The following is a 101696-nucleotide window of genomic DNA, read 5'->3' on the forward strand; positions in this document are numbered from 1 at the left end:
AAAGTTTAATGAAATAACTATAAGGAACAACAGAAAACACCACAAAATGCAGACAGGTACACAAATAAAGGAAGGTAAACTAAATGTGACGTAGGATGAGGAGGTCAAAGTGCACTGGGGTGATGTGACGAAGAGATTCTGGATGGGATGGATTTTAAATGGGTTGAGTTACAGCTGAAAAGCGCCAGTCTTTCATTGAATTTGCCACTGAATAAACAGGGTGTTGCCAGCCAAGCCCTAAGTGAATTTATTTTTGCAACTAGATTCTTTCTCCTGTTATATATGCAGCTATGCAGTTGAATCAAGTGATTTCCCTCGTGTGCCGTAACCAAAGACTGAATCACCATATCTGCAGTCGCAGAAACAGAAAAAAGAGCACGGGCTTTTGTTTTGTTTTTGCTTTATTTTTGTTTTGTTTGATTTTTCCCGGTGATAGATGATTCATCTACATGTCCTTCACAGCGACGCCCTGCTTCGCGCTCTGGTTCATACTCCATGTATGGTTTGAAGACCTGGAGCTGCAGTCGTATGCCGTCTGTGCACATATCACCGCCAGCCTCATTTTTTAAAGAAGGCATGTCATAGTTAAGACGATCTGGTAAAGGTCTGCATATTGATACCTATTTACTTTCGGGTCATATTCTGTCTTCACCTTGTATCTCAACTTTCATTGGCTTTGGCCATAAAACCCCAAACATGTCACACCAAATCCTGTAAGAAACCAGCAGGTCTCAGATTGTCAGGAGGTCAGAAGCCTTCGACACTTACAAGACAACCTCAGTGACCTTTGTCCTGAGAGCCTTGACTGACAACTGTCCTGGCGATAGTCCAGTCGTGTAGAAGTGGAATGAAAGTTGTTGAGCTGTTCTGACATACTGTTGTTGTCACTAGCAACCATTGAAAACGTTTTACCAAACGAATTAGTGCTACTGAAGTAGTCACTCTGCTCTGCTTCCCTGCCTGAGGGCACATAGTGACAGTGTAGCATCTGGTTTTGAGTCCTTGCCAAAATAATTTAAAAAGATATAAGTTCATACTGGTTGTTATTGAGTTGTACCCCTTTCACACTAGACAAAAAACCCACAAACACCCACTCAGCCCAGTCGCCAGGATATAATGTTAGCAATCTGGGTTTCTGCAAACCACAGATACGTCCAAGTTTGACATTTGTACCAAATGTGGCATATCACATTCACATTATATGCTTATTAGTCGACGGGGATGGAGGGGATGGTGGTGTCGGTGCCGACCGCTGTTCAAGTCACACAACTGGATACTTTTAAGGACACCCGGGGGAAATATTTTTCATGGGAAGTTGGACCATCTCCATCTGTGATCGTGGTGACCAATAATTTTGGCGTAAAATTGGTGAAAGCTGACAAAAACATTGGGGCCGACAAATGGCAACTCTGTAACTCTCGATCTGCAGAACCAGCATTAACAGGTCATCAATATCCATTTCCCTAAGCTATCAACAAAAGTGTAATGTGCAGCACGTGCTTGACCCCACTGTTTACAGAATATTGTCGTTCATCAGTCATCGTTGTGGTGTTTGTTCTTTGTGTGGATGGCCCTTCAAAATATAACTAGTAGAAGAACTTGCTTTCTCTTTTTACAAAGTTGTCCATTGGGGTCTGTATCATAATTCTTACTCCATCATAACACATTTGGTTAGCTGGTAAAAATGATTACAGTTTGTCCAATAACCACAGAATGGATTTGTAAACTTGGTAAACTTAAGCTGTTTGAGTTAGACTACAACTGAATGCATTTTGAATGATATATTTGAGTTTATATTTGAGTTTGTGTTTCCAGCATCTACACAGCTCGCCCACCTTGCCGACAACAGCTCCACTGCTGAGCTTTGGCTCAATATTCAGTCTGTTATTTAAATTCCTGACCTTGGATTCTGTTTGGATAAACTTGTGTTGGACCTGTGCAGGCTGACAGATCTCAAGCTGTTGCTGTGTTGCTGTAGAGTGGATTGTCTCGAAAGCAGAGTTTTTAAGGGCTGATTTTCTTCACACAATGCCTGAGAACCGCAGCAGTCAGCACAGTGTCACAATGGGTGGTAGATCCACATCCTCCCTTCAGCCATTAAAACAAATAGCTCTTTATCCAAGAATGTCAATGTGTGAGTGTGTTGGCCGCCGGGGAGACTGTGTGTCTGAGAGCAGACGTGCATGTGTTTACCTGTTTTTCATATGGTGATGTGGGTGCACACATCTTGTACATAAAGTGTCATGTGAACTGACAGGGAGTCTTTGATATTTACTGGTTGATTTACTGGGTACATCCACTCATAACACACCAATGTGGGAAAAAAAAGATTAATACATTAAATGAATGAATCATTAAAACTGCTATAATCAATATTTTTATATAACCAGTGGATGAAATGACCACATTTGTTGTGCCTGTGGTGAGGAACTCACATTTTCAACCAACTCAGCTTCGCGCTTTGGTTCTCATCAGCACCAGGCAGCTGTTTTCCACAAGAAAGTACCAAAAACTGACCGTATGTTACCTGCGTGAACACGCTGAAGCATTGAATGAATTTCATATTTCTGACATAAGTTGGTGGACAGCACAACAGAGCAGGCAGGAGAGTAAACATTGGACCTACATTCATCTGGTGGACACAAATGTAGCTCCATGCTCAAAGCCGCTGCTTTCATGGGGCCAAAAAAACAAAAAATCAGTTAATCATGTTTAAAATTTACTCAACAATCCGCTTGCCATAATAAATGTTGGTAATGTGCATTTCTGCAAACCACAGATATGTTAAAACTTATATAAAATATCCAATGGTGTCATGCCAACAAGTGTTGAAACGCAGTCTTGAACTGTGGTCACTGGCTTGACAGTCTTCTAACCTGTAACTACACCAACATCCCCTCCACCTCCTGACAAGTCAGGTCATAAACATGTAATGTGATATGAAACGTATTGTATAAATGTCATGATGGTACGTAGCCTATGACACTTACAAATGTGAACATGTCACTAGTTAGCCAACACTTTAACCTGGCGACAGGGCTGTACTACAACATTTCTTAAACCACACCAGCAGTTTGGCTCCAGAGATGTAAAGGTTGGTTGGTCCAAAGGTTTAATCCTCACTGAAATGACTCAATGAGGATCGATAGCCATGACATTTTGGACAGACATTCATGATCCCCTGTGGATGAATCTCAAAGACTTCGACCATGTAAGCTATAAAGCCGTCTGAGGTCACTCAGGCACAATTATTATAACAGATTTCCCAATTTAAAAAAACACAATACGTACAAAGTAACTACATAATGTGGAAAGAAATAGGACACATAATAAATAGAGCCACACTGACTTTAACAGTCAGTGAGAATATATTTGTATATTACAACTGTTTATAAAGCTGCATGTAATACATCAAATACTATAAGAAAACACTACATTTTTGTAAACTATATTAAACATTCATACAGATGCAGGCATGGAAAAACAAATTGCAGATGATGACAGTGAGTACAATGTTGACAAACCTCTGCAAAATCAGATCGACATGTGCACAGTAGATAAAATAAGTTATAAGGAAGAAACAGAAGATGACATGCTGGTAAAATGACAGTGCAGACAGACAGGCAGACAGGCAGCCGAGAGAAAGAGAAACACAGAAGCAGTGTACAGTGTGTGAGGGTTACCACAACCATGCCACTGAGTGGTGTATTTACATGGTACCACACCACGTGGCTTTTAACCACAGACATGGCACGGCTCAGTGTGTGTGCGTGCAGCCGAGTGCATGTGTTACTGAAACACACTGACCGCATGCGTGCCTGTGGGAAGAGACTCAATATGTTTCAATAGGAAACCTGTGATTTTAAGATGCAATCTCAGTTTAAATGGAATCGCAGACTAATTTTGTTTTACCGACAGGTGAAATCTGAACTGAAACCCCCTTTCATGTTTGTGCCAGTACCCACTGGATTACACAGTAATGAACTCCCTCACTGTTTCAACTGAAATCCTGGATTTTAACAGAGTTTAACTATAGGTTGTAGTTTCCACCGCCTCAGCAAACACATGAGCTAACATTTGTACGACACAGCAGGATACGTGTGATTATGTTAAAAGCTGTGCATGTCAGAACAACTTGTTTAAAAGAGACGAGCAAATCACAGCCATACTCTCACTGAAGAGATCACATCACAAGTGACTCTGCTAGTGTGAGAGGCGAGAAACAAACAAAGGAAATAATTGAATTCACTAATGCGTGAGGTTTGCTTGTGTTCCAAGTTGGATTCAGTTCGCTTAACTGCACATTTTCGTAAAATGCTCTTTTCAACTTCATGAATGCCCTCTGTGCATCAGCGGCCCTGTGGCTGTATGGAGCTACTGTACCTGTTCTGCTTTGTTTGTGGGCAAGTTACAATCACAAAAATGTCACCAAAGAGCGTAAAGAAGACTTTTACACCACAGAGCAGAGCACAGAGCCGTAAATCCAAAGAAATTTTCAGGAGTCGTATCAAGGATCCCAAAACAATCAGTGTATCAATAGTTGAACTGTGCAGAAACAGAAATAAAGTGTGTGGAGTTGCAGGGTTATACCAACTTCACGGTATCACACCATGTATATTAGCCTATCTACAGTATTGGATCCGGATCAGTCGGTGTTCCCCCACACATAGCAACCTATTTTAATATGTTTTTACTTCCACGATCTATTACCTACAGGACAATCTGCCCCATCATCAGCTTGTGAGTGGGCCTGGTTGTCGTGACGTCATTCCAACACCACACTGGTTTCAATGTGAAAAATCCAAATCATGAGGTGTGCTTTTTCTGATGCTGACGAAGAAAGTCAAAAGAGCTGACGCATACAGGGAGAGAGAAGCAAAAGAAAGGTGAGGCAAGCCAGTGTGTGTGCATTAAGGTGGACAATTAAAGCAATGATATGTAGGCAAAAAGTGAGAAGCGATTCTGAAAAAGTCGATTTTTGATTCTCATTCTCAGGTCAAATACCGACACTCTGCCTGCCCCCGCACATGTGTACGACAGGTGTGGACCGCTCGTGAATTTCACCAGTAACACTATAAATACTAGATTATTGGAGAAAAAAAAAACTGTTCAGTTGAGTGGTTCTTGTATGAAGCCCTTTGTGCAAGATGGGCCAAACGAAATCTCTCCCGCAGTCTGTGCAACACTGTATGGTACCAATTTTGAGACAACTCATTTGCAGTGACCCCATCGTGAATCACAGCGCAGCAATGTAGAAAAACACAAGCAGCAACACATAATAAACTTGTGTCGTCTGTCTGCTCTGCTCTCAACTTTTGGCAAAAGGATATGTTTTGTTGTTGGGATCTGGTCCTGAATCGTATCAGTGATCCAAAGCTCTAGATCAGACGTCAATGGATGCGTGTCACAGTGCTTTAAGCTGCTATTTAAGAGGATTCTTTTTACATGAAGCACAACTTTAATCCCTAGACTTTTTGCTTTAAGTGTGAGAAGAGAGAAGAAGGAAAGAGAGACAGGAGGAACATGGTGAGAGGCAGAAGGGAGCGAGAGCTGAAGGGATGATAACAAGGGGAGGGATCAGAAAGAGAAACATTAGCGGGGTGCAGAAAGAGCCGGGCACAGGGGCGAGGAAAGGTTATGAGAGGAATGAGGTACTGAGAAAAATTTTGAAACTTAGGGGGAAAAATATTAAAGCGAGGCTAGCTGTCAGGAAAGGGTGGAGGAGAGAAGAGTGAAAGCAGATAGAGAGGGAGACAGGAAGGAAAAGGAGGGTTAGTTAAAGAGAGAGGTGCCAGCAAAGGGAGAAGGAGAAAAGAGAGAGGGAGGAATAAAGGAAGGAAAGGGAGGGATGGAGCTACAGAGAGAGGTAGGTATAATGGCCAGGGAGGGGATGGAGGGAGAAAGGAGGAGAGGAGTGGGGGATGGACGGAGAAGAAGGTAGAGGTGGGGGGTTCTTCAGCTGCAATCTGAGGAAAGCAGTTGAAGTTAATTGGTTCCTGATGTGAACCTGAGCTTAGTTCTGCAAATAAAAGGCCTTTCTGTCAGCTGTAATGGCTTTTCCATGCTGCACCGCTCTGGTGGGGGCTACATTAGCATCCTAGCATAGCTTTGAATTCGAAATAATACAAACGAATCAACTGTGATGGCCTGATTAGCATCAGAGGTCATGGACAATTTTAAAAACAGAGTTTCCGCCACAATACAATCTAATCTGTTGGAGGCCAGATAAGAGCAGATAACTGCAGGCTGTAGCTACATCTGAGCAACAATGTACAATAGCCGACAGTGTCTGTTCAGCATTTTGACATACATCAGGCTGTTCCCCCTCTTCCCAGTCTTTATGATAAACTAACCCATAGACCATATTCACATAGCAGCCATTTTCCTCTGACACCACGCTCAAATGTCGTAATACTGTAAATGAGATAATGGGCCACTGTAGCTAATCAGCTGCTGGCTGTAGCTATTTTGGGGCCTGTTAGCAGTCTTAATGCTAGGCTAAGCTAATCAGCTGCTGGCTGCGGCTCTTTTGTAGATCTTTTCAGTTGCTGATTAATCAGGAAGCTGTGAAATGATAATCATTTTTCAGATTCCCTATGTTTATATGACTCTTGCGACATGAAACACAGCAGCATAGCATTATCCCAGTTGAGCTTCCCACCCTGAGCGTGAAATCAGAGGACAATGGCTTCCCTGTGAATATGGTCCATTGCTGGTCAGAAGTCAATAGTTTCGAGTCGGTATTTATTTCTGACTTACAATCTAAAACTTCACAAGCATCTACTGACGACCTGATTAGCACATTTTAAAAGAGACGGGAGTAGTAGCCTAGTACAGCATGCTAACAAAGAGTTCTGTCAAACACAAATCAACTGAAAGGAAATGGCCACTGTTACAGCACGTCTCACAACACAAACACAGCGTATAGTAAGTGTATAGTAAGTAGGAAGAGCCATAACCATTCCACTGCACTTTTCAGGGTTGGAAGTCATTTCTTCTGGATTCTTCAGTACAATGTATTGCAGCATAAGGGAGTGACACTTGGCTGTAGTTTCATATTAACTGTTAGCAAGTAAGCTAATGATTACAAACTAACCAAAAATAAACCAAAATTCCACACTATTCTGTTTGAAAAAAAGAGAATAAATCACTTTCAAGAACGGAAACTGCTGGCCTTGTGCTGATGAAGGTCCAAGGAAGCGGAAAAGAGTTTCAAATTCATCTACATTACTGGCAACACTCACACACACACACAAGTGCAGTGACCCTGATGCAACAGTGAAAGACTGAACCACTACAAACTCCAGACACCACTGACCTCACAGTCTCAACAACAAACAGCTGTCACATAACAGTCTCGTGTGTGTGTGTGTGTGTGTGTGTGTGTGTGTGTGTGTGTGTGTGTGTGTGTCTGTCTGTATTTATGTGTGTGCATTTATGCATGCTTACTTGCCTGATTGCCTCTTTCTCTGTGTGAGTGACTGTGTGTCCATATGTTTGCCTACCTGGTTGCCTGAGAGCATTCATGTGATGTATGCGTGTGTGGGTGCATACACATGATGAATAAGAGTTTTGGATGTGGTCCACTGGTGGGAGAAAAAGACATTTGTTCATCTGTTCATGTTGTCTCTTCTGCTGATAAAAAAATAATTAGGGCCATTATGAGCACGCTGCAATGACAGTGACAGAGGAAATAGTGGATACTGTGTGTGTGTGAGTGTGCTGATTAGCTAGCTTAGCACAAAGGCTAGCTTGGCTTTGTCAAATGGTGCTCTTTTAGGTGCCGGTTTCCAGTCTTTATGCTAGGCTGTGCTAATCAGCTACTGGCTGTAGCTCTTTTTGGTGCCTGTTTCTAGTCTTTATGCTAGGCTAAGCTAATCAGCTGCCTGCTGTAGCTCTTTTGGGGCCTTTTTCCAGTCTTTGTGCTAGGCTAAGCTAATCAGCTGCTGGCTGTAGCACTTTTGGGTGCCTTTTTCCAGTCTTTATGCTAGGCTATGCAAATCAACTGCTGGTTGTAGCTCTTTTGGGGCCTTTTTCCAGTCTTTGTGCTAGGCTAAGCTAATCAGCTGCTGGTTGTAGCACTTTAGGTGCCTTTTTCCAGTCTTTATGCTAGGCTATGCTAATCAACTGCTGGTTGTAGCTCTTTTGGGGCCTTTTTCCAGTCTTTGTGCTAGGCTAAGCTAATCAGCTGCTGGCTGTAGCTCTTTTGGGGCCTGTTTAATGGACAGATATGTGAGTGGTGTCAATCTTCTCGTCTAACTCTCTGCCATAAAGTTAACATTTCCCAAAATGTCAGTCCATTCATTTAAATCTTGATAATTTACAGTGTATTTCCTAAAACTTAGCTCGTCATCGCAACTGACCTTATTTTTCAAATTCCTTTTACAATGACAGCCGGGCAATGACGACAACACTGCGGTTTAAGACCCAGTATTTGCACTGGAGGCTGTAAACCAGTATACAAGAGTCCATTATAAAAGGAACACTTCATCATTGATACAGTCATCAACATAGAGAAGCCATTACCATGCTTTCACCACCTGAGACAAAGGAAGTCACCATGGCTAAGCTGTCATCTCCATCTCGTAAGTCTTTTCTGCTCGGACAATAACAGAGAGATGAGAGAGAGACATTGACCGGAACACAGAGAGTCCGACTGCCATCATGTGCATCTGTGTCTGTCTCTGTGTCATTTGCACTGTCAGATAGTAATCACGACATTAAAAGCTGTGGATCAGAGAAGCAAAAGAAGAAAGAGGAGAGGGGAGACGAAAGAGGAAGTTCAGATTGCCAAATTTGGCAATGGGGAATTTATTTATTTATATTTTTATGTATTTTTCACATTTTATGTATTACTCAAGGGGCAAAGTCCCCTTCTGTGGACATGAGGTCCAAATTATCCATTTTGTTGCCTAGTACCCAAATAATGAAGCACAATGAAGCACTCCTAAACTGTGTATTCCTCAATAAACCCTAATTTGAGCCTGTGCGTGAGATCATTAACTGTGACTACATTAGATATGATGACAGTGGCAATATGCCCTGTCCTGCCTTCATTCTGCACTGACTGACATTTAATTTTTTAGATTAGAGTTTGATTCTTTCCAATGTGTTTCATTATTCTTTTGTCCTCTCGCTTATTTTCATGTGGTGGCCTTTCATATCCAGGCTTCTATCTGCATCGATGATAGCTCATAATCACTTCTTTTCATACTCCTACCTATTACTTTTGTTTACTTTGTGATGCAAATCATCTCCCCACCCCCGCGCTGTTTATGTAGCTTTGTTTCTCTCCCCCCACCACACACTTTTCTCTTCTATTTCCTCTATTTTCACCCGACCTAACCCCTCTGCTCCCTTTCACTCTCCAGCTCCACTACTGAAAATGATCTCTCCTCTGAAACCTCTGTGATTCCCTCGTCTTCTCTTCTCCTCTTCTCTGTTCTCGTGTGTCCAAACCCCTTCTGTCTTTCCGTGGTGATTCCTACCTGCCTCTAAATGCTTAAGAATCTTTAAAAACTTTTGTATAAGAGGACAGAGCTGGGGTTGGAGGGGACCTTTGCTTTAATGAACAAATTTAAGTCTCAGGCCTCCCTTATCTACATAAGTAAATGTCACATGAGGCAGGACATGACCACATGCCTTTTAAAGGCGAGGGGGACTATACCTGCTGTTATCACAGAGCTTGCACATGCCAAATACAACACTACTCTTCTAGTGGCTTACAACATTGAACAGCAATTACCACGCACGCCCACAAATGCTGTGTTATTGAGTGAGTTATTACTTCAGATATTTTAGCTTTCATTTTTTTTATTTTGAACATTTAAAAACATGCTAGCAGCTGTGTGAGGCTGTACCAGTTGAATGCTATGTTCAATGTCAATGCAGGTATAATTTTTACCATGGTCACCATGTTAGTTTAGCATGTTAGCATACCACAATCTAAGTATTTAGACAAAAACCAAAAGTATTAAATCATATTTTGACCCCACAATGGCGGTGGATAAAATGTGAAAGGATCATCAAAGTTATTACAGTTCTTCCTCAGAGGAGAATGAATTGTTTTTGAGACATTATACTCAAAAACACAAATCTTAACTTAATGGTGGTGCTAGAAGGAAAGTCAGGGGATCAGCAAACAGCATTCATCATCTGGGAACCATGAAAAATCTTGTCCAAAAAACCTCTTGGTGGCACTAAAGGAAAAGTCAGGGGGTCACTAGACTCATAAAGATTCATCCTCTGGGGACTATGAATGTCTGTACAAAATTTGAGGAAAATGCAGTAATAGTTCTAGCTAGTTGTATTAGCATACAAACACTTCACTATGCGTTTGCTTCCTATGATCAAGTTGCAGGAACAATGTCCGTCAAGTGACAGTCTAGCAAAGGAGAAAAAAAGAGGACTAAGCCATATTACTAATAATACAAAATGACTGCAGGGATTTCAAGATGTTCGGTCCTTCAGGGACTTGCGAGGAAGAAGTTTTTGAGACATTCGGTTGTGTAGTCTCTGCTCTTCCCTTTCATTCCTGCAATTATGTAGGTTTGTTTACTACAAACACTTCAGTAATTGCTACCAGATGGTGCTCAAGCCCGTGGGTGTGACACATTAAAAACAACTCTGCTGGATTATGTTTACTGACCTACCTGGTGACTAGGATACATGTGTTTTAAAGGATAGGTTCACCCAAAAATGAAAATTCAGCCATAATCTTCAGTAAATTAATTGATTTAGAGCCTAAATATGTGTTCACGTCACAAGTTAGCCAGCAGAGTTACTCACTGGGTAATGTGGCTATGATAACATGTAGTCTTTACTACTGTGGTGTTTCATTTTATGACATACTAGCTGGCCAACACTGGGTGTCATAATTCATGATAAACACATTGAGACTTGTGTGAAGCACTGAATTACTGTAATGCACCCGCTGTGTGTTTTCACTTGGCAAGAGGAAACATAAGAAAAGAGCCTCGGTGGACAAACATGGACACATCGAGAAGGAGATTAAAGAGATTAAGAAGATGAGGAAGAACACGAGAGAGAAGAGGAAGCATCAAAATTGGAAGAAAATTAAATTATTTTTGATGAAATAACACCATTTTTTAACTTAGATGTATTTATAAATCACGGAGGAAGCGTTTGTATGATATGGTTAGTTCAGGGACTGTCAGAAATGTGAAAATCCGGCGATAATTTCCGTTTGTACAGTTTCTGGGTTGTGACATTTTGGCAATTTTTTTATGAAAACATGTCTTTCAGACCCGCCCACTGGTTTTGAGGTTCTGTTAACATAGTCATAAGAGATACATTTCAGGACACTGCCCAGTCTAAACCTCAGCCATGCTAAAATAGTGATGGGAACCATATACGAGGGCACTGCTGACAACCATCTGAGCCTTTGGACGACTTGATATAAAGACAAAGTCTCCTATTAACCCTAACCTTTGTGCAATCACCTGTTTTTCTAAGTAACACTTCCATTCAACTCTCAAAATCAGTGCAACAGTGATAAAAATGTAACCTCCTGATATGGAGAGGAGCGACCTTGTCTCAAACCTGATAATCCTCAGGCGACAGACAGAAGCTATTGTCCTTGGACTGACTGGTACGTGACACTTATAGATATAAAGAAACCCTCCGAGTTGCTTTCACTCAGTAAAAGCTTATGTTGATTTCTTCAAGGAACGTGTTTGTGTATCAAATTGATCACAAAATGATAAAAGTCGAGCTGTATACATGAGAATGAAATGCCAGAGAATAATAAAGTTGATAGAATAACTTTTCATATGGTGAAATTGTGTTTTATGATCATCACCTAAAGTGCAAACAAGCAAACACCACACACTAGGTGGGATTCTCCTTTGGCCGACCGGTCGATGTTTGCTTTCCATTGCGGGTCACCACGGTTTAAATTTGGTCTGTTGGGCTTGTGTGAAATAGTGGAGCTTCTATCACAACAAGAGCACAAATGTAGCGTAGCGGTTGAGCAAGTATTTTCACAGATCACTCAAAGGCAAACAGATTTCCCCCATTTCTGGGTTCTGTGTGCTTCCACTCATTCCTTCCCCGTCCTCAAGCATGCCAGACGCTACAAGTGACTGCATACAACATGTCTTTTTAAGTGAGGGATTTTTCTATTTTTCCCTCTTTTTGTCCACATCACTATGCTGTGCTCTCCACTTTAAGGGGAAAAAAGGAACCACAAGGATCTACTGGAACCAATAGCTATGAAAAGCAGTGTGTGTGGCAGAGAAACAGAATACGGAGGTCATGCTGAAGTCCGTGGCTGTGACAGAGTTGTGAGAGATGCTGGATTTCCATAAATCCAGGACCAGACACAACATTTACATCTTTTGTCATTTTCACTTTATTACCGCCGCCAAGGATGTCATGTTTTCAACCATGTTTGTTGGTTGGTTTGTGAGCAGGATTACACAAAAACAACTGAACAGATTTTCTACAAAACTTGGATGGAGGATGGGACTCGGCCGAGAATACACCCCTTTAATATTTGGTGAGAACTGGGATAAAAGGACGGATCCTTTAGTCTTTTTTCACTTTCTTTAATATTATGAGATAGGGTGAGCTTGCAATTGTTCTCCCTGGTGCTCCCATATTCAAAAAAACGCTGCGAAAGTGCCCTCTTGGATGCACCTATGGTAGATAAAACATGATAAAGTGCCCGTTCAAGTTCAAATGACAAAACCTCAGAGGGAGGAGGATGAGGCGGATGGTTGGACCCACGGAGAGCATGTGATGGTGACATGGGACACCACTGTTAGCAGCCTGTGTTTTCTTTCAATCACCAACAACAACACTGAACATAACCAGGCTGTTTTTGTTCATAAACTTAACCAAAGCTTGATGTTGCAGTGTCAGATCAAAAATGGTCCCTTTGAATCGTTTTTGTAAATGTTTAAGAGTTTCGAAAGGCACTGACACACAGTAATCCTGCCAATAGGGGCGTCAGATTGGAAAATGATATTGCTCATGTTGGTTGTTTTTGTTTTGGAAGGCAATGACAAATTACTTTTTGGTCATTGAGTTCTGACGCTCTGTTGTGTTTTCAATGACCTGCCTGACGTGCCAAGGTGACCAGGCAGGACGGGGCTGAGACATGACTTCCAGGCTCAGGAATGTCAGCAACCGTACATACACACATGTTGGCAATAAGTGAAAGAATACACAAAAAAGCCCCCAATGTATCTGACATGCTTTGCATTCTTTCAGTTCCTCATTGAAGCATCCTTGATGCAAAATAGCAATTGTTTTTTTTTTTCAATTGACTGATGAACTAATCGTCTCAGCTCTGCCTGGGATAAACCAATGAACTGTGCCTCAACTCATTTGGCATTTTTAGACTCATATCATGTAGTCTCATTCAGTACCTACTGTCCTGAATTATAAAAGTGTTGGTCTGTGGGAAATTGGCACTAAATAACATTCAATGTAAGTGACATATTCAGCTTAAAGAGACAGTTCACCACAAAATCAAAAATGCATATTTTTCCTCTTAGCTGTAGCGCCTTTTATCCATCTAGATTTTTTTTGTTGTGAGTTGCTGAGTTTTGCAGATTTCTGCCTTTTCTTGAAAACAATGGAACTAGATGGCGTTTTGTTTGAAACTCAACAGTAATGTCTCTTTTTCAGAAATCCTGATTTACTTTAGTTACTGAAGATAATCCACAGACCTTGTTGTTGGCAGTTTTATGTAAGAACTACTTCCTTTCTGCTGAACTACTCTCGCAAACCGTTTCAACAGTTTACAGTTTAGCCGAGGAGATTGTTAATGTTTACATCCCACCCTGTCGTGATTTTACCCTTGCATTAACCTGTGAATCACAAGTGGGCGGCTCGTCAGTTCACACCTGGCATTAGCATCTGGAGTGACCACTAGAAATGGACACAATGCTTTTTGCACAAAGAAAGAAAGAAAGAAAGAAAGAATTTAATGTATAATGGGTCGAATTTACAAGAAGGCCTGAATAATTAAGAATTTGTCACAGAAAGTGCTATACAATGTTTATTAAGTTTCTCCTAACTCAACAACTCACAAAATCGAGCAATTTTATAAGGGAGTCCGGGGAATTTCTCTTCTTCATCTCCTTGCGGTTGTTGAATGTAATTGATGTGGCTGCTTTGACCTATAATATGTTGGAGTTCAGGTTTGCCATTGGCTGTAGCGCAAAGCGTTCTCAAAGTATTGTTAATAACGATTTAATAAGTTATTAAACAACACAATTTCTTTACTTTGGACCCTGCCACCTTTCTGTCTTCAAACAGTGTTCTGGGAAGTTATTTTCCTCTGAGAACAGCTTGTTTATTCAGTCATGGAAAGAAGAAATATGTCTGAGTTTGTATTATTCCCTCATTAATATTGTAAATATTACATTTCTGAGTTTGAATTTCTTCTCCCAGACTACATAGTGCCCATTTAAGAACATTTTTTAGGCACTACTCTTACTTTACTCCAGTATTTCCATTTTCTTCTACATTTTGTCGGCACTTTTACTCAAGTGCTCGTCGTATAGGTGACTTTGAGCTTTACCAAAGTAAAATTTTGACCAATATCTTTTACTTTCACTGACGTATGACTTGGGTACTTTTTGCTACACTGACCACAGGTAAAAGGAAATGGGTATTTTTGATTTTGTGAACTGAGACAAATGAGAAATGTTATATTCCTCAGTGTATGGTGGCTTTGACACTCCATTTCATTCCACAGCCGCGGCGGTTGGTTTACTACAAACACCTCTCTAAGTGTTCACAGATGGTGTCAAGTTGGCAGACACAACTACCGAATACTTTCTCATAGGCAGAGAACCTCATTCGAGACGGTTTTAACTCCGCTTGGACACCAGCACCGGCAGACGGGAGGAAATATTTCCAATATATTCTGTGCAAGGTTAATTGGTAAGGAATACAATATGTCTTTGAGTCCCTGGGTGTCAGTCTCACGCGCTCTCTTTTTCACTCCGCCCCTCTCTGCCTTCCTGTCTCTCTCTCTCTTAACAAGTTACTGAGAAAGAGGAAAAAAAATGTGTTTCCAATTAGGCGCTGAGGGAAAAAGAACAAGTCTCAGCTGCGAACACTACAAGAAGTGCCTTTGCTAACGGGACATTTACATCATAAAACATCATTTTCTCACATGATAAGCAGGACAATGGAAATTGGCTGAGTAAATGCACTTGTTGCGGATCAAGATTCACCTGCCTTCAGCTTTTAAAATCCAGATGTTTCAAAAATAATTCAAGAAAATTCTCCAGTTTTACCTTTAACGCCTTTCAAAATAAAGTTCCTACAAGCAAAATATGATGTCCAGCAACTTTTTAATGGCACTCTTTGTTTGAATTAGCCATTTCTTTTCGTGTGTGTGTGGGTCTGCGTGTGCATGTGTGTGAGTGACGTCATGTGCAGACAAAGGTCCTCTCCTGCAGAGTGTGTGTGGCAGGGAGAGAGAGAGAGAGAGAGAGAGAGAGAGAGAGAGAGAGAGAGAGAGAGAGGGAGAGGGAGTCAGAGAGAGAGAGAGCTTGGTGGAGCCGCCGCGCCAGCGCAGAGAGGCACGGAGACGCAGCAGAGAGCATCAAGGCGACTTCATCTGGATACAAAACAAATACAACAACTTGAGAAACAGAGGCACGCTGGTGAAGGAGGGGATACTTCTTTTCTGCAAGGACATAAAATGAAAGGGTTACCTGGCTGTCTACTGGATTTGGAGTCTTGCGTTATTACACCGCTGCGACTTTGACACCAGAGTTGCGCAGCAAGGCAGGCAGGCAGGCACAGTCTCTAGGAGTTGTCTGTTGGAAGGAATTTCAGGCACCCCGAATCAAACTTGAGCTGGACATCCAGGAACCAGTCAGGGAGTAAGCTACACCACATACCTACTGCTCTCACTGGAAAAAGAAGACACTGTAAGTATTGAGTTTTGAATGAATCCTCATATAAAAAAAGAGAGAAGGAGGGGGGAAAAAAGATGTTTTTCATTGGCTTTCTCCGGCGCGTCTTCTTGTGCATGCACAACGTGGGCATCTGTACATAATCAAAGTATACCTGCCACGTAGACGTGGCTAGAAAGCAGTCGGGTTCAGATAAAGGCTCTGATGGCATTAGCAGATGACTGGATCCGCCGTGCGCACCGTTATGTCGGCAGGAGACGCTCGGCTGAGAACAGGGACGCGGCTGGACTGAGGGACTTGTTGCGCCAGAGTTGGGCTCTTTATCAAACGCTGGGATTGGAACAATATTTGTGCAAGGGAGTGAGCAGGGGGGGAAAAAACAAAAAAACAAGCGGACGTTGGGTCTGGGAGTAAAAAAGGTTGACATCTGTGTTGATTTTCCACGCTGATGTGCAGTCAGAATGTTTTTGGAGTTTTCTTTTAGTCTTCCTCCTCTCTCCCCCTCTCCAGTCTAATCCAGCTGTCATCCAACAGGAAACGCTGGTGTTGTCGTTGTCAGCACTTGTAGGTGTAACTGCTAAAACATGATGACCGGGCCAGCAGAGTATTGATAGTCCCTCAAACATTTCTTGTGGTGTTGGCATCCTCCCAAAGTATGCGCCTTGATGCTGTCTACCACCGGCTGGAGTCAATACACCGCGCTGCGCCCTGGACTCAGGCCTCCAAACACACAGATTTCATTAACTAACTTCACTTCTAACTGAACTTTCTGTTAGAGAGGTGACACACTGGACCCTTCCACTAAAATCAGATATTCTAGATTATATGTTAACCTGCCTCCGCTGATACAAGGATGGAGGTAAATGACCCTGAGTCAGACCCTGTGATTGTTTCTTATTGTCCTTCTGGGACAGAAAGACATCATTTGTTTTGTCTCCAGAGTTTTACAGTAAAAAGTCTAAAGCAGTCGCCATCTTCCATTATCATTCCTGCACCTGGGAGACTTTATTCCTGCGTCTAGCTCAGGTTTTAGCCAGCGGCTCTCGGTTGTTCCTGAATGAGTGGAGCCAGGAGGAGTCATGGAAATAGCTCAGTTTTTCATTCACCTGAACTGTGAATACAGCATGAGGAGCTTTAACACTGAAGTTCAGCATTTACAGAGCTGAAAGATGCAAAGATGATGTTTTAAGTGAAACTGAAGCTGTGCATCCTGGGCAGTAAGCAGATTTGTTCAATAACATCTGAAACACATGTTTTCTTTCCTGCCAAACAAGTGATGCTTGATGATGTGTCCAGCATTTTGTTCCAAAGCTGTCAAAGTTTGCGTTTGTGTCTCCAGCGGGGGATTTCTAATCTCTGTGGAGACTCATAACATTTCCCTCAGAGCAGGTTAGGTCAAAATGTTCACTCAGTCCTTGTACACACTAACACAGATATTTTTTTCTGTTAAAAAAAAAAAAAATCTTGTCCACATCACCTTTGTTTTACAAAATATCTCCAAACACACGAGGACACAAGTGACGATTACAAATGCTGGAACAGGCTTGCCGGGCCAGTATGTGGCGATAAAGTCTACATTGCCGATAAGTTAAAAAAACAAAGATTCAACAATATTCTGAGCAGGCACAGTGAACTTTTTCCCCTTTGGTGGCAGATCCTTACAGAAAGCAACAATTGAGATGAGATGTCATCATTTAAAACAAATACCCGTGTAGGTTTGTACAGGGCCTTTGTCTGATGGCCTGGTTGCTGTGACCTTAACTGTGTATTTGTTGCCCTAACAAGCTGAATTTCAATGCTTTCAGTAACTCCTTGAATTCTCTCTCTTTGCCAAAGTTTTCTGTTTAAATCTTTTGAATTGTTGTTGCCCACTTGAGTTTCCTTCCTCCCTGACCCTCAGGCCAAAATCTCCATTTGCACTTAATCCCCCAATCTTTAAAGGAGAGGTAAGAATTTACTGAGTATGAGAGTTTGGTCAAAGATCCCATCCGCAGAGTAAGCAGTGACCAATTACAGTGCAGAGGTAGTTGGTCACTCCAAATTGTGGGAAAAATGAGAAGAATATTACTTTAAAATATTAAGAATAAAATTAATCTCCATTTTGGTCACAACATGATTTTTCCTTAACCTCTGCCTTTAAGAAACTAAGAAATTGCCATCATAAAAAATAAACGGCTGGATAATCATTCTCTCAAGGCTTTTCCTTCTCATTTCCATGTGCAGTCAAGATATGAAACAACATAACAAGGTTTCGATTTCATATTTCTTTGAAACAGATTTCAAAGGTCTGCTGTAAAAAAGCCATATGCTCTCTACATGATGTGTTTGCCCTTTTGATGTTATCTAATTATACTGATCTCGGGCTCAAATGGTGTGTGTTTGTTTGTGTGAGTGTGTTTATTTGTGTATTGGCAGGAGATAGTGTTTACCTACCACCCACTGCAACAAACCTCAGGGGGTCTTTGATGCGAAGGTGGAGTGTGAGATGCATTTACACTTCTGTAGGCAGACCAGGTCTGTGGCCTCCAGCCTGTTTTCAATATAGAATCCACATTCTTAAAATAATGTCGCTTAATGAGTAACAGTCATTGACTACTGACTGAAAGCTTTGCAATAAACAGTTCACGGATAACATACTGGAACTCTTGAACGTTTTCCAGTTTGGGTCCATAGAATCTCATGTATACTATCTTTAAACCAGGCTGAGACACGTCCACAAGCTACAGCTGGAGGTGAGATAGGGTAACTGGCCTTGGGCTGTGAAAGACATTCTGACCTTTACACTTTGGACATGGAGAAATATTATTTCTTGTTATTGTGAAATCCCTCAGAAACAGAGCTGCAGCCCTCTTGGTGTCCTGATCTATGGCTTATTGAACCAGTTTTGTTCCCTATAGATATTTCTTAATTCAGGCATTTTTGCAAAAATTTGGACTCAAAGACAAATAAGCTTCCTTCCATGGCAAAAAACCCCAAACTCATGATCTGTTTACGGTTTTTAGTTTTGTGCTTCTTGCTGCAAATGTTAAAACAACTTAGTGACAACCAACCCATCTGTGAGAGCCACCTTAGTGATAATATATAGCATTTAACCACAAGCATGGACCATTTTAAAGTGACATGTGCAGATAAGTGAGATAAAGGAGTGAAAACAGATGACAGAAAGAGATTGATAGAAATATAAACGTTCTTCGAAGACAGTCTCTGCATACGATGCAATCTGCAAGAGATAACAGTTTAAAGTGTTTCCAAAACACAGCAGTTTTTCAATCAGCTCTGAACTTTGATGTCTCTTAAGATGTTTCAGTTGATAATCATACTGTGTCACCCTGGTTTTGACTCCAAATATGGCGGCAGGATAGTTCTCAGTAGCTGAGTTGGTTTCCTCAGCAACCAGGGAAGCAGCGCAGGCCATCAGTCCTTAAAGTTCTGATAGATTGAGGACTACAAAAACAGACTCATCCCAAAGTTATTCCAAAACTTGCTGAAAAGCAAAACAAATGCTGAAGGGATGAGTTGATGCTTCTGACTTGTGACCCTTTCGGTCAAACGAAACAAAACTCCCCACTGCAGAGACTTATCGTCCCCCGTGAAGATGACTGTTTTATGTTTCCCCACATGAGCCCTGACATCCGTCAAAAGAAAGGGTCCTTGAACCATCTGTGTTGTGATTACTGAAAGCACGATTTCTCCTCCCCCTCGTCTGAGGACCTGCATTCCACCCATTCTTCCTCCCGACGTCCAGATTGTTTCCACATTCATGCAGGTATCACAGTCACATTTTGTGAGCTTGAGGGCAGTGATGAGGATATGAAAGAAACAAAGAAACAGTTACAAAGACTTGTTTGTATCTCTTTTCATGCATCATTTTTGTGGACGACAAAGACTGCAAAGGTTTCAGCTTCAGTTTCCGATCCAGTGCATGTGTATCTGTGGTCAGACCACCACTTCTTCTTCAACTGCTGATCAGGATTAAGTTGCAGACCACAGTGGACTTCTTTAAAGTCACTGCAGTTTCACATGCTATGGTCTCAATCATGCTTGTGGTTTGCAGTGACGTGGGGCTTTTTGAGGTAACACAGAATGGCAAAACACTTGTGTGCAAGCTCGATCAGCTGCAGTCAAAAAACAGTAATAACAGACCAAAAGCCTCCCTCGATCTTCAACCGTTCCACTTATTACTTATGTTTTTTGTTTATTTCATGATAAAAATATCACGTTCTATGATGTCAGATAGCTCTGGGTTGTCAGCAAGTTTCAGTACAAAGCTGTCCTCATTCGTGTTTTTATTCATTTGATTTGGAAGGCGCTCTTTAGATTGTACAGAAAAGATGAGGAGCTGATCTGTAACAGCTGTATGTAACTACTAAAATATGGCTCTGTGGGTGGGAACCGGGTTGTGATAATGCACAATTGCATTGGACAAAATTGAGTGTCATTTCCACCACTAATACCTCTTTCACACTCGCCAGAAAACCCACCAACACCTACTAACACCTGGCTTTTGTCTTTAATGTGAATGCTTCCACGTCAAGTTGAATAGTCGCAGATATTTATCGGCACCGGCTTTGATTGGCTTGTTAATATTTTTCTATCCGTCTCTTGAACATCGTTCAGTCAGCGCTGAGTTTGGAAGAGAGACTGAAGTAAAAGATATTTAAAAAGTTAATATCTTCTGTCCCTGTCAGCTGCCTGATCGGTGCTGCGCATGTGCAGCTCTCAACAGAGATCAGAGAGAAGCCAGATGTCTCACTGTAGTCTGAAGCTTCAAGGCATTTAGGTCAGCTCTGGAATTATTCACCATTTGTGTAAGTTTGCAGACAGTTTAACCCATGTAGGTCTGTTTAACTGTTTAACATGTATGGATTTAATGGTTCCCATGGTATAATTAAGGATAAAGTATCTCATCCGTCCCAGTTTTTATGTTTTACATTTTCATACTGTACAGCACATTAGCTGTATGTTCTGCTTACGCACCAGCAGATGTAAATGTAGCAAAGGTCCTCTTCAAACTATGCTGTTCATTTTTATCTCAGCTAATGCAAAAATAAACTGGCATTGACAGGAAGCTGCTCTTAACAGTTTGAGGACACTGCTGCCAGTATGTGTGTGATGCAGAATGCAGTTTTTTAAGACATCATTATCTTAAAATGTGGTTTACTGTACGTTGGGGGGTGACATTCAGTTTCAGAGGATGACATATTGGGGGCAGCTGGTAGCTTGTGAGCCAGCTAGCTAGCACAGAAAAAATGAGCTAAAAGTTATCTTTGAATGCCCTGCAGGAACCACATGTCACGGCCCTACGATGTATTTAACATATCCAGACGACTCCGGGAAATGGAGACTGACACTGAGAAAACAAAAAAGATGATGATAAAGACATAACAGAGACAGAAAGAGAGAAAAGCAGGCAGGCACATTTTCATTTTCCCACAGGTTTGGAGCCAAACACTAGTCTGTTTTTAAGGTCTCAGCATACCTGTTGAGACTCTGCAGACTCATGCCCACTGTCTGCAACTCTTAATGTGCACACACATTCCCAGAAATGGGACTGAGATATGTCCTTTAGTGAACCTTCAAACATTTTTTGAAATCATGAGTTTGACAAAAGGATATTGGTCAGTTCTGTTGGTCAAACCATGAGCTAGGCATCAGTGAGACACGTGGAGTCAGAGTGACCGAGATGTTTAAAATGACGTAATGTCAGAGGCTCGTGCTGGAAGACACTGGACCGCATCAGCTTGTGAAAAAAAAAAAAACATGCCTGACCCTCACACTCCTCGTTTCCCTGCTGCCCTCCCATCAACTCCCCTCACAGCAACTCTTTATCCCTCCTGTCTTAACTCTGTTGTGTGTGTGCGTGATGGGGTTGTGGGTTCAAATCATGTAAAGGATGTCTCAAGCCAATCATGGGAAAGACAAAGAGGAACCAAAATCTGCAAGAATGAGGAAATTACTTTTCCACACAGCCTTAAGTGTGTAAACACATACAGTAGTTCAGTACACTGTTGCAACACTCAGAAGGTCTTTCCATGGGCTCTGGTAGGATGCCTTTATATTACATGTATTGTGTTTTTACACAAAGATTTATTAGTAGTTATTTTTAGCTATTCTTCAATAAAAAGCAACAAATGCTGCCCCCTTTTTTTTGGAGCTACCATTGAATTCTGGCCATATTCTACAAATTACACCTTTAAATATTGCAGGAAGGAAGGGTACAAACAGGAGCAGTCACAGTGAGCTGTAAAGGGCTGCAGGAAAGCTGTATGAAATGCAAAAGAATACGTTGGAATATTTCAATTTTAATGCATTATTCTTTACTGCTGACATTTCAGTTTTTATTGTCTGAATTATGACTGAGGGCGGTTACATTTCTGTTGCAATTTCCTTCGGCACAGTGGTCAGTCAACAGGTTTTCAAGTTTCCTTTTCAACCACTCCGCCCACCCCTACTTCCACCCCAAAATAGGAACACCTTTAAATACACTTAATATACAATTTATGGTAGTTCTGCTTCTCCTTTTTTCACTAGTGCAATGCTTCCCATTTAGTGTCCTTTTTTTAACATCCAAAACAAGGGCTTTGGAAAGCAGTCACGCTATTTTCACACTTACTTGTGTTTAAAAAAATTGTATTTCAGTCTGTGAAGGAAAACCCATAACAACAAAGGAATTTTTTTTTAGAAATTTCTGCGATAAATCAAATCTCTAAGTTACATAAGTACATAAGAATTCAATAATATACAGTAATTTCCCCTCTGATGAGACAAAATGCAGGCAAATATTCAGAGGTCCCTGAGGTAAACTGGAGCAAATGCACAACAATAACCTGAAGTATATACCACCAAGACAACCCTGGATTCACTTCAGGAGAGTCTCTGAATGTCACTGAATGGCTGAGCCAAACCTTGAACACCGTAGAACCTTTGTGGAGAGACCTGGCAGCTCACAATCGCTCCTCATTCTGCTGACTGAGCTTGAAAGGATTTGCCAGGAAGAAAGGGAGAAATGGTCCAAATGCACAAAGCTCGTAGAGACTAACCTAAGAAGACTTGAAACCGTACTTGTTGCCAAAGGTGCCTCTACAAAGTAGTGAACTAAAGTCCTGAGAGATTTCTAATACATTTGTAAAAAGTTCTAAAAACATGCTTTTGCTTTGTCGTTATGGGAGAGATCAATCCATTTTAAAGGAGACATGTTCAAATTTTAGGGTCATGATTTTGTTTTGGGTTACTACTAGAATAGTTTACATGCTTTAATGCTCAGAAACCCATCAGTTTTCTCATACTGCCCAATGCTGCAGCACTGTATTCCCCCTCTGTCTGAAACACTCTGTTTTAACTCCTGTCTCTTTAAGGCCCCTGCTCCTGAATACCTAGTAACTGCTCTGATTGGTCAGCTCACACACGCCTGAGCCAGCACTGCTCACTGTGTCTCCGGACGGCTCTGTCATGTTTTCAGCTTCTGGTTAGCTTCACTTCTAATGTCAGTATAGGCATAAATCATGCAAATGTGCGACATGTTGACAGTGTGATGTCATGAAGTCACTGAATTAAAAGTGGGACTACTGACGAAGTTTCAGGCTCTTCAGGAGCAGTGTTTCTCTGCGGGAGAGGGGAGCTCCCGTTGGCGCGGACTTTGGGCTTTTTTTAACTTTCAAAACCTTTTACTTGTACAGTAACCTTTAACACACTGAGGGGAAGGGGAAAAAAACAAAAAAGCATAACATGTCTCCTTTGAATTGAAAGCAACCTGCTAGCTACTGTTTTCTAACGTGCAAACTAAATAAAGCTTGCTCGCTCGCTCGCTTTTGGCCTTCAGTCTGGTCCTCAGTAAGTGCAGTTGAACTGAGGTCAGGTGACTGGTTTGGCCTGTAAAGAACATTCCACTGCTTAGCCATAAAACTTTTTGGTTGTCTTGTGTGTTTGTTTAAAAATAATGTCCCGCTGCATTGCTCTTAAATTGGTGATTTAGGGACTGTATAAAAGGGTGTGAAACCCTACGAAATTATGGCTAAAAGTCAGCACTTTCATCTTACAACTGCTGGCTTATTTCAAATGTAATGTGCTGAAATAGATCCAGAACAACAGAAATCCAAATACTGTATTGCACAATTTATCATTGTTTTGTTTTTGTTTCATTTCAAGTCAGCGCACAATGATTTTTAAATGTGCTTTCAGTGCAGTAGCCTCCATCCATGCAAGCATTTGTTTTCATTCAGCATTAGGGATTCTGACAGTCCGGAGCATTCGGTGATGAATTTGAAGAACGCTTTGGAGTCGAACGCCCGAAATCTCTGCAGACCGCACTGACGCAATCCCATACTGCATCTGCTCCGGTGATGTAATCGGTGGAATCTGTCTCCAATAGTGTGATTTCATTAGCGGATGACTGAACACACCCAACAATAAACTGCAGAGTAACACGACACATGTGGTGGAGGCTGTTTATCTGCACCCAGTCTTTGTGTATATGTTCATATACAAAAGAGTGTCAGTTTTTCAGAAAGTCACACAGACACATTTTTGTGCTTCCATCCTGCTAGTTGCCAACTATCTTGATAAATGTTTAATCAGTTCAAGGACTTGCTGCTTTTATTTTGACGTCTTTGAGTCACGTCCATTACTTTGAGCTCTGGATAGTCGTAATTGTAATCGACTAAACCATTGTTTTTCAATCCTGGTCCTCGGGACACCTGATTCAACTGTTCAGCTCGTCGTAGAGCTCTGCTGAAGACTCTTTCATTTGAATCAGGTGTGTCGGGGCAGGGGAGCATCTAAAACATGCAGGGCAGGGGGCCCTGAGGACCAGGATTGAAGAACACTGGACTAGACGATTACTCGATTAATAGTGAAAATAATCAGTAATGACAATAATCGTTAGTTGCAGCCCTGTTCCCGAAAAATCAACACATTTCTTACATTTCAAAGACTTTCCCTGGTGTTGGTTGTCCTTCACCTTGAAATTGCACTGAAATTGAAGACCAGTTATAATGATCTCTCCCCAACAATGCCCCTTTCATTGGAGACATCTGGTTCTACTGACTGTGTGTTTACCCACGGCAATACAGCGTGTGCTATGCATTTGTCTGTTAGTATTCTAACATAAGATACAAATAAAACTGGCAGGCGCTCATTAAGACTTTGCACTCTGCCCCCACTAGTTGTCCAAAACTGCACAAAGGCCACGAAGTTTAGGTGTGCGGCGAGCTACACACCGTGTATTTGTGTCACACAGCTTATGCTTACGCTGCTCTAAACTGCATTTCTGAGAGCTTTTCCAGGATTAATTTCATACTGAGATATTTTCCTGCCATTTAGCCTGAAAACCTGCTTTACCAAAACATGTGGAACAGATCACAGCAGAAAAACCTCCAAGCAAAGTAGCTTATTAGCTGGACGTTTGCTAAATGAAAGGGTGTGTAATACGTTGCTGCGCAGATAATAACCCATGAGTTGGATTTTCGGTTGTCACCAGCCTTTTGTGATCAATGTTCCCTGGAAGAATTTATAGGCAAATTAAAGTGGCTTTTATATGTTATTTATGATTCTGGTTGTTATTTAGAAGTAAAAAAATTGCATTCAGTGGCTTTCTAGGAACCAGAAGCCACTGTGACACCCACTCAGCCTGTCTCTACTGGCCTGTGTGTAATTTAACAATTTATCTCCTCCCCGGGGAATAAAACTTTATTTTGTGTGAGTAAGTCCATGAGTAAATTCTCCAGAAGTGCTTCTGTTGGTGGTGTGATGAAATGCATGAATCTTGAATCCCTTGTATTGTGGTTTTCTTTTGTCGTCACTATCATGTTATATTCTTTGGCTTTTCTGTTTTTTCTGTTTTTCCGTCTTGTTTTTTTTTTACAATAGTCTTCTCAACAGATTCTCCTTATTCTCTTCTATTTCGGTCGAGCCGGGTGAAATATGGTCTGTACGACAAGACACATTTTTCTATTCCTTTTCTGTTGTAGTTGAGTTGAATCAAATCATATACATTCTAGACTACTGGAATGAAAAGTGTGCTATTCTATTCAAGTTGAGTCTAGTCGAGTTGAGTTTTAATAAACAGAATCACAGTGATGTTGCACCAACAACACCGTCAGTTCTCGGTAGACAACTGGCGGTTGATTTGCATTGCAGATATATGTGAAATCAGCAAACGTCTTCTTTTCTGTCGTTGTTTTCAACGTGGTCCGACCTGTCTGATGTTTCAGTCGTGCTTATCTGATGTACTGTGTTGCTTTGCTAGTGTCTTTGATATCTACTCAACAGCATCCGAGTCAGACAGAGTCTTGGTTTTGGCACCTCAAGCTGTCATTGTCTTTAGTCTGTGGCTCAACAGATAAATAAGGTCTCCAACCAGACAAATCATCTTCTCTTCTATATCTGTTCCATTCTATTATATTCTAGTCAAATATGGTCTAGTTTGTTGTCCTATATTATTTTATTCTGTTCATGTCTAGTCAGGAGAAATGTGGTCTAGTCTGTATTATACTCCGTTGTATTCTATTCTAGTTAAGTTGATAAAGTCTTGTTCAATTTAGTCCTGGCAGGTCAAAATATAAGCCTCAAACTCTGACGCTCTACCTACACTTCTAGCGCCAGTTTTGCATATGAAGGGCTCCAGGGTCAAGTTAGCACTGATGCATAACATACAGTGTCCTGTTAGACAAACGGTTCACATAGCATCACATATTATGACTTTTGACATGGGCAAAAAGTTGTGGTTTGGTTAGGTTTAGGCATAAAAACTACTTGGTTAGGTTTAGGAAAAGATCATGCTTTGGGTTAAAATAACTACATTCGGTCTCGACTTGGACTTTGCTCTCTCTTAATACTACTTCACTACAGTGGCTCTTCAAGAAGTGACGCTAGAGGGGTACCTACAGTGTCGGATGCATTGGGAGTGAGAACAGACTGCCAAATCAGACACTATAATCACATACTACTGTTTATTCTAATTCAAGTCTGTTGAACGATAGTACACATATGGGGTATGTAGTGCATAGAAATGCAATTTCTGGCGCTGTGATTGTATTGTATTCTATTCTTAGCCATCAAAATGACTGTAATGACTGAACATGTGTCAGTTTGGGGCTTCATGTGCTGAGTTGGAAGTGCTTAAGTGGTTGGAGGGGTATCATCGAGTGACGAGCCGTGAATCAGCCCGTCACGGCCGCAGTCACACATGACTCAACACCAGCTCTCAATCCAACCCTTGTCCCGAGCTCCGCCGCTCCGCTGCAACTGTTTGAGAGTATGTGCGAGACTTAAGGGTGAGTGTGTGTGCGTGGTGTGTGTGTGCACTCGCCCATGATGTTAAAGAGAAAGTTAGAGAATGGACGCCTATGTGTGTGTGTGTGTGTATTCTGGGTCGTAGAAGTCCTGTTTCTCTGCTTTCTGGGGTGGGAGCGTGGAAACAATGGGCACATTGTGTGGAGAGTTGGCAAAGAGGAGAGGGGGGAGGTTGAGGAGGAGGAGGGAGGCGGAGAGGAGAGGAAAGCTGAAGAAAAGTGGGATGACAGAAGATGAGAAAAGAGGAGAGGGAAGGAAAGGAAGAAGGAGAAGAAAAAGGTCTAGAGGAAAGGGAAAGAGTGGAGAAGGTTTGAGGTGATAGGATGAAAAAGGAAAAAAAATCAGTAGTGTGAAGAGGTTGAAGGAGAGGAGGCAAGTTGGAAGGTGAAGGGAGAAAGAAGGCAGGAGAAATGGGGGCAAAAGGATGAGTAAAAGCAGATTATATGAAAAGAGGAGAGATGGAGAATGTACGGAAATGTTTAAGTTTGAAGTCTGCTGAGTTTCACTTGTCATACATAAAATATCCACATTATCCACGTTGCCACATGAGCGCCAAGTGGTTAGTTTGTGGATCGGGCTCTCATGCAAAATAGAAATCTTTACACCCTGGCTGCTATAGAGAGGAATAAATCTCAGTCTGCGCTGAGATGGAATGTTAAACAGGCTTTTTAAACCAATGTGAGATAGTAGCCCTGACACCTCCAGACAAATTGGTCCAGGACTGCTATACTGTATCACGTCCTGCACATTTCAGTCACTGTCTAAGATGCAAACTCACTGTATGTTAGCCAGTCTTTGCATGCAAGGAAAAAATGATGTCAAGTGGGTATAAAGAAAGCCCATACCGGCACGTCTTGCCACTTGACAGCCATCCTGTCAACACCCCCGGGCAGTTATGTCAAACTAAGTAGACTAACCCCCTGTCTAAATGAATGGGGGGAGAAAAATGTTTGAATAGTCTCACTTTTCTTGTTAATCCTGTGCATTAGCATGATATCCTCCACTTACAAACTTAATAAGAGCACCAAATTGGTTGAAACTGTCGTGCAACAACGTGATTGGCTTTCCCGGTTCGGCTGCTTTAAAGCACTTGGTTGGCTTTTGGGGGGAAGGGGCGGGATATGTGTCATACAACCGCTATCTCTGGCATTATGGACTTTTTTTATTCAAAGTGCCTTAAGTGGTTTACTCTAACTGAGGAAGGACTCTCGCTTAAGTGTCAATGCAAATGCATGAATATAGAATGAGAGGTCATATTTGTGAGAAAAGTTGATTTTTGAGTCTCATTCCCAACTCATCAAATACTGACACTTTGGGATGGTAGGTCGGGACGGTCGCCACCCTAAAGTGTAAGTATTTGACGGTTTGGGAATGAGACTCAACTTTTCTTACAAATAGCACCTAACTAACTAATCTTAGGTATAGAAAGGAACTAAACGCAGGCAGGACACTCCAAAGCAGAGTGTGCAGACGGTTTGAAAGCAGTCAGTGAGGAGACTTTCTAGCACTTTCAGATGTTACCTCCGTCACTCATAACTCATTCACATCAAAGTCCGGTTTGGAAAAAGCTGCACAGCTGAAATTTATAAACTAAAAATAGTTTCGCATCTTTCAAAATCTTCATCATGTCCCAGATGTGCACAATGGTATTACTGTTCTGTATGATAATTTATGCATAACTGTAATCACTCTCGATGTTTCGTGACTTTTTATGAACATGAATAATTCTGACAAAAGCTCGAAACCACAGAGCCAACAATTTAAAGTGCTGATGAAACGCAGCGGCCATTTCTTGGACTAATAAAACATTTTTGTCTGAACTTTAATATCCAAACAAACTTCATATGATGATATTTCTCTCAGTTCCAAAGCCAGGAGATGCATTCTTGTCTCCATAAAAATAGAAAACCATCATAATTCCTTGAGAAAGTATACGTCAGCTTGATGGCCTCGACTTCTTCATTTCAAAGGCAACGTCTCACAAATGAAGTCAAGTCAATTTTATTTATATATGTCACAAATTTCCCTCAGGGGACTTCACAATCTGTACAGCATATGACTCCCTCTATCCTCACCCTGTTGGTTCATATCAGGAAAAAATACTCCCAAAATAACCCTTTAAGAGTGAGAAAACCGGTAGAAATGTCGGGAAGAGTTACAGAGGAAAGATCCATCTCTTAGGATGGTCAGACATGCAAATGATGTGGTAGGAAAATTACAATTTGGTAGGACGACAGATAGAGAGATACAAGTGGACGTGAAGCAACATCAGGGCGTGCCAAAGGGATGTGTGGGTCACACGACCTCCTCTGCACCATGGAGACCTGGAAAGAGGACAGACTACATAAACACATAAGAGACTAAGCTCACGCACACCATGCACACAGATAGGAGAAGAGAAACAAACAAAGAGGAAGAGAGAGAGAGACAAGAGGAGAGGCTGAGTCTCCTGGAGGAGAAAGCTCCAGATCCAAAACATCTGGAGGGAGGCACCGACAGCCAGGGGAGAGAGAGAGAGAGAGACAAAGAGAGGTCCACAGGATGTGTGATGGTCCAGCACAGAAGAAAGTAAAGTATCAAAGGTTAAGCAGGGTTCTGTAGTCAAATAAAATGGCCACTGACTGACCTTATTTTTCTATTATTTTATTTAATTGTTTTTGATTCTATTTTTTTAAATGCCAAGACTTATGGATGATATCATTTTTCTAGCTGATGGTACTTCAGTAGGCCTCAGACCGTGATCAGGAACAGGTACCCAGCCCAAGCTCTGGAAGAAGATGAGGAACAACCACCCCATGAAGCTAGAACAACCTGGAAGGGGCACAGGAAGAAACCCATGGAAATATAAATAATTTATAGCTAAACAATCAGCAGACTATAGGTCACTTTCAATCATTGCTTGTATAGTTAATTCCGTAATTCATCCACGACGGATTAGGAAAAGAGAGATGAGTAAGAAGCTGGGCGGTCTGTTTATTTCTTCTTCTTTACATAAGTTATGGACCTTTGCTAGATGTTTGGACAGATTGCCTGTGCTTCTGCCCATTTAGAATTACCTCATCAAGTTATCAGACGCACCTTGATCTGAGTGAGTTGTAGATCAATGTGTTATCGGTTAAAAAAGGGGAAAAAAGAGCCCTTTATTTGGAAAATTATCTGCATTGCTGTGAACCTCATCTTTTAATTATCCATCGTTTTTAGTAACTCCTTGTGAAATATAGTTCGGTGTAGACGCCCACAGCAGAGACTGGCCAAAGGTCTGTCTGACACATTAATAAACGTTCTCTAATACAGACTAAACTCTCTCTCTGCTAAGGAATAACATGTCAAACATTAAATTCAGTGTCCCTCTTAAAGCTTTAACAATATTAACCAGAAGGTTGGATGATAGATTGTTGGGAAACTGAGAGCAGACTTGGGTTTAGTTACTCTGTGAAGTTTATTAAACGTCTGTTCGAGCATTGATCTGACTGTCCCCATCCAGTTTACCTCAGTATGTGTCAGAGCAACGGTTACAAAACACAGAGACGGACTTAAATGTAGGTTTTCCACCGTGCTGAGAAATATTATGACTTGACGCCCGATGGTTTGTTACACTGAACCATGTGGAAAAACACCCTTAGAAACTGTTTGGAAAGGGGAATCACTTCCAAAAATTACTTGGCAGGTGATTGGACGAACCATCCACGTATCAATGTCTGTCATGGGATAACTTGAACCAATCAGATCAACATTAGGAGAGCTCTATCAGAGGGGCTAGTTGATGAATCAAGCTTTCTTTGCTCTTCTTTCGGTGAAATACTCTTCACTTCTGATATAACTCATTCAGCCTCTTCACTTACCTCTTTAGGAACCAAACCGTGGCTTCTCTTGCTGGTCAGCACACCTGAAACATGTCCGTAGCTTGCACAGAGGGGAAAGGCCTGTTTAAAATCTGCAACCCTACATCCCCAACCCATTTCCCAAAGGATATGGATGTTGCAAGAAGTCCCCCAAATTCAAAAGTTTTTGTAACTGGCCACTTGAATGACACATAGAAGCATTCTCTAGTATCAGTGACATCTTTTGTCTGTGCCTGTCAGAATGGTTACAAATCAGTTTTATGACATGACAAGGCTGGGCACAAACACAGCTTACTTATGTTTAGGAAGGGATCATGGTTTGGCTTAAAAAATACCTTGTTATGGTTGGGGAAACATGATGGTTTGGGTTAGACTTTCTTCTTTGTTAACGTCAGGGGATGTTTGCCATCGCGATCACAGTCAAGACCATGTGGCTACAGTCAGGAGAAGACTGAGGTCATGTTTAAAAGGAACCAATGTTGAACAGCAGCCTAGCTTTTGAAGTCTTTTGTTAACAAGTCCATCCGTCCCGACAGTGGCAGACTTGGGATGTTTGAAGGGCAGGGGCAGAAAAAAAATAGGGCACCAGCTGTATGCTGTGGAGTACAATATATACAAAAATGGACCTTAAGAAACATAAAGTTGCAATGTTATTACCAAAAATATCAAGATCAAATGCTATGATGTGTATTTGGGGTACTCCAAGTTTGCACTCAAGATGCCTTATACTCCGTTAGGAAGATTTCCATTACATGTCCATGAACCTTTTGGTTTCAATGAGCTGATGATATTCTCTTCGCCTCACCTTCAAGATTTGCTAATTCTAATGTGCATTGTGCGGCATAATGAACTTCATTAGCAGCTTCAAGAGGGGCTTTCGGTCTTGCTGTTGAGCGTCAGCAGCTTTCAACAACTGCAGAGCTGCTAAGCTTGCATCCTGTGAGGAAGTGTCCAATTCAGCTGAGGTTAAGATGTGAAAGCATAATAACAATAAATAAAATGCTGATTTTAGAAGTTTATTTAGAAGTGGGTTCATGCCTTTGTTCATTTGCAAACAGCAAATGGAGTGTGTGTGATTGTAACAGTGAGAGGTTTGGATAATTGAGGTTGTGTGTGTTAATTAGGCGTGTGTTATAAATATGCTGCCCGGGTGCTGATACTTGAGTTATGACCTCACTTGTATGGATTCCAGGGTGGTCCTTTCATAGCCTGTTAGACACTCCCACACACACACACACGCACACACACACACACATAAAACACACTTTATTCTCTCTCTCCACACAGCCAGGCTTTATCACACATTACTAACAAGCATGAAGAGAGTGTGTCGACACACCCTCAAGCACAGCGAGCATTTTGTTCCCCGTCTTTAACACCCGGGGTCCAAATCATTGTACACACACACACACACACCCCCTCAAACTTTCCTCTCTTGCTCACACACACACGCACACACACACACACACACACGAACACACAAATGCTTCAACAATTTAGTCATTTCAAACTTTCTCTTTTATGGTACTTTTACACGCCCAGGTGCACGAACACAGATTTCTAAAATCCCCTCATTCTGTATCCTCTGTCTTGCTCAATCTTTCCCTTTTACAAGACCCACCCTCCACACACACTCGCACACACACACACACACACACACACACACAATGACAGGATCTCTCTCTGCAGGCTCCAAGGGTCTGATGAAAGTGTTGGGAATGTGCACTGAGAGGCCACTGACACTTCCTCCACTTTCTAGTACTGACGACTCGCCTCAGGCATCTAATGCCCCGGTGACTGCTCCCCCCAGACGTTTAATGGCCATAAGCCGCAGATGACAAATAGAATAGATGGGCTTTCATCTGTGGCGGTAGTTATCGCCGAGGCTCCCCCGCTGTGGGTCCGTCCTGCATTAGCACCGCTGCCATCACTCAGCTGCTCCTTTTACTGTTTCATAATGGCTGAGTTACTGCTTTTTCTGAATTACAAAACCTCAAAATTACATGCAGGTTTGAAAATGCTTTTTTCTAATGTAATTAAAAAAGTCACCACAGGCAGCAAAGGAGAAAGGAACAAACACATCACAAACAGAAAACAGCAGCTTTCTGTGCATCATCATAAACGTAGCAGTTTGTTTCTGGAAGGACATTGACCTGTGCTACTGTCAGTGACAAACATTATGCATGTGAGGGCATACAGAACGCATGGAGATTAATTATTATTATTTTTTTCATGTATTATCTAATACATTTAAGTAGTTTCCTTCACTCACATGCTCATGTGTACACTGAAACATTATTGCTGCTGTAATGGTTCCTCCTGGTCATCCCGGCAAGCCATCGTCGTTCGGTGCTGAAATACATTATATTCCGAGTTATATCTGAAATTAGTGAGTCCTCAGCAGTCTAAGTTAGATATCTTCCAAAAGTACTCTCTCAAAGTTACTCTTAAGCCGTTTTCACTGAAAGTATCAGGTCTGAACATTGTGCCCTTTCACAGATAGCCCATGTCAGACGTGTTCTCACCTCGCTGTAAACTTTAAAAGTTGACTTTACTTTTAAAAAGTCAGGGGATGGATTACCTCAGAATCACCATATAAAGTAGACTGTTAAAGTTAAGTTGTACAAGCTAAACAGTTTTAAACAACTATTAGTGGTAATTCTGAGGTAATCAGTTCCCTCATATCTTTAAAGTAAAGTCACTTTGTCAGATTTTAGAGTGAGCTGGAAATACTCAGTTTGGTCTAGGCCTTGGATGGCGCCTGGGTAGAGCATGCAGGATGAGTTATCGTCCGTAATGATAACTGTTTTTACATTGATATCAGTACTTTATGCATTTGGACATATCTGCAGCTAAACTCTGTGCAGCGTCATTAACACACCCCTCGCTCACAGTGAAATCGTCAGACAATGACTGGCTCTATTTATGCAATGGCTCAATCGGACATTACGCTGACTTTGTAATGGGATGTTTGCCTTCACCCACACAGCTCATGGAGGTAATAATGGAAAAGTTTAAGGTAGCAGTTATGGCTGACGAAGCTGCTTCGAAGCTTGGATGCTTTGGCTGTTGCCATGGAAATTGACATCCAAATCAGTATTTGAATGATTTATTTTTTGAGTTGTTTTTTTTTAGAAGAGAAAGTAGATGTGTTGGCTGCTTTAATGTTTCTGTGCTGCAGTGTAGGGATAGAGAACATTTATTAACTAAAAAATAAAAAGATAACATGTACATTTGGAAGATGCCCCCTTGATTTAGATAACTCAGGCCGCAAAAATCTCAAATTAATTTCAAAACTCTATCAAAACTTAATGGCTAATATGAACAGGAACAATGTTGATATGAGTGCTTGTTTTAAGACACATTTGAAAAACTGTGAAACTGTCCTTTAAATAAAGCCTTGTATTTTGTCTCATTTGAAATAAACATAAAAAAAATAATAATGGCCTTCGAACTCTGAAACAGTAATTAAATGTAAACCCACTGTTAAAATGTAATGAAACCATGTGGCCCTATTACAATGATTTCTTGCCAGTGTATATTTTTCGACATGTCTCCTCAGAAATCGCCATGCAGAAATTAAGCAGATACATCCGGCATGTCTGGAGCGGGACAGTATTCACAATGATTCAATACAGCTAATAGAATATAAAAACATTTTACAGCCACTCCAAGCAAACAGGGCTGCAGATGTCGTCTCTTATCGGCCCGCCTCAGGAAATTGGAGATATAAACACGGTCCAGAAAACCGTTTATTTAATTAATCAAGGCTTCCTTTATACGGTTGTTGGGGCAGTGCCATACCTAATATACAGCAGTTTTGGCTGAGGAATATAAAGATGTTGTGGACTTCCAACATTATGAGCCGGTCTACTGTATAGTTGATGGGAAGTATTGCTTTTGGCTAAATCTAGACTTTATAGCATGGAACAAAAGCAGTCAGGAAGTAATTTATGGGCCATAGCTACCGGCAAACTAACCTTCTACATTATGTAACATGTCATGTATATCATGGCCGTCAAAACAGTATGTAACCCATGAGATTTAGTGCTCCCTTGCAGTTCAGGTGCAGAAGTTGAATATTGTTGGCAAACTTCAGCTTTCATAGCTTTCAACACTGCCTCATTTCCCAGGAGTAGCCCTTATTTTTCATGTGAATTTCTCGAGAGGTGAAGGTTGGGATAGTTTTTCCAGGATTGCAAATTAGTCCAAGAAAAGAGGGAGCGAAAAAAAATTCCCTCATGTTTGCAGTTCAGTTTTGGCAGAGCTGGGATGTTTGCTGTGTCACTGCAGAGAGAAAAGAGGGCTGAGAGGATTTGAACAGTCTTATTAGAAGGTAAATCAGGAGAGGAGGATTTCCACAGAAACACCAGCCCCTGAAGCTGAACTTCGTTAGTTCCACGTCCCCTCTTGTTGCTGCAGTTGCTACACGCCCATGACACACACTTCACACACACACTCCACTCTGCTCTCACCCTGAGGTCCTGTTTCCGGTCTGGAGTGTATGAGAGAGACCAGCCTGCGTCTTATTACACACACATGTTCCTATGAGCATTGTTTATGTGTGTGTGTGTGTTGACTCTAAGCGTCATGTTGCTGCTGTTGCTGCTTAGTTTTCCTCTGATGCGCTTTTTTTTTTTTTTAAAGCAGAAACACTCGTAAAACTCCAGATGGAAAAAACATGTTTCAGCTTCATATCACACAGTGGTTTATTCACACGGATACAAAGACTCACACAGCTGCACACACATAACAGGCACACGGGCACAGACACACCAGCGTTGTGTAGTGTTGCTGTAAACTGCGACTTGTAGACAATAAAGGTTTTGTTTCAAACAATCATTTGTCGACCTTTTGCTCTTATAACGCTGCTGTTCCTGTGTTAATGAAGGCTGTTTTCTGTATGTAAAATCCTCACACAAACACGCACACACACACACACGGATGACTACTAATCATGTTGAGTCTAAATCCAAAGAGGATTTTTGTTTTCCCGTGTTTCAGGAACCGGCTTAAGTCCACGTTTCCTAAGAAGTGCTTTGTGTTTAACGTTATGAAAGAGGAATATATGCGTTTTAATCTATTACAGATTAACCCATTCTTGACTAAAGTGGCTCTGTTTAGTACAGACAGGTTTTGTTTGTTTAAATACATACTTCAAATTGTATTTTCGAAATAAATATATCATGTAGTTAAAGTTGAATTTCTGACATATAACGACCGGTTGATGGTTTTCATATGATTCGTATTGCTGATGCCACACAAATAATACATTTTATTGAACTTTAAGGCATCCTTGCAATGCAGATGCACAAATCTTGTTCCTTAATTGATAGTAATCATTCACACACTCACACACAAACATGTTTATACTCACATACCCACACACACACACTCACACACACCTTGTTTTCATCGCTTGTGGGGACCTTACATAGACTTACATTTAATTCCTGGAGACCAGCCCTAAACTTTACACAGGTCTTCACCCTAAAATTTCTTATTTCACCTATGGGTTCAAACATTTGGTCCCCAAAAAATTGATGGACCTTACTCTGTGGTTGGACTCGCATTTGGAAAAACAAGTTTACACACACATGCACTGATGTCTATACAATTTCCAAGAAAGCCCAATCCAGCCGATCTCTTTTGATTTACGATTCATTTACACAGTAATACAATCAGATTTAATGCCAGAATCTTCTCAACTACCTGGTCATTCACTTCTGTGATTTTTCCATTACTCATCGTAATCCAGCTTTTGTGATCTTCAAACATCCTTTCTTGGCAAGCATGCAGTATTGTTCACTTGCCAAATGGGGGAAAACAACCAGATGCGATTTACTGATAAAGTCTTTTCCTTGGTATTTTTTTTCAGTTGGTAGTGTTATAGATGAGTGCATGTGAAAACAAACAATACGCTTTAAATAAAATCTCCAACACCTCTACCACCAGACTACAGGGAGTAGTCCTCTGATCAGAGCAGCACCTTGTTCAGTCAAACCTTCACACATTTTCTTAACATTGAATCTGTTTTCTCCTTTCAGAAAGCACCACTGCCACCATGGATGAGGAACAGTGCTACTACAATGAGACCATCGCCTTCTTCTACAACCGCAGTGGCAAATACCTTGCTACTGACTGGAACACCGTCAGCAGGCTGGTGATGGGCCTGGGCATCACTGTGTGCATCTTCATCATGCTCGCCAACCTTCTGGTGATGATCGCCATCTATGTCAACAGGAGATTCCACTTCCCCATCTACTACCTGATGGCCAACCTGGCAGCTGCTGACTTCTTTGCTGGACTGGCATACTTCTACTTAATGTTCAACACGGGACCAAACACGAGGCGTCTGACTGTTTCAACGTGGCTTCTGCGTCAAGGCTTGATTGATACCAGCCTGACGGCGTCTGTGGCCAACCTGCTCGCCATCGCCATCGAGCGCCACATCACTGTGTTCCGCATGCAGCTACACACGCGCATGAGTAACCGGCGTGTGGTGGTTGTGATTGTCATAATTTGGACCATGTCCATAGTCATGGGGGCCATCCCCAGTGTGGGCTGGAACTGCATCTGTAGTATTAGGTCTTGCTCCAACATGGCACCGCTTTACAGCAACTCCTACCTGGTCTTCTGGGCAGTGTTTAACTTGGTGACTTTTGTTGTAATGGTGACACTATACGCCCACATTTTTGTCTATGTGCGCCAGAGGACCATGAGGATGTCGCGGCACAGCTCTGGACCACGACGCAACCGGGATACTATGATGTCTCTGCTGAAAACCGTGGTGATTGTTTTGGGTAAGGAAGAGATTTACTGGGTCCTAGCTATCTATCGATCTATCTATCTTGCTATCTTGCCATGTGTCTTGCTAGCACTTGGTCCTTCTACCTACCTACCTAGCTAGCTGTTTAGATATCTATCCTTCCATCTGGCTTTGTTTTTAACTTTCTTATCCCAGCTCATCCCTACATACCCTGGCATATCTTCGCATAGAGATGTTCGAGGGACATGCAGTAAGAAATGGAGGGTGTATGTTTTAAGGACTATAACATCAGAAGGCCATAAGCTGTAGGTGGCTGATTTCAACATATTCACCCAGGGAGGTATGGGACCATGGGAACCTTGATTTGCTCAGTTGCTTTCAAGCTATCTCTTTCTAGCTTGCTGTTTATTTCTATTCAATGATGTGCCTTCTACATATACACAGTATCTTTCTCTAACTAGCAAGCTACTTGTACTGTCTATGTATTTCTGTAGCAGTGAGAGCAACATTTTAAGTCTTCAGCAGCAGCAGCAGAACAATGAATCTGTTGATGGCTCTATCTGTGAGCCTGTATCATTCAGTCCAAGCACGGTGTCCGCCTAGCACAACTGTAAGCCTCAAATACATCATCTCAGCCAACCCTGTCTCCCAAGAATCACGTTAATGTGCTGTGATTCTGCATGAGCAGTTGTGTTCATTTTATTTAAGGGTGGCGGCTCTAATGTCTACATGATACAGCTGTCTCATGTGTAAAACTGGAATAGACAGAACAATTACTGTCATACTACTTTGATAGATGTGGGTTGTTGACTTTACACAGTGTATTTTTCACTGTAAGTGAAATCAATTTCCTTATCTCCCAAAGAAAATTAAAGAGGATATGGAACAGGTGATAAAGATCTAATTTGGTGGGAAAATACTTAACCCAATTAAAGTAAAGTGAGATAAATTGCCTGATCATCTTCATAACTGCCCCATAAAAGCTTTTAAACTCGACTACTTGACAGTGTTCTGAAATCGTCTCATGTATACTGCACTGTTATACGTATCATTGTATTATTCACTGATTGAAAATCCAAATCTCTCTCTGACCATGTCTACATTAGCTATCTTTTTTCCCCAAATAAACTTATGCTATTCTGTAATTACTAATGATATCATTACACTTCTGCTGAATGCAAACTGTTGACTAAGAAAACAGATGCACACCATCATTTGCAGTGATTATGTGGGTTTTTTTATGAGCCCCAAAATGCCCCTGTTTGTGTCAGGAACTGTGAAGTAATCACAACACTTGGGCAGTATATGGTCACATGCTTTAGGCCATACTTCTTTTTGGACCGTACGACTGTAATTCTCATGTCCAATAAAATGCGCCTCAGGCCTCAGCTCAACTCCCTGAGATAGAAATGATTCCCAAACCGCTGGAAAAAGAGAACCAAATTGCTATAATCCAGAATTGTCCTTCAGTGTAGTATTTTGCAATTGTATGGAGTGACATGGCTCTGTTCTGTTTTGTTTTCAAGCTAAGGCTGTGTGTGTCAGTCTGACAGTTTTATGTCTGAGCACTAAGCAGAGATATGTCTCCCACTTTGCAAGTCTCCAGGCCTCTCCAGCAGAGTGTAATAAGATAGAAGCATTTCTCTTTTTTACATAAACTCACTATAACACAGTAGCAGACCAACTCAGTCATCTGTTGGAGTGTGAATTGTGGGAAAAGGACATCTCACTGCCTGGAAGCAGGATGTGTTGTTCCTAGACAAAACATACCAAAGGATTCCATGTGATTTGTCTCCTATGTGCTGCGTTATCTCATCCTGTTGCCTCTGTTGTCTTTACTCCAACCTTAATTCACAGCGGTGGACAGCAGAATGTGCTCTGCAGCCTACACTATGTATAAAACTGAAGGACATACATTTTCTGTTGCTTAGAGATGTGTGTGTTTGTTTCTACTCATTTAACCTGCCTCATAGTTTAGCAGTGCAGGTGGTTTATATCCTTATCATTAACTTCTGTAAAAAGTTAGGCAGATTGGTGACATTTGTCGTCATGGTGACAAAGATAAACACAACACAATGTTGCAATTTGGTTAGGTTTAGGTGACAAAACTAAATGGCTAGGTGTAGGAAAAGATGACGTAAGGTAAATATGTTGTTCAGGTTGGGAACCATTGACATTTGAACCGATACGCTACCGTAGCTAAGTTTTGGCTAAATGAAATGACATTCGTTGTCAGTTTCTCTCATTGGTAAAGTGAAAAGAACTCAACTGTTGCTATAAGTTTGTCTTTGTCAGTAACTCTTAACTCTGAGCTGCCCTCTCGTAGATGTATTGCTTAACACTACACATCACACTATCATAAAGGACCCATGGAAGTTTGTGGGTTACGGTTGCATTGTTTGAGATGGAAGTCTAGTCAACGTGGGGCCTAAATGAGCCTTAACACTGGTCTCCTGAGTGAAAGTCTTGTGTTTGTTGGACCCATTCATCAACCACAACCTCCCCCCTCCCAGGACCTTCTTGCTTTTTATACTACATCACTTCACATGATTTAGTGTGTCGTATCTGGACGCATCTGTTTCCCATAGAACCACCTGCACGCAAAATTGGACTTTGGTGTATCTACTGCATCAGATTTGAAAGTGGAAAGTCGTGTTATTTGTAGTGACAGGGCTGATCAGATAATATGTATGTGAGTGGACTATTGTTAATTTTTGATCATTCTGGGAAGAAGCTGAAAGATTCACTCATGAAGGAAAGCACGTTCATATCGCTTATTCTTCTTATCTGCTTTGTCTTTTCTTTTGTCATTGCCATCTTCAACCTTGATTAATACAATAACCAGTTTAAAGATATTCAGTGCAATGTCTATTATGACAGCAAAATGGTCGAAACACTTAACCTCTGTTAGGGGCTCAACTATATCTCAAGTCCACTGTATTTTTCCGTTGTGCAACGGTTGACTGAAAGTTTGAAAGTCCTGGAGTCGTTGCGGCTGCTCCCTCCTTCCTTTAGCTGGTGTTTCATACACCACTACAAAAAAGTCTGAGTCATCCAATAACACGTGCTACCATCATTTAAAAAGCTGTTAATAAATCCAATCATCTTCCTGAGACATCTTGCGTCATTCCGAAGCAGCAGCGGATTCCTTAGAAATTAAACAAGCAGTGTCACATTCTTTCTCAAGAGTTTCTCAATACCAGGATTTGCCAGTAAATGCAATGACATGACAGTCTTAATGTGGGCTAAGCTTTACTTTGTCTAGAGAGCAATCTATATATTTAAGGTTTTTATGTAAAAACACTTTTCTTCAATTCCTCTGCTACATACTGAAAGACAAATGAAATCACCTACACTGAGCAACTAAATGGCAGTGTTTTCTGAGGGAGAGAGGAGCTCTGGACTTTGAGCTTTTTAAATTTTGAGACTTTTAACATGCATACGAACCTATGACACACTGAGGGAAAGATAAAAAATGAAAAAGCATAGTAAGTAAATTTATGTCATGTCATATGGAGAAATATAAGCTCAGGCTTAAAGGCAACTTTATTTGTGTTTTTGTCTGCCGTTGGTAAGAGCTGTTTCACAATACTTATGACAGTTTGTCTCTGTGTTACTAATTTGAGTTACTGTTTTGGATCCCAGAGAAGATCACATTTGTTTCTCTTCTCTGATGACAAACGCTTACTGGGAAAGTAAGTTATTTGGAATCCACTGCTGTTTCTGTATGAGGTCACTTTTTAAGCACCGAGGAGGCTAAGCAATAAAATACCAGAAGGTAGTCGCTTGTTTTGATTGGACGTACAGTACAATCACTCTTTCACTTTTGTTGGACACTTATCTCCTGTCTCATTTCAAAAAATTCCCTCTTTGCCTGTTTTTCGTCTTACGCTGGTCAGAGTGAAACAAAAAAGGTCAACAAGCGTTCAGTTTGCGGCTGGGTCAAAGTGACCATTGAGTCACAGGGTTTGATTATAATCAAATTCTGAGGAAGATATCACATTGGGTTGATGAGAAAGTAAACCTCACAGCTATTCCCCATCCAGCTTCTCCCATCATCTGGTCAGCAGATGGTGACCACGTGATAATAACTGGTCCCCTGCTGCCTGCTGTCCTCTCCACTTGTCCTTCTCAGGATGCTGTAAAGAACCAGCCAGCTGGGTGAGGAAGGGATGGAAAATAAAGACAAAGTTGGTCACACACACTTAGGCGTGCATAAGCACCCGACATATACAGTACATGTACACATGTAGACTCTCTCACACTCACATAAACCCTCCAGCTTGATAAAGTACAGTTGGACATGAGCGTAGCTGCATTCACATAAACACTGATGCACTCACTCAGTCAAATGATGGGAAAGGAAAACCAGAATCTGGCTTGTGCTCGATTTGACCTGCCAAAAACAATCGAGATAGAAACACACATGTGGAAAAAGCATTTCAACGTGCACATACAAGAAAATGATATAGAGTTCTAACTATGCCTTAAAGGTGTGTCGTATGTGCACATGGAGATGGACAAAGGAAAGCAGGTGATGCAATAATTTCCAATGATTTCACACTATTCCACAGATCTACAGGTGTCAGAAGCCTGCCAAGAATAACAATAATGTGCCAGCAAAGGCAGGAAAGAAGAACTAACCACCGCCTTAAACAATCAGGGTTTCCAGCTGAATTAGAAATCTTGAGTTGAGTTTGTTTACAAGAAAACTCCACAGGGTACCCTCAAAGGAAGCATTTATAATCGGCCAGGCCAATATATGGGCTGATAACAGATCATTGAGGATTCATTGTATCAATCCATGTGTTAGTCGATAAACAACCACAAATGTCAGAACTATGTCAGACTAGGTCTGACGTAATATAGTGTAGAAACAGTGTCACCGTGATGTAGTTTGTGCTGCTCAGTATGTATCTTGGCCACAATATGGACTTTTTTGTATCATATTGTTTGTCTGCATTTCTGTTAAAGACTTCTGATTTTATCATTTTGAGACTCCCTCATTTCTATATCGAACTCAATACCTCAATAGACACACCTAAATCTGTTTCCCTCCCATTAGTGGCTGATACATCTCAAACCAGGCTACAACTAGTTTTTACTCTTTGTAATTTAGTGATGGGTAAAAATCTGCACTTGTGTTGGCTGTGCTGAACACTGTCCTGAACTAAGCGTCCGCAACTAGAGGTCACGAATAGCCTCGTCCATTTGACCACTGGTGCTTGTCCGCTGTTTGAATGACACCAACAGAGATTCTCTTCATCACTCTTCAATGAGTCACCAGCTCTGTCAAATGAGGCATGACCCTTGTTCACAGTGTGAGTGTCTGTGTGTCAGGTGTTGGCTCGTGAAGACGTCTTCTGTGAATGATTTGATTATCTTAAAGCCCACGGTGGTGTATGCGGTCGCATCGTCAGACAATGTGGAGCGCCAAGACATACCACCGCCCCAAACACATGCACGCAGATGCCATATCGCTTACTTACACTTGTTTCCAAATTGCAATGTATAACCAATCAATGTTCGACCCGGGAGCCGGCTGCTTTTTTCTCTCTGCTACCACAATGCATTCGACTGAGAGCAGAACCAATCAGAGCTAACTACCAGCCCTCCAATCAGTCAGCGTGGAGACACGACTGGTGCGCGGATCGCAATGTTCACCTGTTTTCTGGGTGTTTGGGTGTGTGTGAAGTGCTCAATGCGTGAAATTCCTGTTCACAGTGTAGCTTTTCTAATCACTCATAACGACAGCATCTGCGCTTATGAATCCTGTGTCAGCAGTCAGTCAGTTGCTCATTTCTGGCAAACTCTTAAACTCTGCTTCAGCATGCACAGTATCATTAAATGCTTCCTGGGACGGCACATGCAGCTTGTTTTACACACTGTCTCAGCTTTTTGAGTAAGCCAGGATTTGATAGCATGCATTAACAGCAAGATATCAAGTATAATCGAGTATTAGCCAGATCAACTCCGCCTGTTTGGAGAGGAAAGTGGGTTCGTGTGCATATGAGTGTAGTGGTTTCTTGGGAGAGGTTTTTGAAAATTCATTTTTAAAAAAAATACCTGTAAAAATACACCTGAAACATGTTATTTTCCTGTCGCAATAATTAGAATTAGAATAAAAACGTGTTGAGTTTAAAAAATGAATTTCTGTGTATCTTTATCAGATGTTTAACCTCCAAAATATCTGTATAGATATTGGCCAGTATCCACTAGTATCGAGCTGTAAACGTGCATGTCCGTGGGTGTGTATGTGATGGATTTTAGTGCTGGCAGAGAATAACAGCCGATTCTAATAAGAAAACATCTGCGATCAAAGGCTGAAAAACAATAACAGAATCTGGTGGCACCAAGCAGCCAGCAGAATGTAACCGTACTGACAATTTTCTCAACAAAACAACTGCTGGAGTGGATCAACTGCTATTCTTTAAAAGTTTAAGGACCAAAGTGCCGCTTTAAATGAGATGCAATTTTGGAAAATTGGATACAGAATTTGATGGTGGGAAGAAAATGAATTTGGTGCTGAGTGGCATGGCTGTGGCCAACAATCTGCGTTTGATCTAAACAGGGGGTGCCCACACTTGTTCCCTTAGAGCGGCAAAACTGAAACTTGGGTCACATCCAAAAGCAAATGCCTAATAACTGTATTCTATTGTGTAGCTGAGATGCAAAGTGGGTTAATCCAAAAGTTAATTGGATGACTTTCTGCATTTAAAGAGCATTTTTACCTCAAAAACAGCACAAACACTGATTTATATCACATTTTTGAAACTCTTTTCTTAATCTAGAAAATTCTTGTGAGCAAAATTTAACCTTATGTTAAATGTTGGCCCGCTGGCCCCTCTTTGGGCAGCACTGATCAGAACCATAACAGTGACATCACAGTGCCAGTGTGCATTTTACTGTTGAATTTTGTCTTTTTATTCCAATAACAGAAATACAAAGAGCAAATAAAGTTATAAAAATAGAAATTTCAGCACCTGGAAGTGAGTGAGTCACTGCTGCTGACCACAACAACTCTGTAGACATGTTACAGCCTGAGCAGAGCAGAAAACCTTCATTATTGCCTTTTCAAAGCCCTCACTGTACTTCCAGTCAAAAGCGTGTTTCTCTTACCATTAGATCACCGTGACACCATCACTAGGCTCCATCACTGTGTAAACCACAAGCCTCTTTATCAATAATTGTAAACACTCAGCTACTGAATGTGAACTTTTATCTAATCTCCAGTGTGTGTGTGCGTGTGTGTGATGAAGCACTGATGTGGGAATGAGGGGAGGGGAAAAAGATATCCCTCTGCGGACAGACGGGAAGCACTGGGCCATTTCAGAAATAAAGATAATGGATTCTGTCCGCTGACTAATTTCAGTGGGATCATGATCGCAGCCGCAGACGACGGTTTGGGGAGAGAAAATGACAGAAAGACAAAGATTGAGTGAGAGAAGAGGGAAGCTGAGGGACAGACACGGGGGTAGAGGGATCGCAGAAAGGGAAATGCAGTGAGAAACAGACGAGAGATGAGATAGAGGACAAATTGAAGGGACTGACAGTAAGTGATTGATGCGGTGAAAGAAAAGAATTGAAATAAGATATTAAAAAATGAAAGGATGGTAAGAGAGATGATGGTGGTGGGGGGGGTTAATGGGAAGAAAGGGAGTGATGAGAAATGTAATTTAATATTGGGTGTTTGTCATTTTTAAGGGCCTGAAAGTATTGCACATTAGAGGAAACCTAAGCCGGCAGACATGAGAGAAATAAAAGTATGTGGTAGTAAGGCATGAAAATCCCAGATGGCTGAGAGAGCTCGATGGACTGCAGCTTAAGGAAACACATGCAAATAGACAAAACACGAGCAAATTGTGAATATGTCTTCATCAATTTCACTAAAATGTGCAGCGTTTTGGAAATGCGCTGCAAATACACAAATGTGTTGCGGTGCGTCGAGCTCTCTCGGCCACCCTTCAGCACAGTGTGAAGCCCTCTAATGAGCGACGTGTGTTGCTACATGTGGAACACATCAGCACAGCGTAGAGGAGGTGTGAGACTCAGCGTGATAAGGATCAGAGACTTAAACGGCTGTACGGGAAGATTAACAGTGACATTTTAGCCCTGCTCTACCAAAATATTGAAATCACTGCTCACAATTCATTATGTTCAATTTTTACTTGAAATCACTGCACAACATTATGGTAAGGCAATTGCAGGAAAGACTGCACAGGTCTTTGCTGAAAAACTAAAACCAGCCTGTGTTTCATAAGAGATGACTTCTTGTGTCCCTGCAAGTTATGTTTTCTCTCTAGAGCTATAGTAGAAACAGCACGATGTTTTCACAGCCCTGCGAAAGCTCTCAGGGAGGAGGTGGAGGGTGGAGGGTTGGACGTATCAAGCAAGTGACGTAGACTGTTGTAGAGGGATCCCAGTTCATAGCCCATCTCCTGTCAACAGTCAACAATGCCGTCTTTACACATGACCACAATGTTTCCATATCCTTATCCAACTACTTTTTCCCATGTAGTGTTGTAGTAGAAGACAGCTGATGCTGGGAACTGGGCTAACTCACATATAATGCACAAAATCATCAGAGACAGAGAGCCATGATTGGTTGAGGTCCAACATGTACAGTAGTAAGTCTAAGTCCATGTTGTTTGTCCATCTTCTCAAGAAGGGTTTTCTGCTCTGATGAGCCTTCAGCAGGATGGCATCATTTGTCACTGTCTAAAATGACAGTGTTGTTGCACTCAGAAACTGTGGGGGGCGCCAAATCGCACAACATGCCAATTTCTACATAATGTTACTTTAAGGTCGTTAGTTTTAGGGAAACATCGTATTGGAGTTACAAGAGGAGGGAGCCTTTTCATCAGGGTTACATGTTTCGTGGAAAAAACAATCCAATCTAACAAATATAATAAATTAGAATTATATTTTAGTGTTTTAGCTTCTCCTTAATTATATCTGACCATAGTTTGATTTAATTTGAGATATCTGTCTCTTCTCACCAATACAATGGAGGTGAATGGTAGTCACTTAAAAAAATAACATTTAAAAAATCCGACAGCTACATTGTCATTGTTAGTGTGGACAATCTGCGTCCACAAAACATGATGTCTACAGTTATATTGGAAGTACTTTTTACGGAAGAAATAGCTCCAATATAAACTCAACGGTGTGGTCTGTGGACATCAGCCCACCCACACCCAGACCCCTAACCGCATTGATCATAGCACCTTTTTCAAATCCCTATTCAAGCCCCTGATTGTAGAGAAAAACTGTACAGGATTTCCTCCTTGAAAGTATTTTTCAGCAGCTCACTCTCACATATCAGAGGCCAGAACAGCTTTCAAATCCACAAAAGGAGAGTATTCATTACAATTAATGCAACTTTCACTTGGACGGAAGACTAATGCTCATTACCTCTCTTGAGCGGGTTTCAAATTTCTGCAAATTGTTCTTCAAAGTGCAGCCAAATCACTGGAAACTGATGCCAGGCATTCAAAATAATACCTCAAGCCAAACCACCAGCATGATCCTTTGAGCCTTTTAACCTCATATTTATGTATTTCTGCAGCACACTACATGTGACAAAGTGCAATAGAACAAGCTGCTGGAGACAATGTCTCAGTAACACTGAAAACCCAACGTCATAAACATCTTCTCCATGGAAGAAACATGACACGTCAGCCATTAGAGCAAAGCCTTTCCATTACAAACAATGAGATTAGAAAAGAGCTCCACATTTCCTTCTTTAGAGGAGGAGGTGGTGTACAGAGACATTATTGCTCAAAATCCTCTAATGATTTTTGAATGAAGCAAATAGCTTTAATGCTCAAGCTTTAATGTTCTGTTTCTGGTTTATAATGATTATAACGCTGATTGCGAGGCTAAACATGTTGGGATGGAAGGACAGTTTTGTTTTCTTTCTCAACACCGTCCAAACGCTTTCACGATGATGCGTTCGAGCGCTCCGCCATCTGTCTTTGTGACGTGTGTAATTATGTAAGTGAGTGTTTGCGTGTGTTTTTGTCTGCACATGTGAGTGTTTATCTGTGTCTACCCTCAGTTTTGCATCTGTGTGCGTGTTTGTGTGTGTGTGTTTTTGGGAGTGTGGAGTTCGTCCCTGTGGTCTGGTCCCCATTATTTCCTTATTTTTGTTCCCATAGCCCTCTGTTCTCTGTCCTATGGAAGACCATTTCCGCCAGGAAAAGAAAAAAGAGGATGGGACTTTGGAGTGATAATAAAAGAAACGCTCATGGGATAGTCCAAGTCTGACTGACAAAGTCAAAAGTATTACTTTTTATATAAAAACAGTCACATAGAATGACTAAATAATAATGACGTAAAAGGTAAACGGTTCAGTTATTAGTCGTATTAGGCTTGTAGAACAACATTTGAGTCCCTTTATGCAACATATTTAAAAATTTAAATATATATATTTTATACAGCAGTGTGAGGAAGATGAACTGAGGCAGCCTTTGGAGAAAAAATGTATGTTAAGAAATTTTAAAAAAGAGTTAAAACAAGTAAAACAAATTGACTGATATTGGGGGCGTGGCAATAACCGGTGTTGACAATAGCCGTTATACTCATAAATGAAATGCTGATATCATTTTATTAAACATATATAATAATATCATGTACATAATCCAGCACGTTTAAACTTTTCAGCATTTCTCTGTTCTTGACTTCCTATTTCATAAATGTATCTCATATTAATGACTAACCGTGAGTGTTATTTATTTTTGTCATTTGATTTTTTTTTTTTTTTTTTTTGTGGTGAAAAGGAGCTTCCATACACATTGGATCCAAACTTTAATAGACTAAAAACACAATGTTTTGGCACTTCTTGGATTTATTGCTCAATAAATGCTCCCAAATGTGTCAGTGAAGTTTTGGACGTCGAGCTGTAGCTTCGACAGTCACTCTCCCATAGGTCCTGAATGATTTGTTCTTCGCTGGATTCTGGGTGTTTTGATTAGCTGAAATATCATCAAGTGCTATGGAGCAACGTGTCTTTCAACAAGATCAAATCACTGTGTAGCTGAGGACGATCGTTAAAATGTCACAGTGTGTCACATGTGCTGTCTCCTGCTTCTGTGTAATCCATAACTCTATCAAGACCTGGAAAGTGTCAAAGTAGTTTTGCATGCATTTCCAGATTTTCCAGGCCTGCGTCAGAGTCCTGTTTATTTACTTTTCTCCACTGACTTTCCATTTCTCCGGTCTCTTTTCCCTCCATGTGGCAAGTTGTGACAAGGCAAAAGGATTCACCTCAGTCCCAACAAAAACCTGTTTGTTTCTTCCATAAACAAAAAACTCTGCTGTTCTCCTCTGTGTATCTGATGTGGCAGTAACACTGGCCTATGTGGCAGCGGTAAGGCGGCCACTTTTTTTTTTTTTTTGGGGGGGGGGGGGGGGGGGGGGGGGGGGATGTAAAGAGGCAATTTTGAGATAAAGGGTGTAACACAAGCAACTACATACCCCTGGCTTCACAGAGGAAATGAAAGAATCTGAGGGTGAAACCTCTCAGGTCACAGCTTCACACAATGACTGTTTTCTTCCTCATTCTGAGGGAAAACCAGGACAAACTTCCTGCAGATATGCACATTTTACACAACAGAGAAAGCTCAATTATAAAGAGACAGCACCTTTGAAGAAAAAATAAGAGGAATGTAGAAGAGCATTATATGATTTTAAATGTTATTTTGTCACAATGCTGGTCTGTTTCCTCTGGGTTTTTTTGTGTGCTGTGTCTTGTCCCGTTCTGAGTAAGATGTTTCACTCAGAGACAAATACTTGAGATGGTTTCTCTGCTGGGTTGCGAAGCGTTTCAGAAATTTATCAAACTCTGGAGAGTCTGCCTGCATAGCTGGGAAGTGAGGTCAAGCCTTCACTGCAGCTGCCGCCTGCAAAACACTAACAGATAACAGGCCTGCCTGTCAATATTCCCTCTCTCTCTCTCTCTGCTTCCCTAATTTCTCGTCTGGCCTTTTGTTTTACAGCCTCAAGAGTGTAATGTCCCCTAGTTGTCTCATAGTTGCGACAAATAGCATCTGTTGAGTGAATTCATAGTGCTTGAACTTGACATTCGTGAGTAATGAGTCAGTGACCCCCTTTTTCTGTAACACGCTCAAAGTGATGATGCATTGTACTCAGCGAAATGAGGTTGGGAGGTTAGATGTGATGATGGATTAGTGGAGATTGGGTTGCAAAAATGAGGCAGAGGTCAGTGGTTTATGTTTCTGGAGATGTTTCACATTAAGGGAGAGATAATGGAGGATGTTGATTGTCATTGGCCGATTTCCTCAAAGAGGGAATCCAATTCCAGCTGAAAAGTTGGCTTTTAGATATTTTATTGTAGAAAGTGTCTGAAGCCCATGACCGAAACAGTCATACATTCTGTCGTTGTGGTATTTGGGGATTATAGCTCGTTTTATTGTACACATTTTTGTATGGGGCCCCTTAGACCCCCATCAAGAACCCTTGAGGGTCCCGGAACCCACTTTGAGAACCACTGCAGGAAGAAATGATGTTGAAGGCACCAGATCAAAAATCACATTTAGTGTGTTCTGGACATACAGCCTATTTAGTTTGTGAGGCTTGCCGAAATTCCTCAAAAAACATGAGATTGACAGTCTGATTGTTTTTTTAAATATTAATTTATTTTTACATTTTTATTTTTTGTATTTATCTATAAATTTATATGTATTTATTTATTATTGTATGTCATGGGGCTTTTATTTTGAAAGCTTGGACATTTTCTTGGTCATCCAGATGTTTGGAGTCCTAAAAGTGACAAATTTTCAGTATATGCACACGGCATATGTGCTTATTTAAGTAACACAGTACTATACTGAGACATATCTCTTCATTCAAAAGTGCAATAATACGTTAAAATAGCAGAATAAGTTCAGTTATTTGAATTGTTTTTGTAAAAAACTGATAAAAACAATAAATGAATTGTTTGTTTCCCTCACTTAAGATGTCAAATAAGTGATCATTGTTCCATTTGCACAATTGTACTTTTAGCTTCGTCTGTGTGCTATGATGCAAAATAATCAATGACACATTTTCCACTCTCAACATGAAACATTTTACTCAATCCTTTCCTCATGAATCCTTTATCATATAAAAACTAGAAAAATGAGAACTGTCGCGATGAGTAAGGTTGTCTGCTGAAAATAAATGGGAGCTACAGTGATTTTTGAACAGACTGCAGGTGATGGAATGATGCTGAAGAATTTTAACAGCACTTCACCTTATCTTGGTGCTAGCAAGTTAATCAATTACATACTGTATTTCCCTCATTCATCATCTTCCATTTTTGTTCCCTAATGTATCTTTTATCATACAAAAACTAAAAAACTGGAACTTCAGTAAAACTTGTGTGCTGGAAGTAAACAGGAACACTGATTTTTGCACAGATTGCTGTTAATGGAATGATGTGGAAGATGGAGGTTAATTGATTGTGGATGGCATTGTTTTCTCGGACGGATAAAAAAAAAACATAAAAGTAGGCTATAAAATGAGAAAATGGCTCGACAAATATACTTCGGCATCGGTTGATATTCCCGGACAGCCCGCTCAAGTATAATGTATGTGCGGGAAATGTTGTAAATATGTTTTTGTCTCAGACACCAGCGTTTTAGTGGTGTCTTGGGTCTCTGTAACTGGTAACCTAATGCACCCACAACATCAAAACACTGTACAACTTAAAGTACTTTGTGCCGAAAATGTGTAATTGAAAAGTTTCAGATGTGGTGATAGAGCTACATGGCTGTTTCTGTTGTGTAGACTGATGATGGTGTGGTTGTTAAGTGATGGTGGTGTGGGTCTAAAGTGATTTTGGTGTGTTTCCAGACAAACCAAAAAACAACTTAGTAAACAACTTAGTTTCAGAGACAAAACCTTTGAGCCATTTCATTATTCATCTATTTTGTGTTGTTTACACTTCTTTGCTTTTAGTGGTTCAGAAGAAGGCGAGGAAAGACAAGTAGATGATTACCACCCAGGATGTCTCATTAACATAACTTAAAGTGGAGGTGGCACGCTGCCTCCCATGTGCGACATGATAAGGACCACAGTTCAAGGTGACTCTGAAAACATGTGTAACCATTTTGAGTCATCAGTACCTAAGTTTAAGTCTAAGTGAATCATTTTTCCAAAAGTGTTTGTCAGCAAAATTCAAGTGTGAGTCCAAAGCAAGTCATCACTTTTAAAGTGTAAATCACGAGTCATCAAAACATAAACAGCGGGGATCCAGGAAGTCCAGGGCTTTGTGCTGCCAATGCCAATAGACAATTTAGAGAAGCGTGTACTTCAGTCAGGCTCACATCACATTTTTGTGCTGTTACCTGCACATTCAAGTGTTTCATCCAGCTCCAGAAAAGACAGGAATGAGACTAGATAAAAACATGAGCTTACTCATTGATTAGTAAGAGTAAGTCATGCAAAAAGCCAAGCCAAAAGCATCAGAAAAGTCCTGTCCAGACCAGAGTTATTGTAACATTGCATGAAAAGGGGCATTTTATTTCTCTTCTACTTTTATCTTTCAGTAACTATGATACTGCAACTTGAGCTTATCTACACACTTTATGGCTGACTAATAATTGCATGCTCTTTTCTGTGACTGCTGCAACATGCCGGTACCTCTCTCACTGGGTGTCTAATGTCATTTATATTTAAAATTCTATTTGGAAATAAAAAAGAAATGTTGGATTTTGTATATTATTTATTTGTTTATAGATAATTTATAACAGAATGGTCAGAATCGCCACTGTAGACGTCACCACATTGTACGATAACACTTTAAAGTGGGTTCAAAAGTCTCATTGTTCCTCCTGTTCTTGTCACACCAAGCCACTAACCTCTACGGCCTCATGGGGGTCAACGATCGACAACACAGGAAACAATTTAATGAACTCTTCACAGCCTCTTCTCCCCTTAAGAGTCACTCACCCCAAAATGTTACTGTTTCCATGTTGCTTTTTATATTTAAATATGTAATTTCTGTAATGTACGAAAAGCATTCTGTAGAGCTGTCTTTTAATATTCCCTAATAATGTGTTTTTCAACACAAATTTGAAACCTTTTCTCTTTGTGTCTCCTCAGGTGCCTTCATCATCTGCTGGACCCCCGGCCTGGTCATCCTCCTCCTCGACGTCTTCTGCGCCAACTGCAACGTGCTCACCTACGAAAAGTTCTTCCTGCTTCTCGCCGAGTTCAACTCGGCCATGAACCCCATCATCTACTCGTACCGCGACAAGGAGATGAGCGCCACCTTCAGGCAGATCCTGTGCTGCCAGCGGCAGGAGAATGTCAACGGGACGACGGCGGAGGGATCGGACCGCTCGGCGTCGTCCATCAACCACACGGTGCTGAGCGGCGGCATCCACCACCACCACCACCACCACCATAACGAACACTCAGTGGTATAAACGGAGATTAATCCGTCTGCTTGAAGGGGTTAATCTTTTGGAGAGACTGACTGAAGGAAGGAAAATGGCAGCATGGGAAGGTCAAGAGGGACAGCGGACAGGATATGAACTAAAGACAGTAATGGAATAAATTTGAGAATGAAGGTTAGGGAGGTCGAGCTGATGATCTGGATGAAGAAGAGGATGACAATTATGAAGAAAGATGACAAGACTTTATCGCTGTGTGGAGGAAGAACAGGGGAGGAGTCTCCGACAGGCTGTTAGTATTTTAGTCTAGTTGTTTATTATTTTCTATTTGTTTGAAATGTGTTGTTATGGACAACGCTGACATGAACTATTTAAAAGTAATCTGTGAAATGAAGGTAATGCCAGTATAACCCATCCTCTTCCTCCAGTCCTCTCTAAACGTTGTATCCTGTAGTCGTAGGTCGAATAACATCATGTTACATACAGACTGAACCAACATCTGGAAAAATCTAACTAACACACGTCGTTTTGTGCTCATGACGTGTAACTGAATATTAATACAAGTGATCTCCAGCAGCTTTCACTTTAAAGTGACCTTTTGGAGACTCGAGGCTGATTTTATTGGTGTTGTTTGGACCAATTTCCGAAGTTTTAACTTTCTCAAAATATAGTCTTCAAAGTGAAACGTTTATCAGGCATCCTGCTAATGCTCATTAAACACACAACTATATAAATACTGACATGTTTAGTGACTGACCAAAAAATACTTCGATATCACTCAACAGATTGTTATTTAAGTAAGCTGAGCCTCTATTCCTGCAGTGGATGCATCATTCATCATGTAATGACTTTACAACCTAAATACTGCAGGGACTCATTAGTCAACTGATCCTCTTCTTCTTTTAAAAAAACCTTTGTGAACGCATCCCAAAAGTTTCTTCCTCTCAGCCAACTTAAATACACAAAAGGTCCATGATATGCAGAAATCTTGACTTGTTTCCCCTTTAAGGAATTAGAGACAGGGATCTTACCAAAACAGGGAGGAGGATGTTTGCAGCTTTGGAGCAGGCTCTGTACTGTACCACAGTGTTATGTGGAGGCGAGGTGAAGGTCATGTCTGGTGAGTGTTAACGGACATGAAATGTGCTGAGTTGTCTGCCTCTCGTGGATTTGTCAAGTGTCTCCTCTGTCCACGAGGCTGGCTGAGGAAGAGAGGTGGAAGTGTGAAAGTTTCAGCAGCGTAGGATTTCTGAAAATTGAAATGTACTCTAAATGACATCAAATTGTAATTCTGAAAAATAGATGATTTCTCCTCATAACATGTGAGAGTAGAGTAGTTTATAAACTACATGTAGTTGCTCTGAGCTGAGAGGTCAGCTGGGTTTACCCTCATCCTAGCTAGATTTTAGCAGTTAAAAGGAAACTCCACCAATCTTACACATTAGAGTGTGTTTAAAGGTCTTGAGGAGTACTACTGGATATGAGAAAAAAGAAGTATAAAGCCTTTTCTGGCTCCAGAGAAAGCATAAGTTGCATTGTGGGAAATGTAGTAATGCATGTAAATCAACAATTTTGATCATTTGTTTTTAAACTGTCCATCATGAGAAACAACAGTGTTTATTGGAGTGCAACGCAAGACTTGACTGCTTCTTAAAACCTGGTGCCTACATTACCCACAATGCCACAGCCACAGAGTGACGTCACTGGAAGTAAATTTTCAGATTACATACAGTTTCCTCTGGAGTGACAAAAGGCATTATACTATTTTTTTTTTTTTTTAAATTTTTAACATATCCAATACTACTCCTCACTTTTACGTGTAAACTTGGTGGAGTTACCCTATAACAAACTATTTTACCAAAAAATGATGCAGAAGCTGATTTAAACAAAACTGAGTAAAAATTGTCCTGCGTTATTTAGCAAAAACCTGATGACACTGAGGTGGGGGCATTCATCTGTCACCAGATTAATAAACACAGAGGGCAGAGCCAAAGAAAAACCTACAATAGATAGTTTGTACTTGGACCTTTTTTCAATAAAACAAACTACTAACAAGTCTTAAGAGTCTACAGCCACATTAATGGCTCTGTGAGGCACAGTGGTGCTCTTTAGCTAAACGCTGAGGTCAGCATGCTAACATGCCTCACACTTAATATACACACACAAAAATACTAACATGCTCATGTAAAACAGATCATATTTACCATTACTTTCTTGGTTTAGCCTGTTAGCATGCTAAAGTTATCAGAGGCTGCCAAGAATGTTATTCAATTTGCAGGTATTTGGTCATAAACCAAAGTGCTGGACAATTTAAGTCTTGACCTGACAATGATGCTACTTGAAAAGTGAAATGGTCATGAGAGGTACACGAATGTCTGAACCACATGTCGTGGCAGTCCATCTAACAGTTAGCCTATATTTCAGTTCATTAGCTCAGCGCATTAGCTCCACTTCAGCGAGCTAAAAAATCTCCAATGTGCTTCTTTTCTGCCACTATTTGGGCAAATTGCCATTCAACATACGATCAATGACTTTGAGGGACTCATGAAGTTCACTCCGACAGTACCACAGTCTGATGAGTCTGCTTGGCCTTACAAACACTCCAAGGAAACCAGAAACTGAAAGACATGTAGAGTACACATTTTTTTTGCCGTGACAGTGTTATTGGAGATATGAAGTAATGCAGATGTTCATCCAAAATATAACAGATTTTGTTGATGTCACTGAATGAGATTGTTGGGGGTATATTCTTTTTTCTTTCTTTTTTTTTTTTTTTGCACACACACGTCTCGGTCCCCGCTCCCTTGTCACCCCTCTTAATGGCAGCATCTCCCCAAAACACCCACCCTGGGGTCTCCCACTGACTATCTGAGCAAGTTATAATGTATAGTCGTCCCATGGAGCTTGTTCTTTTTTTTTGCACTGTTGCATGTGACCACATCTCCAAAGTGGAGGACTTTGCCTTATTAATTCAGGCAGTAGACAGCTCAAATAACACAATGTCATTAAAATATGTCAGCCATTTCCTGTTGCTAAGGTGTTGAGGCGGCAGCCATCTTTGGGACTAAAAGTTTAGTTTAGTGGCTGTACGACCTCCCAGCAACAAAGGGGTGTTTTACTTAATGAAGTGACTTCAGGGGAGGTGAGGCAGAGTTGAGCCAACGCAGTGTTGAATGGTGTTATATTATTTCCATAAGTGCACTCCCTCATTGAGGGACTGAGAGCCAGCTGAAAGTCAAGCCTGGTGATGCTATGACGTGCTTTGTTAAAAATTGCCAGCTGAACTTTTTGTCCTGACCAAAAATCAAAACACTTTTTGGCCAAAATACATAGACAGAGCTCCGAACAGCTGACAGGAACGAGAGAATCACGGCCAAAAACGCAGTCAAATGTTTTCCAGGAAGCGAGATGTTTGTCAGGGATTTAAGCTGCGGTGCTGAAATGAAGTCAGCTGGTATTTTTGCATGTCGGAGATGTTCAAAATGTTGACCTGTTTTGAGGCAACATAAGTTTGTTTATCCAAGTTCTTCTCTTGGTTGTGCCTTTACACTGTAAAATAACAAAAAAATGAAGAAAACTCTAAGGCAACAATCTTGGATGTTCTTCACTAAGACAGTTTAACTTAATGATTAAGCGTTGCCTTTTAACTTTCCCTACTGTTAGCAGCAGCCGCAGCAGTGCCACTCGTTGTTTCATTGACGCAACTTTGTCAATCTACAGCTCTGGACCCAAAACTCCATATCTGACATTCACTGTAACCATTTTTTTTAACAACGTGTTGATTCAGGTTATATAACAAACCAACTAAACTTCTGTCGTTGTCTGTCTTTGTTTACCAGTGTGTCGCTCTTTGTACACCATTGTAAGTATATGTGTACAGTATGTATGTATATAAAATATATTATTCAAAGTTAATCACCAAAGGGAACGTTCTGTAAATTTAACTGTGTTATACTCTGTCCAAATGTACTGTAGGATTTTGTTTATGTTTTTTATGTCATGAGCTCTTTTGTATTGTGATCCTAATTAATGAATTTCCTGTAGACACTATTACAGTTATTAACCTGTTTGTGACCCACAACTAGATATCTATGTGTGCAGTGCCTTCCATTCCTCCTCCATGAAGAGTAAGTTAACACCAGGTTGAAAAGCAAGAGTTTTGCCGCCCTCTCGGGTTGAAAGTTTCAAGTCTCGCATCCCTGTTGGGTGTGGAGCACCCAACAGTGATGTCACAGTGTCCTGGAGTACACTCGCGCATCACTGCAGCAAGTCGAGAAGTTCGGGAAAAACTAAGAGGTCAGCAAAAACAAGATTTTCAGGTGGTGTTCAGCTACTCTTTGGGTTTGTGTGTCACTAACTCCGTCGTTTTGCAATTGCCTTAAAGTAGAAAAAAGATTGATGTCAGTGTAAGAGTGATATTCCACTTAAAGAAAAGTTTTTTTTCTTCACTTTTTGAATGATAATGATACGCAGCACAGCCTCAAAACAATTGTAATTTGTACAAACTCATAAAAAAGTGTTGTATAATATGATTTTACCAAAGTATGAACCCACATTATCAACTATTCAACCTTCTTTTTGTTCACAGGAAGTTCAAATCATCTGATGTGGGGAAATTAACAGAGATTGAATTGTAATCTGTCCAAAAGAAAAATATTGTTAAGGTCAACACACACTGGCAGCATATGACCGATGTCAAAACCAACATGTTCTCACTTCCAACTCATTAAATATGGCAGCTATGGTCAGTGGCCCTAAGCTTCAAACTGTTACGCTCTGGTCTGGTTAGACTTTCAAAATAAAGCTTGGGTTTAGGGGAAGATCATGGTTTGGGCTAAAGGTGCAATATGTATGAAAATTAGTTTAAAACATTCAAAAATTTTGACGTAATGTTTAAGATGTCTATGTACTGTGTTGAGGAGATACTGAAGTTAGCATGCTAACCAGCTAGCCCCAGCCCTAAAAGAAACCTTTTTCTCCTAGCGGTCTAAAGCTCCTGTGCTAGTGGTGTTAACACCATCACTCCCCTTGTAGCTTCAGGGCTAACTGAGCTAACAAGCTAACAGTAGCTAAAGTCATGGATGTATAAACAGAATACAGTTAGCAGCAGTTAGCAGGCACTCTGGTGATATGCTGCCCATATTTGTTGCGATGAATTCGAGTTGCCCAATTCTTATGTATTGCAGCTTTAAATATATTGGGTAAAATAAGTTTGTTTATGTAACTTACAAAACACAAGTTAAAAAACTTTGACTTGTGGTTGAACACCGTTCTCAAACTCAGATGTCCAACCACCCCAATGCCAACTTCTTCAACCCCACACTAGAGGGAAAATTCTGCTAGAAGGGTACCTACAGCATTGTAGTTTAAACTGTTGGTCCACTGATGAAGTTGCCATATTTGATAGGTTGGGGCTGGAGAACAATCTGTTTAAAACACAGGCAACCACTGCTTGCTATGTAAATTCACACTCCAGCAGTCTCGACATGTATCAACCCATTATTATGCATGACAGAATACACCACTGTCCTGTTTCCCAGCATTAATGTGCATGAACTTTCTCAAAAAGCTTAAGTTTTATCACGTCAGCACTCCAGATTCCTGACTACTGCTTAAGATGTCTGAATGGTGCTTCCAAGTTTTGCTACGTTAATGCAGCTGGTGTGTGTTGCACTTTAGAAATGTTCTTTTAATACCAAAAACATCATCCCAAAGTGGTATCGACATCATTTGTCAAGAGATATTCTTCCTAAGTACAATGTTTATGGAAAATTTTGACAAGCCTAAAATTGTAGAAAGTGATCGTGACAGGGAGATAAATGTGATTTCCGTACTATGTGTGTGCTCCAATATCAATGAATGTCCACCCAGAGTCATAGTGTTGATATCCCAGCAACAATAAAAACATGAGAAAAGTCTGAATTATTGTGTTTTTTGTGTCTTTTTCGGAAATAAATGAAGAAAAAATAGTGTTTAACGACAACATTTTACTGACAGTAGTGGAGCGTTTTTTGAGAGTCTTACTTTATCTTTCACATTTAGCCTCCTTTCTGTTATCCACCGGTGTTTTTGTTTCTATGACATCCAAAAACGGGAACACACGGGGTCACAGACACACTGACTGATAATATGTGCTTATTGAGATGAAGAGCTAGACCTAATAATCTATAGACCTTGAGGCTGTTGACACATATTTAGACAGCCTTGACTGTTAGCAGAAGTGTGTCTATAACCTTGTGTTTATACATAGAAGGGACGCGTTTCTCACAGTGTGGTTTGTGTTTGCGCAGGTCCAGAGTGAGAAAATGCTCAATAAATTAGCACCCGACACTCACGTGTTTGTGTTGAAGTGTTGTGTCTAGGCTTGGCTTGGCTAGGCTTTATACAGTTAGCAGGGAACATTAATTTTTGTCAGTCAAACAGGCCCGGCCACCTCTTAGAAGCCCGGAGGCTGACGGGGCATGTCATGTTGAATCAACAATAGTGTGAATCATTTTTAAAATCAGTGACATAACACATCATTACATGGAAATTACCTGACAACATTCCAAAGTGCAATATGAAGTGCGTATTCTAATTTTGACTGGAATTACGCAAATAGTAAAGTGAAGTGAAGCTATTTAAATTATGATCGAGTGACAAACTTTGTGCTGACTGTTTTGGTTTCACAGCCAACAGCTTTACTGTTTTGCTCACTCTCACTGCTCTCATCAAAACCTGTCTCTTGCAGTGATAAAGCTCTGATAAACCAGCTGAATGCTATCTACCCAGCAACAAAAGTCAGGGTGAGAGACAAAGTTAGGGTGGAGCACGTACTGTAGCAGCTAAAGACACCAACCAGACAAGCCTCCTTATGAGTTGATGAAGATGAGACACAAGCTCATAGAAGCTTCCTCTTATATTTGTTTACTGAAACTAACTGGGGTCAGTGCATGACTCTTAACCTACAAGAAGAACACAACCAGAGCATGGTTAGCCCGACCACAGGGTTGAGTGTGTGACACTGCAGGGTGGTTACGACTCTATAGGTCGTATTAACATTTCTATTGATGAATGTGCTTTAATTTTCTCTGATCTCTCTGTTACCTGAATGTGAGTGTGTGAGTGTTATTGGCTGCAGGTGTGTTTCGCTGAGTGAATGATGACTGAGTGTGAGTGTAGGTTGTGTGAGGGAGCTGATTGGTTCCAGCCTCCAAGCCAGAAGTTTTAGAGCCGGCTCCTCCCAGTACTCTCTCAGCTCTCAGCCAGACTGCCAGCATGTCTGTTTGTGTGCTATATGTGTTTCTAAATAAAACCTTTAAAAACACTTTGCTGCTGGTGGTGCTTGCGAGATGGGAAGAAGGGAGTTTCATTTACATGTTGCGCCAGGGTTTCCTCTAGGCCCTGGTTGTGACAGGGGTGTCCAGGGTGTGGTGCTGCAGAGATTTTGTGAGATTATGATACTTTATCATACCTTCATATACAGCAATGAAAAGATGACCAAGTATTTGATCGTTTTTTTGTGATAAAATATCACTATTAAAGGGGCAATATGTAGTTTTGAAGCGGAAATTCAAAGTCAGAATCGTAATATTTACAATATATAATAATAAAATCTAAAATCTTTCTATTTCATAACTGCATAAACAAGCTGTTCTCAGAGGAAAATAAGGTCCCCAGAACACTGTTTGAATTTAGAAAGGTGGCGGGGTCCGCCACATATAAACAAAGTAAAACAGTATGAAATGGTGTTCTTTAAGATCAGTTTGTTTATTCAGTTTATTCAGACATGAACACAAAGAGAGTTTGTCTATTTAATATGTTTAGGCATAAAAAAAATCAGTCAATGAAGATCTTTCTCTTCTGATTCAAATTGCTTCCCCAAAACTACATAATGCGCCTTTAATCCATTGTGCTCCTGAATGGCCCTTCACCGCAAATAATCAAAGCAAAACAATGGAAGCAAAAACTGACCAGCATACGACTCAATTCTGAAACCAAAAGTTTGAAATGAACGACTTTACAGTGCAGAATGCCGACTGCGACATAAATCAGACACTACAAGAAGTGCAGCGCCGTACAAGTGTGATATGTGTGTGTGTTTAATGCTACTGTAAGAGTCGTCAGGGCCACTATGTGTCGTGTGTGACATGAATTAAGCAGCAGTCCAAGCAACAGCGGCCAAATGTTTTTACTGGAAAGAACGTGTGTGTGCGTGTGTGTGCGCGATCTATGTTTATTGTTCCACAGCTTTAGAGTGTTAGCCTCCAGTTGACTGATATATGTCTCCCTACTTCCTGTTGCTCCCCGAATGGGCCAATCAGAGCCAGTGCGGCTACACAGGAAGTTCCTCTGTGCTGTCGCTGAGTGATCTGGATGTCACATCTTCGTCACAATGTCAATACAGACACTTTCCATGGTTCCCAGCATGGTTTGCTGATTGACAAATATGCCCCCTTGGTCCGATGTCCTCCTGCAGATAGGGTCGTGCTAATGATTTGAATGGAGGGAGTCAGTATTCTTGTTGCCAACAAAATTTATGATGCATGGAAAGGTCAACAAGACATTAAAAGTGGAGCTGCTAACGTGCCAAGACAGCCAGGAATCACACTTCTGTTGAAACAGTCAGAAGATTTCGACACATGAAACACATCCAGCTTCCTTTGAAACATGATTAAATGTCTGTCCCGAACCAGAGGAGATTATCGTGACAAAACAGGAAGTGATTTTTCATGGCAGAACAAATCTCTTGTCTCCAAACACTGAGATCCTTCTATTACAATTTGGCAGGAAGGTTGGAGAGTCCATTTAGATAAACCTTTTGTTTGGAGAAAGGACAATCGGCTAATTCACTCTGAATGAGTGTAACTTCCCAGTATCTGCAGCTGGCATACATTTTGACTTTCAAAGAAAGAGCAAATGGAGACAGCGACAGGGAACTGACTGGAACCACAGATAAGAAAGGAAACAGTGGCGATGGAGAGGGAGGAAAGAAATGACAGAAGAAGATAGAGCAAAAAGAGAAAGGAGAGGAGGCGATGAGAAGGCAAATAATAAGTGAAGACTGATCAGCCCAGTCATCAGAATAAAATGTTCAGTCTGTGTTTCTGAAAACCATGGACACGTTAAATGTGTATGTTCCATATGTATCTTCTCAATATTTCTACAATATGGGTTAAATTCATGTTTGAATAACTTGTATCAGCTGACTTTGTCAGATTTTACAGTGTGGACAAGATTGCTGACAAGCAAGAGACCACTGTTGGAGAAGGTGATTCAGTGTTTTTAAGCGTGAAACCACTGAATATCTTCAACAAGACTTCGGGACATTTTCCAGCTGTGTACGTGTTTTTGATCAAATGTCTGGACGTTGACAACTAGATGAGATGGCTGATAAGCGAGAGACCAGTGTTCTAAACAGAGTATAATATTCTTAAGTGTGATATCGCTGGATATTCTTAACAAGATGTTGGGACATTTGGTAGCTGCATCACTGGCAACAAAACTAGATATTTCTGACAAGAGTCGGGGCACTGACAACTGATGGCCGATAAGCAAGAGGCCACTGTTCAAAGATGGTGTCTGAACATTTTCAGGCATGGAACCACTGGATACTTTTAATTAGACGTTATTGGCATACTTGGCAATGGATCCAAATGGAATTTATTGGTTTGATGCAGGACTTAATAGGAAAACAAATGACATCTAATAAAAGAATATTCTCTTCCAACCTCTTAATGAAATTAGGAAAGATTCACTGTGATTCTGAGAGGATAATGAGTTCAAGAAAGAAACGGCGAGGAAGAAATTAAACGGGAGTAAATGTGGTGCTGACAGAGAAATCTGTAGGAGGTGTGAGGAGAGGAAAGAACACGAGAGGAAGTGGGAGTGAGACAGTCTGATCCACAGTTTAGATCAAGGAGAAGAGGGATGGCAAATCCAGGCCAGACTCCACGCTGCCTTATTTAAACAGTTTACATTGTGCATCCTCAAAACACACACGCCCTCCATAAAACTCACATGCACACATGGGAGGAAGGCAAACACAGACACATTCACACATACAGTATACAAACCCATGCAGACAGAAATGCACTGTAAAAAACAGGCACATGTGTCAGGCAAATCTGTTTTTCTGCTTCAGTTCCCCCCTTTGATCCCTCTTGTGGTGGGTAATAACACTGCAGCATCCGCATGGTGAAGTGCTTTTTTCTGTGGGTGGGGGGCTATTACAGAAGTAGGAGAGGCTCATGATCAAATAAACAGAGAGGGAGAGGCATTGAAAACAGAGTCCAGGGTCAGAGAGAAAGAAATGCATGATCCTTCGTGCCCAACATTTTGAATATTGAAATCAATTAATTGATATGATTATTTCTCCATCATCTGCAGGGATTCTTCACGGCTGCGTTTGTCTCTTTGTCTTCATGCCTCAGCCGCACTGTTTGTTGAAAAACTGCCCTTCAAATAATACTGAGGAAGTTTCAGGCCACGTGTCATTTGCTGTGGGCATGTCTGTGGATGTGGTTTGATTTTACTGCTGTTCAACACTCTCACCATAAAGCCACACCGGAAAACAGCAGCCTAGGTGGAGCCGCTGCCTCCCATTTAGTTTCTATGAGGTGCAGCAAAACACTTGGGCTCAGATTGACAGGACTGATGCTGGCACAGTGCAACAAGGGCCTGAGGATGATGATATCTCAAAATCATTTATGTTTATCGGTCAATTGCCTTTACATTTGCTGAGCATCTTCAGGCAAGAAAGCTCTCCACAGCTCCATAATTGATGAAAATTTATTGCATTAACGACCAGAGCTTTATCTTCTTCCCTATTAGTGGTGCAATCAGATCATCTCAATCCATTTGTTTGTTTTCTCTAGTTTTACAGTGTTTTGGTCGGTTAAGATAATTCTTGAAACGTTTTAGATTTATTTTATTTCAAACATCTGTTGTCAGCATACGGTATGCATGCACACCTCTGAATAACAGAAATATGATCTTGTATTGTCCAGATCTCAATACAAATGTCTTTAATTATTCTTTTTTATTTGCAAGCCATACAAAGAAATATTTTACTTAAAGGGGAGGAGGTGAAAGGAAAACCTGCATCATTATTTTATGTAACAAATAACAAACAAGTAACGTCACACATTTAAAAAGAAACAAAACATGTTGTTCAACTGAGGCAACTCTGCTTTGATGCTAATCTCTTAAAGGTCCAGTGTGCAGAATCTAGAAGGATCCATTGGCAGAAATGGAATATAATATTCATAATTGTGTTTTCATTAGTGTGGTGTTTAAAGACCTGCATGTTTTAGCTGTTTCCCTGCCTCAACACACCTGATTCAAATGATCAGCTCGTCATCGAGCTCTGCTGAAGCCTGATAACGATCCATTCATTTGAATCAGGTGTGTTGGGCCAAGGAAACATCTCAAACGAGCAGGAGCCCAGGACCAGAACTGAAAACACTGTTAGTGTACAGTCACCTGAAACTGAGAATCATTGTGTTTTCAATGGCTTAGAATAAGCCTCCTACCAAACACTGGCTCTACAGAGGGCCTTTCGCATTTTTTGCTTTATAGCGGCCACCGAAGCTTCTCCTACACGTTTGAAAGAGGAGGGTAAGGCGAGGGGTATTCAGTTGGTTAGCTGCCACTTAATCCTACACACTGGACCATTTATTGAATTTATTGTCTGTCTCAGCTACTCCGCCCCCATCACTTGTTTCCAAGTTTTGTTTGTAGTTAGCACCTACATTATGTCTGACAAATTGTTACAGACCTGTGATTTGTATTTGCTGCAGTGGTGTTGCACTCAGAAACTGTGGGGGGGCGCCAAATTGTACAAAATGCCAAATTCTACATAATGTTGCTTCAAGGCACAGAAATGAATTTAATTAATGAGTTTCTGCTGAATTCAACAGTAAACTAAATACAAATTTGACCCAATGCAGCTGTTACTCACTTATTTTGTCAAACACTGTGTCAAACACTGTCAAACGGTAAAATTAACACAAAAAAACAAAGATAAACATGATGCAAAAGAAACACGGAAGTTAAACGAGAATGCCCAAAAATGGAATAGCAACTTGTCTATAAAAACAATCAACAGCAATGGTTTAAAGTGATTGTGTGCCACTGTGGAATTAGAGGTGACGACGAAGCGTCAACTGTCACGTCCCGTTCTCTCTCTAACCCTTATGTTTAGTAGTCAGACCATCTGTAACAGCTTGACAGCTCGAAACAAAGAAGAAAAAACACAACTATTGCACATGCAATGGACATAGCATAATGTTTGAATACATGTGTATCTAAAACTGTTGAGGATGTATCTGCATGGTTAGTGGCTTCAAGTCTTTAAAGGCTCTGGGGTCAGAGGTCAGTCTTTACAAAGAGTTTAAACATGCATTTTTCCTTTTAAATAAATAAAGCATATCTGTCTAATGGATATGTGCTGGTAAATGTCCAGGAGTGATGAGTTAAGAGTCTGAAAACACTACGTCATTCCTTAAAAACCACTTCTGAAATGAAGAAGTAAACAATATGCAAATTACTAAAATATGACAGGTGATAGAAAAACATCCTGAAAGAAAAAAATGGGCAAGATAAATGATTAAAATCACTCTGTGGGTATTCTATAGATGATTGTATGGAGGACTGAACTGCCAAAATCTGAATATATTAAAAAAAATTAACTACACAGCTAAATAGTCATACTTTGCGGGACCCACTTTGCTCGCAGATTAAATGGGAGAGTAAATAAATAGTTGACTTCATACAAAGATAGATAAATACAGAGGCAAGTAAAACCTGAAATATATGTTTGTCACATTTTATATATTGATTAATGGCTACATTTATTTTCAGTATTATTTTTGCTGCATTTAATGGCATAATATTTTTTTATTGAGCTATATACTTATTTGTTTGTCTGATTTTGTCAGTTTTAGTCCTCCATATATTGTGCTCATTGGAAGGGTTCAATAAAAGTGTGTTGTCAGGCACCAAATCGCTACATAAGTCAATGTTTTTTTTTTGCATAGGCACTAACATTTTTCTGTGAAATGTTCCCGGGTTAGCAGTCAGCCTCAGTGTCAGCATTTATACTCAGTGTGTTTTGATGCATCCGCTCCAGTATCCGATGTATACTACTGAAGCTGGGCCTGTCCGACGACTGTGTGCTCCAACAAAGCCTCATCAGATTGTACAGCTCCAGAGGACAGTTCTCAGGACAGGAGAGGATGTGACCATCCCTCACATAGTAAATAACTTCCTCGTGACCCATACCGTAGTACGGCTGCATCCCGTGGGAGAAAATCTCCCACAGCACCACGCCGTACGCCCACACGTCTGATTCAGTGGTGTAGCGGTTATAGAAAATCGACTCTGGGGGCATCCAGCGGATGGGGATGGCATCGTTCTCATTGGCTTTGTAGTAATCAGCTGAGTAGATGTTTCTGGAGAGGCCGAAGTCGGCGATCTTCACCACCATTTCCTCCCCGACCAGGCAGTTCCGGGTTGCGAGGTCACGATGGACGAACTTGCGCTCTGACAGGTAGGCCATCCCCGCAGCGATCTGCTTGGAAATGGACAGCTGCTCGACACAGGAGAGACCTCCGCCTTCCACCTCCGAGGAGAAGCTGCGACCCGACAGGCTGGCACGGCTGAGGGTGCGCACCGACTGGGTTGGAGATCGGCGACGCAGGAACTCATTGAGGTCACCGTGGGCCATGTACTCGAACATCAGACACATGGGTTTACCCACCGCACACACACCTGTGGGAGAAAGCATACAGACGATTTAACTTCATGATCTGAGCAGAATATACAGCAGGCCTGTGAGCTGTGCATATTCCCACCACCAAGCACAAATACTCAACCACATAAACACATCGGTGACATCATTAAACCGGGCTTAATAGTACAGTATATCATTCAATGAGTTCATTCACTGTAAAACGTAAATAAATATTCAGCCGAGACATAAACACAGACAGAACCATCTGTGATGTGTACACGCCCGCAAATAAACGCTCACGCACAGTGGACGTACAGTCTTACATTACTACCCCTGTGATGTAAACATAGTATGCTTCTAAATTAGCCTCGTGTTCTCCTGATCCTGTCCGTGCTGTGGGCAAATACAGGTAATCAAAGGGAATTTCTTAATGTGGGAGTGGTATGATTGTGGCCGCACTTTAAGTTAATCTCAGATCTGATTATAGGAACTTAATTTAGGTTTCTGGAAACTCAAAATGTTTGCATTCATGTGGCGCAGGGGGCTCCCACAGCCTCCACCACTGAACTTCTTTGCATGCTCGACGTAGGAAGACAGTGTTTTGATGTATTCTGTTGAAAAAATACTCCTATGGTGACATAAATCCTGAAGGAATGTTTGCATGATCAAGAAATCAATTTAGCTTAAATTTACAAAAATGTGAATGAAGTCTGGTGGGTGTAAAAGCACTTTGCAGGATATTCTAGCATAAGCAGAGGTTTCCAAATACCAAATTCATTCTGCTTTATTTACTACTTATTTACTTTACCTCTATAAAAGACTGGCTGTCTGCTTGTTTATCTACACATTCCTCTAAGTGCTTTCTGCAGTGTGCACTGCTCAGAGGCATTACAGCACACTGTTAAGGCTGTGCAGAGCTCCAACAGCCCTGCAGAAGTTGTAGATGTGCCATTCATGTAACCTGGCATTCACAACTGGATTTTGAGTACTTTATGGCTCTGTGGAAAAAAATCATAACAAATCACTGTGTCTGCCAGCGAGAAAAGCAAATATAACCCACTGGAACCAGACTGCAGTTTCAGTTTCTCTTTCTATAGTCAGTTTTAGCTTGAGGCCTTGCAGATCTTCTCTGTGTTCTTTCCAATTCAACCCACGATTAGTGGAGTTATTGTGGCTTAGTACACTGAGTCATACTGGCCACAATCATAATTTTGATTCAGTGCACTTCACTGCTTCTGTTTGAAACATAAATTGAACCTCAATGATACACCAGCAGTCCAAAGTATTTCAAACTGTTGAATAAAATAAAATGAAGTTACCTAAAATACCACGTTTCAGGCTGAATTTTGCAGAGATGTGTATGAAATCATGCAAGACACTGAGAATGTTTGATGAATTGTGCAGCCATTAAGTCATCGAGTCGAGTTTAAACATTGCTACAAATTGAAAACCCTTCTTGTCACCCTCCCCTTCCAAGCACGTGAGCCGACAGTGCGCCCTCTTCATAGCCAGTGTTTGACCTTACTTCAGCTCAGCCTTGCTTCCCTTTTTTCCCAGTGGCCACTGGGAAAATGTATTGCAAATGAAAATTCTCTTAAAAAGCATTTCCCCATAAGTCAATGTTATAGAAGAGAGGTCTGTAAAACTCTTCACAGGACACCTAGAACTGCAAACAAAGTCAATTCTGACTCTTTCTATTCTCAGTTTTTGATCCACAGAGGTTCCATATTTATAAAACATATTCACTGGGCTGCATAACCAGGATGTAACCCTGGACGCTGGATAACTTTTAAAGCATACGCATCATGCAATTAATTCTCATTGGACTGAATAAACGCCATCTTTACATTCAGTATCCAGTTCTTCTTGTAAATCTATGGATGAAAACACAGCAGGTGATTTTACACTAGTGAAAACACAATTATGGATATAAAAGTGACATCATGTACAACTGTAGAAGTCAAACAAGCATAAAAAAAAAACATGAACATGCACATCCACAGATTTGGATCTTTTTTTTTCTTCACTGTAATGTTTTCCATCTAACTGTCGTGTCCAAGTCAGCACAAGAACCGCAACAACAACTTGCTCGAGTGGAACTTTAGGAAGGAGAGGAGGCTCGGAGGTCGTGCTCAGTTAGTTCATGTCCTGTGGGTCACAGAGTGGGACGGCTCCCCAGAGAACAAGCTCTGATTACTGCTCCCTTGTGTGTGTGTGTGTGTGTGTGTGTGTGTGTGTGTGTGTGTGTGTGTGTGTGTGAGGGGGGAGGATTTCCACAAACAGTAGCAGCCTGGGCTTGAGGTCAGTGGCTGGATCAAAATGTTTCACTCCATCTCTAAATATACAGAACACAGAGGCCCCATCCTCCACACACATGGTGACATGCAGACATATGGCAGCTCTGACTCTGACACATGCATGTTATGGATGATACATGTATTTTTACACATGATTTGCACTGTATTATTAGTCCAAAGGGTAATTAGAGGTTAACTAAATAATTGAATCAACTCTGGTTTCATGTGAGACTTCAGCGTTAGTGTGTCACTCTGCAGATGAGTCAACCAAAATGGATGAACATATGATCCAGGAGTTTGACACATATCTGAAAAATCTCAATTTTCTTCTTCAGTGGTGGATGTTGATTTTAAAATATTTCACAACCACCGCAGTCATAAAATGGACCAAAGTAAACAAACATCTTTCTGCACAGCCGATGACCAACAGCTCTGTTTACTCTGTGACAGTGCCAAGTGGAGTGTGTTGTATGGCTGAATGTCCTCCTGGAAATAGATTTAGATGCGAGCTGTTTGTATTAGATTAGATATGCTGTATTAGTATAGATAAACTTTAATGGAGGACATTTGTTTTACTCAAGCCAACAAAGGCACATTAGCTGTCGAGGAGCACTCGTTTGGCGAATACTTCTATCTGCATCTCTTGTGGTTTTATAGCACCTCAATAAAAAAGATCTGATGTGAATGACTTCATTCAGGAGAATCACAGTCTGTGAGGACATTTACAAAAAACACTTTACAAAGGGGCTGTTTCGTGCATTGTCCCTAGTGTTACTAGGAGACAAGATCTAACTTCTCCTTTTGCAAAACATTTACTGAAACACAGCGAAACTGTCTCTTGTCTGCACTTCGAGGGCACTGGGGAAAAGAACTGAATTCATTGATAGATAGTAAATTAAAATATTGTACCTGTACTGACTTTAAGAAGAGCAGCAATGAAGATGAAACAGATGGCTTAGCTACTACATGATGAAATTATCCAGTCAGAAGCCTTGACTATGTTGTCTGAAAATGTACATGGTACGGTGGCACCTGAGTGAATTCAGGCGTATGACTGCCGAAGTGAAGATGCGACTTTGCTCTCATGGTTCTGTAATTTTTGCTCATCTGTGACTTTACCTTATAACTGGTTTTGAACTAGTACTTCTGTCTGGCTCCTGATGAAAATGAATAAACTGGGCCTTGAAACAGAGCATGTGGCCGAAAAAACCCCAGTGTTTTTGTTGCTTGACTTGTCACCCAAATCAAAAAACCTTGATCGTGTTCCCAATACTAAATATTTAAGAGGAGCAATCAGAGATCTGTGATAAACTGCTCAGATTACCCCCAAAAAGTGAAGTGAAAAATAAGAAGTAAACACAGCACAGAGTACATAGTTCAAAGAATCGTCCATTGAATTAACAATTCACTCGTATAACACTGGTGGACTCAAAATTGATGCATTGGAACCAGAGATAGTCTTTGCAGCACAAAGGGCTTCATACAACTAAATCTGCAGCAGTACTCCCGGGGACCTGTAAACAGACTTTGATGTGTGTTACCAATGCAATCTGGTCAGAGCTCTGGACTTTTCAACATGGTTAAAAACATCTTATTTATGGTAAATGGTTTTTATGGCTGTTAAGTGTGACAGACTCATCGTGTCCATTGCACAGTATTTTCTTTCTGTCTTGTTTCTCTGTCTCTGCTACTGTCTCTCTATTCTCTTTTTCTCTGTTTCTACATCTTTTAACACTTTCTTCATCTATCAAGTACACACACTGATCCAGCAACTGGACAATTTAAAATCCAGCTGTTAGCGCTGCCTCTGTCGGCCTTCACAGACGCACATACACACTCACCTAGGAGCCGTACGATGTTTGGATGGTCAAACTGAGCCATTAGTGCTGCTTCTCTCTGGAAGTCATTCTGCATGTCAGCTGAGGCCTCCTCCTTCAGCATCTTCACAGCCACCATGGTGAAAGACTCCATTGGCAGCAGGCCCGGCGCTCTGCAACAAACAGACATGCACAGAAATACTCAAGCAAAGACAAGAACGGACGAAGAGATAGTTTAAGGATTGTAACTGTCATCGCACCGTATTATGAATTTAAGTGTTGTGTGCATTTACCAGATGTCTGTAACCATGTGATTTTATTGTGTCTATTGAGTCTACGAAAAATAATCCAAACAAAGGAGCACAACTGCATTAATGTCGTGCACGGTAAATGTCGTGCATTCGGAGGAAACAGACGGACACACACTTCCTGTGTTGGCTCCCGAGAGGGGCAAACGAAAGTCAACATGTTTTTTCTCAGTGTAGATTTAAATATAGCTAGCACACAAAACTACACACACACGCATATGGAAACACTCACTTGGTCACCAACACATATACACACACACACACACTGGGAAACTACAGATTGATGCCCATCTGTCGGGGAAGAAGATTTACTCCCTGGGTCTATTTAGGTCTGTGTCAATGCATGTGCATGTGTGTGTGAGTGTGTGTTCATGTATAGATGAACATGTGCTACTAAATGCAGGAATTGCGTCTGCATTTATTTGTACTTCTGAGTGCATGTGCACACAGGAAGAAGTCAGTATTTGCTCATTGCCTTGTTTGAGGTCATGCATGCAGAAATAAGTGTGTGTGTGTGTGTGTGTGTGTGTTTGTGCTCTTGCACTTGCTCTGTAAGGTCAAATGTTTAGTTTTAGACTCTTATAGTCAGGATGTGGTTATATAGTGAGAACATTTTGATCTGTGTTTTTTTTTTTCCAAGACGTTGTTCTTTCGGGTTAAGTAAAAGAAGTGGTTGGTCATCCAGTTCTATGATGTAAGATTACAGATATTCAGTAAAAACTCAAGTATAGTTATACAAATGTTTTTGCGTGTGTGTGTGTGTTTGTGTGTGTGTGTGTGTGTATTACGTTCTCAGGGGTGTCCATGTACTGCACCATTCCAGTTTTCATTAAAAGGATTAGCAGCTGCCCTGAAGGACATCTCAGATCTGCCTGGTTACATGCAGGTGCTACTGTGAAAATGCTGTCAACTACTACAATACACTGCTGACTGTGCTGTTACATGTCCTGTACCCTGATTTATCCGTGGTTTAAGGTTCATTCGTTTGTCATTCTGTCAAAATGGAAGCTGTGATCTTTTATGCTACACACAAAAAAAAACTATTGTTCGAGGAGTCTCAGCCTGAGGAAAGAAGCTGCTCCGTAGTCTGGTGGGACGGCAGCAGATACTCCTATATACCTTGTCACACTGCAATAGGGTGGGTATTGTTTGGCTCTACACAGGCACCTCACCTTACTGATATCACTGATGCTCTGTGCTGCACCTATTGGCATTAAAGCTCTGTGTAATGTCTGTGCGACATGGACAGAAGGTAAGAATTCTCAACCTTGATGGCAATAAGTGAGTTTGTGCTCTCTGTCAGTATATTGCAATTTTGCAGGAGTCTAGTATCCAGTTCCAGCCTGACATAGTTCACAAATGCATATTAGTCTGGTCCCCCTCAAATTCATTTTCGATTTTAAGGGGCAGTATTAACAATTGCAGACCAAAATGCCCGTGGACGCAATTGGATACACCCACAACCAATCAGAGCAGTAAACTGTGTGACATAGTGTTGAGTGACACATGCAAGTTGGGGCAGTTCTTGGTCCATTTTCAAACAGGAAAAAAACAGTACACAAAGAATATGTTCCTAAAAACATTGAGACAGGAAATCTGTAACAGAATCTTGATTCATATTCGATCAGCACTTCGTAGTTTGACACTTGGACGGACCTGGACAGACCTACAACCAATCACAGCAGCGAACTTTGTAACAGGGGACTTTTCAGATCTTGACTGGTGACAGTGCTCTGTCAGTCATTCTATCAAAACCACACAGTATAAAATGACCGGTTGTGATTGGTCTACACAAAACCAGATGGCCAGACGCATCTGCCAGAATGAATATTAGTACAGTGGAGTTATTGAATCTCAAATGGGAATAGTCCTGATAAAACAAAGGTTAAATAAATATTTTTTCAACAAATGAGTTCAGCAGATGTGTCTGGTTCCAAGACTAATCCAGCACACTATAGAACAGAAAGATGTAAGCAGCTCTGACAGGTGTTTAACTATTTCTATTCCACCTTTGACTGTGGCTCTTCAGAACACATATAAGATCTATTGATTTGTTTGATGTCGAACAATAAACCACGCTTATTCTTTAAGCTTTTCTTTGTGAAAATGTGAGTGTGCTCATGTCAGATAGATGCTGCCTCCTGGTCAGGGACATTACAGGGGTGAGAGGGCTGTGAGACTTGCGTAGGAGGAGATAAAGTCTGATCATGCTCAAGTCTCACAAGGTTTGAAAAAATTGAAAATCGAAAATTAATCTCTACTTTTTATCATTTCAGATGCCGTGAATTCTTGGGTTATTAATGTATTGTCAGTTGTGTTGTTGTGGTTGGATGAAAACTACATACTTTGGATAGATTTGGGTGTTTTTTCTAGTGTTTTATAACTAATACTAATAGATTTATGACATTTTAGAAATGCAACTACTGTATGACCCATGTCTGGTATTTATCCTGGTTATAGGGATTAGTCTGAGACCTTGGTGTCTTGCTGTGAACAGGGTCAGTGTGGAGGTAAAGTGAAACCTGTGGCTGCTCTCCTTGTGACTTTGTGAATGACGCAGCAGTTCTCAGAATGACCAGTGGCCTTGTTTAGTCACTCTACCCCCCTTCTCTTCGCTGAATCCTGTCTGACCTCTTCCTCTGCCTGAGAATTATCCACATCATCATGTTAGCCCCTGGCAGCGATTATGATGATGACATGGCAATATTAAATATTTACTGAGTAATTTAATACTGCAAAAAATAACCCTCTTTTGTCTCCAGTTTGGCATGGAAGACTTTTCAGCCTCTCCTTCTCCCTCCTTTCATTTTCCAATCTTTTTCTTTCATCTTATTGCCCACTTCGATAGATATATAGTTACCTATATCAATTACCGTCTCCTCCCCTCTCACCTGGCTTGGAAAACCCGTCCGAAGGCTCCCTCTCCAATATCTCTAACATATTGGATATTATTTCGGGGATACTCCAGGGCCAGCAGCTTTGAGTTCAGCAGCAGGGGAACCCGCTGGTACATGGGGTTGGGGTGGAGTCGATCCAGCAGGAGCTCTGATGGAAGAGCGCTCAGCGTCGGGGTCTCCATCGCTCTGCAGAGAGTAAGAGGGAGAGAGGGATAGAAAGTTGGACACACAGGTAAAGAAAGAACTGTGCGTCGTGTCTGTAATGTATCTCACCTCTTCCGGTTTCTCCACTGCTTCCTGCGTCTGCGGCAGGCGAGGATGGTGATGGTGAGGAAGACCGAAGCTGCGAGTGCGGCCAGGATGATGACGATGACGGACATGGAGTAAGCTGGAGACGACACCGTGGGAGGGAGACGAGAGGTTTGATGAGTGCCTGGTGACTCTGGATATATCACTGATGGACACAGAGACAGTTCAAATAAAGTCATGAGATATTTAAAGTGAAGAGAGGGCACTTGACCATGTTTTGTCCACCGGAAGGGCACCCTAGAGGGCACTTTATCACATTTTGTTGTTGTTTTCACCGCTAGCACAGGAGCTTTGGACCAGGACAGGCCAAAGCAAGCTGGTTAGCATGCTAACTTCAGTAGATATCTCAGCAACACAATTAATAGATGTCAAACGTCAAAACTGTTATTTCTTCACATTCTGTTGCAAATTTTGGTTAATTTTTTTGAATGTTTTTTTTTAACTCAAAGTCGTACATATTGCACCTTAAATTATCTTCTACAATTAATCATGCAGAAACAGAAGATAATGTTAAATGATATTGCTAATATTGACCAAAAGTTCAAGGGGTGTCAGAGATAACAATGCTTTGTTAAGAGGTGTAAGTTCACAGAAGTATCTCTATCCATCCATAACTGCACTAAATCCAAATGACCCATTTATATCAGACTGTCCATAATCTTTCCAATTTACTCTGTTATGGTTAATGTTGGTATTACTGAAATAATGTCCAATATAGCATCAGAAATGTACTAAAACTTTATGAAGGTAAGGTGTCTACAGGTAATGTCTTGACTGCAGCTAGTTGTCTAATCTGTAGTTGCATGTTAGCTGCTAACTGGTGAAATAGCATCCTATAAATTCTCTTTGATGGGTGGGTTTTCTAGGAAGAGAGCCAGGAATTGGAAGAAAAAGGGACAGGGGACAGCAGAAGGCAATACCTGGCAAAATGCTTGTCTCCCCACACATCGGCACGGCGCAGTACTCCCAGCGTATGTTGGGATTCGAGGTGTAACACCAGGGCCTGTCGCTGATTCCTCCGGGGTTCCTACAGTGGTTGTTTGAGTTCTTCAGCTCTGGAATCACATCCACAGAGAGGCGGTGCTGGTGGGGAACCTATGGGACAAGCCAGAACCATGCAGAGAAAGAAAATCAACAAGGACATTGACCTGTTCTTAACAAATCTTTACAGCATAGAACAAGCAATGATGGAAACAAGAGAGGTTGAGTTCTCTTTGTAGCATTTTAGAAAGGAGTATTTTACTTTTTGTTAATCTTGGATCCAGCCTGTGCATCCAGAAGTGTTTTTGAGTAAAGCATCATCTGTTCTGTTCTGTCGCTGAACCTCAGGAGTCTCAGGAAACATACTTGTCTTAAGGGATCAGTAAAGTCCGATCAATACATTTCTTGCTGTATTTCGCAAGCAGATGTGGATGGACAGACTTTTCAAGGAAATGTCAGACACTTCATCAAAAACAAAACCAAGATAGCTTTTCAAATCATTTAACACATTTTAAAGACCCCGTTTAAGGTCGAAGGTAAAGTTACAGTTTAATAGCCGCAAAGGGTGTAAAATGTACTACAGTGAGGGACACTGGGGGTTGCACGGTTGTTTCTGCAATCTCAAGTGCCAACTCAAACACTGAACATCTGGTATCTTCATGTGTCGTGAGCTTTAGTCATCAAAAGAGCAGTGGTCCAACCTATCCCAAGAGATGTGAAGTCATGAGCTGAGAAGGCTGGGTTCAACACATGTGCTGCCGGAGCTGAAAGTGTGAAGTAAAGTGCTCACAGGGTTGATTTCCCACTGGTGCCATGAACGCTTAAAACAACAAGTAATCATACCTAAACGACAAGATGGGTAATTTGTCATTGCTACCTGAAATAATCCAAAGTGCATTTGCTGATCCCACACACCTGTTGGGGATGTGATATTTAATATCGGTGCTGTCAGAACAGCCCACAATCCAAAAAACACTTGGTCAACTAATATCCCTTGGTTTAAGTTAAGGAAAGACTACGGTCATGGTAAAACAAACCCAGCACAAAGCACACAGCAGCACAAAACACACACCAATGGCAGTGAGGGGTAGGCTTTTTCGGACTGCGGTACGTTTATGAGGTACTTACATGACTGTGGCGTTTTGGCATTGAACAGAGCTGTTTATCTATGTATTTATTGGACTAAAAAAGCTGAGAGAGCTTGTTAAACGTAGCAAACTAGCTGCTAACGCATCACCCTGCTGGCCAGAGCTACGGGAGGGAGGCCTGAAGGGAGGGGTTGGTATTTTTTCAGTGGGATATTTTAACCAATACTTATTACATCATAGTAGCTGTGATATTAAACTGTAATGAATAATATCCTAACAGTGACTCAAGATGCACAAGTGCAAATATAAGAATGATTTAAGTCAGTATTTCTTATTAAGTAATAATTGGCGGTCACTTCATTTATTACATTTAATGTATTATTATGACATGCAGGAGCTGACTCACCAAACATGTTTAATTCATTACTAGTGTTCACAACAGTCAAAACACTTAATCAAAGTTTGGCTGCAGTATTTCTGCATGACTCAGCAATAAAAAAAAGGACACGACTCACTCTATGCACAAGAAACGTGTGCTTGTAACTCGATGACACACATGTGAGTATGTGCTGAACATAAATGTGATTTTACTACGGAGGGGAACGTATGACATGTGGAACATTAGAGTTTGGTGCTCATTTCCTAAAGGACTCATATGTGCAGAATGTTTTATACCGACTGTTAAAAACATTTACTTAAAGACATCTGCTATCTGATGCATAAAAGGTAAACTATGACTTTGGAATGACCCGTCGATGAATAATCTCGTGTTGTGGGATGCAAAAAAACGACTCCAACTGTTCAAAATATTAGGAACAGCTGCTCCTCCCGTTGCTCTAATGGACCAGGTAGGAAAGTGAAAGCTACAGTGTACCTTCAACCGTAAATCCACAGTCACCTATTATACACATCAGCATGTATCAGTGATCTTGGCAATAAGATGGAAGTTGGTGGAATTCATTTCAAAGATGTTTCTATGAAGCCCGCATTTCAAACATTTTGTTTTGGTTTCCTCCGATATAGCCCACATACTTTCAAGAAAAGACAGTCATGTTTTTCTTAAAATACTCAGTCCTTAAGTCATTTTATCAGTGAACACTTTTACACTCTAACTCAAGTAGTTATTTTGATGACTTTACTTCTACTTGAGTACTTTATTTCGCCAACTAACAGTACTAATCTACCCATCTCTGACCATGCTTTGTTGCAGTCAAGGCCTGTTAAATATCAACCCACCCCAGGAACAAATCTCTCTCCAAGCTGAAGTCAAAAGTTGGCAATCCCAATCTTTTTTTTTTTTTTTTTTTTATACAGCACTTATGAAAGGAAATGAAAGCTTAGATGCTGGTTAGGAACTTAAGCATAATCATCAACATGATCCCATTGCCTTTAACTGCCTTCCTCTTAACTTATGTTTGGCCAGCACATTATATCACAAAATTCCAGTCTCTTCCTGGAAGCAGCACACGATACGATCTCATCGCCTTTAACTTTAAATCCTGACCTTCATATGGACCAGAACTCCCTGACAGCACGGCACCCCTTCAAGGGAAACAGCACCCTGAGCCAATCAGCAGGCCTATAATACATACTGTACAGTATACTGTATATACAAGGATGCTTATGGGTTTAAATTAACATTATCACATTATATTATATCAGTATTTAATTCCAAATTAAGCTTCTATTTAAGGTGTACAAAAACAACCATTCCATTCTCACACAGTTGATTTAACACTCAAAATTCGCAGTAATTTTTTCCACAATGGGTCCTCGACTTCAGGAGGCTTCTCAATTCCATCGTATAAATATTAATTTTGCCTTTTTTAGTAACATAAGACGAGGAGACATATTTAGCTAGTTTGTTTGGAGTGAGTTGTAGGCAAACGTTACAGATAAATGGAGAAACTTTCGGCTAAACATGGCATTACTGGCTTGTATTGATGTTAACAATCAAACATTATCTTGCACTACAAAGTGACCCAAGTGACCCATTTGTTAATTCTGAAGAGGATGCTCTAGTTATACTTTACTTTACGTTACTCATTTTAGTGTAGCCTAGGCCTAGAGTGTTGGATTTACAAACGCACGCAAAGCTAACGTTAGCGTCTTAAATTGGTTGAAAATACTGTCTTTGGTGGACTTAACTTGTTTTTGAAATGAGAATCCAGCGAAGGGGTCTTAAATATACAGTCGATAGCTACACGGATAATATTGTGCTAATAGAGCCTTACACTCTGCTTTAGGACTAGCTACAAAGTGAATAATTTTAAATATGACCCCACAAAATGGCACAGAATTAAATGCCACGAGCTAGGTTAGGTTACTGCTCTAGGTAGTAAGCTAGTTAGCTAGATATGCTAAAGCTTGTAGCCTACCTCAGTGCAGACAACCACCCAATGTTAGGTAGCTAGCTAGCCAGACACTCTAACGTCCACAGCTTAGCAGCAGACAAACAGAGTTGACCATTCTTTACACACGTACTCTTGTGTTTTTGGCTTTAGGGAAGGTATAACAACAAACCACCATCATAGATCTATACAGCGTAGCGCTCTTACTGCCTATTGCATTGTTCTTGAGTACACTATGATATTTTGAGATTGCTGTCTACATTCTGGATCAAAATAATCTGCACCTGTGCTGTAGTGCTGCCAAAATATTCATAAAAACACACATGTACTCTGCAAACATGTGCGTTCTCACAAACACATCCACACCAGCAGCTCTGGTCAGTGTCGACCAGTGGGGGCAGTAAATCATGTTGTGTGTTTTTGAAGAAGAAGTCACGAGTTCGCAGTCCTCCCAGTGTGGGAAACCAAACCAAAGTGTTTACAAGTGTGCGCATTTTTGCAAGTCAGACACAATATGTAGTCGACATATTTTTCAAACTGTGTGCTCTGATGTGCACATGGTTTGGGGCGTGTGTGAGGGAGAAAAACGCTAATTATATTTAAACTGAGAGTGTGGGCCAACACTGTGTGGAGAGAAAAAGAGAGAACGGACAGCGAGAGAACGAAAGAAACAAAACGCTTTGAATCGTTCTCTCAATTTAACACACGTCTCTGTGTGTGAGCAAGTGTAACATGTTAGAGTGTGTATGTGTGAGTCTGCGCAGCGTATGCGTGTGAAAACTAATTGCTTCCAGAGGCAGGATGTGACACGATGAGCCCCTCCCTCTCTGCTGACCTGGCAGACACACACACACACACACACACACACACACACACTGCACAGGAGAGTAGTAACAGTTCACCCTAACAGACCCTCTCACTGAGCAAAGCAATAAAAACATAAAGAGGCTTTTGGGCCACAGGGAGTGTGTGTGTGTGTGTGTGTGTGTGTGTGTGTGTGTGTGTGTGTGTGTGTGTGTGTGTGTGTTTCTGTTTTTGGTTAGAGGTCAGGAATGTTTGATATAAAACTGAACATCCACGCACAAAATATCAGTCACACTTCAATCATTTACTAGAAAACGGAGACATTTATAAACACAGGCATTAGTTGTGTTGTTGGCTTTGCTTTCAACAGCTGTTCAGCAGCTTCCTCCTATTTTTTCCACTTTTTCAATCTTTATTTTACAGTAATTGTAATTGACAAAAGAAATATTTCTTAATTTCGAAGTTATTCGATAAATTCTGGAAAATTTTCTGTCTTTCTGGAATTAGACATTTCTCCCCGACCCTCTTTACATGTGGTCATTTTCATAAAATGTATATATTCTACACAAAAAAACCACAATACCTGTTGGCTCCATGACTGACACGGGATCCCAGACCTCGTCACATTCATGCTGCCTTGGTAGAAACGGCCTCTTTCATTGTAACATGTTGCTTTTGATAACAGACAGAATGGATACAGGATTAATATATTATCATTATTATTATTATACAATTATTCAATTATTTCTATTAAATTCATTATTAATTTATTTTGTGTGAGATGTAGTTTTGATGCATTTGTGTTGAATTGTGTGTGTTCATACTCACTTGTGATTTGATCTCTCTTGATGTCTGAAATACAGAAAAAAAAACATTTAAAACAATTTAGAGGAAATACAGCTATTAAGTAATCTGAATACTTAAGATCAGTTTACACAACATACACAAACTATGCCCGGAGACTTTTTAAACCATACACCACACACACACACGAGTCACACACCTGCAGCTGTATGTTTTGGCTCAGCTATAAGACCCTCTTAATGACCTCATCAGTATCAGTCTAGCAGGCCAGGCTTTATTTGGCCCTGAGCATATGAAGAAGTACACGCTGCCAACTCCTGCTTTTCTTTTACATAACGCTCCATTTCCTCTCTGCTATTAAGCCGGGCTCAAACTGTTTCTGCAGGACAGATTCAACAGATCTTAGATTCAGCAGATTCTAGAAACAAGATGCATTTCTATGTTGCAGCACTGCATAGTGTCAGCTGTCAGGTTGGTACAAAAGTACTATTTGGAAAAATAGTGCAATTAGATTATAGTTAAATTGTCAAGAATTACTTGATTACATTTGTGATTACATCTTCAAAATATGCCAATTTTAAAATGAGGAAACTTTCTTGCATGATAATAACCAATGCTCTGTTGACTCACTAAAGCATGTCCGCCTTACAAAAACAAAGTGCTCCATGTGGCCTTAAACAGCAGCAACACAAAACATACATATATGAAACATCATTCTACATGCTGTAAAATACACACAGTACACCTGTGGTCTGTGCTGGAAGTGTTTGTAGCTGTTGGTATTGTTAGGGTCATCACCAACAGTACATACTGAATATGCACAATGCATTTAACCACTACTGAAAATGTTTTGAGATGTGTGAAGAGGAAAAACAAAACTCAAAGAAACTAAATTTGTGTTGCTACGTATATTTTTTAGTATAAGGTGAAGTTATTTCAGTGTTTTATTTTGAAGTTGCCACGTAGGTTGTGTTCAGTAACTGACTACCTGTATATTTCAACATAATCTGTCGTACTTGACGTCCTGGGACTGAGACCCAGCAATCAACTATCTTTCCGGTGCGTTTACGAACGCTCGGACAAATCCTACTGATTCTACCTTTAAGTTTAATAGTCTTTGAATTATATCAATATGAAGTGAGGTTCAATTAGCTTTGCACTGAAATGGCCAGAAGAAATGTCCTTCAGAGCGAAACTAACTTACTTACTTTTATTTACTTCTACTTCAGTGAAGAATGGTTCTTGACTTTTGACTTCACTTTGGAATATCTTACCTACAAAAGGCACATGTGTACAAGCGTCAGGGTCTGCGCCAAGACTTGGTAAGGCCTGACAGTTTGGCAGCAGTGAAGTGGGACTGTGGGACCCGGGGACAGAGCTGAAGAGACCAGGCTGGACTGAACTGCTGCCCTCCAGTACCAACCACTCCTTATGGCAGTACAGCTCCTTCACTGCCAGGCAGTGCTCTCTGTTGTAAAGAAAAAACATTTAGCCATTCATCTGTCATAAAACGATTCACTACTTTGTTAATTCTGGGGACCCGTGAGCTACCTGCAGACAGGTTTAGGTGCCGGTCCTGAACCTCTTGGGTTGCAGTCGGGGAAGGACGAGTGGCAGAGCAGCGAGCGTACTGCAGGGTTACACAGCACGCTGAGTCCTTCCAGCTCCGTCCACCAGCTCTGGACCAGGTACTCCTGCATGTCCTCGGGGTCCGAGAGGGAGGAGTTAAAGAAAACCAGCAAGTCGTCTCTCAGGATATTGCGGCACACATCTCCACGGTACGCGCTGCAGTAGCCTGTGACGCTTTTGTAGTGTCTGTTGGAAGAAGACGCGCATGAATACAAGCATTTGGTTGCAGATCGATTAATTGAGAAAATAATTGACAGATTAATCATCAGTTGCAGCCCTATTTGGCTGCTGGAGCTAAATGTGTACTCTGCTTTTAATGGAAGAGTTTATATAATCCCCATAGAAGTTGAAATGTCAGATTATAGTAGGTACTTCTCCAAACACAGGGAAGAAAGTTAACTACTGGCCTGGACCCAGTTGTTCTTAGGATGTGTGTTTTACAATAATAAAGAAATACGGTGAAAAAGAGATGGTGACTATAAATCCCTACAGCAATCAGTCTTTTACTGCTTTGGCTTATTAGTGAACCTTTGTGGAGGGGTTTACACCAAAATAACTGAGACGAAATGATCTACTGTACTTGTGTGAACTCACATTACTCATCCAGATCCTGATCATGACACAAGTTGTATTAGGTTCATATGAAATGACATGCCTGTTTGCCTGTTGGACTTCTTTGCTGCCTCTAGAGTCTTGATCTGTTGTACACACATACATAATCCAGCACACGTTTCCCACTCTGTCTGACTGCTTGTTTTTTCAGCTCTTGCGTCTGTTCGTCTTCCAACATTTCTCTCTTTCTTTTCTGTTCTTTCGGCCTCACATTAATGGTCTTTCTCTCTGCCCGTCTGTCTGACATCCCTCACTCCGCTCTGCGTTTCTCTCTGTCTGTCTGTGCACTGCAGCGCTTACAAACTCCAGATGTCGCCTCTCGGGGAGATTGGTGCTTCAGAAGAGCTCAAGTCAAACCATCAGACTCAACGCTGACTGTAAATCTTTCAACCCCGTCATCCCACCATGTCCTCCTCCTTTTCACTTTCTCACTGTGCCTCTCTCTGCTGCTTCTGCATCCTATAAATATAACGGTCCAGATGTGGTCACGAGTTGGCAGATCATGTAAGATCTAGCCATCGAGCCTGATACTTTTGTCCGTCTATGACCTGAAATCCGTTGTCTCTTTCCCCCATTCTCACCAGGCATCCCAAGGCAACCGTTTTCTCTTTCTCCTACCTTTCTCCCCCTCTCTCCATCTCTTTCTTTGCAGTTACATAGTCCAGATGTAGTGACTGGGGTTGTGTTGCAGTTCAGGAAAGTTCAAACTCAACACACACCATATGGGTGACAGAGAAACAAGCTCTCTTTTGGCATTGGAGGTTCATTGATGGAGTAAAAATGCATATTGTCTCATGAAAGATAGCATATAGAGCATTTCTCTTACCTCCACTCTATGGGGAAGTGGCAATATCCAGAAGACGATGGTTGGAGACACAGAAGCAGGAGGACAGAAGAGAAGAGAGGAGGCAGACAGATGACCGAGGGAAAAAAGACAAAAATCAGCCTCAGTAGGAAGAGAAGAGCGACCATGGTGCTTCTCTCACCGATTCATAGCTATCTGTGAGGTTACTGAGGGACAACCAGGTGGAGGGTCAGTGTGTGTGGTCAGGGAGGGTGTGTGTGTGTGTTGTTTTAGGTGACTGTGGTCATGGGGTGTGTGGCTGAGGTATCAACCAAATGGGAGGGCAACAGACAGCTGAAGCCACAGAAAGCACAACTCAGTGGCAGCTAACATAACTCAAGACAAAATGGTAACAGCCTCCTAACACACACAGACCGAAGAGCTACAAGTATCTATTGGTCATTTTTTAATGTGCAAAAAATTTAGTGTCAAGTGTACCTGTGACAGTGACTCTGGCGGTCGCCTTGACAGTGTTGGCTCCGGCACTGTGTCTGTTGGAGGCCAGACATGTGTACAGAGCCGGCTTATTCACCGTGACTTTAAGAACGGACAGGACCACCTCTCCTGTCAAAGTCTCTTCGACCGATGCACCTGAGATCTGGGAAAAAAAAAACATTTCGAGAAAAGAAAATGAGCAGAAATATGTCATCATGCAAGAACAAATGACACTTACAAATATTTCCTTATACATGAAAATGATGCCTCCTTTCATTAAAGATAGACAGAGTTGTTTTTGTCCACTTGGGGGCAGCAGAACAACCTAGAGACCCAACCTTGACATACTATATTATCTCTTAGAGCTGTTCGTTCTGCTCCGCGGAGAATACACACCAAGATCGAGCCAGGCAGGAAGTCGGACACAGGAAGGCATAGAGCATGCACTCGATTTTCAGAATAAAACAACCTGTGCAGAAGTTAGAAATATTTACCATTAAGAAACCATTTAACTACATAGCCTACTCGCCTGCACTTATGATATGTTCCCAGTGGGATAAGAAGTCGCCACATCGCACACATGGGGTCACAGAGACATGCCCGATGGAAACAAGACTTAATATTTGCTATCTTTTTAGCTCTGGTTTAATTCTCACCAACTCCTAAGGGAAATATGTTCTAAGTATGCTCTTTAGCTGCTAAACGCTCCACTGTGTTCACTAGCTAGCTGCTAGGCTCTGTCGTTTGGTGCTGGGAAGGTAGTCTACAGTGGGTTTCTCAGAGCTTAAGATATTCATGGGGCATTTTTACACCTTTAATTAACAGTGTGAGGTGAAGAAGTGAGGTATGACATGCAACAAAGATCTCCATCTGGAGTTGGACCAGCAACTTAGCGGATACATGGCGTCTGCTGTAGCCATTCGGATATGAGCTTTTCTGATGAAAACAGGTGCCTGCTACCACCGGAAACAAGTGCTGTGACTGAATAAAAATAGAAGAACTTGTGCAACATCAAATCAGAGTGGTACCACAGAAAAGCCACACATCATGTGACCAGTTGTTCATAGAAAAATGATATGTGCTTTTTAAAAAACAAACTTTACCGTAACCGTGTTGCCTTACCAGGTATAAATGATGCCTCCTTCATTTAAGACCACCATAGAAACATGTACCATCAAGCCCTTAATCTCCCAAATTACTCAGAAGATAACACAGAGTATGACCCTTTAAATTGCGTAAATGATTCCATGGAAGAAAGGTAGCATAACTGGAAACAGACCCCTGAAGTGTTTATGGTTGGGACCTGTAGCTGAAGCTAGGTAACCAGGAAACCGGCAGAGAATTTGGTGGAACATCTCAAAATAAATGGCTGTTGTCCTCTGTTATCAGGCAGCATTCATGGATCAGGAAGATTGTGTGCTTGACTTAGAGCAACAGAGCTGAGCTTTACTTTTTGAGATCAAGTGGAGCAACGGTCCATTTCATCTACCTCCTCACCAGATGTTGGCGCAAAATTGAGTTGTCAGCAAAAGGGGAAAGTTCCATCATAAAATTTAAAAAATGTCTCAAGATTTAATGTGTAAAATATTCATATGCTGTAAATAAACAGTCTCATGGGTGTTGAGCTGATAGGAGCACATACACTGTGTAATATAACCACTTGTGATGATTTAGTGGATTTAAATATTCCCTGGTATTCACACAGGGCTGATGTCGCCATATTAAATGTATTTGTTGTTTTTAGTTCCTGTATTCACACTCACATCTATAAGTGATATATGTGAGAGTCTGCAGCGGGTGTGTGAGCGCCCGAGTCAACGTGCTGATGTGCGACGTGTCTATATTTGAAGCCGTGTCTGACACCGCCTGTTTTTAGGACGAGCTCGATCCAGCCCCGCTGAAATTAATGACCTTAACAAGCTGCCAGCAAAAGCAGCTCACACAGTCATTTTAATCGGCACACACACACTCACACACGCATAGTATTTACAGGCATTATGGGCCTGTAATCACATTGTAGCTAGCACCCAAGACTATTAAATACCCAGACATTATGTGGTGTATGTCTGCCCGCAGTGGCACGCATAAAAAATGTCTGCTGCCTGTTTGAATAAACGTCCTGCTTAATACTCTTAAGGTGGTCTTGTTCATGATTTGAAAAAAGCACATCTTATAAAACAGTTAAGTAGCCAGTTAGGTTATATGAGGTATAATTTTTAGCAGGTTTCTACCAGGATCAGTTAAAATGGTAATTCCTTTTAACATTTAATCTGCAAGAGTAAGAGAAATTGTAGACAATCAATAATTAGCTTTTCAATAGTTAAAATTCCAAATCAATTGTAGATATTCTTCAAGGTAAATTATGAAACAATTTCCGTCTTAAACATTCGAAAGAGCAGTTTTGACGTCATGTCAAAGGTGATTGGGTTGCAGTGATATATAGCTATAAAGAAGTTAGCATGCTTACCAGCTAGCCGCGGCCTGTCCCATCATGTAATACCACTCCAAGCTCACCTTGCCCGCTAGCTGCACAGCTAACTGAGCTAACAGCAGCTACAATTAGCAGCAGTTAGAGGGTACTGTGGTGATATGCTGCCCCCTATTTTTTGCAGTTACCTTTGAGAGGTGGCAACTTCTCATAAATTGCACCTTTAAAGGAGAAGTTTTTAAATATTGACCACTTGTTGAATGCATACTCCCAACAAATAGGGGCAACATATCACCAGAGTATCTGCTAAGTGCTGCTAACTGTATGCTGTTTATCCATTCATGACTGGAGCTACTGTTAGCTTGTTAGCTCAGTCAGCCACGCAGCTAGCCAGACTACCTCGGGGGTGTTGGTGTTTACACCACTAGCACAGGAACTTTGGACCACTGGGGTAGGACGTTTTCAGGCCTGGGGCTAGCTGGTTAGCATGCTAACTTCAGCAGATATCTTTGCAACAATACAAAGATTATTTCTTCACATTCTGTTGATAATTCTAGTTATTTTTTGAGTGTTTTAAACTTAACTTCTTACATGCATTTCAATAATATATTTATATTATATTTTCAATAAGAACGAAAATGCATTTGATATGAATCTTGAATAATGTCTTCTGCTGTCCTAAAAACCTTTGCATGTGGTTGTGAGGGTATTAAAACCAAACCATTGCAATGACTCACATATTAGAACATACTCATTAGATATTAGACTTATAACAACTGATTACTTGACGTTCTGGGTCACAAAATCTATTAAAAGTTACCTTTATCTCCCTCTATAATATACATCTCGCCTTTACAACAGCTATATATCCAAATAAGATGAGTAAGCCCATTATGTGACTGGGCTGTTGCACAATCTAGTCTCTGGATCACAGTCAGCAGTTAGAGGCTTTGTGCATGCTCCCTTAAAAAGACAAGCCAATTGCAGCTGATAACACTGTGTATCATTGGCTAAATTGAAGGCAATCTCTTCAATCCCCTGTCACTATAATGGGAATTCCTTTGCTGTTTATACCGCTGATCCCACAGCCAATCTCTGAGCACTGTGTTAAGTCTGTGTATGTATGTCAGGGAGACGGACAGCGAGGGGTTAGTTGGGTAATTTCTTGTATGTTTGCATTACAGTATACTGTATGTGTGTGGATTTGTGTTCCTCGTGTCCCGGTTTCCTTTGTTGCCCTTGCTCACGCTCACGACTTATATTATTGTGAACTAATTCTGCATTAAGATCTTAATTGATTTGTTGATCAAGCCACATGAACAGCAAAACGAATGTATGCCAGTCAGTATTTACACATGAAATTGGTCTGTGTTTAGCCTTCTGTCTGTTGTTGGATTAGCCAGCCAGCAAGGTCAGCTGTTTGCTGCTAATGTAAGCAGACAATGCTAATGTGCAGGTTACACGTATTAGCAGTTTGTCTACTAAATATACTGGTTAGCAGAATTGTATTCTTTTGTGCGCTACGATATTGTTTAATCTCAGATCTATACAAAGACGAAGGCTTTTTATAAATAAAACTTCATATGAGTATTTCTGTAATGCATGTTGGCCTTCCTCCTTATCTGGTCTGTTATTGTCACAGCTTTCCTAATATGTAAAGCTCTGCGGCTGACAATGTGTCGAAATGTCAGCCATGCGATACATTTTCTCTATTGCTGGCCGTGTTGGAGTGACATTTGAGCCAAACTCCACCACTGTGAAGGAGACAAGAATATTCCTGGAGAGATCACAAGCATTTATGAGAAGCCGAAGGGTCAGAGCCTGGACGTGGATGGATGGATGCATGGAGCTATCATCATAAACAATGTTTTTACGTTGGTTTTTGATTGCAAAAATGTTGTTGTGAGCTTTAGTTTCTCGTTACATGCGGTTTAGACACTTTTTGACCTTGACAGGGGCACATTTACAATGAATTTAACCCAATCAGCATCAGTCAAGGACCATTTAGAAACTCACCAAACCCCCAAACTTGTTTTCACACACACAAACACACACCGAGCCTGAGCACTCACTGTATTCCCATTTTCCAGCCAGGTGATGGTGGGGATTGGATTTCCAGTAGCATTACACTCCAGTGAAATCTGGCTGCCATACTCCACCCTCTTCTCCTTGGGAACCCGCAGGATTCGTGCTGGAGCTGAACACATACATACACAGTCATTTTCCCATCACTTTTGGATGCATTACTTAGACTTACAGCACATTCATTTCATGGAAACTTACAACCACTACTTACCTAACCCTAACTTTAACCTAAACCTAACCTTAAACCAAGTCTTCACCTTAAAATCGAATGATTTACATTACGGAGACGTTTTTGTCCCCATAAGGACAGCGTGTCCCCACAATGTGACTGTGTAACAGATTTATGTCCCCACAATGTCACAAATACACGTCCGCACACACACACATGCAGTCACACAGTTTCGACACATGAACACACATGCTGCAACTGAAAAATTATATTCCACTGTACTGAATGACAGTTTTTTAAGTATACAGGATATACTAAGCATAGAAAGTGAAACCAAGTTTAAATACATACCCTGTACCTCTATGGTGACAGGCTTTGAAAAGGCCAAACCAAAGCTATTCCTGGCCACACAGCGATACTGGCCGGCATCCTCCTTCTGTATGTTATGGATCTTCAGTGCACCATAGTCAAGAATGGTAACACGGTCAGTGATCTGGGAAGATAAACTGATTTGTTATTTCCTTTTCTTCTTTGATTGAAAGGCAAAGTCGTTGGTTTTAAAAACCAAGACAAAAGCGAGGGCATTTGGGCTATTTTGTAATAATTAATACACAGTCTGGATGTTTTCTGTATTCTGCACCCATTCCCAGTCCTTCCAACAGTCCAACAACTTCCTGTAGTTGTAAATTAAAGTTAAAAAAAAAAAAAAAAAAAGCAAATACTTTGATAAGCTCATCATCCTTGAGCCAGGTGACATCTGGTTTGGGGTTGCCGAGGGTAACACAGGGCAGCACTGCTTTGGATTCTACCAGAAGGGTCACATTGGTGGGATGGCGTTTGATTTGTGGCTCTGATGGCAAAACAAGAGAGACAAGACAGGTTTAGTCTGTGAGTGTTTTGTTCTTAATGGAACTGTTCCAACTGCAATTTAAAAGAAAAAAAAATTATCTGGACTCAAGATCAAGACAACCTTAGACAGAAAGCAGACATACTCATCTTTAGCTGCAACGCTCCGCAGCTCTTGGCTGGCTCTCCGATGCCGTTACTGGCAATGCAGCAGTATTCTCCATTGTCTAACTCTCTGACATGAGGGATGATTAACATCTGTCCCTGCTCTCTGGTAATGTACCGGGGGTCATAGTACCTGGTGGTGAGCGAAGAAGAGTCTGATTGTGAGCAGAAGCAACCGATGGACTTTTATTTACCATTCTTAACTTGTTAATTGTCTTGAAATATTAAGAGCTTTAGAAGTATGCTGTTAGGGAAACTGTCGAATATGACCCTAACACGAACAATCCATATATGTTTGAATATCTGATGTAGGCTATGTGACTACAATGTTTTGCATTTGGCAGTATTTGTATTTGAGATTTGTAGCATTATGATGACCAAACTTACGAGCTAATGTTAGCCTAGAATTTTGCCACATTTTTTAAAAATATCTAATAAGTTACCTCGCTGCTGGCCAAAATCAGAGCTTTTAAATTAAAGACTTTTTGTCATTTTGTAGCCTTGTTGATGGCTTAAATTAGAGCTTATGTTACAGGAATCAAATCAATTTTGCCATGTTAGCCTTGTAAGGCCATACTTAGCAGCTATTGTTACTGACGTTTCATTACTGTACCATAACCATAGTCTTGTGATGAAAAAAATGCAGCAGCTATTTACACATTTTAAGGTTAGCCTAAAGCTTAGCATCTAGCGCTGACATGTTTTAAAGCTGCCACTATGGCCGAGGAGACCAAGAAGGAAATACTAGCTAAAGAAACTCAAACATCATCAACATAAAACTAAAGAAATACAGTACACCCCAGAAATTTTGAAAATCGTGTGGAAGTCAAAATGCATTGGCCATAATATATATATAACCATTTGAAGCGTGGTCGCCTAAATAGGTGTAAGCTCACATTATTTGGTGGTTGTTCTTGGTCCAAGTGATTTCAGCGGGGGGACGGGACTCCACCTCACAGATGAAGGTGGCGTTGTGATCCAGCAGTACATCCACTGTCTCTAATAAGGTGATGATACGAGGCGCTGCAGGCGGTGCACATAGGGAAAAATCATGAAGACATTCATTACAAAACAAGACATCCATTACAGTATTTGGAAAAATGGTCAGACAGAACATTAACATCATAATAGATCTGACTGAGGGAAGGAAGGAATTAGCTGCCAAATGTGATTGCTAATGTAAAAGTTTTGGGAGATAAGGTTGAAAATTGTTCATGTTGTTTCGTAATAATGCATCACAGGGAAGTGTAAACAGCTGCATCTTCTCAGCCAAATGATCTGACATTCTTGGCATTCCTGCTTGAGACAGAGTCATCTGTTTGAGTCACTCAGCGTCCAGCTATGACTGTTGACCAATGGGACCAGATCAGAGGTTCTGTGGTTTGTTGCAGCTCTGACCTCAGTCGAGCAGAAGAAGGGTGACTTTGAGGGGAGTCTGTTCATGCGATTACATCTGAAGCAATTTGGGATTTTGCAACTTTACATAAAGTATTGTGAAAGAGGGGGAAAAAAAGAAAAGGATTAGACGGAACAGAGACAGAACGACAAAGACTGGAACTGGATGCAAAGTTGCAGCGAGGACATTTTAATTTAAGGTTCAAGGACAGACTCCGTCCCCGGTGCACACACTGTTCTCCACTATCTTGTTTCACCAGATGGTCTTTGTTAAAATGAAAGCAGGTAAATCGCCAGTTCTGTGTATGCTGAATATACAAATTATTAGAACCACCTGTTTTTTCCATGATATAAACCAGGTGAATCTAGAGTAAAGATGTGAGCAAAGTTTAGATGGTGAAAGGGAGTTGTAGGAGAAAGGCAGTTCACTTTCAGACGAGTGGGACAAGAGTAAAAGGGAATGCAGCTCAGTATTAGTAATGCAGTCTGATATTTATTTATTTTTTACTCAGGGTGAATATGTTGAGGTGGAAGAAATGAACGGGGGAGTAAAAACAAACACAAAGACATGTTAAAAGGGAAAAGCGATGGAAGAAGATAGCGGTAGCACAGGAGTGAGGCAGCCAGTGTTTATACGTGGATTCAGATCAGAGACTTTAAGGTTGCTTTAAACTTTGTCTGAACTGAGGAGAGGAAGAGGTCGAATGGAAAACAGAGGAGAGGAGAGAAGGAAAGAGCAGAGGATGCTTTTAAAGGACAGAGTTTGAAGGACATTATGCTTGTTTGTCTCTTGAGAAACAAAGATTTCACAATAGCAGCCCACAACCCCCGGCCCCAGGTCACTGCTGCTGTTTGACTCATGGAAAGAAGGCTACTGTGAATCAAACCCTGACAAGAGGTTAAACCTGGGTTTTAAACACTGGGATGCAATTTTAGCCAAGGTCAGAGCAAGGTTAAATATCTCAGCAGTACCTGCTTTATTAAGTCATGTCATGTATGCAGTCTAAAATCGTATTTTTAGCACGGTAGCAGCAGGACTCTGTGGATGGCAACACTGGTCTGTCTGTCCACCACTTTATTGAAATATCTATTCAATTATTAGACAATCGTGGACACTAATGACGTTGGTGAATGCTCATGTTTGTGCGTTTTTTTTTGTGAAATGTCTCAACAACTAAGGACAAAATGATTCCCCTCTAAGGATAAACTTGATAACCCCATCCAACATTTTGATTTATTTACCAAATACTCGCAAAGCTATTATGACATCCCTACAAGCCTCAGCTGTAATTTAGCATTAGCATTTTGCTCAAAGCACCGCTGTGTCTATGGTACACTCACAGCAACCCAATCACCAAAATAAATGCTGCCAATGTACAGTACATTTCAACAACCCACAATTATATTGAAACTTTACACTTCGTTATGTCCGATTTTCAGTTTTATGTATGACAACGCTGTGCTTATGGTCTGGTTAGGTTTAGGCACAAAAACCACTTGGTTAGGACGAGGTGAGATCATTTTTCAGCACCACAAACATGGCTGAAAATCGTCCCGACGTCTTATTACACATAGCTGGTTTTGCACATCCAATTCACGTCAGTATTTTTCACATCCAGTGGTTTAACGCTTACCAATGTTGAAACACTGTCTTGAACAGTGGTCTTTGGCTTGACAGCCATCATGCCACCACCATTATCCCATCTTCCTAACATGTATAAGTAAGTTCATACACATGTAATCCAAACATGCAATGACACATACTGTAGAAACATTGTTATGAAACGTTAAAATTTAACATATTCTTTGTTTACAGAAAAGTGAAATGCCAACTTTTTATTCTGGGGTGCTCACGGTGCTGCTAGCTTGGACTGGAGACTCTTAGTCATGTTTCATCAAACAGTTTTTCGAAACGTGACACTGTAAATTTTGTTGATGTTGTTGCCATCATGGCTGTCAGAGTTCAACAAAAGTCAGAAAGTACTTCCCCTTAGAAACTTTCAAATACATAAATTTGATAGTATTGTTAAATGTATTTGTATAGTGTCAATAGACAGTTGGTTCTTGAGTGGTTTTGTTGCTGAATGTGTCTTTTTTCCTCACCATGTTACTCATACTTTTGCCAGTGTTATGTCTGAACAGATGGATAACATCTGAAGAGAGAAGGCTTCGCTGTGCCTCATGTTTAACCACATGACTCATTATTTAGAGCAAAAGAGAGCCTCAGTGGTTTCGACCTTGCGAGAGGTCCTTGTTATGAAATGCTGCTTGGACAGCAGAAGTGATACAGTGCTGTTGTCAGAGAGTCACATCTGGCCTCTACTGTATATATTAGAAAAATCTTCTTAATCCACACAAGTATCTCACATTATCACTCTTGGTGTGTGTCCAATCCAGAGCATATATAGCACATTTTATGTCTTTCTTGTTTATGTTGTTTTGGACCACTGAATGAATCGTTCTCACTCTGTCTTAATTGCATCTTTTCTGTGTTTTATTGTTTCCTCCAGTATCCATTAGATCTTATTCAACTCAATTTCTTTCCCAGAACAGTGGCCTACTTCAGAGCCTGTAACTTATAACATCCTTTGGTTACTTTGGTGTTTGCTTTGATTTGGAGTTTATCCTCTAGGTTTTTTCCGTACTTTGAGTTGAATCCTCTCTTCTCTCCGACTCTTTCATGCAAACCAGATACAAGTTCTTCTGCTTGATACATTCAGTGTGGTCAAACAAAGAGCAAACACAAAATGGTATTGTACTCGTGGCATATCAGGGGATCAGATCTCGGCAAAGGGAGTCTTCCATTGTTTGAAGATGTTCAGTTCACACAGATGTGCTGAGCAGCAATAAAAACGCCCTCTTTAACTCATTATGCTGCCATTAAATTCATAAGTGGTTAAAACTGTTCCTGGTAGAAAATATTTAACATTAAAGGTGCAATATGTGTAAATTGGCCACCTGTCAGATTCAAACAGGGGGCAGCATATCAGTGGAGTAACTGCCAACTGCTGCTAAATGTAGCTAGTTAGCTCAGTTAGCAGTGCAGCTAGCGGCTCGGACAAGGAGCTCAGGGATTTGGGGAGTGTTAATGTTTACACGGCTAGCACAGGAGCTTCCGACCGGGCCAGCCCACGGCTAGCTGGTTAGCATGCTAACTTCAGTAAATATCTCTGCAACACAACACATATTGTCATTATGTCAAAAGTGCTATTTATTCACATTATTTTGATGATTTTGGAACGTATTTTAATTAACATTCTTACATGTAGCACCATTAATGCTGGCTCCCAACATAGTTGACTAATAATTGCAGCGAGGTGAAATATTGTTTTGGCTTATGCAGTCACCATTACACATTAATAATAAACATCCATTGTATTTACTGGCTCGCAATCATTTCAACATAAATCCAAGCCAGCTCATAAAAACCAGCTCTGCTCGGCAGAACTGATGACAGTGACGCCTTTTGTGACATCCATCTCGGCTTTGCACAACAGACCCACGCCTCATCAACCACAACGAAGAGCCAATAATAATGATATAACAATAACGCTTTTGTCAACACTTGTCAACTAACAGTTGCTAATTGTTTATTTGCGGTCACAGATTGTTAAACTTTGCTCAATCAAGTCACGGGCGATTAAACTTGATCTTCAAAAGCCAAACCTTGTTTATGTTGTGTTGTCTCATTTAATTTCAGTCTCACAAAACTTAAAAAGTACATTTGTGCATTTAAACGCACAGTATGCATATTGCTTCCAGTGCCAACTCTACAGTATACCTGTATACTGTATATATGTACATTTATAATTATCTCAGTGCCTTTTCATCCGTAACTTAGGTAAAATACTTCACAGTTCACTTTGTATGTATTATCAATAGTTTAGCATTTGTTTTTGTACATAGTGTTTTTAACAGTTTTGATCATTCAGACAGATAGATAACCGTTAGCGATGTTAGCTAGCCACACACTAACATTAGGTCCCTATGGCTCTGAACACACCCTGTGCTTGGAAGAGCTGCCAAAAAAGAAAGTGACCGACGGACACTATCTTGTGAAAGCAGCAGTAAAGCTCCGACGTCATAGCTGGATAAGGGATTTAAATCAAATCAGAGAGAAGAATGTGCAGTCAGTACGGTGGATATATGTCACACTTCACTGTGCAAGTGGAATATTGGGTCTGCAAAACAAAAGGTGTGAGAAATGTGGGATGATGGGAGTTGTTTTTATTATTAATTATCAACCACCATTGCAGATGAAAATCTATCTGACGTGACTCAGGCAGAAGTGTTCATGGACGAGGTCGTGTTTTATAGTTTAGTCACAGTCACGTTTCTTCCATCCTTACTCTCTCATGTATCATCTGATGTTTTCCCAGAAGTTATAGCTAACACGTCATCGTCCAAGCTTAAAAACTGCTGCGGACTAAGTAACACACATTTTTATTGTATAACCAGACGATAATTAAAATTTAAACACATGAACTTGAAGTTTGCAGGGGAGTTTTGCAGTTGAATTTCTGCAAGATAAACTGTAATCATAGCATATAAGCAATCTTCATAAAACAAACTTCAGGTTCAGAGGATGCTGTGGATGTAGAAATGAATAACTTGAGAATGGATTTCAGTGCGGTGGCCATAGAAAGAATTCCAATGGCTCAAATAACATCTTGCGGTACTGTAACATCTTCATTGGTAAAGTGTTTTTGATGGAATTTCCATCCCCTGATAAGATTATTGACATCTAAATCATTCTTCTCACTCATATCTACAAGTTATTGCTGACAGGATGCCTTCAGTGATTTGGACCAACAGGAAAGATGCCATCCATATTTCTTTCAGCCTTCTAATCACTGTCATATTACACGAAGCACAGGTTGTCTGCCAAGCCGAGCCCAACCCCGTGTCAACCCCACCTAGCTACCATATCTCCCCTGGCAGAATGTGACAGCATCTCCACCTGTCTCACCGAGCCGGTCTGCAACATGCACTGTATATCTGTGCTTATAAAACATGTATTGTATGTCAATGGTCTGCTCTGCAAGCCTGTGCATGTGACTGTAAAACAGTGCCAGCATTTGATATGGTACCCATCTCACATGTCCTGAAGTCCCGAGGCCACAGCTGAACTAGCTGCAGTTAGCCCCTCCTGATGTCCATTTTTGATTTTTTTTTTCTGAACTGGTCTTTCTTATCATTACCAACACTTTCATATGGCAAGTGCAAAATACAAGAGGAGTTAATCACAACATACAGCCATGTTCACTTTCCAATCTTGTAGGCTCACAGTACGGCTGTGTTAGAGGGGAATTATACAGAAGTTTGGCTGATTAGAAATTGAAAAAGATAAAGCAGATGCAGCCTTTTAAAGGTGCACTGTGTAGTTTTGGGGGAGAAATTTTAATCAGAAGAGAAAGATCTTCATTGACTGATTTTTATGCTTAAACAAACTGACCTTAAAGGACAACACAGTTTCATACTCTTTTACTTTGTTTATATGTGGCGGACCCTGCCACCTCTCTAGCTTCAAACAGTGTTCTGGGACATTATTTACCTCTGGGAACAGCTTAAAAAAGAAAAAAAAATATTTCTGAGTTTGTATTATTACCTCATTAATATTGTAAATATTAAAATTCTGAGTCTGAATTTCTTCTCCAAAACTACATAGTGCCCCTTTAATGTGATGTGTTTTAACCTTGTGGACACGTTTGTGTCTACAATTTCCTGGCTGAGACTAAAGACAATTCTCCTGCTTCAGATGGATGATAAAGTCCATTTATTTTATTCTAGAGTCGGATCCTAACCACATTTACAACACCCCGCAGAAAGGATATGTCAGAACTATAGGAAGGATATAGATTTAGTCACATTTACACTATGTAGGCCTATAAACACCTTCTCGTTTTCCCTGCAGGATGTGGTGGAAAACAGGTGATCTCAGCACTACATACGTCTGGAAACTTAACTGCATTCTCTTTAGGAGAAGTCTTTACAGAGGGTAAAAAGCAAAGGATGCGCTCCATGATATTTCCTTTTCGTATATATAGTTTACGCCGTTGGTCTTTGGACTTCTGAACTCATTTTTTCTCACACATGCACACATTATGTATAATGTATGGTGTCAGTTTAGGGCCATGTTGTTTAGCTTTGCCCTTTTTCCTTCATCTGTTTTTTGTACGTTCTGTTTATGTTTTCTGATGATTGTTGTTATTATGTAGTATATTATTATATCTTATGAAACAGGACATATTTAACACTTCTGTGGATTTAGTAAGGTCTAAAGAATTCACACTGGTTTTATGTATTCAATATCTGAATGTGTTTGAGAGACTTTTGACAACTTATGCTAAAAAACAAAACAAAACACACTCCGAACATAGCAAGTACACAGAAACTACACGTACCTCTTTGCATCCCAACACTTGAGGTGACCAGAACCAGCAGAAACACTGAAACAGTTCCCACAATGTTCATCCTGGCTCTAGACTGATCCATCTTGATGAGGCTTTGTGACAGGTACAGTACAAGCCGGTGGTTAGATTCCCATGGCAGGTAAGGAGACGTTCGTGTTAGTTCGCTCACTGTGTTTCTTCACTGTGTGCGTCTGCGTGTGTCACAGCCAGGGACAGCCATGAGCTCTGTGCTCAGTCACAGTGTGTGTGTGTGTGTGTGTGTGTGTGTGTGTGTGTGTGTGTGTGTGTGTGTGTGTGTGTGTGTGTGTGTGTGTGAGGGAGAGAGAGAGTGTGTGTTTTGATGGACAGTGGCAGCTGCTAGCTGTCCTCATGTACAGTCACTCAGGTCTTTGGAGCCACACTCAAAGCTCCACCGGCTTGAGTGCTCATTGACGGTAATCAACAACAGCGTCAGTCCACTGTTTATTCATCGAACCACAGAACAAGCTGCATTCAAGGTCCTGCTCTGAGGTGCTGTGTTGGTTGAAATATGTCACATTTGTGCCAGTGAAGCTACGACAGACACAGAAATCAAAACACAAAAACAGCAAACATTACTGTATATTTAATAGAATACAAATTAACATTTTATTTCATTTTTTGTAAAATAGCTCCCAATCCAATTTTGTACATGTTGTAACATTGTAGTTCAGAACTTAACCCTACATAGGACACAAGTGGGATAAACAAACATTGAAGCTGCAGAGAAGAGTCACATCACCCATAAAAACGGCGACAGAAGAAGTTACTAGATTAGAAGACTTTCTATTTTCAGAAAGAGCAGTGTCAGGACATTAGGTCACAATATAGAGTATCAGTTTAGTTTGCATCTGTGTCTTCTTTAACCATCTACATGCAGTCTAATACGCAGATAAACAACATTAACAATACATCTGTACACAGAATATTACTGTACAAACCAATGAACACACAGGCATACCAGGACTGGCCACTTAACATGTATTTACTGTGACATGTTGACGCACACAGAGTCCAGGAGGCCGCCTTTGTGTCCACCTGTTGCCTGCCAGGCTGTATGTCCTGTTTTATTTTAGGAAAGGAATGGCATTTCAGTTCATTTACTCCTCATCCATTCTGCTTTGGTTGGAGCCAACTATTGTATTTCCCTCACCAGGCACACTTAGTTGAACACATTGTTGTCAAGGCAAAAGGTTTAGTTTCAGTTAAAGGTGCAATATGTAAAAATTATAGTTCAAAACATTCAAGAATTAACTAAAAATATCTACAGAATGTGAAGAAAAACAGTGTTGACGTTATGTCAAAGACGTCTCTGTATTGTGCTGAACAGATATCCACTGAAGTTAGCATGCTAACAAGCTAGCCCCGGCCCTGAAAACCTCTTTCTCTCAGGGGTCCGAAGCTCCTGTGCTACCGGTGTAAACACCAACACTCCCCTGGCTAACGGAGCTAACATGCTAACAGTAGCTACAGTCATGGGTGTATAAAAAGAATACAGGTAGCAGCAGTAAGCAGTTATTTTGGTGGCATGCTGAACCTATTTGCTGGTGGTATGAATCCAAGATGGCCAATTCTGATGTATTTCACCTTTAAAGAAATAAAATGTGTTTGCCTTAACAAAAGTTAAACTGATGATGTTGTGATTGTTGTTTGGGCTTCAACCCTCTATTCTGAACAATACCATCACTTGTAATGGTGAGGGTGCCATCGGTGATGTTGTGCCATTGTCTTTTGGCTTATCATGTGACAAAGATTTGTGTTCTTGCTCACTGTTTCTCTTTTATTGTCCATTTCTATTCATTATACTGTATCTTTTTTAAACCCTCATTTCCCTCCATCTTCATGAGACAAAATAGCACACATGCTGTGTTAACTTCACATAAAGCAGACCAGCAACAATACATAACTGTAATTGTTCTTTCAGTGACCATACTGCACACCACTAGGTGATGCTGTCATGCAGGGTAATTTGTGCTACATGGCAGAATGTAGTATTATTGTAATATAGTATGGTTTTCTTCTAATGATGTAACACACCACTGAAGTAGCTCAAACAAATCCAAAAGACCAAAAGAAAAACATTACAGCATCAGACTACCACTCTGCCAGGGACCACTGACTCAGCAGTATGATCCTGGAAAACATTTGTGCCGATGCTGTGCCTCCCTCTGCTGACACAAAGATGAACTGCTCCTGAACCTTGAATCACAACAGTCAACTGAATCCTGTGTCAACATGTTTCATACATTTGAGATTCTGTAAAAAAAAAAAAAAGAAAAAGAAAAAAAAGAACTGCCTGTGCAGTTAAACAGCTCCACTATTCTTCTGCCCAAAGTTTTTGCATGTTGCATCTTGTATGTTCGTTAATTGTGAAGCATTAAATTACACTTTCACTGTAATAAAGTTTAACTAAACTGTTGTTTTGTCTTGAGAGAGGATAAGGCATGGTTACACTTGAAAGTCACATGTGACCCTGGTAATCACAATAAGACCAAGACAAGCTTTGCTTAATGACAAATGTTCAAAGCTCCAGCCTCAGGGTGGAGCTGTTCAGAGACTCAGTGTACTCTGTGGTGGGAAACATATTGGGACACTATTATGAAACAAGAACAATTGCAGAATGTTAATGACTCCAAGTCCCCCCATCAAGAAACTGAAGCCCCATTTGTTCCACTGAAGCTGCTCTGCAACCCACACTGGCCAAATGTCCCTGTGGAGCGAGAAAGAGCAGAAAGTGATGCAGGTTATGTTTACCAAAACAATGGCTTCTGTCTTGTCTTCACTCACCAATTGAAATGTATTTGCTCTATGCCATGGCTGCCCAAAATGGGGCTCACAGGCCACTGTGCTGCCAGATATTTCTAGTAATGAATGAATGAATAAATAAATAAATATATACTAAAAGTTAGAATAGAAATCGCTGTTTTTTCTGCTTTATCTTTTGTGATTTAAAATGCTCTTTAAATATGTAGGATCCCTAAATATTCATTATTTTAACAACATACAATAGATCATACTCACATGGTGACCATTTTCCTCTGACATCACGCTCAGGGTGGGAAGCTCAAATGTCGTACTGCTGTGTTCAAGTGCAGGTTTCAAATCATAAAAGTGGGTAATCAGAAAAATGATTATAATTTCACTGCTTTCTGTTTGATCAGCAAATGAAAAGACAATTGTTAGTGAAAATCTGGAGGGACATCAGGCCAGATTTCAAGGTGAACCACATATTTGGTCACCCATTGGCTAACATTAGCACTTAACTACTTCCTAGCTAACATTACCGTTTGATTACATCGGGGGTGTTTCACTTCCAGGCTTTTATAAATGTGTCCAAGATGTCTGTTGATATTTCAGAATTATTTTCTATCATATACTGTTACACTGTCAAACATTAATGTTAGCTGGAAAGTGGTTTATTGCTGATGTTAGTTGTCAAACAGAATGGACTATCAAATACGTTGTTTTACTTTAAAATTCTGCCCATTGTCCCTCTGGATTTTCCCTATCCATTGCCTTTTCAGTTGCTGATCAAGCGGGAAGTGGTGAACCAATAATGTTTTTTCCAGAATCTCTCTGCATATACAACTTGATACCTGAAACACAGCAGTATGGCATTTGCGCTTCGCATCATGAGCGTGTTGTCAGAGGAAAATGCCCACTGTGTAAATATGGTCCATTAAGGGAACTTGGGATCCTGGAACGATTTTGCATCTGACCAATACGATATAATAGGTTTTCACTTTTGGCCCATGGCCCAACATTAAGTTACGGTTTTGTTGACCCAAAAGAACATTTTTTAGCGTCCCTGAAAGCACTAATGAAGCACGTTTGGGTTGAATAATAGTGGCACAAGAATAGAACCCTGGGGGATTCCACTAAGCTTGAGATATGTTCTGACCCACTGATTACAGGCTAAGTTTAATTGAAAACTGAACATTTTATAGATGTCTAGGTTACATACAACAATTGTTTATACATCACTTCAGTTACTACATTTCAGTATTTAGTATTTAGTAGTATTTATGGCCTGCTACAAGTGTACACAATTAAAATCCACATATAACTTTTATATTCTAAT

General features: G+C 40.8%; 2 protein-coding genes across 2 annotated transcripts; one reads left to right on the plus strand and one right to left on the minus strand.

Annotated features, from left to right (window-relative positions):
* The first annotated feature begins 15724 nt into the window (after positions 1-15724).
* lpar1 (lysophosphatidic acid receptor 1) lies at positions 15725-54054 on the plus strand. The gene is made up of 3 exons (XM_073478203.1): positions 15725-15920; positions 37084-37839; positions 52914-54054. The coding sequence occupies exons 2-3, from the start codon at positions 37101-37103 to the stop codon at positions 53237-53239; spliced, it is 1065 nt and encodes a 354-aa protein (XP_073334304.1). The 5' UTR covers positions 15725-15920; positions 37084-37100; the 3' UTR covers positions 53240-54054.
* A 12203-nt stretch (positions 54055-66257) lies between these two features.
* On the minus strand, positions 66258-97679 carry musk (muscle, skeletal, receptor tyrosine kinase). The gene is made up of 17 exons (XM_073478379.1): positions 97589-97679; positions 90686-90812; positions 89771-89922; positions 89501-89628; positions 89130-89271; positions 88597-88721; positions 84100-84259; positions 83644-83650; positions 82128-82391; positions 81851-82044; positions 80601-80624; positions 80356-80444; positions 75469-75643; positions 74513-74693; positions 74234-74425; positions 71059-71207; positions 66258-66958 (listed from the first exon to the last, which is right to left on the minus strand). The coding sequence occupies exons 1-17, from the start codon at positions 97677-97679 to the stop codon at positions 66258-66260; spliced, it is 2901 nt and encodes a 966-aa protein (XP_073334480.1).
* Between the last annotated feature and the right edge of the window lie 4017 nt (positions 97680-101696).

The sequence above is a fragment of the Pagrus major genome, chromosome 12, assembly GCF_040436345.1.
Source record: "Pagrus major chromosome 12, Pma_NU_1.0".
Taxonomy (NCBI): Eukaryota; Metazoa; Chordata; class Actinopteri; order Spariformes; family Sparidae; genus Pagrus; species Pagrus major.

Bases quoted from the DNA above. Each gene is read 5' to 3' on its own strand.
- musk (XM_073478379.1), bottom strand. From the start codon at position 97,679: ATGGATCAGTCTAGAGCCAGGATGAACATTGTGGGAACTGTTTCAGTG. The intron at 80,625-81,850 runs GTAAGATATTCC...TCTGTATTTCAG, and splicing joins TACACATGTGCCTTTTGTAG to ACATCAAGAGAGATCAAATC. The intron at 74,426-74,512 runs GTGAGATACATT...TACTCTCTGCAG, and splicing joins CAGTGGAGAAACCGGAAGAG to AGCGATGGAGACCCCGACGC.
- lpar1 (XM_073478203.1), top strand. From the start codon at position 37,101: ATGGATGAGGAACAGTGCTACTACAATGAGACCATCGCCTTCTTCTAC. The intron at 37,840-52,913 runs GTAAGGAAGAGA...GTGTCTCCTCAG, and splicing joins AACCGTGGTGATTGTTTTGG to GTGCCTTCATCATCTGCTGG.